Source organism: Eptesicus fuscus, chromosome 5 (assembly GCF_027574615.1).
Source record: "Eptesicus fuscus isolate TK198812 chromosome 5, DD_ASM_mEF_20220401, whole genome shotgun sequence".
Lineage (NCBI taxonomy): Eukaryota > Metazoa > Chordata > Mammalia > Chiroptera > Vespertilionidae > Eptesicus > Eptesicus fuscus.
The window spans coordinates 95,595,812-95,739,990 of NC_072477.1; the positions used below are offsets into that span (position 1 = coordinate 95,595,812).

At 40.7% G+C, this 144,179-nt stretch overlaps 1 protein-coding gene across 1 annotated transcript; it reads left to right on the forward strand.

Moving 5' to 3' along the window:
* Positions 1 to 7,950: 7,950 nt before the first annotated feature.
* MKX (mohawk homeobox) lies at positions 7,951 to 86,267 on the forward strand. The gene is made up of 6 exons (XM_008150414.3): positions 7,951 to 8,144; positions 9,940 to 10,099; positions 17,825 to 17,978; positions 18,381 to 18,716; positions 85,949 to 85,976; positions 86,081 to 86,267. Exons 1-6 carry the CDS (start codon positions 7,951 to 7,953, stop codon positions 86,265 to 86,267), a joined length of 1,059 nt encoding a protein of 352 aa, XP_008148636.2.
* The last annotated feature ends 57,912 nt before the right edge of the window (positions 86,268 to 144,179 follow it).

Genomic DNA, 144,179 nt, shown 5'->3' on the forward strand with positions numbered 1-144,179 from the left:
AAATATTTAAAATCTATTGAGTACCTGAAATCCATTAAATTCAAAATATAGTCATACTAGCCTATGGTCAGAAGTCTTTACTATATTTATTAAAATGGCCACTTTTGTTGTAAGGCAAGCTGATGTTCAAGTTAGAATAATCTGCTGGAAGGAATTCTAGTGTTTCAATGGATGTTTTGAAGATGAAATGTTCCTCAGGGTTCCCTCAGGACCCCAGTATATAGAGTATTTTCATGTGCGTAACGTAGTGGAGACTCAGTAATTGTTGCAGGTTACTGAAGACACTTTGATATCAAGGGAAAAGCTGGGGTGTTGGAGCTCCAGTTTACTTCAGGTCCTGTCTCAAGCTCTGTGAAGTAGCACAAGACATTAGCCCACCTGTATCTCAGCTCTACTAACTGGTTATTGTTTGTATCTTCTGCACTTATAGGTAGCTCATGTTTTTTAGAAATGGTGATGATAAAGTACTTGCATTTTTGTCCAGAGTGAATTTGACGAATGTACAACCATATTCAAGGTTCTCATCTTGACTGGCTACTTGGTGAAAAAAATTAATTCCCATTCCATTAAAAAACTGAATAAAAATATAGATGCAGTTTACTTCTTCAAATCATGGATGCAGGGGCTCATCACTTTTACAAATTAATCTTATATTGCTCGGGATTGGTTATCACCTCATCATGTGATGTGTTTGAAAATCTCTGTGCAGCCATACTCTACTCTGAAGACCATGGCTGCCTGAAACTGCTCTCCTGCTTCTGAACAGGTCAATGACGGAATAAACAGCAGTTTCATCCTGGAACAGTATTGAATTAGCCTTCTAAATTAGAGCCATTACCAGGCAGTGCACGTAACTATTTCAATACTTGACATGTTCTGAAATTAGGACAGAGTAATATTGAAAGTCTTTAAAGTGCAAGATGGTTTTCAAATTGTGAGGTCTATTGTAAATTTGTTACAGTCTATTAGTGTTTTGCAACATCTCTCAAAGCCTTTTTATTTTTATTGATTTCAGAGAGGAAGGGAGAATCATTGATCAGATGCCTCCTGCACGCCCCCTACTGGGGATGGAGCCGGCAACCAGGGCATGTGCCCTGACCGGGAATAGAACCATGAGCTCCTGGTTCATGGGTTAACACTCAACAACTAGCCACACCAGCCGAGCTCAAAGCCTTTTTGGACCAACCTACATATGGAAAAGAATTCACTACACTTATGAGAAAAGTTGTTTCTAATCAATGGGGGAAAAAGTCTTTAATAAGTGCCATAGGAATAATTGCCCACACAATTGGAGAGAAAAAAATCAGATTAGATTTCTATCTCACAACATATGCAAATTAATTTTAGGAGGATTACACAACCAAGTGAAAACAATTATTTTAAAGTATTAGAAGAAAATATAGGAAAAAATCTTTGTAGGAAAGTCACAAAACCCAGAATCCATAAAGGAAAAGATAGAATTATTGACCTATATTCACACTTAAACATTTAGTAAAGCAAAATAGAAAGTAGGTAAAAGGCAGACATTAGACTAGGTAACATATTTGCAATATATAAAGCATATAAATATAAAAAATTATTTACAAAAAAACCTTTATAAATTATAATAAGAATGCAACTAATAAGAATGTAAGCAACAGTCCTGGCCCGTGTGGCTCAGTAGTTGGAGTATCCGTCCACACACTAAAGGGTCTCAGGTTCGATTAGTAGTCAAGTGCATATACTTGGGTTGCAGGTCAACCCCTGGCCCCAGTTGATGCACAAGCCAGAGGCAACCAATCATATAGATATCTCTCTGTCATCTATGTTTCTCTTTCCTCTCTCTCCCTCCTATCCTTCTTCCACTGTAACCCTTTGCACTGGCTTGCTTTTTTCTCGATTTCTTTATTCTAATGCTAACCGTGTCGAGTCACACTGGACATCCGAGTGCAAAAGGTTAAAAGTCAATGGAAAAAAATATCCTCTGGTGAGGATTAACGGCAACAAAAAAGAATGTAAGCAATGGCCATAAGCAAATGTCTTCAATTGCAAACTAGAAATGACATAAATAAGTGAAAAGGCTCTCAAACAATGGCATTATTTTACTCATCATGTAGGCAAACATTATATAGACTGAACATATACAATGGTGTATACGCATGTGAGGCAATGGGGACATTCATGTGTTAGTGGGGGAGTAGGTTGAAGAGAAACTTGGAAATATCTATCAACATTTTTAAAATCATGTTTCCTTCAACCCAGTAATTCTATGTCTGTAGCTATCCCTATAGAAATATTTACACACGTGCAGAAAGGATCTTGTACAAGAATGTTCGATGTTCATAATAATGAAAATTAGAAAGACAAAAACTTTCATAGGGGAATGGCTAAATGGATTATACAACAGTTAAAAGGTGTTATATTCATATATACTATTATGAACGTTCTCTGTGAAATTATTGAGTTGAAAAGGCAAGTTTTAGTTTAATACATCTCTTTGGGTGTATACACTTATGTAAAGTATGGTATCATTTATTTTAAAAATGAATGAAACAAAACTATAATGTTTTGTCTGTATTCCTGTATGTGAAAGCATAGAGAAAGGTAGAATTGATGTACATCAGACCAGCAATGGCCACCTGTTGGTGGCTGCCTCTGAGAAATGTGATTGGGTTGAGCTAGTTGAAGAGGAACTTCCACTTGTACTCTAATCTTTGGTTGCTAGAGAGTGAATTTATGGAAAAGACCCTCTGTGAGAGAACCTATTCTGTATTATTTATTCGCTTAAAGTATAAATAAAGCAAAAATACCTGTGAGGTATTTGCGGGCCACCCATTCTACTAGTTTGCTCACAATGTTTCTGCAGCTGTGTCTTCCTGTGTTGTTCCAACATGTATCTCTACAGGTCTGACTAGCCAAGTGTGAGGTGAACCTATCTGTTCATAAATTTATTATTTTATGCCATTGGGACAGGAAGAGACAGTCATTCCATGTTTTGTAATTTATTTAATTGCCTATAAGTAATAATTGGAAAAGAGAGTTTAAAAGCAATCATTATTTTCAAAATTATGACCAATATTTGTTCTGAAATGTCAAGTTCCTTGGTAAAATATCAACATGCCAAAAATGAAGACTTCTTTTCCCCCTTCATTAAAAAGCAAAATTATACTTATAACCACTCACAGTCCAATAGAATTAATTTAGATTTCTGCTAAATGTTCTTACTTAACATTTTTCTAGCTTTAGCAATAAGTACCTTTCACATTTAAAAACTATCTTGATGAGAGCATAAGACAAGTTTATGGAAAACTCCATCATCTTCATTTTACACTTCAGTAAATTCAGGTTAAATCAACATCAAATTAATAGAATTAAGATTAGGGATCACGTTTTCTAACTCTGGCCTAAGTTTCTCCCCCTGCTACATATAGCGATCTCCCACAAACTACATACACTTTTTTTTAAGTCTTTCTAAAACTGAAAGCTTTACTTCTGAAGGTTATAATACAGCATTTCATAAACTGAGATTGGAACATAGCATAAGAAGCTGAGTAAAACACATTTTAGGAAAATGTGACATTTAAAATAATGATAAATGTATCTAAACAGTGGATTAAAATATATAAAGGATGACATGCAAAAATAAAATTTTGGTCTGTCACAAAATACATGCTCATTTGTATATTAGAGAGGGATTCTCCACACAATTTCACTTTAAATTCATCCTCCAATAGTCTTTCATTTTTAAATGAATAAACTATACTCTAAAGTAATTATCATATATTAATTTTCAGTGACTTAAACTGAGACTGAGGTGTATATTACTCCTCTACCACGTAAGAAAATAATTGCCAAAAGATATTTTGCTATATATTTTATATCAGATGTTAAGAAAACAAATCTAACATGTAAATATATCTTCAACCAAAATTCTCTAAATACATTTAAAATTGTGTAAACAAGGTAAGACTAAAACAACAAAATTAATTTGCTCTGTACCAGCCTATATTACAGCATTCAGCTGTATAAGTCAGTAGAGTAGGTACTGAGAAATGCAAGCGACTGCATACATGCCTGTTGCTTTACCTAGCACAGCTGACCAGCTATATGTCAGAGGGCGGTGTTACAGCTAATTTCATTATCATGTCTGGTGACCACATCACAGTCATGGAGACCATAGGAGGCGGAACAGGTTTCTTTTCCTCCTGTAAGTTACCCATTAGAACTACTTTTGTTGTGCACCTTATTCATAGCGAGTCTGTTGCTGAAACTTTAAATCCCTCCAGCGAGGTCTGTAAACGGTTGTCTGCACTGAGCCCACATCACAGCCAGTAGTCAAGTGCAGCTCCAATGACAAGCTGCCTGCCTGCGCGACAACAGCAAGTTATATCATAAAAGAGAGCTAAGGACATAGTGATCAAATGATGATATGTATACGCCTGATGTTCAAAACTGTGAACCTACATCTTTTTCTCCTTTAGATTGCGCCACTGCCCGGTTTGCTACCAGGTATTGGGGGCGGGAGGGGGTAACATATGGAAAATTCAGGGGCCTGATTAGTCTTGGGGGAAAATAGCTTTGATATATGAAAGGAAGGTGCTTAAGTGAGCCACTGCCCCAGCGCTGCCCAACCACCTTGAGAGAAGAAAAGGACAAATGATGCCATGACTTTCAGGTGAGGGTAGATCTACTTTCGCTCTTAAAAACAGATGAAAGGTGCCCCTGCAGCGGCGAGGCGGGCTGCGAGAACGCGGGCGTCTAGGTGCGCCAAGTCTTGGGGATCTTCCAGGCTCACAGAAGCTCTGAGCCTCCCGTTGCACCCAAACCACAACTTCGCTGCTCTTCCACTTGCGGCGACGGTGGGACGTCAAGTGTGACCGATAAGAGAATCTGATAACCATTCTCTCTTTCCTTGCACCGGTCCCCGCTCGGACCCTTCTACATTCCATTCCCTTGGCTTCGCACAGACCCCTGGCCGTGGGCTCGCCCTCTGGTCCACACCTAGGCAACGGGGCCCCCTAGCCTAGCCCGGCCCCTTTCCCCGGGCCCCGAGGCGAGCTCGGCCACTCCAGCGCGAGCCCCGGAAGGTGACTGTGTGCCGGGTTTCCAGACAGCCAGGACCCCAGACACCTAGTGACACCAGAAAAGAGGCTCCCAGGCTCCAAGCGCCTCCTGAAACGCGCTCGCGCCCTGCAGGAGCAGACCCGAGTTCCATCTTCACTTCAGCTCACCGCGAGGGAAGCGAAGGGCGCGCTGTGCATGGAGTGGCCTCTCCCGCCCAGCCGTTCGTGGTGAAATTTCCGACCCTCGAGCCAGCCAAGACACGGGGTTTGCACCGCAGCCTCTCAGCTTCCAGAGCTGCTTGCGGCCTCTCCGAGAATCTCTCCCCTAAGCGCGAGGGAAGTGGCCCCTTCTGCTGCGCGCCTGGGAGGACTCGGCAGGCTGGGGGGCTCCCCGGGGGCGCCCGCCGTGGCATCTCCTCTGCGAGGGTTAACGGCCCTCCGCACAGACGGGCGGGCGCGGAGGCTTTCTCTCGCCGGCCCTGGAACGTGGATGCCGCGCCCGCAGGATGTTCGCGGCCCGGGCCAGGCGGCCGGGAAACATGAGAAGGCCGCGGTATTCCTGTTCCCGGGCCGCGCGCGCCCGTCTGGGTAAATAAAGCCGAGACGGCGGCGGCGGCGGCGGCGGCGGCGAGCGCCTGGGATCCCGCGCGGAGAACATGCGGCGGGGATGGGAGCGCGCCTAGCCTCGACGCGGGAGAGCCAGCAGCCCCGCGGCCGGCCCCACTGCCCCAGGTACAGCTTTTGGGGTCGCCGAGTCCCTGCCCGAGGCCTCGGGATGGGAGGTTCGCTCCGGCCCCCGGCCCCTGGGCGCTCCACGCCCTTCCCCCTACCTCTCTCCTCCGACCGTCGGGGACGCGCCCGGGGGGGGGGGGCCCTAAGGCTGGCCGGAGGGTCTGCTGGGGGACTGGGAACCCACCTGGCCGCTCCCCGTTTGCTTTAAATTTGCTGGCGGGCGTTGGGCGGGGCAGTTCCTCTGAGAGGGAGCCCCACAAGCGGCAATTTGGAGTGAATCGGGGTAAGTGTGAGCACGGGAGCCGAGAGGGCGTGTGGGGGACGGACGGCGCGTGGCTCCCCGGGAGGATGAGAAGCTGCGGTTCCCACGCCCCCAGGACCCCTGGCCTCAGCACCCAGCTCTCGGGCTCCTTCCTGCCCGCTCCCACGGCGCCTGGACCCAGACCCCGGGCGGCTGGAGGCAGCTAGAGAAGGCCCCCGCGGTGCCAAACCTCGGGCGGATGCGCTGGGGCAAAACACGCCTACAAATAGGAGGACGGGGCTGGGGTTGGGGGAGACCCTGGGGCTGGGAAAGGGTGTATTTTACAAACGGCGCAGCGTCCACGCCCAGTATTGAGCGCGCGGATTTCAGTCCTGACCTTAGAGCCGGGGCTGCGAGCACGGAGATCTGCTCGCACACTTACCGCCTGGTGTGCAAATCCCAGACACCTACCTGTCTGTGCGGGAGGACTCCGTCTTAAGGGACGCGGGACTGCCCAACAGAGGTCTGACTTCCCCTCCCACGACGGGAGCCTTCGTCTAATCGCCGTGGTCACGGCCCTACAGGTCGCGTGTTGCGGCTCCTGTGGAGAGTGTGGACAGTCGGCGATGCAGAGGATCGGTGCATGGCTGTGTGTGTGTGTGTGTGTGTGTGTGTGTGTGTGTTGGGGGGGAAAGGGGGGCTGGCAGCCCACGCCGCGGCGGGGCGGAGAGAGGGGTGCTGGCTGCAAAAGGAAGGAGAGCTGTGCGGTGGCGCGAGGCAGGGAGGTGGGCGGGCCGGGGCGGCTGGGCTCCGCGGGCCGGTCCCTCGGCTGATCCACGGCGGCGCGGACTTGCCCCTGAGACGGCTGGCGGCAGGCAGAGGCTTCCGGCCGCCGGGACCCGGGAGGTGAGCTGGAGGTTTTCTCCGACGGCGCAAGGGCCGCGGTTCCTCCTTCCTCTCCAAACACCTTGCAGCCTCTGCAACGGTTCCTTGAAACCCCAGAAAGGGGCGGGCGTGGAAGGGCCCGGAGCTCCGGGATCGCACCGCGCTGTGGAAGGGGACCACACTGACAGTGGGCCCTAGGGGGGGGGGGGGGGGCTGGGACTCCCGGGGTCAAGGGCCTTGTGCGCCTTTGAACTGTCTCTACCCAGCACATCCTGGAGCGGGTTGTGACGGTAGAAAGATTTAGGGGAAGAGGGAGTGTGTGGTGCATTTGTCCATGACACCACTTAACTTTCTAGCTCTGAGCCTGCTCGCTTTCCCAGCCCTCACCCCCACCCCAGGGACGGACGCGGGAGGTTCAAGCCAAACCATCCAAGATCTAGAGAACATGAAAATCCCCGAAATCCCGGTTCGGCCTGAGACTCATTAGCTGGGGCTTGCGCATGCAGCCGTTCAGGTTACACCCCATTTCCGTTCCTCCAAACCCCTCTTTACGACCCGAGTGGAACCTCCGAGAGGCTTCAGTCTTCCGCGGTGACTGAGGACCGCGCGAGGCCCCGCGCGGATCCGCTCCGCTCTCTGGCGTGGGCGTCTTCCAGGCCAAAACCGAGTCCGAGAGGCGCGTTCAGGGGTTAACTTTCCTTGGCCGCCGCGGGTACCCTATTCCTGGGTGAAGCGCGTTGAGAGCTCCATCGCCCGGTCAAGGACGAGGGCGGGGACTTGTCCCCAGAGTGTGCGGGGGCGGAGGGGGTGGGTTAGCCAGGTGCCGGGAGGTGCGGATTCCCTGGGTCGGATGCGGCTGTGTAGCTCCTGCCCCGAACTCCGCAGCCGCTCGCCCTGGCTGCCTTTGCGGCTCGGATCGCTCAGGGTGTGAGCGCTCTCAGCGAGTAACCTGCTGCCCCTTCATCTCCTAGAACCCGAGCCCTGAGGAGCTCCCGGCGGCCCGGCTCCTAGGCGCGGTGGCCGCGCGGGGCGCCCCTGCCCGCCCGCACCATGAACACCATCGTCTTCGATAAGCTCAACGGCGCCGTGCTGTTTGAGGACCGCAGCGCTCCGGAGCGGGAGCGGGAGCGGGGCGGGCGGCCCTATGGCGGCGTCCTGGACAGCCCCCACGCCCGCCCCGAGATGGGCATTCCGGACTGCCCGCCCCTCAAAGACAACCTCGGCCTGAGACACCGGAGGACCGGGTATGCGCACACCCTCCCGGGGCCCCGGCCCACCCGCAGCCCGGAGGGGTGGGGACAGTGAGCGGCGGAGGCTTGCAAGTGGCTACCGGAGCGAGAGGGTTAGCGGCTCGGAGTGTCCCAGGAGCGCAGGTCTCCGCCTCCTGGGTTTCCGCATTCTCATTTTAAGGTCGTAGTTTCTGAAAATATCGGGGGGTCGGTTAGTCAGGACAGCTCAGAAGAGGCATGTTGGGAACTGAGGACACCTTGAACTGGCCCCGCAATCCTCCCATACTTGGACCTCAGGATAGTTAGTGGGTGACCCCAGTCCCTCTCCGAACCCCGGGCGCGGACGCGCGACTGAGAGCCAACTATCCAGGACTGAGCAGGAAGAGTAGGAACAGGGAGGGCCACACTGTTGGGGCTTCCCAAGTCAGGCCAGCCCCGTGGGCTTCCTCCGTTCTGTCAAGCAAGGCTCCGCCACGGCCTCGCGGCTCGCCTAGCCTCTGCCAGGGAGTCGGGAAGGTCGGCTTTGCCCTGGGCGCCCTAATCGCACGCGGCCGCGCCGGCTGCCAGCCGGGAGGGGAAGGCCGGGGGCTTGTGTTGCCGGGTTTCGGTTAAGCAGGGTGAGGAGGTGACCCCAGCCGCTCAGGCTGCAGACCTGTGGACAGCTGTCCCAGGCCCGGCCACCTCCGAGAGGCTACGGGAGCGCGGGGTGAGGGAGCGGGAGCGGGGGCTGCGCTACCGGCCGTCTCCACCTGGAAGATTGCATCAGCTGCTTGCTCTGCGGCGCTGCTTGGTGAGTTAAGTAGAGATTAGGTTTCCTCACAGCGTGACGACCAGTCCTTTTGGGTGGAATTGCATTTCAAAGTGTTTGAAGAGGCAAAAGCCCCAGAGACTGCGGCGCTAGCGCGGGAGCCTCCTGGAGTCGCCGGGCGCGCGGGCCTCGGCGCGGCGACACCTCCCGGAGCCTCCTGGGAACGCAGCGCCCAAGGCTGGCTCCGGGCTGCTAGTCTTTCTCCTAGGAATATGCTTTTCAAGAGGTCTTTTCTTCTTCTTCTTCTTCTTCTTCTTCGTGGAACAGAGCTTTCCAAACTTTTTAACTCTCCTTATTCGGGAGAAGACCCCTAGAGTGTTTTCCTCGTACCCTTCCTTGGGAAAGTTTCTCCTTTTCCCGAGAGGATCAAAAGAAACTGGAGAGAGCTCTAAGGGAACCAGGACGGCAGGACGGCGGTCATCCCCTGCTCCATTCCCGCCGTCCAGTGGGCGACCTTGCCTTTGACTGCAGGCGGCTGGAAGCCCTGAGCGGCAGGCAGGAGTTAAGGTTATTAAAGAGCCCGCAGCGCCCTCCCTGCAGCGCCCTGGGCCAGAACCACTAGAGGAGGGCGCAGTGCAGGCGGGCACAGATCTGTAACTTGAATAACATTTTTCTTCAAGTCACTTAACCATCGTCACCCAAACCTCTACCTTGGGTTACTGGCTTCAAGATTTCCCCCCTTTTTAAGATAAACTAGGGTCCTTCACCGCCACATGACCCCTGTGCGACAAACAGGCCACTTCCAAGAGACACACCAAGGAAAGATATTAGCTAGCACCCAGAAAATGTGTGGCCCCCTCGCCTCAACCTCGGGACGCACAGGGCGGGTTACCAAGGCTGGGCTGGGTGCCTGGGGGTGCCCTGCTGCGGGGTGGGGGGGGGGGGGACGGTTCGGGGAGGAGGCCTCGGCAACCGCTGAAATGATCCCGGCCGGAGGGATCCCCGCGGGCAACACCCAGAGAGCGCCACTCACTAGGGCCTTCTCCTCTCCCGGTGTCCCAGGGCCCGGCAGAACAGCGGGAAGGTGAGGCACAAGCGCCAGGCTCTGCAAGACATGGCACGGCCCCTCAAGCAGTGGCTTTACAAGCACCGTGACAATCCGTACCCCACCAAGACCGAGAAGATCCTCTTGGCGCTGGGCTCCCAGATGACCCTAGTGCAGGTAACCCGGGCCCACCTGGTCCTTCTCCTGGGGGAGGAGCGGGCACTCGTCCTAGTTTGTAAGGCTCTCCACCTGGCGCTTGCCCTGGAGAAGGACAGAGCAGAGAAAAGCCAGCGAGTTACTTTGCTGCTGAGGAGGATGATGGGGTTGGCCCAGGGGCAGAGCTGTGTTGTGGGAAGGGTTTCTGGGTGTTAATGCTGGTTCCAGGAGGGATCGCATGGTGTTCTGTTAGGGAGGACAGTGAAAAGTCAACTGAAAAGTTATGAGAAGTTGTCTGGGAACCTGGACTTATGGACCTTATATAGATGGATACAGGTGGACTACTCGCAGTGATTTTCAGACTGGAGCCTGCATCAGAATCGCCTGGAGGACTTGTGGAAACTCAAACCAGAGCTTCTGATTCAGTAGTAGGTCTGGGGTGGGCCCATGATTTGCATTTCTAACCAGCTCTTGGGGTGGTGCTGAAGGTGCTGGTGCTAGGCCACACTTTGAGATCCAAGTACAGGATAACTTGCAAAATTAGCATTACTGACAGATCTAGGAGGTGGGTTGAAAGGTCAAGAAATGGGGTTGGATTGCTTTTTTTGTTTAAGTAGAAGCATTCTGGGCATTGGCTAGAATCCACAAATTTCCCTGATGGCATCTTTCTACTGGGGTTAAGAAGAGGCAGATTTCAAATAGTTGGGGTACTCATCAAGTATAGAAATGGTACAAGTTTATTTCCTCTAGTGAACAACACTACTTTACATTTGATTTGCTTATTTTCCTACAAGTCTTATTTGATATTCACAAAAACATGGTGAGATATGGAAGTTATTGTCAGCATTTTATAGATGACGTAACCAAGGCACATGGAGGTTATGTGTTAGTAAGGATAGATTTAGGCCTGGAAATAATGCAATTCCAGGTCAAATGCTCTTTCCATCACACCAGTTTTCTTTCATAAATATGGTGATAGGAAATTTTATAAATGCAAACAGAACACAAGTATTCGAAAGAGTAGGAGATGCTAAATGAGCTGAGAAGTTTCATACATTGTAGTAGCACCACATCAGTGCTGTGAAATTTGGTTATTCCATTAGCTATATGTTAAAGGAGAATCCCCAAAATACAAATAAAAAAACATACAATATTTAACTATTAAATAAAAATGGAAACTGTTTTCCAGAGTAATTAAGATCATAATTTAGGAATTACTGGAAAATTTGACAAAGCATGAAAGTTGACTTGTATTCAAGTATATTAAAACTATAATATGCATTTGTCTGGTTATTTTCAGAATACTGTAATAGAGGAAAACATCTGTTTTGCTTCATATTGACAAGCAATAGTAGTAATAGTGATTTGCTGCAGCACTGGAGGGGAAAATTAATTTAGCGTTCTTGGCTTAATATCTGTTTAACATAAAGCTATGCAACTTTCAGTGATTTACAAAAGTAGTTTCTAAATAAATTATTCCTCTCAGAAAAACTTGACTTTTGAAAATAAGTGCATATGGTCAAATTTCAGTTTAAGCAGGTATGCTATTTATTTTGAAAATATAATAATTTATAAAGCTATTTGAATATTTCACAATGGTGTTAGCAAGAAAATACTAGGTTATTTTGACTGATTATATAGTTCCACATTTAATGCTTGCCATTCTTTGATATAAAAGCAAAACCTCCTTATGACATATTTAGAACATTTTTTAATTATAAAAAGTAACCTTTGCCATTAGCAGACATTTACATTTTCATATGCAATAGTTTAGTAAGATGCAATATAAGTAGTTTTCACTTTAATACAGAATCAAATCATTTTCTACCTCTAATGATAGTGCAAATACAAATAACAATTCTTTTTGCCATAAGGTCTTGGTAAGGCTATTGCATTTTTCTAATTTACATGAAGTTTTCATTCATGTAATGAAAACTTTTCTTACTACAGTTTCTTTTTCTTACACTAGTCCTCAGAAAATAAAAATGCACAAAATTATGTAATTTTAAATAGGGAAAATATATTTATAGCAATAAGTGATATTTGTTTAACAATTTTTAATTTTATAGTATGTGAAGTTGGTTTCTGGAACTTGAAAATAAATAAAAAAATTAAAATCTATACTGTAATCAAGGGACCTTATATATAATCCATTTTTATTTCAGTTACTTTCAATTAAGCATAATGGATATCTATGTAAGAAAAAAATATATGAATATACACATATCTACTACCTACCTATATGTTTATATATATGAGAGGTTTGTAAATGTCAAGCATATATTAACAGCCAAATCAAATTCTAACACTATGGGAAGTCAAATAAATTATGTAAATACTTTACACTTCTGGGTGAAAAAAATACAAAGCTGAATAAAGCTTTTGATCCCTGCAAATTAGACCCCGATTTAATGAGTCAGGTTCTCCCACTGAATAAACTTCTCCTATGGAGTCAGGCTTCTTGAGAAAAGTGATCATGTCTTATTCATTTTCATACCCCGGTACCACCCCAGCACAGTACTTTCCATATAGTAAACTAGCCCTACATTTTTAAAGAGTGAATAGATTCTAATAGGGGAATACCACTATAATCACCATCTGGATTCTCAAAACATATTTTTGAAAGCTAAAGAATGTCTTAAAATCTGATTAAAATAGTTTTAAAATCCATTCAATTGTAGGGAATACACAGAGGGCAGCTCTCTACCTTTAATGCTATATGATGGTTCAACAGAACAAGTAAGCATATAACCAGTTTTGTTATTTTCAATATATCTGGAAATGTGTCCTATTTCTATGTCTATTGATACATATGGAACATTCTTCTTATTTCTAGTTTTCAAACTCCTATTTCTTGTTTATTGCAACACCTATCTCTGTTTTTCATGATTTATATTAATAAGCTGTTGGCATAACTTTTATTCCTTAACAACAAGACTATCTTATATTTTGATCATTTATTTTACACTTAACATTTTCCTTTTGGTTGTGTGTCAAACTTTTCATAAGAAATATTTTTGACTTAGTTTGTTACTCTTAAATTAATAAAGAGGGGTATAAAACCTGGTCAGCAGTCTCCATTAAGCCCAGAAATAAAAAGTTGAAACTGTAGTAGAGAGAATATCTTTAGGATTACAAAAGATACTTTTTCCGATAAATAGAACCTCTGATGACATTAATAGGCACCTATTTTATTTACCCCTGAAAAATGAAGCAGAAAGAATTATTTACAAACTTTCACTACTAGACTTGGCAACTTGTTTTAATGTGCTATAACTATGTTTGACTCTCATTTGCGTTATTAATCTGGCACCTTACTTCCTAATGAGATATAAGCATTTTTATAAAATTAACAGGGATGTTGTTGTGTTTTGACTCTAATCAACCAAATTTTCCATTGTGCATGGTTTCTATGGCTAACAATTATGGAAATATAAAAAATATACTCTGCACTCTCGAAGTATAAACAGCTATATTGTAGAATAATATAAACTGGTATACAATTAAGGTTTTGTATTATTGTAAGAAGTGGATCTTACCAAAGAATAATTGCTTTTAGAGAGTTTTTAAAAAGGCAGATGGAGGCTGTATCTGGTTTTAACATTTTCCATAGTTTATGTGTGTATATTTTAAAATATTTTTTTTTTTGGATTATAGGAGTGAAATGTCTCCTTGGGATAGCTTCTTTCATGATCATAATACAGAGTGCAGGGCAAGAGATGTTTGAGATTGCAATTTAACAAGTGGATGTTAATGTTTCCTCCTCTTATAGTAGAACTTTCAGATTTCTAGGGTGATGCCCATACACCATGAGGTTAAAACTGCTATGTTGCAAAATTTTACCTCCTATATTGACATAGCTCTACTTTTGCTTGGTATGAGTGCCTCTGCTGAGATATGTAGTTATTAACTGCAAGGATTATAGCAACTGCTAAATATTCAACAAAGTCTCAGAAAGTCCTTCTACATTATTCCAAGTGTCATACAATGTGGTGTGGAAATGAGGTGCTCAATATTTCAGTTGAATAACCCAGAATAAGTTTATTAATTCTTTATGTTCACAGGTGGGCAGATGCCAGCATATCCCTTTGGGGTAACTGTAATGCTTGCTCAGTCAATATGATGAACATAAACACCTCAGTTAGAGTAGGATGAAAATTACTTCGTTTTCTCTTCCAGCATCTAGATATTTGGTTCTCTAAGCATTTACTGTAAAATAGTGTTTTTAAAGCTCTGAATTTGACATTAAAATACCATTCCTCCAGAACCTACATGTAAGGAGGCTGTTTCGTGTAAAAGAGAATTTAAAGAGAATTTGAATAATAACCTGAATGAACCCATAGTAAGTGAAAGGGAGAAAACCTGAACTGCTATTTTTACCTTCAGTGAAACAGATAGGGCTTGCATTAATATAGCAGAAAAAAAATTGCAAAATAATATTTATGCAGATTTGTTAACCATCGATTTGTCTGCTGTTACACAACTTAATGTGAGTAGATATTAAAGCCTCACTGTATCCAGTCCTTTGGCTCTACTATACATTTTTGGTAATAAAATGCTGGCAGAGAAAATATATTATCAGATTGAGTTTTCATCTACCTTAGAAAATCAATTTAGAAACAGCCTATATTATATATCTGCAAATATTTCTAGAAAATCTAATATATAATTAATATACTATGGGTATACAAAACATAAAGAAGGATATGACCCCTATATATGAAAAGCTGGTTAATTCCACCATGGCAATAAAAGGTCCCCATTTTTCTATTTTAAAATTATAGTATTTTTTTTTTAAATTAGGCCATTGCATTTTAATAAAAATATGAATAGTTTTATAAGAACTGGATTTTACACTGTACTGTGTGATGGTTGTGTTACAATTAAGGTTAGTTAAGAATTAAGGTTTGTCTGAATTTTATGATATTTAGTAAAGAAAACAACAAAAACTTTTGGATTTGGATTCTAATAGATATGTGACTTAGGCCTAGGGGAAGATGCATTGTGTCCTCAGTGTATGAGAGGGGCAGAGAAGGACATAAACACACATATTTGATTGCTAGGGAGAGTAGTGGTCGAGAGCAGAGGGTAGGTTAGTATCAACTATGAAGGGAATTAATACTGTTGTAAGACAGGGTGGACTGTATTCCCAGATCTTAGTTCTGAAAGTTGACAAAGATGTTAGGAATCATCTAATGCATTTTGTAGATGAAGGGTTTGAAGTTCAGAAAAGTGGGTGACTTATCTCAACGCACACAGCATGTTTTTGGCAAATACAGGACAAGATACTAGGTCTTTTTCCATTATACCACAATGACAGGATAATGGGACATTCATGAACATTTGAAGAAGTTAAGTAATTAAATCATAATGGTGGATCAACACAAATTTGAGGGTGGTTGTTAAGATCCATTCAATTGGACAGAATGGAAGTTCCAGAAAAGAATGTTCTAAAATTTCTAGTCAGTAGTAAGGAGGACCTGGACAAACACGTTGGCTATGACTTGGGCAACAGAAAGGGATTTGAGAAATGTAGTGAAGAAATGGACCAGGCATTTTGTGCTTCTGTAGCAATAACCTGTGTATCACAGTTAATCGTGGATAGTTTTTCACTGCGGTCCTTCTGTGTGGGCATGGGACATGATTTATCCATTCCTAGCACTCAATACCATGGCTAAAGCACAAGAGCATCTTGATATATGTTTATTGAATGAGTAGTCCCAGAAGTTGTCTGTCTACAGAGGTTGGGAAAGACTGAGAATTTGAAGTCAGATTGAATTGTAGTAATAATAGCATAGCTTGGGAGGAAGAAGAGTGGATGAAGACTAAGACATCTGAAATGCCATGGTGAGATGTTACCTTATTACATGTAAGTTTAAGACACAAAGGCAGTAATATTGAATTTATATAAAACATATGATATATTTTGTGCATATACGTATATAAATAAATGGGGGAAACTACCATGTTTTACTCATGGAAACAGAGAGAGAGAAAAAAATGCAGCTTTGTGTTTTGTTTTGTTTTTATGTAGGAATCTCCACAGGTCTACTCTCAACAATTAGGGCTTGAACAATATGCAAAAATTGTGTTATTTATATTATAAATCTAAAATAAGGAGAAAAAGAACTTCCAGTGCAATCATTGCCACACAAACAATTTTGGTAATGTGGGGCCGTGGTCTGGGACAAATTGACAGAAAGATGTATTTCTCTTTCCACATTTCATTTTTAAGGGTAAATATCCGCCCCTCGGGTTTTTCATAAATGTATTCTGATGATAACCTGATGTTTTAAAAGAAACCTCAAGTATCATTGTAGCCTCTAGAAATTCAGTAGCATCCTATAAAAAAACAATGGAAGTAACTGTACTTTGTTTTGTAGTGTTTTTTTCTTTGGGAGCACTTCACTTTTAGCTTAAAGCTGGGTGTTATTTGGCCTTCCTCCACTTGTCTCTATCTCTGGCTGTTTTGCTAGTTCCTCTTTTATAGTTCTACTAGAGGCCCGATGCACGAAATTCGTGCAAGAGTAGGCCTTCCTTCCCCTCACTGCCGGCACCAGCTTCCCTCTGGCACCCACGACCCAGGCTTCCCTGGCAGCCCCAACTTTGTCCGGAAGGACATCTGGTCTAATTAGCATATTACGCTTTTATTATTATAAACATCCTTAATCACTGGAGGTTTCCATTGGTCCTTGACCATCTTTTCGTTCTGCCTACTCTCACAATTTCAGCTATCACCTCTGCACATTTGATCCAAATCTGCTCTTCCTCTCACTTAAGTGTCAGGTACCACTTTTATTTTCTTGCTGCGCATCTCACTTATATACTCTTCTGTTGCCTTCAACTAAACATGCCCCGAAACAAACATCATTCCATCTTTAAACAGTTCTACTTTCATTCTCAAAATGGTACTATCCTCCTCTTGGTTACACAGATTTGATGATTCAAAGTCATCTTTAACGCTCCCTCTTCCTTACCACACTCTCTCTGCAATTTGACTAATCCTTGTTCCAGTGTCCTCCTTATTGGGAACACACTTCCCTACCCATTATACCTGACATTTTCCTTCAAAGTCTACCTTAAATTTCTCATGAAGTCTTGAGTCACATGTATCCCCTCTTTCCTTTGGAATCCTGTGTTGTTTTATTTTTTATTTTTTTGTTAATCCTCACCCCAGGATATTTTTTCTATTTTTAGAGAGAGCAGAGGAAGGGATTGAGGGAGGGAAGGAAAGAGGGAGATAGGGGGAGAGAGATTAATGTGAAAGAGACACATGGATTGGTTGCCTCCTGCACTTGCACCTACCAGGGCCAGGGATGGGACCTACAATCCAGTTACGTGTCCTTGACGGGAAATCAAACTGGAGACCATTTAGCACACCAACCAGAGCCTGTATCATTTTATTTTAATGCATCTTAAGCTATGCTTCCCATTCTTTCCAATACTGTAACTAGACTTGTTTGTATACTTTTCTACCTCTCTGATTAGACTGAAAATTTGATGGCAAGGCATCTTCATTTTTTAAATTCCCAGAATACAATAAGTGTTCAATCTCTGTAGTTAGCACTCAGCATATTTGTTGAATGAATGAATGAGTGAGTGAGTGGAAGGAGTGTCTAATACTGTTACACCCTGAGGATATTTAGTGATCAGAGATACTGAGAGAGGCTTAGGTCCCTTTATGGGAAAGTAATTGTATGATGGGTAATTTTTTGTTTTGTTAATTGAGAAATAATACTTTCTCAGGTGTCAAATTGGTTTGCTAATGCAAGACGTCGACTTAAGAATACTGTTCGACAGCCAGATTTAAGCTGGGCTTTAAGAATAAAGTTGTACAACAAGTATGTTCAAGGAAATGCTGAGCGGCTTAGTGTAAGCAGCGATGATTCGTGTTCTGAAGGTTTGTTCATATTTTTATTTTTCTTTATTGGTTTTGCCTTTATAATAAGTTTACCTCAATTGCTATTTTTAAGGTCAATCCCACAAAATATGATGGTGCCCTAATGGTTCCTTTTTCACTTTTATAATGTTAGAAATGACAATGGCTGTTTCCTCTTGCTTATAATTCATTGTGTGTCAGAATAACATTTTCTGTGAAAATTATTAAAATTAAAATACCATAGGGAGAGATCACAAAGACTCCTCGTTTTCTTTGCCTAAAAATGAATCTTGAATATGAAAGATAATTGTATACACTTTAAATATTCTTTCTTTAGGTATATTTTTAATGATTAAACATAACAGTTGGGTGGCTGGGGAAAAGCACATGCAAGTCCTACGTAGTAATATTTTTCCCTTTTAGATGGAGAAAACCCTCCAAGAAGCCACATGAACGAAGGGGGCTATAATAATCCCGTTCACCACCCTGTGATTAAAAGTGAGAGCTCAGTCATAAAGGCAGGGGTGAGGCCAGAGTCACGGATCAGTGAGGACTACGTGTCACCCCCAAAATACAAGAGCAGCTTATTGAACCGTTACCTTAACGACTCTTTGAGACATGTCATGGCCACAAACGCTGCCATGATGGGAAAAACAAGGCAAAGAAACCATTCAGGATCTTTTAGCTCCAATGAATTTGAGGAAGAATTAGTGTCTCCTTCGTCATCGGAAACGGAAGGCAACTTTGTCTATCGCACGGGTAAGTCTCTGCTTTTTGTCTCTTGTTTAAAACCATTAAAACGGCAGCAGAGGCATTTATTTCAAAAGGTATAAAGCCATGATTTTTATTGCTTTTGCATTAGATTATTCATAGATTACCTATAATAAGGTTTTAATGTTTTTGCTTTGATTTTAATTTCCAGAGATTCTCGTAGTAGATGATGGGAAATTTTCATTCTTAATAACAATGATAAGAATTTTTATTCTTAATAATAATTTTTAATCTTAATGATAAACATTCTTAGAGGAAATATATTTTGGGTTTTATCAATAAATATTAATGGAAGAATGTTCTGGATTCCATAGTCAGACATGCTAATACTCTGTATTCCGTGTTTTCTCTTAAATTCTTCGTTTGCTAATAATAGTGGAAAATAAACACAAATTATCATGGGTACCAAGACTTCTGTGATGGAGTAGTATCTGGCTTAAATTGCTTTGGAAATTTTATTTGTATTTCAGAAATAATGAATCGATTCCTACTTGTTCAAAACATTCAGATGGAGTAGTGAGTTTGGTGAAATTTTCTATCTTGACTTCAGTTCCCTGAGAACTTTGATCACACAGTGTTTGAGCAAGTAGCTTCAGAACAAAGGATATGTGCAGCCTATATCTGGTGGAAATAGCGTTTGGGTCCTGAAGATAACTTCAGAAAGCATCTAGTCCAGCCACATTATGTCGTAAATAAGAAAATCCAGCCCTAGAACACACAGCTAGTTTATTCTGGTCCAGATCTATAGTACAGGTGAGCCGGCACAACAGGTAGGAGGGATGTAACTGCTACTTAGACTACCATTACTGTTGCTATTACACATACTAATGTAACCACAGCTCAGCTTTCCTGTTATGATTACACATACAGCCACCGTCATTTTATTGAGTAGTTCTGATATGCTAGGCTATATGCTAAATGCTACACAAATGTTACTACATTTAGTTCTTAGCATATCAAGGAGGCTGATATGTGACCCATAGGGCTTTATAAAGGAATTTAAATTTGGCTTGTTTAATATACCCTTCAAATTAACTAGCCAGAAATCTGATTTTCAAGTGTCTATAAATGTGTACAAGATACATTATCTGAGGATTCAGAGAAAAATCTCAATATACTTTTAAAGACTTAATATCATTTTTGTTTGCATCTCCAATCCCAACAATAAAAATAACTCCAAACAGTTTGAAATACAAAAATAGTCTTGTAAATAATGATTGAGTGTAGGAAGAAGTAAAAAATGCAATAAAAGGCTATTTAGCTAATCACAAAAAATTTAAAACTACACATTAACATCTAATATGACTAGAGCAGAACTTGGAAGTAATTTAGAGCTTTATGAATGTTAATTTACAGAGAAAGGAAAATAACTTATTCAAGTACAGATAATTGAAAAGAATTTAAAAAAAAATAAAAAGGAAAGCTGAAAAATAGATAAATGAATCAAGAGGTAACTCTTTGAAAGCAATAGTAAAAGAGATAAGCAAAAATTTGTACTAGTTAAAGTTGGAAATGAGAAAGGAGATATAGCAAAGCAATCATATAGGTATTAAGCAATATTATTAAAATTATGATGAAATACTATGAATAATTGTTGACAAAATACTGTATATGAGTATGTAGGTGAAATGAGTTGCTGTTATCCACATAAATTAAATTATAAACTTATAATGAGAAAAGTTGTAAATTACCACTAATTCAGGAAAAATTAAGGTTTTAATAAATCTACCTCCCTAAACACATGATTTGATAGATTCATTGGATTTCTTTCAAACTTTGAAGAAATAATTAATTTCCGTGCTTTATACATTTCCTCTGAAACATAAAATTATGGGAAGTGTCTCAGTTTTTTAAAATGTGAATGTCATCCAAATCCCAAACTAGATTAAAATAGCATAAAGGTCAAAATTGTTATTTATGATACTGATATTGACTATGAAACAACATGAGAAATATTGATAACGTGATGTTATGTGAAAAACAATTTAAAATTGTGGGAACACTGAATACAATTATAACAATACAAGTATGTGTAGACAAAAAAGATTTTTGGAAATAATGAAAATTAATTTTGATTAGGTAATTGAAGGTCTACTATTTTTTTAATTCCTTATAAATTTCTTTCTGTTGCCCAGTAAAAACAAGGTCATATTTCTATGAAATTTACCCAGTGTACTGAGTCTTCTGAAAATTCATGCTTTTTCAGAGGAAACAAAGTAAAAAATCAAAGCAGGAATAGCATGCCTGTATATTTGATGCTTTTCAAAGTTAAATATCTTGGCCATTTATTTCTACTAAAACATTCCATTGGCCAAGTTCTATTTTTAAATAAAAACGTATTTTTTAGCTGCTCAAGCAATGAGAAAGCAGCCTAGACACGTGAACTTCTGGGGTTTTATGCATGTTTACAAACTTTAAAAGAACAGAACACAATTTTTTGGTCCTGTGGGCGAGGATTAAGAAAGACTGGTGGTATAACACTGGTCTGCTAAATTTCTGACCAAAACAATAAATGGCTGTCGTCCTCTATGGGAACTGAGCGACAGTAGAGCTGCAGCTGGGTTAGCACACTTGCATAAGGAGTAGAAGAGGGGATTTTAATAAATACTTTCTGAGCAACTGCTATGGTTTTCTCTGGCATACAGACTTACTCTGAATTCCTTTAATTCCTTCTGGTTATATCTTTTTTTCCTCACCTAAATAGAAATCTTCTAAGTCTGCTATTAACACCACTCCCCTTCCCAGTTCTATAGTAGTACAAATATTTCGAATTTTAAATTCTTTTCAAGAATGGATCACCTTTAAATACAATTTATTAGTTTATCTGTGCTAAAAAAAATGTATCTATTTTTTTCATCCATTTTTTTTTGTAAAAGAGTTGCTATCTCATGATGCATTTTAAGGAATTTGTGTATGAAAGGATAATGTATCACTGAATTTAATTTCACTGGTTTTTATTAAGTTTTAGCAGGGAGAAGCCTAGAAGGTTATAAAGTAGTAATCCTAATTGAAGATATTACTAGATACCATCAAAGTAGATACAAATGTTTTCATTGATTTTATGTAGGCATTAAATGTTTTTCTGTAATCTGCAGTCTCCCACAACATGCAGAAAAAAAATGTTCTTTTTTTTTTCTTGAGGGGCATAATAAATATTGGTTATTTATATAACTCAGTAACTATTGGTTAAAACTTTTCTGACAGCAGCAATTATAACACTAGAGATGATCAGAATTATTAAGGTCATTGCTTTTAAATACAATTAAGTTATACTCAAGAAAATTTAGTCACTCAGTGCTATCTGTTGAATTAAGTCATCCAAATTAAAATTAGAATTCGTTTTCATAATGTTGGGTTAACAGATGACAGTTTTCAGGTATTTGGTAGAGTGAATTCCCATTACAAACTGACCTCCAGGCCTCAGTATCAGGGAAAAATCAGGCCAGTCTTGAAATAAAATGTGTGACTTCCCCCTCTTCTTTTGCTTGGCTTGAGGACAATTCCCTATTCTGTTCTTTCTTTTTGCAGCTCACAAATGATCAAATTTTAAGTGGCTAGTACATTCTGAGCCCTACTGCTCTGCTGGTGTATAATTCATAAATTTAACCTCTCCCATAAGACTTCATCTTGTTAAACTGTCTAAAATCCCTCTTAATAATACACACCTGGTGTCTACTTGACTGAAGTGGATATCCCTGAAGAAATAGAGATTTTTATTGAGAGGGGGAAAAGATCATTTATTTGGTACATGGAACACTTTGGGGGGTAGATAGAATCCATTTGGATGACTTGCCACAGTTGGAGCAAAATAAGAGAATGAGGCTTTTTGGTGACTGAGGAAAGAGGAACTAGGAAGTAGAAAGAAATTTGGGAGAATGACAAAGGCTAAATACCATTTTCAAACATTTTTTCTTGGCTAGTGATGACCCACAAAGGAAGAGATATTCCTTTTTCCCTCTCTTCCTGTACATCATATACTTTAGAATGTAAGCTGGTATCAATGGTAGCAAAGCTTAGGTATGCGCATGACTTCATGAACCATTGAATTAGCCTGGGATTTAACCTTATTTTATAGCATAGTTTGTTTGGAGAATTACATTCTCAGTTCTAAACAACTGAGTTAACAGGTAGTTTTCAGGAACACAATCCATTCATATATGAGGCACTCTTTTGTGCGTTCATTCAACACAAAAATGTTTATTGAGGCTCAGTCCCCACAGGCCTTGTTGTAGGCTCACTGGAGCCCTAGGTTTTGTGCTAGGCTACTCATCACAGAAATTGTAGTTGAATGAATCAGAAGAAAGACTTAAAGAGATGCTTCAGCAGATGTTTTTGAACAGTGAATAATCACTCCCAGTTTATGTTTCATCAATTTTAGGTTTTCTTTAGCCTAAAGAAAGTCACATGGCATTTGAGAGAAGACTTCCTCAAAAGCCAGATGTTAAGGACGGTATGTTTCTGTGTATCATTGACCTTGAACAACATGGGTTTGAACTGCACAAGTCCACTTATGTGTGGATTTTTCTTCAATAAACACTGTAAATATATTTTCTCTTTTGTATGATTTTCTTAATAACATTTTATTTCCTCTACCTCGTTTTATTGTAAGAATACAGTATATAATACACATGACATAAAAAGTATGTGTTAATCAACTGTTTATGTTATCGGTAAGGGTTCTAGTCAACAGAAGACTAGTAATAGTGAAATTTTGGGGGAGCTACAAGTTATATGTGGATTTTCGACTGCATGGGTCTTTGGAGCCCCTAATCTCCACGTTGTTCAAGGGTCAACTGTATATGCTAGGTTTTTCTTTGGGGTTTTGTTGATCAGTAAGTCTACTTTCTACATTTTTAAAAAATACTTTTATTTCCCTTTCTGTGCTTGTCACTTACTTGATTTTAGTGAAAGAATTGTGCTTTGGATTATTCCAGATATTCTTTCCCTGGCATGCAAATACATGGCTGTCAAGCTACTCCAGCAGAGAACCCTAAAACCCTCTATCAGAGGCCCAGCTAGGGTACTTGAAAGGTTACCCAATTTCTTGTATCTTTACTACAAAAATACACTTACCTCCTTTCAAACATCATCTATGAATAAGGCATTCCACATAAATGAAATTTCTAGATAGAAATGTAAGACCAATTTTTTTTTTTTAAATATTTTTATTGAGGTATTATATGTGTACATATCTTACTATTACCCCCCACCCCACACCCACACATGCCCTCCCCCCCCAGAGTTTTGCGTCCATTGTTTATGCTTATATGCATGCATACAAGTCCTTCGTTTGATTTCATAACTCCCCCACCTTTCCAAACTTTCCCCCTGTACTTTGAAAGTCTGTTTGATGCTTTACTGACTCTGTATCTATCTTTTTGTTCACCACTTTATAATGTTCTTTACTATCCCTAAATGAGTGAGATCATGTGGTATTTTTCTTTCATTGACTGGCTTATTTCACTTAGCATAATGTTCTCCAATTCCATCCAGGTTGCTGCAAATGATGAGAATTCCTTCTTTTTTATGGCAGCATAGTATTCCATTGTGTAGATGTACCACAGTTTTCCGATCCAGTCATCTGCTGATGGGCACCTAGGCTGTTTCCAAATCTTAGCTATTGTAAATTGTGCTGCTATGAACATAGTGGTGCATATATCCTTTCTGATTGGTGTTTCTAGTTTCTTCGGATATATTCCCAGGAGTGGGATTACTGGGTCAAATGGGAGTTCCATTTTCAGTTTTTTGAGGAAACTCCATACTGTTCTCCACAGTGGCTGCACCAGTCTGCATTCCCACCAGCAGTGCACGAGGGTTCCTTTTTCTCCGCATCCTCGCCAACACTTGTTGTTTGTTGATTTGTTGATGATAGCCATTCTGACAGGTGTGAGATGGTACCTCATTGTTGTTTTGATTTGCATCTCTCGGATAATAAGTGACTTTGAACATGTTTTCATGTGTCTCTTGGCCTTCCTTCTGTCTTCTTTTGAAAATATTCTGTTTAGGTCTGTTGCCCATTTTTTTATTGGATCATTTATCTTCCTCTTATTAAGTTGCATAAGCTGCCTGTAGATGTTGGAGATTAAACCTTTATCAGTGATAGCATTTGCAAATATGTTTTCCCATGCGGTGGGCTTTCTTGTTGTTTTGTTGATGGTTTCTTTTGCTGTAAAAAAGCTTTTTATTTTGATGTAGTCCCATTTGTTAATTTTCTCTTTAGCTTCCATTGCCCTAGGGGCAGTGTCAGTGAAGAAGTTCTTTTGGCATATGTCTGAGATTTTGTTGCCTGTGGAGTCCTCTAGTATTTTTATGGTTTCCCGTCTTATGTTTAAGTCCTGTATCCATTTTGAGTTTATTTTTGTGTATGGTGTAAGTTGGTGATCTAGTTTCATTTTTTTGCATGTATCTGTCCAGTTTACCCAACACCATTTATTGAAGAGACTGTCTTGACTCCATTGTATGTTCATGCCTCCTTTGTCAAATATTAATTGAGCATAGTGGTTTGGGTCGATATCTGGGTTCTCTATTCTGTTCCATTGATCAATATGTCTGTTCTTGTGCCAGTACCAGGCTGTTTTGAGAACAGTGGCTTTGTAATACAGCTTGAAATCTGGTATTGAGATCCCACCTACTTTATTCTTCTTTCTGAGGATTGCTGAGGCTAGTCGGGGTCTTTTTTTATTCCAGATGAATTTTTGGAGAGTTCTTTCTAGGTCTGTGAAATATGCTGTTGGTATTTTGATGGGGAGTGCATTGAATCTGTAGATTGCTTTGGGTAGTATGGACATTTTAATGATGTTGATTCTACCAATCCAGGAACATGGTATGTTCTTCCATCTGTTTACGTCTTCCTCTATCTCTTTTTTCAGTGTCCTGTAGTTTTCTGCGTATAGGTCTTTTACCTCCTTAGTTAAGTTTATTCCTAGGTATCTTAATTTTTTTGGTGCGATGGTAAATGGGATTGCTTTTTTAGTCTCTCTTTCTGTAAGTTCATTATTGGTGTATAGAAAAGCCATAGATTTCTTGGCGTTAATTTTGTATCCCGCTACATTGCCGAATTCATTTATTAAGTCTATTAGTTTTTTGATGGAATCTTTTGGGTTTTTTATGTACAATATCATGTCATCTGCAAATAAGGACAGCTTCACTTCTTCTTTTCCAATTTGGATGCCTCTTATTTCTTCTTCTTGCCTAATTGCGATAGCTAATACTTCCAGTACTATGTCAAACAGGAGTGGTGAGAGTGGGCATCCCTGTCTTGTTCCTGTTCTTAGGGGAAATGGTTTTAGTTTTTGCCCATTGAGTATGATGTTTGCTGTGGGTTTATCATAAATAGCTTTTATTATGTTGAGGTACGAGCCTTCTATTCCCACCTTGTTGAGAGTTTTTATCAAGAAAGGGTGTTGGATTTTGTCAAATGCTTTTTCTGCATCTATTGATATGACTATGTGATTTTTATCTCTCAATTTGTTTATGTGATGTATCACGTTTATTGATTTGCGGATATTGTACCATCCTTGCATTCCTGGAATAAATCCTACTTGGTCATGGTGTATTATCTTTCTGATGTACTGCTGGAGCCGATTTGCTAGAATTTTGTTGAGGATTTTGGCATCAATGTTCATGAGGGATATTGGCCTGTAATTCTCTTTCATTGAGTTGTCTTTATCTGGTTTTGGTATTAGGGTGATGCTGGCTTCATAGAAGGAGCCTGGAAGTGTTCCTTCCTCTTGAATTTTTTGGAATAGTCTGAGGAGGATAGGTTTTAGTTCTTCCTTGAAAGTTTGATAAAACTCTCCTGTGAAGCCATCTGGCCCCGGGCTTTTGTTTGCCGGAAGCTTTTTGATGACTGCTTCAATTTCTTCCATAGTTACTGGCATGTTGAGCTGTTTAGAATCTTCCTGATTAAGTTTTGGAAGGTTGTATTTTTCTAGGAATATGTCGATTTCCTCTAGGTTGTCCAGTTTGTTGGAATAGAGTTGTTCGTAGTATTTTGTAACAATCCTTTGTATCTCAGCGGGATCTGTTGTTATTTCACCTCTTTCATTTCTGATTTTGTTTATTTGGGTCCTCTCTCTTTGCTTCTTGGTGAGCCTGGCTAGAGGTCCATCAATCTTGTTTATCCTTTCAAAGAACCAGCTCTTGGTTTTGTTGATCTTTTGTATTGTTTCTTTGGTCTCTATGTCGTTTATCTCCGCTCTGATCTTTATTATTTCTTTCCTTCTGCTTACACTGGGCTTATCTTGTTGCTCTCTCTCTAACTCTTTGAGTTGTTGGGTTAGGTAATTTATTACCATTGTTTCTTGTTTTTTGAAGTAGGCTTGTAGAGCTATGAACTTCCCTCTCAGGACTGCTTTCATTGTGTCCCATAGATTTTGGATTGTTGTGTTTTCATTGTCGTTTGTTGCCATGATGTTTTTTATTTCTTCCTTGATGTCTTTGGTAACCCAGTCATGGTTTAATAACATGCTGTTTAGTCTCCAAGTATTTGATTTCTTTGGGTTGTTTTTATTGTAGTTGATTTCCAGTTTTATGCCACTGTGATCTGAGAAGATACTTGATATGATTTCTATCTTCTTGAATTTGTAGAGACTTTGCCTATGTCCTAACATATGGTCTATCTTTGAAAATGACCCATGTGCACTTGAGAAGAATGTATATTCTGTGGCTTTGGGGTGAAATGTTCTGAAGATGTCGATTAATTCCATCTGTTCTAGTGAGTCATTTAGGTTTGATGTTTCTTTGCTGATGTTTAGTTTAGAGGATTTGTCCAATGGTGATAGTGGGGTATTGAAGTCTCCTACTATGATTGTATTACTGTCAATCTCTCCTTTGATATCTTCCAGGAGTTTTTTAATGTATCTTGGTGCTCCTGTATTGGGTGCATATATGTTTACCAGAGTTATTTCTTCTTGTTGGATTTCTCCCTTTAGTATTATGAAGTGGCCTTCATTATCTCTTGTTATGTCCTTCACTTTGAGATCTAATTTGTCAGATATAAGTATTGCAACCCCAGCTTTTTTTTCATTTCCATTTGCCTGGAAAACCTTTTTCCATCCCTTTACTCTCAGTCTGTATGCATCCTTTTTTTTGAGGTGGGTTTCCTGTAGACAGCAGATATCTGGGTTTTGTTTTCTTATCCAGTCTGTTACCCTGTGTCTTTTGATTGGGGCATTCAATCCATTTACATTTAAAGTTATTATTGATAGGTACTTATTTGACGCCATTTTTATTCTATACCCCTGTGTACCTTCTTTGCTTCCTATTTCTTTCTTTTTTTTTTTTTTTTTTTACAGCAGACCCTTTAGCATTTCTTTCATTGCTGGTTTGGTGGTGATAAACTCCCTTAGTCCTTTTTTGTCTGTGAAGCTCCTGATTTCACCTTCAATTTTGATTGATAGCCTTGCTGGGTACAGTAGTCTTGGATTTAGACCCTTCCTTTGCATGACTTGGTATATTTCATTCCATTCCCTTCTGGCCTGATGAGTTTCTGTTGAGAAATCAGTTGCTAGTCTGATGGGGGTTCCTTTGTATGTAACTGTCTGTCTCTCTCTGGCCGCTTGTAAGATTCTTACTTTGTCGTTGGTGTTTGCCAACTTAATTATAATGTGCCTTGGCGTCGGTCTTTTGGGGTTCATTTTGCTTGGAACTCTGTGAGCTTCTTGGATTTGTGTGGGTTTTTTCTTCCCTATATCAGGGAAGTTTTCTGTTATTATTTCTTCAAACAGGTTTTCTATTCCTTGCTCAGTTTCCTTTCCTTCTGGCACCCCTATTATCCTGATGTTGTTTTGTTTTGTATTGTCCCGAAGTTCCCTTACGCTCTCCTCAATCTTTCTAATTTTTGTTTCTAGAAGCTGTTGTAATTGGGTATTTTTTTCCATCTTGTCTTCTAGCTCACTTATGCGGTCCTCTGCTTCATCTAGTCTACTCTTGATGCTTTCTATTGAGTTCTTTACAGCAGCAATGTCATTTTTCATTTCTTCTTGGTTCTTCTTCATTTCTTCTTGGTTCTTACTCATATTGTCGAATTTGTCTTCCATCCTTTTCAGCCACCCTATGATCATTTCTCTGAATTCTTTCTCTGATAGGTTGTTTGCCTCTAAATCGTTTACTTCCTTTTCTGGTGATGCCTGTTTCTCTTTCCTGTGGGGGCTGTTTCTTTGTCTCCCCATGGTCTCTCTTCTCCGGATGTCTGGTTATATAGATTTCTCTCTCTGGCGTTGATTTAAAGGTATAAAATACAACACAACCAGGCACAACAGACAAGGCACTGAACAGAATTGTATTCACGATATTAATAACCTCCAATAAAGGTAACCACCAGATTAGGGAATAGGAGTGGAAGAGGGAGAGTAAAAAGAAAGAACAACAACGAAAAAAAAAACAAAACAAAACAAAACAAAAAAAACAACGAGTGTGAATCTGAACTTGGGAAAAGAGCAGAAAGAAAGAAAAGAAAAAGAAATAACAGAAAAGAAAAATAAAAGAAAAAAAAAAGTAAGAGAGACAAGAATGATACTAAGAGAGAAAAGGGGAACAAACTATATATATGGGGAGTAAACTCCACTAGAACAACCACTATTCCCAGCAAATTCCAGCAACACGAGCCTGGAGATTAATACAAACTGCAACAGCAGCTAATATCAAGTGAGGCAAGGAAAAACAAAAGTAAAAAACAAACAAAAACAAAGCAAACAAAAGAACCAACCAAACCAACAAAAAGAATAATCAAAACAATCTCATAAAAAAGCATAAAAATTCAATCTAATCAACATTCAAGCAAACAACAACAAAAGGCCCGAGAGAAAAATAATTTTTTTAAGGTAGCGTAGAGAGAGGTTTGTATGGATTTGGAGCAGGGGGTTGGGAATTAGATAATATAAGTAGGGTGAAGTTTTAGCAGGGAGTAAACTGAAAAAGTAGGGAAAATCTAAAGCCAGAAAGGGTTAAGATAAACTGGGGACCAAAATGGGAAAGGTTGGGAGGAGAGTGATGGCATAATGTTAGCTTTGAGATAGGGTAAAACGATTGTAAGGGAAAGATGCAAATCGAATGTAGGACACTAATCCAAAAAAAAAAGAAAGAGAAAATCAAATGACATTAAAAAAAAAAAAAGTAAAATAATAGTAATAATAGTGTTGATTGAAAATAAAAATGTAATAATTAAAAAGGTGAAAATCGAGTGAGGAAAAAGAAAAAAAATTAGTTTCTTAAGTAAAAGATGCAAAAAATGAAAATAAAAAAATATGAGAATAAAAAATTTAAAAAATTGAAAAAAGAATTGAAAATTAAAAAATAGGAAGACTAAAATGTGCAGTAGCGGCTGTCATTCACTTCCTCTATTATTCTGTTTGGTACGCCTTTTTCCCAGTCTGGGCGGTATTTCAGTTCAGCTTCATTCCAGGGCTCCTCAGTGTTGGAAGCCAGTCCTGCTTTTTAAGCCAGCCGTGTCTTAATTTCTCGTATTTATTTTTAATTACACCAGAGACAATTAGCGTTTCAGCCCCTGGGTGGCAGTGTTTCTGAATTGACTTCCGGGCCTCTCTAGCTCTTTTTTCTTTTTTTTTTTTTTTTTTCCCCTCTATGGCACTCACTACTGGTTTGTGGAGGTATGCGCCTCAGAGCTGCCTCTCTGATGGTCACACGCAGCTCTGGTCCCCAGGTTCCGAAAAAACACCTTCCCCCTTCAGTCTTTCAGGGTTTCCGCCTGGGTTTACCTCTGTATTGGGCTTAGCAATCAGAGTCGGAAAGAGCCCAGGTGTGCGGACCGTGGGTCTGTGCCCCAGACTAAGGAGCCTGCACTCCTTTGAAAATTCTTAGTCTGACCCTCCTCGTCAGATTAAAATGAGTTGCTTTCAAGAGGTCACTTCTGTTAGCAGCTCAGAAGACCCCCCTCCTCATTCACGGATCAGGGCAGTTCCAACTGCCTCCGATTTTTCTAGGCACAGACCTCCCGGCTCCTGCCGGTCCTGCGGTCCTGCGGCTGCCGCGCTTCCCTCACCCAGCGCTTCCCTCACCCACCGCGGGGATTAGAAACCGCCCCTCATTTCAGGCGAAATCTGACCTTTCCGTGGTGCAGTGAAGAGTTTCTTTGAATCCGAATGTTTGCGCTGATAGGGGACCGGTGGTCTGGTGCTCCCAGCAGCTCAGTGTTTGCAGTTGTCGCGGAAAGTCAGGTTTCCACGAAAATCCTTCTTTCCTTGCAAGATGGCGAGGCGCCCGGCGAGCCCGCAGCTCCAGGAGGGGACCCAGCCCCTGTGGGTGCTGCGCGGTCAGAGGAACACTGCCCAGCACTCCCCCGCCTTCTCCTGGAGTTTAGCTGTCCCTTGGCTTGCCCACATACACTCCCTCTGCGAGCCTCTGCTGCTCCGACTCTCCGCCCCAGGAACAGACTCCAAACCCGACTCTATTCCGTCGCCATTTTCTCTCCTCTCCCTAGACCAATTTTTTAAATGTAGGATTTCTGCTCTCCTAAACTTACAGTATTAAACATAGCATGTGAGGCGTGCATTAATGTCTCTCTTCTCTAATCTCCTTCCTATTGCTTTTTATATGTTGTTCCATCCTTTCAACTCAGTAATTTTAGGATGACCACAACCCTAAACGTGCCTCTAACTCCTTTGAATATAAAAATGGTGACTTTTTGATTGCCTTTTAAAAAGGGATCTTTTCTAATTACTTGCTTTAAACTAGCAATCTTTTAAATGAGATTTCCAAAGATTCTGACCGCTGGATAGGCATGGGGTTACTATAGAATTATAAAAACTTAAGCATTGTTCTAAATACCAGAGAGTCTTCAATATTTATCAGTGATGGTGATGGGAAAACACATGGATTATTTCTGAAATTAAAATTAGCTTGATTTTTGAAAAGTAAGTATTTTTATGGATTTACTTGCAAAATTTAAATGAAACATTTATGTTTTCCACCTACCGTTAAAAACTGAGAGATTTATGGCAGACCAAATTAGAAAATATTAGCATGAGCAGTTTGCTGGTTCCTTCTGGGGTTTTTGTTGTTTGGTATCATGTGAGAGCCTGACAAAACGTAATTGTAAACGCTGAAACACACAGCCCCTTTTAACAACGTGACTTACAAACAAACTGAAAGTATATGGCAGCTCAGTTGACAAAATGTCCACATTTTTTAGGGCTGTGTTTGACCCTGACAGTTTTGGTCCTTTATGTTGTATTTCCTCCCAGTGCCGTCTAGCATGACGTAACACTGATTTCACATTTGTGTGAATTAGACAAATTGCTTTCTGAAATGCAACTGCATCTCCTTTCTTCTTTTGTGCTGATTCCCACTGCCTTGTACATATTAAAGCTTATTGAAGTGCCGAAATGGCGTTTTATTCATTTTTATAGTCCCCCTAGCCCTTAGTACGTTATCTTTCACATATTTGCTCCATAACCCTTTCTTAAATGAATGAGTTAGTGTTTTGCTGATTTAGTTAGCTACCTCTTAAGTCATAGAAGACATTTTAATGTACATATGTATATGTTTATCTCTGTGAACATGATAAGAGAAAGAAAATGGTCCTAAATAACTTTAAGTGGGTCAAAAAGAAAAGACAAATACAAAAGGTTAAAACCAGAGGGAAAAACTTAAATAAAATGAAACTTAAAATCATGAGATGTTTAAGAGATTAAAAATTTTTAAACTTAGAAAATATAAAATGAAATTAAACAGATTTTTAAATAAAAGAGCGACTTTCAAGAAAATGTAAGGGTGATAAAATCCACCAAAGAATAAAAAGTATAGCAGCTAGACAAAAATAAGTGGAGCCTTAGTGATTTTGACTTCACTAAGTAATGATACTTTTGTGCATATCGAGTGCATAGCCTTGCAGGTGAGACTTAAGAAACAAAGCACAGATTTATACCTACTGATTTAACACTTCTCCACACTCACTCTCAGTGTTTGCAGGACAGCTTTAACTTTTTCAGAATCAGTATTTTTATTATTTTTTAAAGCCTTTTAATTGAGTTTTAGAGGGAGAGGAAGGGAGAGAGAAACATTGATGTGAGAGCAACATCAATCAGCTGCGTCCTGCACGTCCCCCCTCCCCCCACGGGGGATCGAGCCCACAACCCGACAAGTGCCCTGACTAGGAATCAAACGGCAACCTTTCTGTACACAGGACTACGCTTAACCAACTGAGCCACACCAGCCAGGACAAGTATTTTTAATCATATGATAGAACTGGAGAGAGTCTAGACAGAAATTTTAAATTTTCTCTTTCCTCCTCTCATGAGAATAAAGATCCCACACACTTTACATATTTTCCTGTAAAAAAATAACAAATTTATCAATTTTGACTCTGCAGTGTATTCACTATATTTTGGCATTACTGTCTACTGGCATTAAATCAATTGCAATTGATTTTCTGATACTCCATGAATTTCAAACTTACTAGAGCTGCCAGTCACATCCTGGTACAATTTCATAGAAGTGCTTGTTCATGTCATTATATTTAAGACTGTGTCAGTATTTCCATTCAGAGAGGGGTTTTTTTTATTCCCTAGGGCTTCTAAATAAGTTATAAAAAATCAAGCCAAACTCAAAGTTGGCATAAAGGGCCCCTTTTTCTCCTTCTCCTATGTATAATGAATATAGGTGCATAAATCTCACTAATTCTAAATTTAGTCAGGTTTGTAAACTCTTTACACACCGACAAGACCAAATAAGATCTGTTGACACCTCTCCAGTCCAGTACTAAAAGGATGTAAAAGGTTTTACTGTCTGTGAAAATAACAAGGCAATCTATTTAATGAATACGGAAGTGGTTTCTTTCCTTTCTTTCTTTTTTAGTTCATTGCAGTTAGTTTTTCCTTTCTGCCTCCCTACTTTGTTTCTAAAATTAAACAGATACTTTTCCAGGTCAAAATTTGTCTTTTTGATGTAATAGAGTTTTTACTCAGGTAAATATTGTTTTCTTCCAGTTCAGAATTTTTGTACTTTTCAATTTGGGAAATTTGTATTCTTGTTTTCCATTAGAACTTATATAATTTATAATTGTGTTTTGAGAAATCAATGTAATAATAATTTTGTTCACTTTGCCCAATTTCTTTCACAAAACTTGAATTTTTTAGTTTTCAGGTTAGATGGCATGTTTAAATAGCCCCTGTAGAATAACCTTTTCCTCCCTTTCTTCTTTTTTTATCCAATTTCTCTATTTTTTGTCATACTAAAAAGGGAAATAGCCAAGAATTTTATAAATCCAGCCCTGAGTTTTAAAGGGTCCTCTACTTCAGTCCTTTAATTTGCAGATCAGAAAATTGCTTTTGGCTCTTCAGTCAGCATCAAAATTGTTGGGTCTTTGGATATGAGCTGTTTGGTCTGGTGGAGATGTGCCTGATCCCAGAACAGTAAGTCTAATTGCTTTTGGCAATTTCAGGTGTTTAATTCACTTCTACTTAAAAAATACTTAAATCGCCAGTGTTGAACTTTTGAGAATTTAGGCAAGGTGTGGGTGCATTTAAAAAAAAAAAAGTCTCTCTTTAATAGCTGCAGTAGAAAGATCTTCACACATGTTGATAGGTGGTAGGTTGTAATAGACATACACCTGGGAATTATCCTAAGGGAAACTGACATGGTTTGCAGAAGATCCCAGACAGTTAATACTCCTGTGGTGTGTGTGTGTGTGTGTGTGTGTGTGTGTGTGTGTGTGTGTGTGAGATTGAGTCGTGTGGTAGGAGTAAGTAATAGAAATTGAACATAGCTGGGGAAAGCAGCTTTTGGAAATGACCAGTGGTATCTTCCCTCTGTCTTGTGCACACATTAGAGACCTTGAGTCATTACCTGAAGGTGGTCAGAAAAAATGTGAGTGATAATGACAACCCACTTGGAAAGTGGTGCTGGGAAGATAGATTAGTCTCAGGCTTAAGTAATAACATCAGTCACCCACTTTTAACAATTTTGAGTCTGCCCAGTCAGAAGAGCCAGTTGTGAAGCATTTTTTGTGCCCAGTAGGACATCATGGTGCAGGATACACTGATGTGCTTCGGTGTCAACGTCACCTTTTACACTTCCTCAGGTGAGGCACTTCACTGAATGTACTGAGGAAAAACTTACCATGGCACCGATTTGGGTAATACCTTAACGATGGCATTGTGGCCAGAGTGTTCTCAAGTGCAGGCTGTGCCTTCCACAATCACTGAACTGCAGGTCGGGTCAAAACAGCCTCTTGCCCACTGACTTCAGTGCTTTGACGCATCTTTGGCACAGTGACCAAGATGGACATTTTTGACAAAAAGAATGTGTTCCCTGTTTGGTACCATTATATATGAATATATAATACAGCATGCATATATATATATATATAAATATATATGTATATATATGTATATATACTGTACCCAAAGGCAATTTTGCCTTTGATCAAGTTTCATTTAGATAAAAAAAATAATAAAATTTCTCAAAATACTAATTTTGAGAAGAATATTTTGGTAAATTAAAATAAAAAACACACACACACACACACACACAATGAAAATGAAACCTTTTAAAGCGCTGAAAGATGGTCCGAGACAACCGTTCATAACGTGTGATTTCCAAGAAACAGTTTGTTCTTTGAGTTTTCACATCGTTGCCTGTATATTTAAAATTTAGGGCTACTGGTCCCTTCGATTGAGCCAGACTCGGTTACGGTGGACAAAGCTCTCAGTATGGCAGAGACATTTCAAGTAAGAATGTCCTGTTCTGCCAAGACTGTCATTATGACACTAAAATGTACCCTTTTGCTAAGGGCCAAAATTCAGAGTTTGTCCTTCCAGTTTCCACACTGATTTAGACAACAGATGCTGAAAAGGCAAAGTGGTATTTGGGATCATTTGTCACATGGCTTTAGGACAAAAGGATGGCTACCTGGCAAGAGCGAGAATTCCTTAAATGTTACTGGGTCTTACATTTCTAAGCGTAAAATCTCCGGCCAAAAGTTGCTTGGTGCCATGTGCCTTTGCTGTGATGTCTTTGCCCAGCACAAAGCTGGGTGGTTGCAACACTGTGACTGCTTGAGAATCCACATACCCTTTACTTGTTTGCAGCTGAGGTTGAGCGCTATTGTTGTGCATTTTCTTTTACCGTTGTCTCAGTTGCATTTATTCTTGCTGTACATTTTCTCCTTTAATTCTCTTCTGAGCTGCTAAATCTATCCAGCTAGATCAAGGGGGTGTGTGTTTTGTGGGTGTTTTTTTTTCACAACCCGTCTAGTGCATTTGGTCTTGTTTTCACTTTTATTTTGTCTCCTGGGTTTTTTATTTAAGACCTTTTCAGAAATATGGCACCACTTCAGATTTACTCATAACCCATGGGGCCTCCAGTTGATCTAACCTGTGAACCTGTGTACTTTTGTCTTTCAGAACATAATTTTTAATTTATTTTTTCTTAAAATGTACTTTTAAAGGAATAAACATAAATTATCTGGAATAGTAATTCTCAACTATCTTGAAAGGTGTTTGAGGACTATTTCATAGTTACTATGATTGAAGCAGTAAAATTTAGTTTATAGTTACAATAATTTTCCTTTCATTAGGAAAATATTAAAAGGCTCAACTTCATGATTTCATGACATATTACCAATCCCCAAATACTGTTCCTAATCCCCACCCCCTAACACACATACTCAGTGAAGTGTTATTAGGAAGCTCAGAGCAAAAGCAAAAAGACAAATGATCTATGTTCTGTTTGACCTCAGCCTTTCTCTATGGTGCTTTAATTAAAACGATAGTATAAAGGTCTGGGTAGAGGATCAATTGGAGCAATACAAGTTTAATCTATATTTTGACTATAATTTAATTAAATTTGGTTGAACTTCTGCTGCTTTATCTGTGGTTTACTGGGCGCACATTTTCTCTCCAGTCAGTCTCCTTGTCTGACCTGAAATTACCCACGTGTAGATGAGGCCACAGGAAGTATAATGTGCAAAAGCAGGGAGGATTGCCTTAGAAATCAGGAGCTTGGGATCCAGTCACAACTGCTAACAATTGGGTATGTATTCTAAGACAAGTCCCTTTATTAACAAGGATCTCAGTTCCTTTAGCTGTAGAATGAGGGCCTGTGACAAGATAATCCACAAATACCTTATTACCTCTGATAACCTGAGATTCTGTGACATGCACAGGAAGAGAAGGGAGCCCACGGTTTACAGAAAGTCACAGTTACATGCATACCTTATTATCTCTATTGGAAACAGAACGTGGGCTCTGAGTAACAGGACAGGGACATTTCCAAGGAGCTTCGAGGAGCATAGCAACAGTGTTGGCAGATAAAGGATCCTGGGTTAGAAGGCTAAGAAGGGAGAGGGCTCGTGGCAACACCTATCAATGTGTTTCTCCCCAAATTGATAGTCAGTTGTCCTAACACAATTTATTGAGTACACCTGCCTTTCCTTACTGATTTGAATTTCTACCTTTATTATATACTAACTTGCTTTGTGTGTCTATTTCTATGCTTTAATGTATTCCACCAAACTTTTAAAATATTTCTATATCAAATAGTACACCGTTCCCATGACTGTAGCCTTATTGTGCATTTTGACATATGGTAGGGTATGTTTACTTTCACTTTAAAAAAATATTCTCATGTGGGATCTTGAATTTACTTTTCTAGATGAACTTTGAGTACGTTTGACAAGTTTTTAAACTTTCTTGGAAATTAATGTGGGATTGCATTGAATGCATATATTATTTTTTATCCTTATTATATCAGGTCTTCTTACTCAGGAACATGGCTTATTTCTCCCTTTATTCTGATCATCTTTCCTGATAACAATAAATTTTTTACAGTTTTCTGTATATAGGGTTTACATATTTCTCATTGTTAATTACTAGATATTTTATTTTGTTGTTTTAATTGTTTCTATTGTAGATGACTTCTTCTCTGTTACATTTATAATAGTTAGCACTGATATATGGGAAATCTGTTGGGTTTTGTATATTTTTCTTGTATCCAGTTGGATTGTCAAAGAACACACAAGCATTTAACCTTTAAGTAGTAATGGTTTTGTGTACTTAGCTCTTTCTCCCTTTTTCCTTTTCTCTCTCCCTCCAGTTATTACATTGCATTGATCAGGTTTTCCAAAACAATGTTGAGTATTAGAAGTGATGACAGACATTAAAGGAAATTTTTCTTATATTTTACCATTAAGTATAATCTTTGTAAGATATTTCTGGTATAATCGCTTTATTAAGTGAAGGGATTCGCCTTCCATTCCTAGGTTATTTAATAAGAGATTTTCTCCACTCCCACCCACATACACATAACTACAGTAAATAGGCTATTGAATTTATCAAATTCTTTTTCCAAAATTTTTAAGACTATCATCTAATTGTCCTCTTTTAATCTATTTATATTGAGTACATTTCCTAGTGTTTGTCATTGAGTTTTGGGGGGAAAAAATCTATTCCATCACAATATATTATTCTTTTAATATATTTTTGAATTCAATTTATTAACATTTTATTTTAGTAATTTTAGGTCAAAATTCTCAAGTGAAATTTGTCTATAATTTTCTTTCTTTTTTCTAATGCTCTTCTTGCACAATTTTGATATTAGAGTTATCCTGTCTTGTGGAATGAACTAGAAAGTATTTAATCTTTTTCCACTCTGCTAAAGTTTAAATAAAGTATGGATTAGCTCTTTCTGGTATCTTGAAGGTTTGAAATTATCTTGGCTTAGGATTTCTTGGTTCTCTACTTTTTCTTTCACATTTTCCTTCCCCCCCCCCTCCCTTCTATGTTATGAACACTTTTCTCAACTTTATCCTTCCAGATTATTAATTTAGTATTCAATTTTGCCCCTTCCATTTTAGTTTTGCTATCTTGTTTTCACTTTCCAAGAACATCTTGTTTTCTTATGGATCTTTTCTCATAGCATCTATGACCACTGTAGAGATCAGAATTTACCTGAATCTTGATTCTGCACCTCTTAATGGTCTCACTGCCTTTGCTAGAAGCCATCTTTAGATGCGTCCCCTAACTTGCTTAAAAAATCTGTAGAAACTGTGTCCTGGGGTCAGATGACTCATTGGCGCTCTATAGACTCAGGAGGAAAGGCATGACCTAGGTCTTCTCACACTCTACCATGGTCTTGCTGTCCATCTATTTTGAGTTCTCTGCTCCAATTTCATCACTAACTTGATGCCATATGCATTTCATCTTTCATGAATTTCTCAACTTTTATGATTTGGTAATGGTACCTTATATTGTTTTCAAGCATTGCTAGGTATTTATTTGTTTTTAAATTTTCATTCTGTAATTTTAATGGGATTTTGACAGAGAAGTAAATAAACCTTATATAGTGTACCAGCTTAAAGGGAATACTGTAATATACACTTTTAGTGAATGATTTTATCATAAAAGATGTTTTCTCTGTTTCTGAGAGTTTTTAGTGGGAACTTGCACACATTCAGAGCTATGCACAGATTTTGAATATCAGAATAATTAATTTATAGTAATTATATATAGAATGGAGCATGGGAACTCCTAAAAATTCCTGATAGGTTTCATGTACATAAACATGACACATTATGATGGGTAAGATTTTCTAAAGTACAGTGCTTAAAATAAAACACTAAATACAATTTAAATAAATATGTCTGCAATTATCTATATAATAAAATCCTAAGCAACTGTTACAGCGGAATGACCAGAAGACTGGTCGCTATGATGCACACTGACCACCAGGGGGCAGACAATCAATGCAGGAGCTTCCCCCTGGTGGTCAGTGTGTTCCCACAGGGGGAGTGCTGCTCAGCCAGAAGCTGGGCTCAAGGATGGCGAGTGCAGTCAGTGGTGGTAGCGGCAGCACTAAGGATCAGCGAGCCAAGCGGGAAGGAGCAGTGAGCAGGCAGGTGGTAAGGAGCAAGGGGTCTCAGACATCCCCTGAGGGGTCCTGACTGAGAGGGGTCACAGGCCGGGCTGAGGGACCGTCCCCCTTCCCCCGACCACCAGTGCAAGAATTTCGTGCACTGGGCCTCTAGTAATAATATAATACTGTATAGTGGTACTTGGCAACCATGCACCTAATAAATACTACACTTTTGAAATGTGATTAGAATCCAAATGAATACTATTTTACTCTGTAGTTAAGCATGTGGCAGGGCATGCTAGAAGTGACATTTCTTTCTTCCTTCCAGTGGAAAACTTAAGTTCTTTGTTTGAGTGAGTAGTGTTGGGAATTTTTAAGTAAAAACAAGGAACTAGAAATTCCATTTCTTTTTGCCAATCTTTCCTTCAAGCAAAATTATCAGTTAATGGAGCATTAAATAATAATAAGCTTTATATATTTTTTACCTTTTCATACTTGGATTACTTTAATAATTTTAATTAGTGCTACAAATGTACTTAATTAAAGTTATACATCAAAATAAAATGATACAATGGGAAGGAAAGGGTTATCATGTTTCAAAACATTATATCAATAAAGTACATATTAAAATTTGCATATTAAATTTATTTCAAGGATGTCAAAATATCTTGGTTTTCTTTTCATTTCTCTTCCTCCCTCTCTTCCTCCCTTCCTCTTTCTTTCCTTTTCTTTTTAAACAATAAAGTGCATTGTCTTTGTTCAAGGCTTTGTTTTCCAGATTCTTCCTTGGTTTGTTCCACTGCAGCTGAGCTGACTGAATATTTCACAGTATTTCTATGTTTCTGGAACTGGTGGACTGACCACAGAGTACTTTTCTATGAGTTTTTCTTTCTTCCCTCAGGGATATGCTTGATTGTCCAGCTGTCAACATGTGGAAACTGTGCTGTTTATACAGCAATGAATTTAAAATGGGTCACTGTTCCCAATATCTTTCAAAAGCAGCACCCACTTTTATTGGAGCGCCAAACATTTCCAGAGCCCGTCCAGTGACCTATACTGGCTGGGTCTGTCCCTGGATTGTGTAGCTATGCCTTGGTACATCCTTTGAATGACTAGAATCATTCTGATGAGGCCAAGAGCTTTTCATGTTATCACTATTTGAACTACCTGTTGGGCAGCCAGCTAAACAGCAGATATCCAAACCGAATTCTTAGCCAGTCATTGCTGCGTATCACTTCACAAGGCTTTTCCTAGAATATATAGCTTTGAAGGGTGTCCTTTTTTGATGATCCTGTACATACTCTGTTGGAGATGCTAATGAGCAGCAGCATATCCAAAACTTACTTTAAGAAAATATTAAGTGAAGCCATGAAACTCAGAAGGACAAGAGAAATGCCAGAAGGCCAGCTTGAGAGAGTGGCCATACATTGCCAGGAATGGACAGCTGGTATGCCATAGTCAGGATGGAGTATGTTTTTTTATAGTTAATTAACCATGACAGGTTCAAAGGTGATGGCTGTGGTTATACATCAAAGAATGGTTTTTATGCTTATGTATTGGTTTTTCTATTGGTACAAACTAAATTGCCACACAGGGGTGATAGGAGAGGGAGAGATTGGAGGACATCTGTAATACTGTCAACAATACAATTAAAATTAAAAAGCATGTTACCACACACTTAGCAATTTATAACAATACCATTTATTACCTCAGGTCAGAAGGCTGGCACAGCATGACTGAATTCTCTGCTCAGGGTCTCACTAGGCTGACATCAAAGTGTCCCTCACACTGGTTCTTAGCTGGTAGCACTGGGAAAGAGCCCACTCACAGGTTTATTTAGACTGCTGGCGTAATCCACTTCCTGTGGCTGTAGGACTGGGGTCCCCATTTCCTTGCCTTTCAGCTTCTGGAGGCTGCCCTATGCCTTCTCTCCGGTCCCTGCATTTTCAAACTGGCAACAGCATGTTGAGTCCTTTTCACACCTGAGTCTCTCTGACTTCCCCCTGCGCCTCCGACCAGGAGAAATCTCTGCATTTGGAGGCTCCTGTGCTTACATTGAGCCCACCCCGATAATCCAGGATAATCCCCCTATCTTAAGGTCAACTGATTGGTAATCTTAACTACATCTGCAAAGTCGCTTTTAAGGTATAACATATTCACGGGGGGGGTCATGGAGGAAAATGCTCCCTATCCCACCGGATATCACCTGGCAGGGGGATTTTTAGATAAGGTTTTGCCCTTTCAACCTCAAATCATCATTAGTGTGATCTTTTCATTATAAAGTGTAAAAAATACACAGCTGTAAATGCTTTTTGTATGGATAGTTTATAAACAGTAATCAAAGCTTGTCTAAATATGTTAGTTGAAATTTACATAATTATTTACATATGAGTCCCCCAAACCCACACATATGTACTTTCTTTATATATTCGGTTAATCTTGCTTTCCTTAAAAATACATATATTTTGTCTCATAAGGCAGACATCTTATGCAGGCCAGCATCAGACAATGTATTACTAAGGTTGATTGCTAGAAGGTTCCCAGTGGTATGATGAATATTTACTACACATGGTAACAACAGCTGTCATTGACTGAGCTTTCACTATGTGCCTGGCACTGTGTTTTACCGAGGTGTGTTATATCATTTAGTCCCCACAGTAACATTATGACGTAGGTATTGCTGTCCTTATTTTGAGGATGAGAGAATAGACTTCAGTGGCAGAATTTGCCCACATAAACTGTGATGCTGCAGAGGCAGGATTCAGACTCAGATCTGTTTGACTCTAAAACCTTGCTCTTGACATCTACCTTTCGTTTTTGCTTTTTTGTTAATCCTCACCTGAGGATTCCGTTCCATTGGTTTTTAGAGAGAGTGGAAGGGAGGGGGGAGACAGAAAGAGAGAAACATTGATCTGAGAGAGACACATTGATTGGTTGCCTCCTGCACGTACCCTGACCAGAGCCAGGGATCAAGCCTGCAATGGAGGTACTCGCCCTGATCAGAATTGAACCCGGGACCCTTCAGTTTGCAGGCCGATGCTCTATCCATTGAGCCAAACTGGCCAGGGTGACATCTACCTTTTACTTTGTCTCAAACCTGAGGGAAGTTACAAAGATGATAGTTTATCTTTGAGAGATCCTTCCACCTCCTTTTCTAAGTTTCTTCTACCTCCAAAGGCACCTACGTCCTATGCTATGTTCAATCCCCATCCCAGTCCAGTAGGTATTCTGCCTGCCCTTCAATACTCCAGAGTTAACGGTTATCCATGTCTCCATCAAACAATGCAGGGAAGCTGATACCTGTGAGGTAATGCACAGGGGCATAATAATAACAATAATAATAGCTGTCAGAGTAGTCACACAATAATAGTAGTCATTGAGCATTCATCAAGCACCAGGCACTGTGCTAAGCACCTGATTTGCATTTTCTTAGTCCTCATAACAACCCTGTAAAGCCACTCCCATTACTCTCATCTCCCACAGGGTATTTTGAAAGCAGAACTAGTAAATATTTAAGAGATTAAATGTGCTAGAGAGTTTAAAGAGAGCTTCTCTAACTCCTCTGGGCCATCCTAATCCTTCCCCCATTCCAGAACGTTAGGATCAGCCATGTGGCACCTTCAGTCCAGAATTTATTTCATCGCCTCCATTATCTTACTGCAGATCCTGTCTTTCAGAGTCCTGGTGTGGGCATTTGAGATAATGCCATTAGGATGAAGCCTTCTTTGCAGGAGAGGCCAGGGCATTCCGGCCTTGGATTCCCAGGAGGGAGCATGGAGCATCTCTGTAGAGAGGAGGGGAACCCAGGGGCATAACGGTGGTCAGAGGGAGACAAGCTGCCGGAAGCAATCCTCCTTCGAGTTATGGAGTTTAAAAATGTGGTGAAGGAAGATAAAGCAATCTCACAGAACAAAAGTTATAGGTCCCTTTAACAGGGGGAAGCTGTTCCTTTGGAAGGGACAGCAAATCTGTAGAGAAAACAAGCAGAACTGTAGTCAGATTCCTTCCTGTCGTTTCCTGAGTGCTGAGGGCAGGAGAGGAGGCAGCACGTGCCTGGATCCTGGTGTCCAGGCCTCCCCTTATTGTCTTAGCTATGGCGCATTTGATTTAAGGCTTCTACTTCAGGCCACTCTAAATCCACAGAAAATAAAGTTGTGCCTTGAATTTCAGGATAGATACATTCCCAAAACTTGAAATTTAAATAGAATCATGTTTTAAGGACAGTGAAGACACTTGATATTTTAAAATAATCCTGTCATGTATCCTTTTATTGTATGAACAATATAACTCAACTTCTGGATTTTGTAAGTTTAGATTCTAAGATAGAGGAGTTTTCTTAAATTTAAGGTTAAACAATATCAACTGCCTTTTTTTCTATTTACATCTGTCCTTGTGTCAGCAGTAATGCCTATTAAAATATTGTATCCTGGTCATAAAATGGAACTGAAATAACTGGAAAATATAATACTGAGTGTATGAACTGTGACTATCATAGTTTTAAAACCGCAAAAATGTTGTCTTTATGTGTGAGTGTATGCACTCAGTTTTTTACTTTTCCTATAACAATGAAGATTGATACTTGGGGAGAAGAATTAATATTTTTAAATTTCAAATGCTTACTCCAAAAGTGGGACTCAACAGCATTCCTTAAAAAAAAAAAAAAGTAAATAAACTTTGACTTTTAATCTATAATTAAAGCCGAAGTTTTCTTTTAATTTTCAAAGCTTGTCCTTGAACTAAAATAACATGGAACATTTTAAAACATGGCTCCGGGTTGCTGTAGATACATTTTATTTAAACCACAGAGACTGTGGTTAGATTTCTCAGTGCCAGACAAACTGCAAATTATAACTAGCTGAAGCGACTGCGTTTCTGGATGTTGTAGTAACAACAAGGCTGGTTGTTTCTTGGGAGCTGTTCTCTCTTTGGGCGCTTCTCATGAATGACTTAATCCCTATGTAAGATCGAATGTCATGCCAGTTGCCATGCATAGAAAAAGCAAGTAAAACCTCTTTTGCCTTCCACAAATTTGATGCGCTCGCCTAAGAGAAGTGTGGCAGTTGGCAGGAATAGACACAAAACAGACATTGTAAAGTGAGGCCAGAACACAGTGAAACTACAAAGGTTAGATGAATGATAAAAATATCCTTTAAAGTAGAATGCCATTGTTTATTATGGCAAGAAAAGGGGGTAATATCCATGATTGAATTGTAAAAATATTTTTACTAAGGTCATTTTTGTGCTTACTATTCTGGTATTGGATTAGCAAATCTCATGCCAGATTAGACATAATAATATATTGTGTTGCTCTATGTACTCTAGAAAGTGCATGAACATCTGTTATTTTTATTTGATCTTCATTACAACACTGCGAGGAAAAAAAATAAAGATAATTATTCCCACTTTCAATTATTCCCACTTTCTCTCAATTGGGAGGGAATTACCCACTGATGATCGTCCAGAAAGAGGAGTTGAGTCTCTAGCTCCTCATTCAGGCTCTTTCCACTGGGTTTTACTGGATTTTCCACCCTGGTTAAGTGTACTCAAAATAAAAAATCATTTATGGAGAACTCTCCAAAACTTCCTTTTGTATACACACTGCTTTGAAAATTGGATGAAATGCTTTGGATCTCTCTCCAGGGAAATGGTACCCACTCCTTTCACCACCACACTTTTATTTTTTTAAATCCTCATCTGAGAATATGTTTTTTATTGATTTTAGAGAAAGAGAGGAAGAGGGAGGGAAGGGGGAGGGGAGAGAGAGAGAGAGAGAGAGAGAGAGAGAGAGAGAGAGAGAGAGAGAGAGAGAGAGAGAGAGAGAGAGAATATTGATCCGTTACCTTCCATACAAGCCCTGACTGAGCCTGAACCTGCAACCTAGGTATGTGCCCTGACCAGGAATCAAACTGAAAACCTTTTGGTGTATGGGATGAAGCTCCAATCAACTGAGCCACCTGGCCAGGGCACTGCCACACTTTTTTAAAAGGCAGCAGGGATAGCTCTGATCTTTTATTTATTTAATTAGTTGTTTGTTTATTTAAAATGTATTGATTTGAGAGAGAGAGAGAAACATTGATTTGTTGTTCCACTTATTTATGTATTCATTGGTTGATTCTTGTATGTGCCTTGACTGGGGATCGAACCCACAACCTTGGCATACTGGGACAATACTCTAACCAACTGCACTACCAGCCAGGGCTTCTGATCTTTTAAATTATCAACATAAAATTGTCTCCACCAATCTAGTGGCAGCAGGAGTCCCTAATCTGGTGTTATAAAAGGAGAAAATTTAGTCAGGAGGAGAATTTGCAAACTGGGGAGACACAGCCTCTGATGGAAACCAAAAATACATTACACAGAGACAAAGGGGAGGCCCACTTACATAGAGAAAGTGCCCACCCTAGTCACTGATTGGTCCATTTTTATGCAATTGAAGGATCCAATTTTGCACAGTCTGATTGGTTCAAATAACACTGTTTTGATTGGTCAGAATCACAAGTCCTAATTGGTCATTATGGAGCTGCTCTGATTAGTCAGTACAGATGCAAATGAGACTATAGCTGCCCAAATCCTATTGGGCAGGGCAAGTCTCAGCTCACTGGTCGAAACAAGATTCCGGGAACTCCTCTATAAGGTTCAGCTCAGATGGCAGGAATGACGTGCAGGAGGCTTGGCAGCTCAATCTGTGACTTTTCCCTGAAGTTCATGAGAGTCACCCAATAAAAAAAAGCTGCCAGACTGATTATAAATTTGGGCCCAGTTAACCACAAGGAGACCTTTTTGGCAGGTATATTCCTTTTCAGGGTCAACAAAATCTAAACAGGATTTTTTTGGGGCACTTTATTCATAGTGTCAAAAGTCAGTCCCATCTGAAGATTATTGCTGATACCTGAGGGTTCTGTCTTTAAAGCATATGTCACTGTGTACTTTACAAGGTGCTTTTAGTTTATGGGTGTCATCACAATTCCACACATGTGGTCCCTGTACTGTATCATGTTGATTCAGATATGAAATGTACTCCCTTCTCAAATGCCAGAAGATTCCCCTGCTCTCAGAAGGCGTGTATGTGTAGCAGACTTTATGGAAAACTTGAAGGGAATGAAGAAAGATCACACACCATGCAGTTCACCTAACTTCATGTGGAGCACTGTTTCCTGGTTCTGAAGTGTCCTTTAGCCATTGCACATGAGACTCTTCCCTGCCTGCTCTGCCCCACGTGGTCCCCAGCCTCACAGCATCTCACTAGCTCCACGATTCCCCTCTTCCACCTTTCCTAATCACCCCCTAGTTCCTCAGTTGCCTCATATTCTCAAAGTTCTTTTCACACAGTATAATCTAATCCATATCTCTCCAGCTTCAGCTCCCAAACTCTGTCCCAGGCCTACCTTTCATGTTCAAACCCACACACCCAGATGTTAAATAAATTGAAGGTGCCTTGTAGTTCATAACCTTAACCTTCCTTATAAAGCATTTGTGATGTTTGATGGCAATTTATTTCACAGTTATACCTGCTTATAATTTTAGGGGTTTCAAGGATTTCCTAAAGCCCAATCATCATCCTCACCAGATTTGGAACCCCATTTGGAAACAGCTTTGGGGATTTCTTGTCTTTTAAGGACTGAGTTTAGAACTTTCTTGGAATTCATCTTTGCAGCAGAGTTCAAAATCAGGCTCAGGGCTCTCTCATGACCTCTGTAGGGCTGCATCCAGGACAGGACAGCTGGCATGGAAGTGATATCTGGGCTCAGGAGCTCATTCCGTTTACCTGGCCAGTCTAGAAACTGAGGGTGGTATTGAAGCTTCTGGGAAAAAAAGAAAATAAATCAATTAGTCCAACAAAACATACTTTGGTTCATGCTTATATTTGTGTGTGTGTTGTTATTATTGTTGGCGTGTTTTTGTTTGTTTTGTTTGTTTGTTTGTTTTTTTTTTATAGAAAATGATATATGTACTATTAGGAAAAGTGAAGAAAATGATACAGGAACAGAAAAAGGCATGAATGATATTTGAAAAGTAGATAGTGATTTTAGGAAAGGAATCTTTTAGATAATTTATTTCATTTAATTTAAATTTGAAACTATGTTATTCTAAGAGATGTATACCTCTTCCCAGTGATGGAATGTCCCTCCTTGGTGATGGTCTGTGATTTCAAAGCATTGCTGCTTGGGTTCTACATCTGTTTCCAGGGTATTCTGGAATGTATATTTTTCTTACCTATGATGGGCAGTACACAAGAATTTATCCCAGTCCTGAAGGAAACTCCCTATTCAGTGCCATGATGTGATTTAGAAATATCATTGGTAAACACAAGCATTAAGAAATTGGCAGAGGTGTGGAGTTAAAGGTAAAGCAGAAATATTATATACCCACTGCAATTCTGAAGTTGTGTTGAAAACTGGACATTAGGCCCTGTCCAGGTTTCCCTCTAGCCTTGGAGACCTTCTGTGGTTCCTGATGCCTTAGCTCACTTTCTGATTGATCAGTCAGAGGAAGGCTGGGAGGACGCTATATCAGAAAGTTAAATCAGATGCATTTTGTGTCTTTTCTGAACAGTTTATTATTAGACAGTTCTCTCCAAGTTCTTTCTGCCTTCATAAAAAACCTCAGCAAGGTCAAAGGGCACTTGATTTACTTCTTTATTTTAATCATTTTGGGTACTGGAAACAAATTATATATAAATTATTTTTGGGGGAAGAAGGGGTGTCTTAATATTTGATGATATATCAAATAAGTCTATTTTAATAAAGAATTAGAAAATCTGCTTTTGACAGAGAATAATCCAGAGCAAAGACAGAAAATGCAAATATGATGATATGCCACGTATAAAAAATAATGATGTCAGAGAAAGAAAGACAGAAGAAACAATAAGTAATGGGAAAGAAAATCTAAAAGAGAAAGATTAAAAAAAAAACTTCACTTGATGTGGGGAAAAGGATATTGGAAAAGTTGATTGACTTGAGAAATGAGAGAGCTCGAGGAAAAAGGAAAAATCAGAATTTCATGGGACATGACTCTTATTTCTGGGTCAGGCTGTGCATTCTGAGGCCCAGAGAATCTTTATATGCCAAGAATTATTGGCAAGTTAGGCTTGAATTGACTCTTGAAGGAATTTGTGGAGATATATGATATACCCGCCGATAAAATGTTACTTCTGGTTCCATATTGCTCTATTCCTTAGATATAATTAAGGCTATACTAAGCAACATTCATAACAATTTTAGAGCCATAAAAATATTTTCATCCAACATATTTACTTTTAAAAACTAAGGAGATAAGGACCTGAAGTAACTTAACCAATAGTGCACATTTAAAAAATATTTAACTTTTAATATATCCTTATAAATTTTTTATATATTTTAGAGCAAATATTGAATGTAAATTCTTATTTCCCCCTTTTACACTGAGTGGCCAGATTATTCTTTTAGTAGATAAGTTGATCTAAAGGTAATATGGAAAAATAAACAAGCAGTAATAGCTAGAAAAATATGAAAAAGAAGAATAAGCAAAGCCAGATATTAAACATATTTTAAAGTCTCAATAATTAAAACTGTGGGACTAGAACATGAGTAAAAATAAAAATGAATAAAGGATAATAGAAAGATAAGATAAATTCCATTTTAAAAGTGGTATTTCCAACTAGAAAGGGAGGAGAAAGACAGATGTTCAATAAGTAGCATTATATATATATACTGAGTGGCCAGATTATTATGTGTTCAAAGATCATAATAATTCCCCAAAATTAGTACTGTATTCTGCTATGGCCATAATATTACTTACATTTTTTCAGTAGTTTTTCAGTAGACTTCTTGCACAGTACATAATTATATTGTTCATAAATAGTGATGGTTTTTACCTCCTTTCTGAAATTTTTGCCATGGGTTTCTTTCTCTGGCTTATTACATTGAGTTATGCTTCTAGCATAGTGTTAAATAATAGTGGTAATAAACACAAATTTTATTTTGTTTTGGCCCTTTGTGGCAATATTTCCAGTATTTTCCCATTAACTATGATGCTGGCTTTTGGGTTTCAGTCAATGCCTTCAGATTATGGTTTTAGACTTTGAACATCTAGGTTCAGATTTTATTTTTCTCTACCACTAACTGAGAAACATTAGGTAAATCGTCTAACTTTTTAAAATTTATCCCTATATCTATAAAACGAGGAAAAGAAAAATCCATGCCTCACAGAACTGTTGATAATGATTATGAAAGCACCTGAGGAGCTGTGCTCTGTAAATGTCTCTTGTTATTCCTGCTTCCTCCAGGACAGAGCCTTCCCTACAGAACTCCTTTAAAGATTGGAAAATGGATTTCCCTTTGTGGCTCTGAGCCGTTTTGTAATTCCATTCACAATACAGTTTCTATATATATTCCAAGGTTGGAAAGAAAAAATGCTTTTTGAATGATGAGCAAATTCCTTTGCTGACATTTAATCAAAATGTGTTCCAAACCTGGAGCTTTCTGGAATGCTAAAAAAAATATTGGTCACCTTCTTGTAAAAAAGTGAAATAAAAAATGTTTATGTGCCTCAGTACTTCCTGACTGAGCTAGAAGTGAGTGCACTGAAGTGGTGTTATTTTGTGGTGTTTCAATTCTGGGGAAAATGAAATCAGAAAACGTAGGAAAATTTTCAAGATTTTTGGTTGTGAACGCTTTTTCTCCTCTCCCCTCCCCCACTTTGGTAGCATTGCAAGGGCCACATAAGTTTGACTCAACTGCAGATCTTCTGCAAATGAATTCCGTTCCGTGAGCTGCAACTAATGTTGTCTTCTGTGTTAAATTCTGTTTTAGAAAATGAACTGTGTGTCTGCAGATACCGATGGCTGTACTTACTTTCTTAGACATAACACGGCCTTCTGACAGCCTTGCTGGGGCTTCCAGACTAATTTCTGCGCAGAGTTCTGTCTTGGTCCAACCTGCTGTGACTTAAATGGCTTTTTTCTTTGTGAGAAGTCACCCCCAAATAGCTCCACTTCTAAAAGGGTTTATGCTACTTGAAGTCTGAAATATCAACTGCCCCCTCCCTCCATGCTTGAAAAGGAAAATGTGTGGTCATTATATGCCCAGTGTGTTCCGACACCACTGGCCTTCCTCTTCCGGACCGCCGACTTAGGTCGCGGCATTAAGCTGTGGAGGTTGCTTCGGGCAGCAGCCTTTGCACTTGCCCTGCTGTTGCATCAGTGGCTCTGGGGATGCCTCTGGCTTCGTCATGTGGCTGGGCTTCAGGAGAAATGGCTAAAACTCATTTTCCTGGATTCATTTCTCTACACATCGAATCCCTTTCTAGAGAGATTGTGGATGCAGCTTTGCATTAAAAGCTAGTGAGGCCTTAATGTCTTCTTTCACAGAGACTGGTCTGGGGAGGCCCCTCTATCTCCAGCACGTGTTATGAATTTATTTTCTGACCTTAAAGGCACCACACCTTGGAAAACACACTCCTTTTATTTATATATTAACTCATCTTTTGTGAATCTCAAAGCAAAAGCATAGTGAGAAAACAATGGGGGAATGTGCCAGAGGCACCTCGAAAGATTCAGTTCTTTCTAAGGAAAAGCTCTTGGAAACCTTTGTTTATTAGACCCAAGTGGCAGTTGTTCCAACAATAGCAGTACCATGGTTTACACTCCTCCACTTTACAGAGCGCTTGTCAAAGCAAATTTAGTGAGTTAGAATAAAAGCCAAAATAGGAGGCATTGAATGAATCAGTCAAAAACTAACCCTCCTCAGACATGGCCTGAATGGCTGAGGAGGCATGCCCAGGGAACATTCGCGGCTCCCTGAACACACCACCCCTCCAAGCGTAGGGCTCCGTCCCTGTTAATTCAAAAATAAAACAGGAGCCAGGGAACAAAATGTATTCCTTTCAGTGGTGAAGGGGGACTCTTCATAACTGTAGAAATTAAAACGAGCAAGCTAGAAAATGGCAGCAAGTGTTCAATTTATCATTTTTCCCACCAGGTAAACTTCAGAGGACAAAGAGCATCCTCCTCTTGTTCAGGACTGCATTACCAGTTGTTAGCAAAGTGCAGTCAAGATCTGTTGAATGACTGGTTCATTGATTGATCTCTGGGAATATAAAAATACTTCCACCTTTGAAGCAATCTTAGTTTGGAGAGGAAAGTATGTATATCTTTTGTTATGTAAATATAACATCAAGCATGGTAAATACGATGGGCCGGAATCCATTCTTGGGTAATTGGGAACAGACTCTGTGCCATGCAAATGGTTTACATTACTCCACAAGCAAAATTTTGCATTTAGTGTAAGATATAGTGGTAAAATATTGAGCTTTTGCTTTCTACCGATAGTGTAAACATTACTCCAAGATATAGTCTCTGGAGATAATTTAGGGTAACTCTTATTTTTATATGCATGTTCTGTTCTGGGGATTTGTTGCAAAAATTGATGGAAAGTTATTTTCTTTAAGTGACAGTTTGTTTACAGAAATTCCTTGAAATCTTGATGGTTATTGAAAAGACTGAAATAAATGTTCCCTGAAACTGCCTGTTGCTGAGCTACTCCACACCTTCCAAAGCAGTACCATACTTTGTTAGTAAATCACCTAAAATCTATAAAGGTCATGGAGGCTGCTCCCTCTGTTAAATGAAATATTTATGTTTCAACCCCCAAAACATATTGTGGATCATTTTGGTGTTTTAAGTTAAGGGTACAGAGTAAATTATTCCAAAATTATGGAGGCCAAATGTCATTTTCTCCAAAAGTTTGTGTAATATCTATTTATCTGTGGGCAGATGACTGTTCAGTATAATCAGAGGCAGACTTTGTCAAGTTAAGTCTAAGTAAACACAGCTGAACATAAGCAAGTTGGACTACAAGGTTTTCTTGAGCTTTGCCAACAGCATATGACCTTGGAGAATGCTGCTTTTTTTTTTACTACGATCTGCTTTCAACGGAAAAAAGAATTCTTCTTGTTTCACGTTAACAAGTGATGATTAGAAGCTTGTTATGTTCTAGTTTTTAGAGGCAAGACAAATGAACATCATGCACGCACCCAGCAATAAGCCACCTTCCTGAGGGAAGCTGAATGTCCCCCTGCCAGGGAGCTGAATATAAACTTCGAGTGTGGAAGCCAGTTAAATGGAGTTTCTTTCTAAAAGAAAACTTTTTTTGTTTGCTTGCTTATTTGTATTGTCTCTGTGCCTTTCAACAGATTGAAATTATGGTTTTGAATGCCAGTAGAAAATGAACTTTATTGATTTATCCATTCATTAGGAAGCATCTGTCCTCAAACGGAAACTTTGTGTTGTCATTAACTTTCCGTTTTCAATAGAAATTCTCATTAACTGCTTTATCCTTTCCATAAGTCTTTTCTCCTTCTTCTTTTTTAAAAGTACATGTTTCTTTTCAGTCACCTAATATTGTCTTCCTTTGGCGTGGTATGGAATCCAATATTTAAAAATTTTAAGGTCACTTCGTGGCTCAAATGAAGGTTCTATTAAACATTTCATTTAGCCGAAACCGGTTTGGCTCAATGGATAAAGCATCAGCCTGCGGACTGAAAGGTCCCAGGTTCGATTCCTTTCAAGCATGTACCTTGGTTGCGGGCACATCTCCAGTAGGGGTTGTGCAAGAGGCAGCTGATCATGTTTCTCTATCATCGATATTTCTAACTCTCTTCCCTCTCTCTTCCTCTCTGTGAAAAATCAATAACATATATTATATATCAAAAAAAAAACAAAAAAAAACATTTCATTTAAAGAGGTGGACTTTAAGTGAGAACTTAGGTGAAAGATGGATTAGTAGAGATTTGCCTTGAAACTGCTGGCTTTTCAGTATTGTCTGACTGGCTAGCAGCCAGATCCTCCAATCTTTCCCTTTTTTCACTTAAGGAAACAATTTCTTTTCCCTTCCCCCTTCAGGGGTACATTTTCTTCTGAGAGGAAATGCAGAAAGTATTAAGGGTGTGTGACTAATAAGATTTTAAAATAATTCATCTTTCAAGACTTTGGTATTTTACACTGTTTTATTTTTTTAAATCACATGTTGAATAATATTACCTAAGAGTATGTGAAAATTTTAGATCTATGTGCTAAAATATTCTGTAGTTAGATTTGTTAAGACTCTTTCTTATTTGTGTATTTATTTGTATACCTTTTTTCCCTGTATGTTCATGTGTGCCCATGTTAAAATGAATGCATTGAGGAGAAAATATTAAAACATTTCTAAATATGTTGCTAAGTAATCCGGCAGTGAAGCTTCCTCTTTTCTGTTAAGGGCCGCCTCACACCTCTAAGAGAATGTCAGCATCCACTCTTGAAGATCCTCAAAATCAAACCCATGATGACCTGCCTCCTCCAAAGTAGAAGTTGCTCTTCCTCCTTTCTTCCTTGACTTAGAGAATGCTGTTACCATCCACCCAATCATCCAAGGCGGAAATCCGAGAGACATTACTGACTCCTGTCTCCCTCTTCCAAACCCCATCTGGTCATTCAGCAAGTCTGCCCCTCCGTCTCACTCAAAGCTTGTCTTCCCATCCATCCCACTGCTAGTTCCTTAACCCTGAGACTCCTCACTCTGTCTTTGGTTCCTGCCATGATTCTACCTAGCTCCTCCCAATCCAGTCTTTCACTAAGGCTAGAGGGGTCTTTCTGAAATCCAAACCAGATCAGATCACTGTCAAACATCCTTTAGGCATTCCCCATACCTTTCAGGATAGAGTTCACATTCTTTCTCTTAGCACCCAAAGCCATTAACTCCTCAATGCCTGGCTCTGCTCATCTCTCTTGGTTCATTTCCCAGTGACTCCTTTATACACCTCATTCATTTCAGCTTCACCAAAAAGAATTCCCAGAGGAGTGGTGCAGTGGCGTGACATTGGCTTTCATACCGCTATTCCCTTTCCTTTGAATGCTTTTCCCATCTTCACCTCAGTGACTCCTGCTCATCTTTACCTCAGGCCTATGCTTTCCCATCTTTTCCAGGTCTAGACATCCAGATAATGGTAAGGTGGTTGGGCACTCTGGCAGGAATGGAGCAGGCTGCTTGCTGCTGGAAGCAATTGCCCAGGGTCTCTTCTCTGTGCTCCAAGCATATATGATCTCCTCTCTCCTTTGGAGCTCCTTTCAGGACACCATCACCTCTCCCCACTCTCTTTCCCCCACCAACCCCCCCCCCTGCCCCACTGCCATTGCTCCCTTTCCGGATGCTCCACAGCACTTACCACACTGAGCTGTTGTCATTTATTTACCAAACTGTGCAAACTGTGAGTTGCTTGGTGATGAAATCCATTTGTAATTTGTATTCCTAGTGCCTATCACAGTGCCTGCCATATAGCATGTATTCAATAAATGTTTGTGCTATCAACCCATGAACAGGTGAATAAGTCAATGATGACAACATGGAGAAGGACAAATTATATTCCACTTAAAGTTAGGAGATCTGGCTTCTGGTACTAGCCCTATTGTTTACTAATAATTTGGCCTTGGACTTGTCAGTCTGCTTTTCTGAGTCTCAATTTTCACATTATAAAATGGAGACATGATATGTGCGCACAAAAAGGAAGTGAGATTAATTGCACATTTATAATTTGCAATATGCTCCATAAATATTATCATTTCCATGAATTAAGTTGACCTGGTCCTTAACTATGCCCCCAAATTTAGGATGGGGTGGGATAAAATGCTGTGTACAAAGTATAGTTTTCCATTTGACACTTACAAAAAGATAATTTGATTTTTCACTTGGATAAGCTCAGATTCACTGCAATGTGTTTGCCCATTCTCTATCAAAGTACCAGGCATCCAAAGACAGCCAAAACTATTCCAAAGGAAATTGAGTATTCCTCCCATTCTGCTATGCAGTGGAGAAAATCTTTAATAATTGTCAATCTTTTTGTAAGGTATCGAGAATTAAAATAATCTATATATTCTTGCTTCAGTCAATCTAAGAAATTAAGTACAGTTGTTTATAAAGCAGTGATACAATTAAGGTCTTTTAAGTAATGTATGTTCTAAGTAGTTATTTACTCCTTGTGAAAAGTAGGTATACCAGTTAGATTTTTGTAGAAAATTCTTAATAACAAGGATTATTTGACCCAGTGATCCCACTTCTAGGAATATATTCTGAGAAACCCAAAACACCAATCAGAAAGGATATATGCACCCCTATGTTCATAGCAGCGCAATTTACCATAGCTAAGATTTGGAAACAGCCCAAGTGCCCATCAGCAGATGAGTGGATAAAAAAAACCTGTGGTACATTTACACCATGGAATACTACGTGGCAGTAAAAAAGAAGGAACTCTTACCACTTTCAACAGCATGGATGAACTTGGAGAGCATTATGCTAAGTGAAATAAAGCCGTCAGAGAAAGACAAGTATCATGTGATCTCACTCATATGTGGAATCTAATGCACAAAATAAACTGATGAACAAAATAGATCCAGAGACATCGAAGCATGGAACAGACTGACGAATCTCAGTGGGAAGGTGGGGGTGGGTGGTGGTGGGAAAAGATTAACCAAAGACTTATATGCACAGCCCATGGCCACAGACAATAGTGTGGTGAAGGCCCGGGAGGGGCTGGGGCAGGGTTGAGGGAGTCAATGGAGAAAAAAACAAAATGATATGTGTAATACTTTCAACAGTAAAGATAATTTTTTTAATTTTATTGATTTTCTACAGAGAGGAAGAGAGAGGGATAGAGAGTTAGAAACATCGATGAGAGAGAAACATCGATCAGCTGCCTCTTGCACACTCCCTACTGGGGATGTGCCCGCAACCAAGGTACATGCCCTTGACCGGAATCGAACCTGGGACCCTTGAGTCCGCAGGCCGACGCTCTATCCACTGAGCCAAACCGGTCCCGGCGTAAAGATAATTTTTAAAAAAAATAACAAGGATTAGAGAAGTAGCTTTTAAGAATTGGGAATTTCCAAAGCTGCTCCCCTAGATTTAAATGATATATTCTATCTTGAGAAAGGACCTTCACATTTAAAACTTTCTCCAAGCAGCTAAGAGAAAACACTCTAACATCTATATGACTGCATGGGTAACATGTGTAAACCTCTAGTCCAATAACAGTTACACGGGCCATGGGCCAACTCCAAAAATGAACAGCAGAAGATCAATTGCTGGAATTTGCCTTGGTAAGCTCATTCTCACTCTCATAGCAGATTCATCCCATCCTAATGTTTTGCATGTTATGGCTATTAAGCAATTTAAGTGCCCTTCTCCAAGCCATTGCAAAACTAATGCCTCCATAGTATGCAGTCTTGCTCTTTTGAGAATCTCTTGCACCAGAGCACCACAGACATAACACGGCTGACCTTGACCTGGCTTAGACAATTCAAATACAAAAACCATTTTGAATTGTTGTGTTACTTGTTATCTGTTCCATTCCAAGGTTCAGCATTCATCAAAGTTTGCTGCCACTACAAAAAGAGTATCTGCAATTCTGGAATAATCAGAGTTGCTATTTACTTACTATTACTGGATGCCTGGTGTTTTACAGTGATTATTACTAATTTCTACAGCAGTCCTATTGTACAGTATTTTTGTACTTTACAGATGAGAAGGAGAGAGACTCAGAGAGATTAAGTAATTTTTCCCAAATCCCATGCTAATAAGCAGTAGAACTGGAATTCAGACCTCAAACTCTCTGGTTCCAAATCTGTCCTCTTTCCAGTGCACCTGACTGTTGGGGGAATCTAGTGTGATTAAGTCAGCCCACCCTTCACAGTTCGAGCTGATTCGTAGCAAACAGATGCAATCAATTTCTCAATTCAAGAGAAACCAAAATAGCAGGTGTTAGGAAGTTGAGCCATTAATTGTTTCTTCTCTCTCTGTCTTAAAAACTACTGAAGTTATCATGAAATTCTATTTGAATAATTCTTCAATTAATCATAAATTCTGACTCCTGTTTCTAAAGAAACCTTTGAATAGATGCTTCCAACTCTGGGCCACTTTCTGCTTTTCTTAGCCCTGCCCATTATTTTTATTATGAATAGTCATGTGAATAATTAACAAATGTATTTTCACACTTTCACCTTCATTATCACTCAACTTTTATTTCTTTATTCTCCCATGACCTCATATAAGTAGCACACATACAGATTCCTTGCTTCTTTCACTTTGAAGATATTTTTCTACATTATCTTGTCCAAGTAAGAGTCTATATACTACATTTTCTAATAAACTATATTATAGGATGACTTTTATAAGCCTGTTTAAGTAAGCTGAAAATCAGCTAGATAATGTATATAGTTGCTTAGAGTTTGGAAAAGAAAATAAATATTTTTTCTAAAAAGCCTTCCTGACCAACTCCACCTTCCCACCTCCTATTCTTGTCTCATGCTGAAGGCTATGTAGTTAAATGCTGCCCTGAGTCTGAGACAATGGCTTACTTCTTCATATGTGTTTTGTACTGTCTTGTGTTAGGCGACCATTGTGGGTGGCCTTGGAAAGATGGTTTCTCCTCCCATGATAGGAGGATGGTTTCTCCTCCTTGGGTTCCCTTAGCCTTGGACCCATATGCAAATGGATGCATAATAGAGCGTGGGCGCTCTTGCTAGGCATGAACTGGGTGTGTGTCTAACTGGATAGACATCTGAAATAATAGAGGGCATCATGACCAATGGTGCTGTGGTGCATTTCTAGCTTGAGGGGCCCTCACATCTCTTGGTTTCTTGTGAGAAACTCTTCTGCCCATCAATCTATGACTGAGCTATACCAACCCCTCTTGCTTCCATCCACTTTCTGAATGCGAAAAAAGTAACTAGAACTACCTCGTCCTATTAGGGGTAAGAGAAGGCTATGTGCCTATAGGAATAGGGGAATCTTGCAAGAGATGTATGATTTTCCTGGCTGTTATCCACCCCCCTCCCCAAAAAAGAGAAAAAAGGAAACTTTTTTGTGCTTCCATGATGAAAATACATATGTAGTTTGTTTACTCTTGTCCATGATAGCCAGGCTCTTGTATACAAAACTTTGATTCAAGGCAATAACTACTACCTTCTTCTCATTACTCATTCACCATCTATTTCTGGGTGTCTGGAGAGAATTTAGAATTAGAGGATTTGATTTTTAAATCACTTTCCAGTATGTATAGTATATCCCATCACCAAATATGCTGATAAGTGGATCTGGTTTGTTCTGAAACTGTAATTTCTTTCTTTCTTTCTTTCTTTCTTTATTTCTTTCTTTCTTTCTTTCTTTCTTTCTTTCTTTCTTTCTTTCTTTCTTTCTTTCTTTCTTCCTTTCTTTCTTTCTTTCTTTTCCTTTTCTTTCTTTCCTTTTTTTTTTTTTTGGCACAGCTTACTACCTCTCTACTCCTTTTGTTTATTTTTAATTGGTTTATATTATTTATTGTTAAGATATTACATTTCTCTCTAAAGTTATCAATAAGTAAGGGATAGGGTAGAAAATATAAGAAATAGCAGAGGATTGCATTTAGTAAAAAGAAATAATAATATGTTCATTGTCCCTTTCTCTAAATCAATAATTTTTAATAACAAAACCAAATATTTTTATTTTAAGGTATCTTATTTACTTATAAAAACATATGACATTTATAAGGCAATATGTATGACAGCTGTTTGGCAGTTAAATATATTTAAGTCATGTGAACATGTCACTCTTTTGTGTTTAAATTTCCATGGAATAACTTTGCAAGAACTTTTCTATATATTATTCTTGTTGTTCTTTTTGGTAGTCATTGAACTCTGGCTTTTTTGTTTTGTCTAAGATTATAAGGGTGCCTGCTCTCTTTTTATAATTTTTCTGATTCATGTTTAAGTACTATATTTTTAATATCTTGTGATGCCTATAAAAATACCCCTCCTGAATATTACATTTCTAAGGCTGTGGCTGTGGAGCCTTATTATTTTAGACTCACAATATCTAGTTTAGTGGCCACTACAGCAGTGTTCCCAGCACAGGATGACTCCGCGTGCTTCAGGGAGAGAACCAGCTCAGTTCACTCCCAGCAGACACCCAACCAAGAGTCATTTTCAGTTCTCAGTCTGTCCCTGGACCTTTGGGTGGCTTCGAGATGCCTACCATTAACATTTTGGTTCTCTTTAGCCATTTAGTCCCAGTTGGTTTGACATTCCACTGTTGTTCAAAAGCAAAGCCTCCAGCAGGCCTAGACAGGACCCTCTCGATCCTCCTTTGCAACTAGATTCATTATCATGATTAGCACGCTCTGTTTTAGCAATTCTGGTGTTGGTGGTGGCCAGATTGTTTGCATTTGTGGTTCTCTTTCTTATAACCCCTTATCCCTGTTCCTCTTTAGAGATCATATAGCTCCATCTACCTCTCAGGGCTGCTGTAAAAATAACAGGTTAAAACTAACCAAAAACTGTTTGTAAAACCTAATCACTCTGTTGATGCACAATAAAACAATGCTCTGTTCTCTCTGAGGCAGGCCTGAGTAAAATATTCTACTGAGGGCAGCAGAAACAAAGTTTACTTTAGTTTATAAAAGCTTATTATGCTACCCTAGAAAAAAACTGCTGTGAGATTGAATAATTAGTTTTTGATAACCCTGTGTGGATTAATATTTGTCACCCTATTTTCCCAAAGGAAATATTAAAAAAAAATACAAGACTTACAAAAATAAAAGGTCCCACAATCACAGCAATATAGAGCTGGGCCAATGTGTTTATTTTCAAAACAGAAAACAGATCTTATAACAGTATATTATTATCGTAGCTGTTCCAATTAGAAGAAGGAGGGTGATTTGATTATTCTGAAGAAGCCTATAATATGTCACAATGAAAATTTTGGGTTCCTTTATTCTCAACTTTGTAATGACTGTCTTCAAATTATATGTCATAGCATAGGAAAAATGGCAATAACTGGGGAAAATAATGCAAGTAAAGTGAAGTATTTTATTTAAAAAAATGTGTTTTTAGTGGTATTATATTCATGTTTAAGCAAAAATAGATAATAAAAAGTGTTTTTGAAGCTACGATCTGAACAATATTTCCTTATAAAAATGTTATATCTGCTATTCACATGAAGGGAGAATCATTTTGTTTCCCATTAAATACAGACCTAAGCCTGTTACTTGACCCTTGTTGGAATACGAGGAATCCATAATGTGTTTTTTAAATAGCAAAGAAATGCTGCCTGTACTGCTACCCTTGAGTGAACCCCCAGGACTTCCAGCTTCCTGGAACTCTTTACTGAAAGCAGTCCCCTTCTATGCTCCACGATAGTTCTGCTCACGGTGGCCCCTCTTCCGTCTACGCAGAACACTGGGAGCTTGCTCCTCACATGTCCGTGACCTACATAATCACGATCTCAGAGATGGGACAGCAAAACTGCCCTTTTGAGAAATTCCCCTGTAGATTTTTATTCTTTTTTCGACAGCATCCTAAGAAGATGGGTGAGAGGCTAGGTGTGTTAGTAGAAGCCTGCATGGAAGGCTTAGCATCTCAATGGGACTTGGAGTGGCCCCATGACTAATCACTTTGAAGAAGAATGACTGAACATCACTTCTTCACTTTAGGAATTGTAGCACCACAGCCCTTACTTACTATGGACCACGCACAATACCAAGAACTTGACACTTAATATAAAGTTCATCCTTGAATAACATTGTTTCATTCAATGTTGTTTTCTTATAACATTGATGAGATAAAAAAAAAAAAAATCAATTCTGTCTGGGCCACTGCCTGTGTGGAGTTGGCATGTTCTCCACCTGTCTGCGTGGGTTTTCTCTGCGCGCTCTTGTTTCCTCCTTTGTCCCAAAGATGTGCACGTGAGGTTAGTTGGTACACCCCCATTGCCCCAGTCTCTGTGAGTGTGGGTGCAGAGGTGTGTGTCGGGGGTGAGTGAGTGGACCCTTTGATGGTCAGGTCCCACCTTGTACCCTGAGCTACCAGGACAGCTCTGGCCACCCAAGATTCTGCACCTGAATAAGCGGGTTGGACAAGAATTCTCTTACTTGTTTTTATTCACCTTATTTATTTATTTAATTTATGTTGGTCTGGACAAAATGTTCAATATTAAAACCAGTTTAAGTTTGATTAATGTCTTTTAGAGGTATTGCCATAATATATATATTTTTACCTAGATTTACAAAGAGTTTATGATATAAGCTTTTGGTTAGGTATATTTGACAACCTTCACAAAGTTTAAATTTTTAACTGAGAAATGACTTTTTAAAAAATATACTTATTGTTGAAAATATTATAGATGCTTCTTCTTTTTTCCCCCACTGTCCCCCCTCCACCCAGTTCCTCTCTTGCTCTGCCCCAGGCCTTCACCACACTACAGTCTGTGTCCATAAGTAAGAGCTTTGGTTAATCTCTTTCTGCCCCCTTTCCCTATTTCCCTCTGAGATTTGTCAGTCTGTTCCATGTTTCCATGCTTTTGTTAGGTTGAATATTTTATTCACCAGTTTATTTTGTTCATTAGATTTCTTGTTCATTTACTTTGATTTTTTAGATTCATTTGTTGATAGATATGTATTTATTGCCATTTTATTGTTCAGATTCTTCTTCTTTCCCTCCTCCCGCTCCTCCCTCTCCTCCTCCTCCTTCTTCTCCTTCTTTTTCTTCTCCCTCTTCTTAAAGAATACCCTTCAACATTTCATGTAATGCTGGTTTGGTGGTGATGAACTCCTTTAGCTTTTTCTTGTCTGTGAAGCTCTTTATGTGACCTTCAATTCTGAATGATAGCTTTGCTGGGTAGAGTAATCTTGGTTGTAGGTTCTTGTTATTCATCACTTTGAATATTTTTTTGCCACTCCCTTCTGGCATGCATAGTTTCTGTTGAGAAGTCAACTGACAGTCGTATGGGCACTCCCTTGTAGATAACTAACTGCTTTCCTCTTGCTGTTTTTAAGATTCTTTGTCTTTTTTTAAAAATTTTATTTCTATTTCATTCTTTCTTATGGCTGAGTAGTACTAGTATTCCATTGTGTATATGTACCACATCTTCTTTATCCAGTCCTCTGTCACAGGGCACGTTGGTTGTTTCCATGTCTTGGCCACTGTGAATAATCCTGCAATGAACATAGGGGTGAATATATCTTTCCAAATACATGATTTCAAGATTTTTGAGTATATACCCAGGAATGGAGTTGCTAGGTCATATGGTAGCTCTATTCTTAATTTTTTGAGGAATCGCCAGACTGCTATCTATAGTGGTTTTACTCAGCAGTGAATGAGATTTCCCTTTTTTCCGCAAGCTCTACAACACTTGTTGTTGCTTGTCTTGTTGATAATGGCCACTCTATCAGGTGTAAGGTGGTATCTCATTGTAGTTTTGATTTGCATTTCCCTAGTTGCCAGTGAGGTTGAACATCTTTTCATATATCTATTGGCTATTTGTATGTCTTCTTGGGAGACATGTATTTTCAGGTCCTCTGCTCACTTTTTTTATTGGATACTTTTGTTTGTTTGGTGTTGAGTTTTACGAGTTCTTTATATATTTTGGAAATTAAACGTTTGTTGGAGCTACTGTTTGCAAATATCATCTCCCTTCTGGTTAGTGGCCTGTTTGTTTTGTTGTCCATTTATTTTGCTGTGCAGAAGCTTTTGAGTTTGATATAGTCCCATTCATTTATTTTTGCCTTTACATCCCTTGCTTTCAGAGTCAAGTCCATAAAATGTTCTCAGGTCTATATTTGCTACCTATATTATCTTCAATGCAACTTATTGTTTCTGGCCTTATGTTTAGGTCTTTGATGATTTTGAATTAATTTTTGTACATGGGGACAAACTGTAATCCAGTTTCATTCCTTTGCATGTGGGTTTCCAGTTGTCCCAGCACTATTTATTGAAGAGGCTATCTTTACTCCAATATGCATTTCTGGCTCCTTTGTCAAAAATTATCTGTCCATATACATGTGCTTTTATAGCTGGGCTCTCTATTATGTTCCATTTATCTGTGTGTCTTTTTCTCTGCCAATACCATGCTGTTTTGATTATCATAGCTCTGTAGTACAATTTGAAGTCAGATAGCATGATGCCTCTAACTTTGTTCTTTTTTTTTTTTTTTCAGGATTGCTTTGGCTATTCAGGGTCTTTTGTGGTTCTATACAAATCTGATGACTTTTTGTTCTATTTCTTTAAAAAATGACATTGGGATTTTGATAGGAAATGCATTAAATCTGTATATTGCTTTGGGTAATATGACCATTTTAAATATGCTGATTCTTCTAATCCATGAACACGGGGATATTTTTTCATATTGTTGTGTCTTTTTCAATCTGTTTTAATAATGCTTTGTAATTTTCAGTATCTAGGTCTTTCACATTCTTTTTTAATTTTATTCCTAGGTATTTTATTCTTTTGGTTGCTATTACAAAAGGAATTGTTTTTTCCATTTCTTTTTCTGAAGTGTTGCTGTTAATATACAGGAAGGCAATGGATTTTTGCACATTGGTTTAGTACCCTGCAACTTGACTGTATTTGTTTATTGTTTCTAATAGTTTTTTGGTAGAGTCTTTAGGGTTTTCTATATACAGCATCATGTCATCCACAAAAAGTAACAGTTTGAGTTCTTCCTTCCATATCTGGATGCCTTTTATTTATTTCTCTTGCCTTATTGCTCTGGCCAGGACTTTCAGCACTGTGTTGAATGAGAGTGGTGATGGGATGGGACATCCAACATTTCTTTCAATTTCTGAGAAAAACTCAAATGTCCAAAAAAAGAAAAATAATAATTAAAATGCATTAAGAGGTTTATTTGTGTAAGTTGCCCGTAGTGGATTTTCCCCCAGGAAGAGGGAAGGAACAAGCAGGTAGACATTTCTGTATGGATAGAAGCTGGAAGACAGGAAATTTTGTGCAATGTAAATGAGCACCTCAAAGCTGTATTAGTGCCATTGGAATAATAAATTTCACTATGATGGTGGGGAAAAAAAGAGTGGTGAGAGTAAACATCCTTGTCTTTTCCCTGATCTTAGGAGAAAAGCTTTCAGTTTTTCGCCATTGAGTATGATATTAGCTGAGTGTATATCGTATACTAGGGGCCCAGTGCATGAATTCGTGCACCTTAAAAGGAACTGTGGACCATAAGACTGCGGTGGGTACAGGGGCAGGCCTCAGCCCATCCTTCGCATCCCCACCCAGACCCTCCAGCCACGACCCCTGGTTCCCTGTCTGCCGGCAGTCCCCACCGCCACCGCTCCCATGTGCTGATGGCACTGGCCCGGCTTGCACCGCTGATGGCATGGAGTGATTGGGGCCGGTGCCAGCAGTGGGTGCAAGTGGGTGCAAGCAGGGCCGGTGCCATCAGTGGGTGCAAGCAGCGGCTGCTGCCCTGATTGCTCCTCAGGAGCAGGGGGAGGTGGAGAAGCCCTTAGGGCGATCGGGGCTAGCAGCCACCACTTACACCCACTGACAGTGCCAAGTGATCAGGACCGGTGCCGGGTGCCGGCAGCAGGTGCAGGTGGCAGCAGCAGGTGCGAGCACCCAGCGGGACCACGGTGCCCAGAAGCAAAGAATTTTCAGTAACCACCAGAGGCTCACCCCAATGACAGCGACTGGCACCCTGATGACAACGACCAGCACCCCGCCTTGGTCTGGCACCCCTGCTCACCTGCTGCACCATCCTGCCACAGCTGACACCCACCATGTTCTGCATGCACCCCCTGGTAGTCAGTGCATGTCATAGCGACCAGTTGTTTGGTTGTTCGGTTGTTCTGCCATTCGGTCTATTTGCATATTAGGGTTTTATATATATGTAGACTAGAGGCCCGGTGCACAAAATTCATGCATGGGGGCGCGTGTCCCTCAGCCTGGCCTGCACTCTCTCACAATCCGGGACAGCTGGCTCCTAAATCGCTTGCCTGCCTGCCTGCCTGATTGCCCCTAACCACTTCTGCCTGCCAGCCTGATTGCCCCCTAACCGCTCCCCTACTGGCCTGATTGATGCCTAACTGCTCCCCTGCTGGCCTGATCTCCCACAACTGCCCTCCCTTGCCACAACCTGCCTCCTCTGCCAAGACCGGCCTCCTCCGTGCTGCACAGAGCTGTGGGACCCCCAGGCCTCACCACATGGAGCGGCTGCCGGGCCCCACCTCTGCTGTGCATGTGGCCATCTTGTGGTGGCCATATTTGTGACGGCCATCTTGTGATGACATCACACCCAAGGGCGTGAGGACCACCTAGGCTTTTATTAGTATAGATGGCCTTTATTACGTTGAGGTACTTTCCTTCTATTCCTATTTTATTGAATGTTTTAATCATAAATGGATGTTGTATCTTATCAAATGCTTTTTCTGCATCTATTGATAAGATCATATGATTTTTATCCTTTCTTTTTTTAATGTGGTGATTAGGTTGATTGATTTGCAAATGCTGAACCATCCTTGTGCCCCTGGAATGAATCCCACTTGATCGTGATATATTATTTTTTGGATGTACTGTTGTATTCGATTTGCTAGTATTTTGTTTAGGACTTTTACATCTGTATTCATTAGGGATATTTGTCTGTAGTTTTCTTTTTTTGTGTGTTATCTTTGCCAGGTTTTGGTATCAGGGTTTTATTGGCTTTATAGAATGTGTTAGAAAGTATTGCTTCTTCTTGGATTTTTTGGAATAATTTGAAAAGAATAGGTTTTAATTCTTCTTTGAACATTTGGTAGAATTCACTGGTGAAACCATCTGGTTTTAAACTTTGTTTTTGGGGGGGGAGGTTTTTGATGGTTACTTCAATTTCTTCACTGATGATTGGTCTACCTAGATTTTCTAATTCTTTATGATTTAGTCTAGGAAGGTTATATATTTCTAGGAACTTATCCATTTCTTCTAGGTTATTGAATTTGGTGGCATAAAGTCTTTCATAATATTCTAGTATGATCCTTTGTATATCTGTTATGTCTGTGGTGACTTCTCCTCTCTCATTTCTGATTTTGTTTATATGGGTCTTTTCCCTTTTTTCCTTAGTGAGTTTAGCAAGGGGTTAGTCAATTTTATTAATTTAAAAAAAAAAAAAACAGCTCTTTGGTTTTTTTGTACAGTCTTTTTGTTCTCTATTTCATTTAATTCTGCTCTTTTTTTTATTATTTACTTTCTTCAGCTGACTTTGGGTTGCTTTTGTTCTTCTTTTTCTAGTATTTTTAGGTGTGATGTTAGGTTGTTTAGTTGGGATTTCTCTTGTTTCTTGAGTTAGGCCTGTAATATAGAAATGTCCCTCTTATTACTGCTTTTGCTGCATCCCAGAGGTTTTGATATGTTGTGTTATCATTCTCATTTGTCTCTATATATCTTTTGATCTCATCTTTTATTTATTCTTTGAACCAGTCATTATTTAATAGTATGTTGTTTAATATCCATGTATTTGTGTAGTTTTTCACTTCCTTTTTACAGTTGATTTCTAAAAAATATGCTTGGTATAATTTCAATCATCTTGAATTTGTTGATGCTAGTTTTGTGATCAACATATGGTCTAACCTTGAGAAAGTTCCATGTGCACTGGAAAAGAATGCATAATCTGATATTTTGGAATGAAAGGCTCTGTAAATGTCAATTATGTGCATTTGGTCTAGTGTTTCATTTAAGGCTGATATTTCTTTATTGATTTTTTATTTGGTTGATCTGTCTAGAATTGTCAATGGAGTGTTAAGGTCTCCAACTATGATTGTGTTTTAATCTGTTTCTTCCTTTAGTTCTGTGAGTAGCTGTATAATATATTTCAGTTCTCCCTGGTTGGGTGCATATATATTAAGAAGTGTTGAGGAGAAACCAAGATGGTGGCATAAGGTAAACACCTATACTGCTGCCTGGCACAACAATTTTAAAACTGCAACTGGAAGACAGAGCAGACATCATCCAGAACCACCGGAAAGCTGGCTGAGTGGAAATTCTACAACTAGAAGGAAAGAGAAAAGGACACTGAGACTCAGGAGCTGTGGAGGTGTGGAGACCCGTGCACGTAGAAAGGGCGGGTGGCTGAATACGCGGCTGGCTTACTTGCGGTGTGCGTGGAGAGGGTGGTCAGCAAACGCGCGGCTAGCTTTCTCGTGCAGGAGGAAAACAAAACCTCCTGACTGCACTGAAATCCAGCTCCGGGTGAGACTTTCGGTACCAGACTCATTCGGGGAGAAACTGGACTGTCTGGCAGCTGGCGAAACTCAAGAGCAGCCTTCTCTCAGAGGTGCATGCAGCCATTGCCACGGGACACTGAGACACAGGGCCCTCTTAGGGCAGGGCTGACAGGAAACCAAGGCTGTCTGCTCCACCCTGAGACTCCGCCCCACCCAAGCTGAGCACAGAAGCCCTCCCAGAGGAGACACTGCTGATCCTCACAGCCAATTGGCCTGGAGGTAAACTCCCCCCAGTGATACCAACAACAATCAAGGCTTAACTACAACAAGACTGCACACACAGCCCACAAAGGGGTGCACCAAGAGTGTCCACCACAGGTAACTGGGGAGGCTGAGCTACTGGGCCCTGCTAGGACACCTAGCACACAAAGCAACTCCATCAACTCAGGGAAGCAGCTAAAATGCATAGACAAGAAGGAAATGGAGGAAAGCAAAAGACTGGATATAGAGTTCAAAACCACGGTTATAAGGTTTTTCAAGAATTTCCTAGAAAAGGCTGATAAATTTAGCGAGACCCTCAAGGATATGAAAAATAATCAACTAGAAATTAAGCATACACTGACTGAAATAAAAAATATTATACAGAGACCTAAAAGGAGACTAGAGGATCGCAAGAATCAAGTCAAAGATTTGGAATACCAAGATGCAAAAAACACTCCTCTGGAAAAGCAAAAAGAATCCAAAAAGTTGAAGATATTGTATGAAGCCCCTGGGACAACTTCAAGCGTACCAACATCAGAATTATGGGGGTCCCAGAAGAAGAGAGAGCGCAAGATACTGAAAACCTATTTGAAGAAATAGTGACAGAAAACTTCCCCCACCTGGTGAAAGAAATAGTCTTACAAGTCCAGGAAGCACACAGAATCCCAAACAAAAGGAATCCAAAGAGGACCACACCAAGACACATCATAATTAAAATGCCAAGAGCAAAGACAAAGAGAGAATATTAAAAGCAGCAAGAGAAAAACAGTTAGTTACCTACAAGGGAGCACCCATGTGATTGTCAGCTGATTTCTCAACAGAAACTACGCAGGCCAGACAGGAGTGGCAAGAAATATTCAAAGTGATGAATAGCAAGAACCTACAACCAAGATTACTCTACCCAGCAAAGCTATCATTCAGATTTGAAGGTCAGATAAAGAGCTTCACAGATAAGAAAAAGCTAAAGGAGTTCATCACCGCCAAACCAGTATTATATGAAATGTTGAAAGGTATTCTTTAAGAAGAGGAAGAAGAAGGAAAAGATAAAGATAAAAATTAGGAACAACAAATACGTATCTATCAACAAGTGAATCTAAAAACCAAGGGAATAAAAAATCTGATGAACAGTATTAACTGGTGAATATAATAGAATCAGGGGCATAGAAAGGGAATGGACTGACAGTTCTCGGGGGAAAAAGGGAGTGGGGGGTGCGGGAAGAGACTGAACAAAAAGCGTACACCTATGGATGAGGACAGTGCGGGGAGTAAGGGAAGAGGGGGGGTAGGAACCTGATGGAGGGGAGCTATGGGGGGAAAGAGGAACAATTGTAATAATCTGAACAATAAAGATTTATTAAATTTTTTTAAAAAGTGTTATGTTTTCTTGATGTAGTGTTCCATTTATCATTATAAAATGTCCATTTTTGTCTCTTGTTATCTTTGTTATCTTGAGATCTATTTTGTCAGATGTAAGTATGGCTACACCTGCTTTTTTGTGGATGTTATTTGCTTGGAGAAACATTTTCCACCCTTTCACTTTGAATCTACCTTTGTCTCTGTAGCTTAGATGTGTCTCTTGTAGGCAGCATATGGTTTGGTTTTGTTTTTTGATCCACTCTGTTATGCTGTGCCTCTTTACTAGTGCATTTTATATTTAGGGTAATTATTGATGTATGAGGATTTCCTATAGCCACTTTATCTTTTGTTTTCTGGTAGCTCTGTGCCTCCTTTTGTTCTTTTCCTTTATGCTTCTGAGTGTTGTTTTTGTTTGATGGTATTCCATACTTCTTTCCTCTGTTTCCTCATTTTTAAGCTATGTTCTGTTTTGGGGACTTTTGTGTAGGTTTATAAAAAGTGAAGTTGCAAATATACCGTAGTTTTTTCCCTTCTGAGTGCATCTGATATTCATCGCTCTTTGCCAGTTCATACCTTTCTCCTTTCCCTTGCATGTTTTTGTTGTCACAAATTATCCCTGTTTATGCTGCATGTTTTTTGGCGATCTCACTCATAGTGTTGTGACCTTATATTCTCCGTTTCAGGTAGAATAACTCCCTTGAGTATTTCCTGCAATTTAGGTTTTCTAGTGATAAAATCCTCAGCATCTATATGTCTTCAAATGTCCTTATTTCTCCTTCATATTTAAAAGATAATTTTGCTGGATATATTATATGTGGCTGGTAATTTCTCTCTGTCAGATGGTTGAATATTTGGTTCTACTCTCTTCTGGCTTGTAGAATTTCTGCTGAGAAGTCGAATAAAATTCTGATGGGTTTTCTTTTGTAGGTCTTTTCCTTCTTTTCCCTGGCTGCTTTTAGAATTTTTTCTTTGTCATTAATTTTTTACAGCTTCTTTACCAAGTGCCTTGGAGAGAGCCTTTTTGGATTGATGTAACTAAATGTTCTGTTTGCTTCTTGGATCTGAGGATCTAGTTCTTTCCATAAATTTGGGAAGCTCTCATCCACTTTTTCTTTTAATAGACTCTCCATTCCATGCTTCCTTTCTTCCTCCACAATGCCTTTGATTCTCATGTTACTTATTCTGATGGGATCAGAGAGGTCTCATAGAGCTCTCATTTTTCTTTATTCTCAGGTCTCTCTCTTCTTCCCTCTGTGTCATTTCTTGATTCCTATTTTTGATATCACTAGCTCTGTCCTTTAACTGGCTGGTCCTGTTTTCTATTCTCAACAGCTCACTCTTTTTTTTCTTTATTTCTTTACTGATTAAGGTATTACATATGTGTCCTTATCCTCCCATCCCCTCCCTCCCACCCCCGCTCATGCCCTCAATCCCCTGGTGTCTGTGTCCATTGGTTAAGCTTATATGCATGCATCCAAGTCCTTTGGTTGATCTCTCCCCCTTACCCCACCCTCCCCTACCTTCCCTCTGAGGTTTGCTTCTCTGTCTCTGGATCTATTTTTGTTCATCAGTTTATGTTGTTCATTATATTCCACAAATGAGTGAGATCATGTGATATTTACATTTCTCTGATTGACTTATTTCACTTAGCATAATGCTCTCCAGGACCATCCATGTCAATAGCTCACTCTTGACCTCCTTAATTGCATGCTTCATTTCCAGGATTTCTGATTGATTCTTTTTTAAAGTTTCCATTTCCTTCAAAAAAAATACTCATTTTGTTCATTGATTTGTTTTCTGAGTGTACTGAATTGCCTATCAGTATTTTCTCATATCTTGTTGAGTATTTTCAGAACTGCAATCTCGAAATCTCTGTCATTTATATCACACTAGAGGCCCGGTGCACAAATTCGTGCACTAATGGGATCCCTCAGCCTGGCCTGTGGGATTGGTCTGAAACCAGCTCTCCAACATCCCCCGAGGTGTCCAGGATTGCAAGAGGGTGCAGGCCAGGTTGAGGGACCCCACCAGTGCACAATCAGGGCCAGGGAGTGATGCAGGAGGTTGGCCAGCCAGGGAAGGACTGTGGGAGGGCTCCAGGGTGTGTCCGGCCCATCTCACTCAGTCCCAATCGGCTGGACCCCAGCAGCAAGCTAACCTACCAGTTGGAGCATCTTCCCCCTGGTGGTCAGTGCACGTGATAGTGACTGGTCGACCAGTCGACTGCCTGCCTCCTGATAGTCAGTGCATGTCATAGCGAGCAGTTGAGTGACCTTAGCATATCATTAACATATTATGCTTTGATTGCTTGAATGGATGACCGGACCACCAGACACTTAGCATGTTAGGCTTTTATTATATGGGATAATTCCATGTGTTCCAGCCTACCATCCGGGGATTTTTCATTATCTTTCTGGTCATCGTCATTATTGTGTTTGTTCATGGTATTTGTTGTCCTCTTGTTTTCCTATTTATCTCTGAGGAGGTCTTTCTACTCTGTTCCAGTAGATGGCACTGAATTGCAAGATTTTTACCTCTGTGGCCTCACAGTTTTGAGCCTCTGCAGTTTCTGTAAGGCAGTACTGCCTCTGCTTGGGAGTGAGGTTTGTTTTTTCCTCACTGTAATGGTGACCCCTGACCTCCACGGGTCCAGCCCAAGCACCCCTCCTGGGGCTTAGAGAGAAACAGTGATTCTACTGCAACAGTTCTTGGTTCACAGGTAATATCCTCCTGGAGCCAACTCCAAGGGCAACAGGATGCGAGTTTTGGGAGTCTAATCAGGGGCAGGGCTCTGATTTACTTTTTTTTTTTAATATATATTTTTATTGATTTCAGAGAGGAAGGGAGAGGGGAGAGAGAGAGAGAAACATCAATGATGAAAGAGAATCATTGATTGGCTGCCTCCTGCATGCCCCCTATGGGGAATCGAGCCCACAACCCAGGCATGTGCCCTTGACCGGAATCAAACCTGGGATCCTTCAGTCCTCAGGCTGACACTCTATCCACTGAGCCAAACCAGCGAGGGCTCTGATTTACTTTCTTTGTCTGAAAGACCACCGCCAGGCCCAGCAGTGGGGGAGCCACTTGGCAGCACCCAGTGCTCTGTAGGGAAGGCATCCACTGACTCAGTGTTTGTTCATGCTGCTCACATGCGCAACTCATACCCTCTTCCCAACACACCCATGATTCAGTCACTGCACTCTCACTGCTTGTGCGTCTGACCACACAACTCAGACAGACAATGTCCTCTCCTGTTGCTGGCAGCTCACTCCTTGCCACTCACAGATTACCTTGCTGGGCTGTTCCCATAACTTTCTGTTGCTCCCGGCCAGTCATAGAAAGTGCCTGCTACCGCAGCAGGCTTTCTCCCCTTTCCTGGCTAGGCTGCAAGTTCCCAGCTGTGCTGCAGATGTACTGCCCTGTAGGGCTGCTGCATCCATGGCTAGCCATGTTCATGCTTTCCTCCCTTCTCATCTCCCCACATATTCCAGGAAGCCCACCTTAGGTGTTTCAATGGTGGGTCTCTCAGCCATGCATCTGTGTTGAGCAGGAACTTCTTTGATTAATTATAGATGGTTAACTTGTTGAAATGTCAGGGTGAGAGGAAAAGACATGCCCTTTAGCCATCGTTCCTCTGATGTCACTTCTCTTTCTCTTTAACCCTTGGCATTTTAATTATGATGTTTCTTGGTTTGGGCCTCTTTGGGTTCCTCTTGTTTGGGACTCTCTGTGCTTCCTGGACCTATAAGTCTATTTCTTTCACCAGGTAGGGGAAGTTTTCTGTCATTATTTCTTCAAATAGGTTTTCAATATCTTGTTCTCTCTCTTTTCTCCTTCTGGCATCCCCAAAATGCGAATGTTGGTACACTTCAAGTTGTCCCAGAAGCTCCTTACTGTATATTCATATATTTTTTATTCATTTTTCTTTTTGCTCTTTTGCTTGGGTGTTTTTTGCTTCCTCATATTCCAAATTGTTGATTTGATTCTCAAAATCCTCTGTTGTACTGTTGAATCCCTATAAATTATTCTTTATTTCAATTCGTGTATACTTAATTTCTGACTGATCCTTTTTCATGTCTTTGACATTCTCACTAAGATCCTTGAAAGTTTCACTAAGTCCATTGAAGCTCTCATGAAGATCCTTGGGTAACCTTATAATTGTTGTTTGGAACTCTGTATATAGTAGTTTGCTTTCTTCTATTTCTTTCATTTGTGACATGTTTCTTTGTCTCCACATGTTGGTTGCTTCCTTGTGTTTGTTTCCGTATATTATGTAGAAGTGCTATGTCTCCTGGAATTGGTAGAGTGGCCTTCTGTAGTAGGTGTACTGTAGGGCCCAATGGCTCAGCCTCCCCTGTCACCTGAGCTGGGCACTCTAGGTGTGTCCCTGTGTGGGCTATGTGCACAGTCTTGTAGTTGAGCCTTGATTGTTATTGGCGTCATTGGGACGAGTTGACCTTTAGGCCAATGGGCTATGAGGACCAGCTGTGACTACAGTGGGAGAGCTGCTGTGCAGGAAACACTCCTATGGAACAGGACTTGCTTCAGTGGGGCTTTAGTAATTGTAAATTGCTATGGTCTGAAGTTGTCCATCGGGTGCACTGGCTCTAGGGCCTCCAGGAAGATGCAAAGTCAGCCACTGCCTGGGGCCACCCAGGAGGACCTACAGAGGGATCTGAAGACAGCTGCTATTTGCTATTTGTATTGGGCTTGGAGTTGCCCAAGCGAGGCCCAGCTGTGAAGCAAGGCAGGCTATTGCTAGTGCTGGGTCTTGGGCCTTTTACTGAGAGGTTTGGGGCACACTGACACCAGCTGCAACTTGTTTGAGAGATTTTATCAGCCTGAAAGCTGAGCCAGGACAGGCCATTCATATGGAAAAGTTGCTGCAAACAGCTTGGGTGGGGCTGCAAATTGGATGGGCCGGGGTCTCAGGGAATCACTAGGGCATAGCAAACAGTGTGAGCCAAGCTGATGGAGACTCAGATATAGCCACTGCCAGTCAGCCCTGCAACAGGGGAGGTCCCAGCACAGAAACAATGACCCCTGCAAGCACCCCCATCTGGGAGGAAGCCGTCCCTGAGTTCCTGCCCTGATACCAGACAATCTAGTTCCTCCCTGTATGTGTCTGGGTCCCCCAAATCTACCTGCACTGGAGCCCAGAGAGATCGAGTTTGAGTAAGTTCATGCACTGGCCCTTTAAAAGGAGCACCTGGGTCTCCAGCAGCCTCTGTGTCACTCAGCCACAATCTCTGCCGGTTTTTACAGCACTTAGTTAGGGGGACTTCTCTTCCCAGCTCTGGACCCCTGGGCTGAGGCTGGTGTGGGGCTGGGACCCCTTGCTCCTCCCAGGAGGCCTCCACAGAGATCTCACTCCGAATTAAAAAAACACACACACACACACACACACACACACACACACACACAAACAAGCTACAAAAAAACACACGTGGTTGTCAGATGAGCCCGTTTCCTACCTCTGCTTCTCCTACCAGTCTCAATGTGCTTTCTTCTTTACTTCTCTAGTTGTAGGACTTCTATTCAGCCAGCTTTAAGGTGGTTTTGAATGATGGTTGTTCTGTATTTTAGTTGTAATTTTGATGTGGTTCTGGGAGATGGCACATAGGGACGTTTACCTATGCCACTATCTTCTTGAGAGATCTTATTCATCCTTTTAAAATGTATGTTTAGCTCATATTTATTTTAATGTTTAATATTAGAAGTAATTTGGGTCTTTACTTAGAAGATTGGTGATGTTTTTGTTTTCAGAACATGTCATAGAAACTTAACTCTTGTTTCTATTGATTAGCCCAGTGATTTTCCAACCTGTGTGCTGCAAGAGTTTTTAAAACATGCAAGACCTGACTATTTAGTCAGGGCCACTGACCTCTTTTCCCTTAGAAGGTCAAGTAAAAAACTGACAACAGCCAACACAACATTAGCCACTTGGTGTGAATGAATCAAAATTATACCTTTTTTTTCTTTATCAGATCGGCAAAAAGTATGACATATTTTTTGGTGTGGCGCAGAATTTCAGTAATTAGGTTTATGTGTGCCATTAGATGAAAAAAGTTGAAAATCACTGAATTAGCCTATGGTAAAACGTGTTTCCTCACATGCTGTTTCACTTAAAGTCGCAGTTTCCAAGAACCTATCCAGGAGAACTTCCTGTATATCATTTAATCCTCACAGCAACCTGGAGAAGTATATGTACTCATTATCCCCACTTTATAGCTAAAGACTTAGATACAGTGTGCATAAATAATTTTCCCAAGGTCATCTAACTAGCGAGTTAGCTAACTATTGTCCTATGGTCCTAAGACACATCTGTGCCTTATACAAATTATTGTACAAAAAGGTGGTTTTGAGCTATAAAGTGTGTTTTGTTTTCTCCCCAAACATATCAACTTGTTAGGTTTAAGGAAATTATCTCCCACTTTTTTTTCTAGATCTTTTGTATTTTAAATTTAGGGGATGATAGTGGACTATGATCTGTATGCCATCAGAGTTTAACAAATGGTTTGGGATGTAGATCCCTTGGCAAAATTTAGAGTGGATCCCTCTGGCAAGATTTAAAGTAGAGAGGGGTTATTTGGTATTCTCTTGGTCAAAACAGGTCATCATAAATCTCTTGACTAAGTATTCTTGGACCTCCACCCACAGCCAAGACAAGTCAAGGCATTGACATCTTTATGCCTGTTCCTTTTTAACTTATCCTGCCCTTCAGAGCCACAAACTTTCCAAATTTCATTTCAAAGCTCTCCCCTCCCCAGTTTAGACTTTAAATGACTGTTTCTGAAATTAAAAGCAGAAAATCACAGAACCTTTAAATGTAGAAATGTGTGAACATAGAACAGCAACATGCCAAGTACAATTTTAACATTTTAAGTGTATTAAGAAAATTGAAATGTATTTAAACTGTAGAAGAAGGCCTGGTAATATTATGCATCTTATGTCTAAAATATGGGTTTTTTCTATTAATAAATGCAGCAAATGAACTGTGAGTAGAGAAACTGCCATTTGCTACTCTTTGGAAAGATCCAAGAAAGTTGCAAACATCATCTCTTATTGTGTCATTTCTGGTGTTTATGCAGTCAGACAGGTTTAACATTAAGATCTCCTAGACTGAAGTGTCATTTATAGAGATGGTAATTTGAGGAATTTGAAAAGTATGGCAATAATGTGAGCCATTTTAAAGATGCATGGCAGTTCATATATCAAAGGATGGTTTTTCAGAGATATCGAAGACCTTGTCAAATACATGGATAGAGCCAGACTTTCCAGCTAATTTCTAGATTGTTAAAAATGCCTTTTTTTCTTTATTTAAATGGTCTTTTTGCTGAATAAAGTCATATCATAATTTTGTAATTTAACACTATTCAACTATATATTTATTAAATAAGTCAACCTTCTAGAACTGCAGTGTAGCAGCTAGAACTTGAACTCAAGAAAAACAGCCCTCATTAAGCTTCAGCTAAGAATCAGAGTAAGTCCATTCAATTTTCAGAACTAGTGGCCCAACTTGCATGTACAAAGGAATGCTTTTATAAACAATTAATGCCCCTTGTAACACACAGGCACACAGAAGTTACTCATACATAGTTAAGAAGTCATTTTTCTGAGACTGGCTAAAAACTGAGATTTCATGGATGAAACATTTTGAGGAACATCTCCAATATTCTCCTTGAGAAAATGAAGTAACAAAATCCATTAGATACTTAAAATTAATAGTGCATTTTGTCTTGGCATGTTGTGGTGCTTTGGCACAAAATAGTGCCAGAAAGCTTTTTTTATCTTTGAAGATGATAGATTCTGCACACTTAATTCATTGATCTGAGTCATCTTTACATAACGGTTTTCATATTAAATCACTGGACAATACAAAATTTTCTGGTGACTGCAATCAACCCATATTCTAAATATAAAAAAAAAATAAAGTAAGAGAGAAGGCTAACTTTCTTTTATTTTACAGGATTTATATAGTACTAAATATATGGGCTCAAACTGTCTTTTACAAAATATTAAATCAGATGGTCTTTATAACAAGCCTATGGGCCTACTATTATTAGCCCCATTTTATAGGGGAGAAAGTCGAGCTGCTGGCCAGCTTTCACACAGTGTGTGGTAAAGCAAGAGGTCAACTCCTGCTGTCTAGTACCAGGGTCTGGGCTCCAACCACTGCACTACACTGCCTCATGCCTCACACCAGACCACACTCATAGTTTGTAATGATGAGCTAATAATAGAAACAATAATATTTAACATTTCCAGACCTCCTTCTGGTCACTCACCAGTAATTGCCTCCCCATAGACCTCATTCTAATCTTCAAAGTGAAGTTTCAGACTGAAAATGTTAGACTTTGGAAAGGTGGAGCCTTTGAGATCACAGAGGGACAATCTTTGTAGATGGACTATGGAGAGTAACTTAACATCAAGAATATTTACAAAATGTCGAATCTCAGAGGGAAGGCAGGGGAGGGTGGGTGGGTAGGAAGAGATCAACCAAAGAACTTGTATGCATATATGCATAGCCCATGGACACAGACAATAAATAGGGTGGTGAAGGAGGGGACGGGGGAGAGGGTGCGGGTGGGGGGCTAGAAGAAGTTAATGGGGGGGAGGGGATGGGAATATATGTAATACTTTCAACAATAAAGGTTTTTTAAAAAGAACCTATATATATATATAAAAGCCTAAGTGACCATTCCACTGTTCGACTGTTTGACCAGTAGCTATGACGCACACTGACCACCAGGGAGCAGACACTCAACACACAAGCATGGAAACATGGAACAGACTAGTAAATCTCAGAGGGAAGAGGGGAGAGGGGAGGGTGGGAAGAGATTAACCAAAGATCTTACATGCATACTAGAGGCCCTGGTGCACGGATTTGTGCACTGGTGGGGTCCCTTGGCCTGGCCTGCGGGGACCAGGCCAAAACTGGCAGTCTGACATCCCCTGAGGGACCCCAGATTGCGAGAGGGCACAGACCAGGCTGAGGAACCCCACCGGTGCACAAATCTGTGCACTGGGCCTCTAGTATTTAATATATTTTGTGAAAAAGCTTGAAAGTAAAGTTGAGACATTACAATTGGTTGGTACTCTACTTATTTGAAAAGTTTCTTTAACTTATAAATTCCATTGCCTACACCTTAAGTCCTCCAGCCCAGATGGATGAGGTCAGAATCAGTGTGCATTTTATCTGAACAAAGGTACAGCTGGGGCTTAATAAGAAGCCACCAGCCTCCAGCTCTTATGCTCTGCATAATGAGGAAAGCCATCAAAACCATAACTCCCTAACTGACAAGGAACCAAGCAGCACTCTCACAAGTTTACCCACAGACATGGGTATTCCTGGAACAATAAAGATGTTCTGCTGTCGGTGGTATTGATGGAAATATGACCTATCCTGGAAGCTTTCTGAGGCCTATTTACCCCCTTCCTGACCAGAGGACTCTTCACTATTGGTCCAAAATAGAAAAATGTGGTTTTTATTTTTATTTTGTAACAGGAGATAGAGGGGATGGTGCATTGACAGAAAGGCAGCTAAAGGTGGGTATCCTGTAGATCCTGGACATCTGGGCATCATTAGCTGTGGAGGGGCCAGCCCACAGGAGAGGTAGTAGAAAGGAAAAGAATCTTTGGCCAGAGTGGGGAAGTCATGGCTGGAGGAAAAACTGGCTTAATTTTTGGAAAAGATTTTTCTTTGAAATGATTTTGGAAGCCATTCATTCTTTAAGGGCCCAGGATAAATAGTTTAGCTAGTATGTTACAGAAGGAAAAAAATACTAGATCCACCCATGAAGATGAGATGGATTTCATTGTATAATTCTCACTATTCAGAAAGCTTGCAAAGATCCCCCATCTCAAGGCTCACAGAACTCAGGCTCCAATAACTCTTCTAAAAGCAGTAACCCTGACATTCACTAAGCTTTAGTTGCAACCTCTTCCTGTCATGCAAAGATTTCAAGTGGAACTCATTTTTTTGGTCAGTGGAACTGGAAGAAGCAGCTTAGTCATCAATAGGTAAGTGTTATGGATTATTGGTTTTTTTCCCTTCCTTTTTGGGAAAAATCACTTATAATGATTTATCTTTACTCATTCAAAAGCTCTAACTACTTAAAGAGAGGGTAACCACAAAATGTCCTTTAAAAGTGTTGCAGCAATAGCTGTCTGGAAGTTATTTAGAAGTAATTCACTGCTAAGAAAAATATGACTATACAGATATCACATCTGTTAAAATGTCACTCTAACTAAAGTGTGAAAAGGAGCTCAAGAGAGTTTATTTAGAGTCCCTATTCTGTGATTTGGACAGATATTTTGATATTAAAGGTTGAAATATAAGGAAAAAAAGTCTTTTTATATCTCTAGGGTCTAAAAGACTAGTAAAAAGAACAAAAAAGGTGTTTAATAAGTTTTTGATAGGTTATCATTCCACAGACTTTCTATGTAAACAATGCATTGGGCTTTGTCAGGGTCCTTGAAAGTGACTTTAGCAACCGAGATCACTTGGATAAAGGAATGCAGCAGTGAAAACATGACCTTCAGAGTCTGATGACTGGGAGCAAGTCTCACAACTCCTGAGTCCTTTGCGAGTTTCTGGACTCCTCTGAACTACAGCATCATCCTATATAATAAGAGGATAATATGCAAATTGACCCTAATGGTGGAACAACCAGGAATGACCCGTCACTATGATGCGCACTGACCACCAGGGGGCAGACACTCAATGTAGGAGCTGCCGCCTGTTGGTCAGTGTGCTCCCACAGGGGGAGCTCCACTAGCCACAAGCCAGGCTGATAGCTGCGAGTGCAGCGGCGGTGGCAGGAGCCTCTCCTGCCTCCTTGGCAGCACTAAGGGTGTCTGACTGCAGCTCCCAGGTTGCCAGAGGGATGTCTGACTGCCAGCTTAGGCCCAATCCCCTGGGGAGCAGGCCTAAGCCGGCAGGTGGACATCCCCCGAGGGGTCCTGGAATGTGAGAGGGCGCAGGCCAGGCTGAGGAGCCCCCCCCCAAAAAAAGTGCACAAATTTTCATGCACCAGGCCTCTAGTTTGTAAATAAGGACGATGATACTCTTTTGCAGGGATATTGTAAGCATTTAACCAGAGATAACAGTTGTAGAATGCCTGGCATGAGAATAAGCATTCAATTAATATTAGTAATTGTTGTTTTAAAGATAACCCCTTTTTGTAACATTGGAGTCTCTCAGTATTCACATTTACATTAGATGATGCTGGACTTTGAATTCTTTCAAGCTGTTTTCATTTTACAGGCAAAAACCACTGTCACATCAAGGAAGGCCAAATGGTAGATTATTATCTTATTTATTAATAAAGGGTAAGGCTAAAACAGTTCAGTGAAAAAAAGGTAGTTATAAAACATACAGAATTGCTCCATTTAAAAAATGTATATAAACTTGCTTGAAACACCATATATCTACATATTAATATCAGTTATCCCTAAAATGTCCTTTATTTTTTCTTTTACACTTTCTCCCAGATTTTCTGAAGTGAACCTGTCTTTTCTTATTAGAGAAAAACAACATATGGTATTTTTAAAAGGAATGGAAGGTAGAGTCACAATGGATCCAATCTGTAGGTGTGTGCGAGGCCAGGCTGGATCTACTGTGTGTGGAAGTAGAGAGAGACCCTAGTGATGGGCAGCAGAAAACCTGCAATCGCTCGGTCCGTTTGGTGTAAGGTTCTATGAATTTGGAGCCATCGATATTTCAGAATCTTCAGGCTCTACTCATCAGAGCCTGGTGTTTTATCTCACTTGTTCCAAGTATGTAACTGTTCCAGAAACCAATCTGGTGTCTTGGGGGCTCTTGGGACCCCTGAGATCAGAAACACACTAAACTCTGGCTGTCCACACCTGCTGTCACCAGTCACGGCCCCTGAACTGACCCAAGTGCGAGGAAACACAGTTGTCAAACATCTGGAACTCTGACTTACTCTATTTTAATTTAGGAAAACATATTGTATGATTTTTAAATTATTTAATTAAAAAATACTCATTTTCTCGCCCTGGCCAGTTTGGCTAGGTAATTAGAGCATCCACCCTGAGACTGAAGGGTTGCAGGTTTGATTCTGGGCAAGGGCATGTACCTCAGTTGCAGGCTCAATCTCCCGCCCCAGTAAGGGGATGGATGGGGAGGCAACCAATCGATGTGACTCTCTCATATCGATGTTTGTCTCTGTCTCTCCTTCTCCCTTCCACTCTCTCTAAAAATCCATTGGGGGAAAAATATCCTCAGGTGAATATTAACAAAAAAAAAGTAAAAATAATTTAAAAATACATATATTCTTAATCATACTTAATTTTATTTACATTGTAGTGGGTATGAGTAATATTTTGTGGAACATTTAAAAACTTCCCGACTTTAGAGCTTATTGATTAAATTGGAAAAAGTGGTCATATTTTTGTCTCTTTTTATGCCTATAACTCCTATTTCAAGAATATATATCAGAATTAATGTGTTTCTAAATTGGCATTTATCAAAATGAATGAACACTTTGCTCACAGAGCTTTGTGCTTACCCATCTTGAGTTGCAGTAGATCTGGATTCTCTGTATAATTCATTCTCTACTTAACTTTATAAGGAAACGCATGTCCAAACCAAGGATGGCCCCACTTTAAGTTTCAACATGGTTTGGGTTTTATAATGTTCAAGATTTTCCTAACAACGCACCTCTTTTTTTTACTTTCCTTTTCATTTTTTGGTCTTAAAACACGCTCTTTTGGCTGGTTGAATAAGTTGTTACTGCCAACCAGTTGCTTTTATGGTAATTGACAGCATAGCTGATTTTTGGAACCTTAGAATCTAAAAAGGCATTTTAGCCCAGACTTTGGAGAGGCTGAGCCAAGCTACTTGCAGAGTGAGAGCTGCAGCTGAGCGGAATGTAGGGGGCAGTCAGACGGAAGTCTGTGCATGTTAATTAGCAGCAGCGAAACGTCTGCTCTAGCTCAGACAGATGGGTGCCCTCTTTTCAGCAGCATTCAGAATCCTTCCTTCTCCTGTCAGATTGAGCTGCTGGGTGCCACTTCTGGAGAGGAGGTGGTGAGACCACATGTCTGCAGTGGGCAGAAGTGACATAAGCCCCTGAGCTCTGGTGATGGGTCAACACCCACCACTCCTTAAATACTGACAATTGACTAATAAGGCACAAAATACTTGAACAAGATGAGAGCCAGCAAGTTTAAACTTCAAAGGAAAAGAGCATAAGAAAAACAAATCTTTATATATTTAATACAATTATTTAATGTGATAGTGAATTGTGTATTTTCTGAGTTCCCTACAAATGATACCAGTTCTCTAAAATTCCTGGGGCACTTCCCCAGATTGTACCTCAGCATAACAAATAGAAAAAAAAAAATTTCCCCAAAATCCCAGATCTTATAGTTCTTTGCCTACCTACGAAAGAACAAATGTTTCTGAGTGAAAGGGCCCCTGATTTCTATCTTTCTTCTGATAGCACTGGAAACTAGAAACACTGCACTGCAGGAGGTGGCTCTCAGATGCACAATATCCGAGGAACAATGGGCAGCTCCCCAATAACAGCAGCAGGAAAACATGCCCTTTTAACACCAATTTAGGTTTTGAACCAAACCACTCTGGACAAAGAGATGACCTCTCCCCCCCACCCCTCCGCCCCCGAAAGCTGTGGTAGTCAGCTTTCTCTTGTTGGTTTGAAATGTTTGACATAGAGCTTTGTTACATGCTATTTAGTATTAACTATTGACAAAGAATCAAAATGCTTCTTCTATACATTACTTTTTAAAAATATATATTTTATTGATTTATATTTTAAAGGGAGAGGGATAGAGAGTTAGAAACATCGATGAGAGAGAAACATCGATCAGCTGCCTCCTGTACACCCCCTACTGGGGATGTGCCCACAACCAAGGTACATGCTCTTGACGGGAATCGAACCTGGGACCCTTCAGTCCGCAGGTTGACGCTGTACCCACTGAGCCAAACCAGTTAGGGCTCTACATTACTTTTTATAAAGATTTTTCTTCTATTTCTGGGAAAGAAACCTGATTCCATACCTAAGGACACTGCTGGTGCCCATCTGCCTTAGAAATGAAATACAGGATTCAGTCTTTGGAATACTGCCGAGTACATTGTTGAAATTTGTGAAACTAATTAGGAATACCCGAGTGGGAAGTGGAGTCTGTGTTTTTACACTTCAAAGGTATTTTCATAGGCACCAAACTGTAAAACACACATACCCAAAGAGTAAGCAGAATTTTATAATCTCACAGTTGGCTGCAGTAAACTTGTTTCTCGGTGGCACAAGTTCAAGGAGGCAGCCACAGGGAGTACAGACGTTCAGGGGACTGCGGGACCTACAGCTTCACTCTTCGTCTCAACTAGAAGCTCTCCTTGAACCTTAGCAGTGAATTACATGCTCCCTTTCCACAGACAGTCTCCATTCATTTCTGACATCTCTGGGCTCTGTAACCCATTACCTATTTGATAGCCACAGGCGTCCTTCTTGTCTGTGCAAAAAGTGCTCTCAGGTTGGCCATTCAGGTGGGGAGTCTGGTTCTGGCCCTTCGTGTATGCGAGACTGCTTGGTGTGTGAGCCAGAGCATCAATTACATGGTCTTTTCTAAATTATGTTTTGTTATTTCCCTAATGTTATTTAAGCTTCATGGAACTTATTCTGCTTTTGCCAAGTCTTTCCAGTGAATAAATATCTCCACAACCTATTGCTTCACTCTGGCAATAGAATTGTTGCAATTTGTGGGCAAAATTGAGCAAAGGCCTGACTTTCCCCACCCCCCCCCCCCCTGTAAAATGTCCAATGTGCTGGCCGGCCTTCTTCCTCTTACACAAAGGCCTTGACTTGTTCTGTGTTCTGGTAGCGCCTTGTCTCTGCCAGTACTGAGGAAAGATTTATAGAGAACAGTACTAAGCAAAGAATGGTTTAACGGACATAACAGGGACGTGCTGTCCACACACAGAGTCACTAGTACTAAATACATTAAGATACAAAGTGCTTAGAATAGTGCCTGGCACATAGGAAGTGATCTTGAACTAGAATGATCAGTTGTGTGAGTTAACACTAGTCATTCTTTTCCTCCATTTACATGACTAATTTTATAATTCCAAAAGCAGCACAAGTATAACTAATCATTCCGGTCTGCCTAATAGGAGCCAGAAGATTCAGAGGCTGAGCATCCAATGGCTCACGGATCCGATTATTTCTCCAAAGGATCTCTAAAATGAAAGGAGACCAAAGGAACTAACAACAGTTCTTATTCCATTTTGGGTCAGACATGCATTATCTCATTTATTCTTCCTAACAACCTTATCATTTATTCACTAAATGCTTTTGTTTTGTTTGATATTTTGTTTGTTTGTTTGTTTGTTTTATGCTCCCAGGGTGAAAGATTACACAAAGAGCTCACAGTGACCCAGAATTGTCTCCCCGTGAGGCCTGACAGGATATATTAATAGGCTTTCCGCATTTTTTCCTTCATAAAGGGCATCAAAGTTTAGCTGCCTTAGCTACATGGCTGTGTGATTATATTCTCTTGACCACATCTTCCCGGGGAATTTTCGCCCTGGTTGGACTATATTATGATCATGTTGATGTTTTTCCGCATGGCCAATCTAGCCTTAAACACTGCAGGGGGAATAAATTGCCTTCGGAAGTATTGGGTTGGTGGTGGTAAAACAAAGGGAAAGGGCTTAAGAAGAAACACTTTCCAAAGGTCCTCGAGCTAGAAGAGGGCCCTGAGCAAACATTGTGTTTTTGGTGTCTCCTGTGTGTGGCACCGTGCCTCGTTCTGTAGCTGCTTGGTAATGTGGCTGTTGATGGTGGTGGTGACTTAACCACTGTCTAGTTTTGGAGTCTCATAGGCTGAGGGGGAGTCCCAACCCCACTCCTTTGTCCCTACTTCCCTGTCATGCTGGTAGCCTCTCTTTCCCTCTATCTGTCCACTTTTGTGTTGCCAATTCGTTTAGCCAGAGGAGCGACCCAAAGATCAAGATCAAGATCAAGAACCTGCCTTGTCTCTCTTTATATTGCTGTGGTACCGGTCGACATTAGTGTTCTGAGTGAGGGAGCAGCAGGAAGAGGAGTTCTTTCGGAGACTGGTTCTGCTGATTGGAATATGCCAGGGACTCCTGTGTTGCTGTCAGCATTGGGTCTGTTACTCCTTTGCTTACTAGACTGAGGGAACCAGCTGCCAGTGCTTTTTCAAAGATGGAGGTTTGATTCCTCTGAAATCATAGAATATTGAGCCAGTGGCACCCCGGAGACCTTCTAGGAACACCCCCATTTTATAGTTGAGGAACTTTCACCCTAGATGTTGTGGTGCAGCAAAATCTGGCCAAAGGTACATGGCGGCTTAGTGGTGGGGTGGAACCAGCACCAGGACCAGAACTTCGCGATATCGTTCTCCTTGTGAAAAGGCCCAATTTATTCGAATAAATTAACCTGAGACTATTTTATGTCTGTGAAAGCTACTTTTTATTCTTTACTACTTGTCCTTATCATATATATGCCTGCTTCTTTGTAAAGATTTATTTTTGCATTTTAATTTAAATTACTTTATCTTTGTTAAAAAGAACTACAACCTTATTTTATTTTGTTGTTGTTAATCCTCATCAAAGGGTATGTTTTCCATTAATTTTTAGAGAGTGGAAGTGAGGGACAGAGGGAGAGAGAGAGGGGGAGAGAGAGAGAGAGAGAAACATCAATGTGAGAGATCAACCATATTTTCTGATGAACTTTTATTCCTGGTAATTCATGATGAAACTCCTGAGATTAAAAGAGAAAGAAAAGTAATTGAATTTCTGCTTTTCTTTACAGACACTCTGGACAATGGATCCAATAACAGGTGAGCAATAGGTTTTGATTTGTTGTTTGTGCTTTTCAGTGTTGCCATTTTCTGTGCAGCTGCAGTGAGTTTGATCACTTTCTTTTTGTTTTGTTTCAATCCAGTGCAGCTAATAGGAAGGGGCTGAGCAAGGATGACACATACTGGAAGGAGATCAATGCTGCTATGGCCTTAACGAATCTCGCACAAGGAAAGGACAGACTGCAGGGAACCGCCAGCTGCATCATCCAGAAGTCGTCGCATATAGCCGAAGTGAAGACAGTCAAGGTGCCCCTGGCCCAGCAGTTCTGACAGCCTGCGCTTTGCAGACCCGTGGCTGTCCTTCCCCCAGAGTCTTCTCACAAATCCTCATGTTGAGAGCTGAAGCAGGAGTGATAATGGCTCCCTTTGACATGTCTTCTTATTTTTAAATATCCTAAATATTCCATTTAGTTGCTTCTATAAAAGACATATAAATTATAAAAACCCTCAGTTTAATCAAAAATATTAACTTATTTTATGTTATTCAAACTTTGTATACAATGTCTGCATTGCCATCACAGTAAGTGCCTTGCTTCCTGAAAATAAGCTACAACGTGGGCACAGCAGAGCAGCTATGCCTCAAAATGACAACGCCATAATGCTTATTAGTCTCTGTGTGTCATTCCAGATGGACCTGACCATTCCAGGACTGAAACCATAATTGCCAAAAGCCCTTGAAATATATTCAATAATTCACATGTGAAAACTTGGAAATCCATTCTGCCCAAAGGAAATGTTCCTTTAAGAAAAATTTCTGCGGTACTTAAAATTGTTCGGTGTTCTTTGCAGAGTGACAGTAAGACGTTTATGCTTGTATCGTGCCTGCATATCTGATACATTACAAACTTTCAAAATGAAAGGTGCGGTGATCACATAATGTGTAAAATTAAGAAAAATCGCAATGAGTAGGTTGTGATCAGAAAAGCTTTTTCCATGCACTGCTGGAAAATACATGCCCTTTAGAGTTAATTTGGATTTTCTTTTTCTCAAGTTTTGCTGAAGTTTTTTTTTTAAAAAAATTATTATATAGATAACTCAAAATTTTCCTGTGTACAAGTAAACTTATTGTTTAATTTTAAAATATAAACTTGTTTGCTATTTTTGTAATGGAAATTGTTTTTCTTAAGAAATGGCTAAAAAAAACTTTTATTTGGTTCATTTCAAATTACAATTGCTGATGAGCAATTTATTTTGCAATGAGAACAAGATAATGAAAGAAATGAATCTCTGTGTGTGTGTGTGTGTGTGTATGTATATATACATACACACACACACACATAAAATTGATTTTTAAATTTAAAACATATGGATAATAAAACAGTCTCTAAATTTTGCCAAGTAGGACTTCAAGTAAAAATTAAGTGAAATTGTGCATTAAAGGAAAGAACATTTTGTTTCTAAATTAGGCTATCACTGAGTGAGAATAATCAATATGAAGAAAGAAGAATATCTTTTATAATCACACAATAATATTCAAATAAGCTTGAAACTTGAATAAAAGTGGAGACACCAAAAATATCAGAGATGTAAAAAGGATTTCACTCTTTCATGGGGGAAGTTTTTATGTGTATGTAATATATTTTGTAATTTTTTTTTAACTGGAAAGCATTTTTGTGAGTGTGAATGAGAGCCAGTAGTGCAGCCATGTGGTGACATTTTTTATTTTATTTTGCAAAATGCTTTTAAAACCAAAGGCTGCTCTAGTCCATATGTGGACAGTATCAATCTTGACATAAATTGTAGGACACTTTTTCATGTAACATAGCATTTGGGGATTGGGTTTATTTAGTGTATGAAAATAATTTGATATAAAAATATTTTGTACATATTTTTACTTTGTTTTCTAAATTGTTGTTTTTAGTAAAAGTAAGTGCAACGCAAGATATGTAAGTTATGACTGTATGATCAGATGAAGTATGCGTTCTTTTGGTTTACATCCTTAAGTAGTTTTTTACATTATAAAAAACTTTTTAATCTTTGTAAAACAATTTTGTCAAAATGGGATCATATCAATGAAAACTAGAGACAAGTACTTCACTCTTTTTCATACTATTATAAGTTATTCTGGTATTAAATATTTTAATAAATTGTTTTGTTTTGACATATTCCAGTTAGATGAATGGATGCTGGTTGTTTTTATTTGAATTGGTTATAACTCATTGTTGCCATTTTTTAAAAAAGAAATCAGCAAATTTGTTCGATGTTATAAACTATGGATGACAAGCCAATATAGAATGGCTACTCATATGTGCGTGTTTTTTTACATACCAAAGTTTGGAGTCTGGCCTATAAACATATCAAGAAGATTTCATAATTTGCACATCCTTGGCAATATCTCCAACTGCAAGTACTTTTCATTTCTTTCTCTTGCTGCTTAACATTTTCTGGAAACCAAAGTCCCCCCAATCCTATAGAAGAATCTTGAACAATGCTGAGCCAGCAGTTAAAAATCTAACTCATAATTTATGTTGCAGAGAAATAGAATTACCTCTATGCTTTGTTTTGCCATGTGTAATCATTTTAATAAAATTAATAACTGCCAAGAGTTCTTGACAGATTTAAAATAAAAGTTAATTTCTAGACCTCAATGATCATATGAATTTTGTTTTTCTTTGAGAGTTGACCAGGTGGAGAAAGAAGTAGAACAGAAGGGCCCATTATATGCCGTAATTTTCCTTAGGTTACTAAGGGATGTGATATGGGAGCACCGCATTGGTGTTAGGTTTGATTTCATCACCTCAGACCACCAACCCACCTTCTCAGAGCTGAGGAAAAGAGAGTGTGCTTCTGTTAAAATACATTTAAAATGAAGGTTTTCATTAAATACCTTCTTTCGGTAGCTAATACAACAAGCATTATTTCTGTGTGCTTTGTCCTGGAGAGAACCTGGGCCTTGAGGCTAGACAGGTCTACGTTGAATCCCAGCACTGCCACTCATTACTGTGAGATCCAGACTCAGGCCCTCTTGGCTCCAGTTTCTTTATCTGCAAAGTGAGAGGAATGAGGTAAACCTTGTAGAATTTGCTACAAACTTTAGAGATAATATGTAATATATAAAGTGCCTGCCACAGTGCCTGGAATTTTTAAATAGGTGCTCAATAAATGGTATTATTACATAATTATAATTCCTCAATATAGGGTTTAGATCCAAGAAAACAGATAAATGACACATGAGATATGGGCAGTTTAAATAAGAGCCTTGGGAAAGGAAAGGTATCTGACATGAGAGACTGCAATGAAACAGTGAAAGTTGGTATCAGAGTTAGAAAGACCTGCAAGGAAGATCATTTTTATCATTAGTTTGAACTTTCTGGAAAAAGCATAAAGTAGGACAAAGAGAAGAACAGACATGCCAATAGAAAACACAGCATGTACAAGAGCTTCCTTCATTCAGATCAACACGCATTGCTTTTCCCTCTAATCATCTTGCTCGATCCTCCTGTTTAAGATGACTGAGAACTCAAGCCACTATCTGTATTCTCTGCCCACTGCAAGTAGCGATGCCTAATACACAGTGGCAACAGCAATGGTCTCCTTTTAAACTCAGCCAGCCCAATGCCATAATATCATGCAAATAAACACAGAAAATAAGAGCAAGTCACCCAGACTCTTCCATCTGGGGCGCTTAGGCCGGCCATGCCTTGGAAGGCAGTGTGGAGTGGTGGTCAGGACTTGGCTGGTATAGACTGGCATTGCCTCTGTACTCCTTAGTGACTTTGGGGCATAAACATAAGTCTCCTATACCTAGAGTTTACATCTATAAAATTTGATCTATGAAATCCACCTCTCCAAAGATGTGCAGACTAAGTAAGACAGATATAAAAGTGTTTTGCACACTGCATGGTACTGTACAACTGTTAACAATTATTAATGTATTCCAGATGCTCTGAAAGGTCTAATATCCCATAATTTTTGGCAATATAAATTGTGGTTTCCATGAAGCATATTAGGACCCCTCGATCTTGTCAAAAACATGTTATGATCTACCATTTTGAGCCTTTTTGAGCACAAGGCGTCTTTGGTCCTGTACTTCTTTGAAACAGTTGTGATCAGAATTAGATGGCTGATTGTCACACTGCAGGTAAAGTGTTCTAACTTCACCACTTTCTAGCTTTGAGACGTATCTTAGAGATGGACTAAACATTTGGTTTGGGAGGTGTGTATATTGCCCATAATAAATTTTTTTTAAGATGAGAAAACCAGATTTCTGAGTTTGGAAAAACATGCTCATGTGTTTTTACATCTTTACACAAATGACTCCATGGAAATTCATGTAAAGATTGTCTCAATAAGTCTTCTGAAATAAATTTCATCCCAAAGCCAGTTTCTGGAAATTTGATCTGCAGTGAGTCCAATTTGACTTGTATTCATTACTTTTAAACAAAATTTTAAATTTTAATTCATGGTTTTAAAAAGTATAAATGTAACTTATGCTAGTTTGTAGAAAAGTGTAAGCAGTATAACAGAGCACAAGATAAAAATCTCCTTGCCCTATTTCTCTCTGACCCCAGTACCATAGCCCAAAGATAACTATGGCTAACAATGTCTTGTGTATACTTCCAAAAACTCTATGAATATGCAAACTCATACTTTTTCATCTTGCACTTTTAACTATATTTATAATTCTCTGCAATATTTTTCCACTCTGTCATGTATATATAAAAGTGGTACATATATGTAGATATGCATACCTCATTATTAAATGAATGCATATGATTTTATTTGTTTTTATGTATTTACTAAAGGCCCGGTGCATGAAATTCGTGCAAGGGGAGGATCCTTAGACCTGGTCAGCGACCAGGGCCAATTGGGGCCTTCCAGCTGCCAGCCGAGGCCTTCCTTTGTTCCGCGCCGCCCCCTGATGGTCAGCGCACATCATAGCAAGCGATTGAACTCCTGGTCTCCTGGTCAAACTCCCGAGGAGATACTTTGCATATTAGCCTTTTATAGAGAGAGATTTTTATCTTTTTTTTTAATTTCTTTATTGATTAAGGTGTTACATATTTGTCCTAATCCCCCCATTCCCATCCCACACCGATGCCCCCACCCCCGTGTTGTCCTTAACCATTGGTTAGTCTCATATGCATGCACACAAGTCCTTTGGTTGATCTCTCCCCTCTTCCCCCACCTTCCCCTACTCTCCCTCTGAGGCCCGACAGTCCAATCGATGCCTCCTTGTTTCTGGGTCTGTTCTTGTTCATCAGTCTATGTTGTTCATCATTTCCCCTAGATGAGTGAGATCATGTGTTACTAGAAATATACTTATAAGAACAGAATGTGAGACGAGCAATAATAGTTATGCTGACAGGCAAATGAATCAGTCTGTAGTGAGTTTCTTTCTGGACCAACAGTTCTTTTGCGACCCAATTTCAATGTCCACCAGTTCCTTATGTGTACATGTCGGCACTGACTTTTCAGCTCTGGATGGTGGACAAATGGTGGTAATGCAGGTCCGACTCCCTCTGGTTTGGTCTCGCCCGGACCCAGGGGCACAGCTTCACCCGGACTCAGGGGTGCACGGCCTCACCCAGACCCAGGGGCGTGTAGCCTCACACGTACCCAGGGGCACGCGGCCTCACCTGTCCCGGGATCCAGCCTCACCCGGACCCAGGGGTGTGTGGCCTCTCCCGGACCCGGGACCCAGCCTCACCCGGATCCAGGGGCGCACGGCCTCACCCGGACCCAGGGGCGTGTGGCCTCATCTGGACCCAGGGGCACGCGGCCTCACCTGGTCCCGGGATCCAGCCTCACCTGGACCCAGGGGCACGCGGCCTCACCTGGGTCTGGGACCCAGCCTCATCTGGACCCAGGGGTGCGTGGCCTCTCCCGGACCCAGGACCCAGCCTCACCCGGACCCAGGATCCAGCTTCACCCGGACCCAGGGGCGCATGGCCTCACCCGGACCCAGGGGCGCGTGGCCTCTCCCAGACCCAGGGGCGTAGAGAGAGATTTTTAAATCTTTATTGTTGAAAGTATTACATATGTCCCCTTTCTTTCCCCCATTGATCCCTTCTAGCCCACACTGCCCTACCTCCTCTGCCCTCAGGCCTTCACCACCCTATTATCTGTGTCCATGGATTAGGCATATATGCATACAAATTCTTTGGTTGATCTCTTTCCATCCACCCACCCACCCCCATTTTCCCTCTGAGATTTGACAGCCTGTTCCATGCTTCTATGTCTCTGGATATATTTTGTTCATCAGTTTATTTTGTTCATTAGATTCCACAAATGAGTGAGATCATAGGATTTTATTTTTTATCTATTTTAATTTTTTTAGTAAATACCCACTTGATAGACTTTTGGGTTGTTTCCAATTTTTAGTTACTGTAAACTATGCTATTCATGGTGCTGTTTCACACTGAGATAAGGAACTTGCATCAGAATATAAATCAATATACTGCTTTCTTTAAAAAAAAAATTCTATCGATTTTTAGAGAGAAGAAAGGAGAAGAGCAGAGATAAACATTGATGTGAGAGCAGAATTTAGATCAGCTGCCTCCTACATGCCCTGTACCAGGGATCAAGCCAAAAACCTGGACATGTGACTGGTAATCAAACCAGCAACCTTTCAGTGCACAGGATGACACCCAGCCAACTGAGCCACCCAGCCAGGACAACACACTGCTTCTTAATCAGGAAAGTCTTCCTATGGAAAAAAAATTGCTACTTGAACTCACTGTGCTCTTAGAAGTGTAGTAGATTTACATTCTGGCCCTTTAACTCCTCACAAGCTAATAACAAGCAATTGGTGAATTGTCATCCTTGTGCAGGCCATATATGAATAGCACTGCTATAGTGAACAATCATTGGTGTAGTGAACAATCTTGTGCATATGTGTTTCAGGCTACTTATAGCCTGTGGAATAAATACCTAGCAGTGGAATTAATGGCTCAAATAATAAGTACATTAACGTTTTTGATGGACACTGCCAAATTACTGTTTAAAAGTTCTTCCAATTTAGCTCTTGCCAGTGTGGCTCAGGGTAGAGCATTGTCTCTCATACCTAAGTGCCAAGGGTTTGATTCCTGGTCAAGGGCACGTACCTGGGGTGCAGTTTGATACCAGGCCGCAGACACGCGAGTACAGGAGTGATATGTCTCTCTCACATTGTTGTCTCTCTCTCTCCTCTCTCTCGCTCTCTCTCTCTCTCTCTCTCTCTCTCTCTCTCTCTCTCTCTCTCTCTCTCTCTCTCTTCTCTCTCTCTCTCTTCCTCTCTCTCTTCTTCCTCCCTTCTACTCTCTCTAAAAATCAAAAGAAAAAATATCCTCGGGTGAGGATTAATAAACACACAAAAAAAATTCTACCAATTTACTCTTCCAACAGTAGGGCATGACTGTCTGTTTTTTTCATAACTTAGTCAAAACATTGAGTATTACTAAACTTTTTAATATGTAACAATGTACTAGGTAAAAAAATAATGTATCATCATTGTTTTAAGTAGTATTGTACTTTTTACAGTGAGTGACATTGTGCATAAGCTTATTGGCCACTGGTATTTCTCTTCAGTGAACTATTTGTTCATTTCCTTCCTTCCTTCCTTCCTTCCTTCCTTCCCTCCTTCCTTTAGTCTTTCTTCCCCTCCTTTCATCCATTTCTTAGTGATTTTTATGATCTATTTGTATATTTAAAAATTCAGTACCTTATCTATAATATATGTTTCAAATATCTTCCTGGTTTGTATTTTATATATATTTTTATTCTTCTATAATATTTTTAAACTTGGAAGCTTAAATAGTATCTGTGCACATACAGGGGGTATTTGGAAGGGGGTTGCATACACTTGGTCAGCATAGAAATAGTATATATAGCTCAGAGCACAAAGTCGGGAGCCAAACTGCTGAGATTCCAATCTTATCTCTTCTGCAATCTTGGAGAAGACACTTAACCTATCTAACTTCAGTTTTATCTCTGTAAATTATAGTAGACACTGATCATTATAATAACCTATTTCTTAGTGTTTTTTGTGAAAGTTAAAATAGTTATTATATATAAAGCACTTGCAATAATAGTACCTGGTACATAGATAGTGCAAAAATTGTAAAGAGATTCGTCCATCTCTTTGGCTATTAGTATTACATTATTATTCTGCTATTAGCATTTTTGTATGCTTAACTCTTGTATCCATTGGCACTTTATTTTGGCATAAAAAATGAGCTAGGAACTCCCCCCAAAAAATAAATATTTATGTATACTAGTAAATATAACAAAATATGTACAAGATCCATACATGAAAGCTACAAAACTCTGATGAAAGAACTAAATAAATGGAGAGATATTCTATGCCCCTGGATGGAAAGACTCAATATTGTTAGGCTCTCAGTTATTCCCAACTTTATCTACAGATTCAACACAATCCCAATCAAAATCCCAGCAAGTTAATTGTGGATCTCAACAAACTTAATCCAAATATTGGGAGAGAAAAAAGGTCCTGAATAGCCAGTACAATATTGAAGAACAAAGTTAGAGTTCTGACACTCGCAACTTCAAGACTTACTTTAAAGCAACATTAATCAAGACAGTGGTGTTGACAAAAGAATATGCAAATTCAACAATGGTACAGAATAGACTCACACAGATAAAGCCAACTGATATTTGACAAAGTGGCAGAGGCAATACAATGTAGAAAAGATACTCTTTTTTATAAAATGGTACTGGAACAAGTGGAAATTGACATGCAAAAAAAAAATGAAGCTAGACATAAACCTTACATCCCTCATAAAAATTAATTTAAAATGGATCACATACCTAAATGTAAAAATTTTATCTATAAAACTCTTACAAGATTACATAGGAAAAAACCTAGATGACCTTGAAGTATGGCAATAACTGTATAGATATGTCACCAGGCATGAAGCATGAAACAACAAACTATACTTTATTCAAGTTTTAAAAAACTTCTGAAAGACTGGGAGAAACTACTTGCAAAATACACATCTGAAAAAGGGCTGTTATTCAAAGTATACAAAGAACTCTTAAAAATCAACAATAAGAAAACAACCTGATTTAAAAAATGGGTCAAAGACCTTAAGAGTCCCCTTACCAAAGAAGATATACAGACTCAAGTCCCCGTCCACCTTGCACACGCAGCGTCCTGCTCATTGGTCGTTACGGCATGATGGCGTGATGACCACAGAGTTTTTATATAATAGATGATAACCTAAATAGGTCTGGGAATTACTTACATCCTCAGAATTCTTGGTATTGCTGTCCTACTAATTGACTAGTTGGACAGTGTTGTGGGAAACTCTGATGCCAGCCTTGTATTCCCACCAATACATTACTTATTATTTCGTTCAATTCTTTATTTTAAATTCAGCAGTTTAATGAAATGCATCTAAGAGTTATTCTGGAGCATTTTGTGTCTTCCACATCTACAGATTAAAATCTAATTTATTTCAGGAAAATATTTCTTATATCTAAGTTATTTAAGTTCCCCTTTTATGTTCTCTTCCTCAATATTGCTTATATGCCATATACATTTATTCAATTATTACTCGTCATGTACCTATACTATGCCAGGCACTTTACTAGGCATTGGGTATTGTAATACATACTGACAGAGTATAGCAGAATTCTAGTTAAATTTTCTGTGTTAGTCTTTCATAGCTACTTTTAGCAGTATCAAGTTTTCCTTTTGTTTGTACATCTATGTGTTTCGTTCTATTTCTTAAATTATCTTCCATTTCTTTCCTGCCCTCAATAGGTTCACTTTTACTTCCTTATCATTCTCTCCTCTGCGATAGTGATGTCATTTATATCCACTTTGAGCTCACTTTTCAAGCTGTATTTCCACTTTAACTTCTTTGAATATATAGAATAATATTTGTCAGAAATGTTATTTTTTTCATGGAGGTTATTTTTATGCAGGTTCTTCATTTGCTTTTTGCTTATGTTTGCTTTTATCCTTTTTGAGAATTACATTCAGGTCCCATTTTTTTGTCCTTTATCCTTACTATTACTCTTTGCTCAAGAAGGGGTGGAGAGGGGAACGGAAAGGGCACAGTGTCCCTGCAGCTCTAGTCCACGTATGTGCTTCAGAACAACACCACGCTCACATTCCTTCCCCAAGCGGCTCTGTGTCTGTGTGAGAGCACAACTCCTGTCTCCAGCATGGGCAGTTCTCCCAGGCTGGAACTAAAGAGGCTCATAGTAAAATACGGTAATTCTTAGAGATTACTTCTTTGTTCAACTGACTCAGGTCAGCAATTATAAGCTAGATCATTGTTTTCTCTTCTTTTCCAGTTCTGGCTCACTTCTAATCCATTTCTTGATAAGAGAAGATCAGTCTTGCAGCCCCACTTCCCTTCTAATTCTATGTTATAAAATGAACACCCGTTAGGATTGATCCCCACCTCCTTTCCTGTGGTCTGCTCATGATCCAAGTGCTTGTCTTTTTAAGTAAGGGACGATTGTTTTGCTGTTTTAGAATACTGTTTCACTCACTTGGAGAGCAATCTATATCCTCTGAGATGTAGAGAGGTATGTATCAACTTTTATATTAACCCTGGGTTTGGTGAAAATGTCACTGCATGCAACAGATATTCTTCATATTCTGTGTCTGGGTCCAAGCCAACTTTCATCAAAGATGGAACTTTGCCCTCTGTTTTTTTTTCTTCTTTGTACTGGTGGCAGGAGCTAATAAAGAGAGTAGAGTAAGTATAACTTTGTGCTACCATCTTCCACCAGGAGTCTTGGGAAATTACATTCTTAACATTTTCTTTATTGTGATTTAAAAATTTTTCCGATCCGATGTTTCATTTTTTTAACTTTCTCTTTTGTGCCTTTGCTAGATTTTCACAACTCTCTAATCCCGCCTCTACCTGACAATATCATGTTACCTAGAAATGTTTTCCTCTTTTAAATAGCCCCAGTCTTGCCTTTCCTAGTTTGTCATAAGACCCCCTAAAGTCAATAATGAATGGAGTGGCTATGAAGAAGTGATAACCTCTATTTCCTGTTCACTTTCTCACAAGCGGTTAAGCTTAAATGTGTGCTATAAAATCGTTCCAACCAACAAGCCCAACCATTTATCACTATAGTCTTAACTACCTCTGCTTTTTGGATATCTTAATTCCCCAAAGGACTGTCAATTTAACCATAACTACCTAACAACTGCCAAGCCTCACTTTATGAGCTGCTATTGAAAGTTTAGCTATTTAAGGCTGATTTTTAAAAATTTTTATTGGTACTTCATGGCATTTGCTTGATTTACAATGCTTGCTGTAAATAACCACAAATTGGGAAAATTTCTATCCATTTAAGGTGTAGGAAAATATTAAAATGGGTACTGAATTATCTTTCTCCATATTTTTTCTAAAGACCTTTTAACTGACTTTTAGGGAAAGAAGGGAAGGGAGAGGGAGAGAGAAACATTGATGTGAGAGTAGAACATTGATCGGCTGCCTCCTACATGCCCCCTACCTGGGATCAAGCCCACAATCCAGGCATGTGCCCTGACCAGGAATCAAACCAGCAACCTTTCTGTGCACAGGAGAACACCCAATCAACTGAGCCACATTGGCCAGGGCCTCCATATAGTGTTTAACTCCTTGTCAGTTCATTCTTCCAAGTTCACCCAACTCGTAAGGTTGAATGTGGTCAGAACTTGATGGGGATGAGACCTCTGTGCAAAATGACTTCATGCATCTCATCAAGTACTCTGTGTTTTTGCAAAGGTATCCAAAGTGGGAAAAATCCAGTAATTAAAAAGATATTGAATATTTTTCAACCATAAGAAGGAATGAAATTCTGACACATGCTACAACATGGATAAACTTGAAGACACTGTGCTAGGTAACATAAGCCAAACACTAAATGGCAAATATTACATGATTCTACTTAAGTGAGGAACCTAGAATAGGTGAATTCATAGAGACAGAAAGTAGATTAAAGGTCACCAGGTTTAGGAGGGGAGCAATGGGGAGTAGTTGCTTAATGGGTAGAGAATTTCTTTTGGAAATAGACAGTGGTGATGCTTGAACATTGTGAATGTAATTAATGACACTTAATTGTAACTTAAAAATGGTTTACATGGTTTTTAAAAGATTTATATATTACTTCACATTAAAAAAAAAAGATGTCGGGAAGTAACTTCAGGACTTTTACTTCTTCCACCCTTCCCTCCTCTGAGGGTACCGTGAGTACTGGTAAATGCAGTCCTTAGTCCTACCCAGGGTTCTTTCTCCTCTCTTAGGATGCCAAGACCCTTTGCCTGTGTCTCAGTGAATCTCTCTCCATCACCCTCCCCAGTCTCTCCATTTCTGGTCCTCTCCCCTGGAAGGGCCACACTTGATTCCTCTCTTTCACTAGGGGGCTCTGAACAGTCTAACCCCTCATTTCTGAGACTGTGTGACACTCTCTTCAGCAGTATTCCCAGCTGTGAAATTTAGCAAAGCATACCCTTTGCTAAATTCTGTGCTGGGCAAAGACCTTCTGGGCAGAGACGCCACGGCTCCTCTCCCTCTGCAGCCCCTCATGAGCAACAGAAGAGCTCTCAGAGAGAGTAGTTGGCTCACTGAGTGATCATGTGACCATGAAGAGCCATAGCCCCGTCCCTGCTGTCTGCTCAGGAAGAGGGTCAGATGCCTGGAACCAGGGTTCCAAATCACCATATAGGGGCTAGTGAGCAGTTTGACCTCTGCCCATGTCCTAAATCCTCAAGCCAGGTGGCCAGCTTGCTGGGGTTTCACTCCCAGAAACTAGGGGCAGATACAGGCACATGGCTGAGGAGGGCCACCAGAGCAGCTGCATGGCACAAATCAGCACAAATGGAGAAGGCCCTAAACAGGGTTTAAAGAAGGATTGCTTGTCTTTCCAAAAAACTATAGAGGCAAGGGCAGAAACCATTGAAAAAGCAAATACCAGGCCAGGGGCTAAATCTGACAGAGTAGAAAAGATAGTGAGCTGTTGTGTGTAGTGACAGGAAAGCCTCCAATTTGTACAGTCACTCCTCGGTATCTATGGGTTCATGTCTGCAATTCAACCAACAATGATTTGACCTAGGGTTGGTTGAATCCATGGATGTAGAATCCAAGCATATGAAGAGTCGACTAAGGGACTTGAGCACCCTGGGATTTTGGTATCTGAGGGAGTCCAAGAGTCAATTCCCCGGGGACTCACAGGGAATTCTGTATAAAAAAAAAAACAAAAACCAAAACAAAACACCAGTGACAGCTCAGAAGGATGCAGGGTCGGAGACCTGTGCAGAAGCTAAGGGAAAACCAAAATTTGGGAGAAATCTTCATTATTACAGGAAATTGGTGATTAAGTGAATTCATGTTTAGTGAATTTGCTTTCAGGTAGAATGCATAGTCCTGTGACTCACAGTTACAAATGACTCTGGTTTATCTAAAGCTTATTTTCATAGTTCTCAGAAAATAGTATTTGTTACCCAGAGTGGGAGAGAGATAACATGCCCTAACATAAGTGTATAAATATTCTTTATTTTACCTAGTCATAACAAATAATTCCATGTTCCAGAAAACATAGGAAGTAGAGATAAGTTGTTAAGAATCATCAGAGGAACATTTGCATAAGCAGGTGAAGGTGGCAAGAAGCAGTGTGTCAGAGCTTCCGAGGCAGTGTGGGCCGTGGGGCCACAAGTGTGCAGGCGCAGGAAGGGGACTGCCTTATTAGCCTAAGAAAAACATCATTAGGAAGGAAATCTGCTACTGAAAATTCTACCATCGTATATCATTCACCCCAAAGCCAAATACAGTGGAAGGTTTTTGTTTATCCACTGTCTGGAATTTTCCATACTTGTGTCATTGACCAATAGAGAAACAGCCTCAGCTTTGGGCTGGCTCATTAAGGCCTGTCAGAAAGGAGCCAGTGGACTTAGCATGTCATCCCAGAGGGAAGGCTCCCGATCATTTTAAACCAGAATGGTGCCGACTGCTTCCTGCACTGCATTCTTAGTTCAAAGTGTAGCAGCACTAAAATATCTGGAATTACATTCGCTCTCTTTTTTGCCACTGTTGTCCCCAGAAATAGCCTACGCAAGCATGTGATTTCTCTGACAAGGCCCCACATTTTTGTTTTACTTTCTTCTCTTCAATTCTTTGCCCAAATCCTCCTCCTTTCCCCCCTTTTCTCTTCCCTTTCTCCTCTTTACATAGCTGTTTGGCTATTTGTTTCTGAGTTGAAGTCAGCACTCTGTTGGTAAAAACAAACATAAAACGCATGCAAAAACACAAATCCAACAGCTCAGGTGTGAAAACTTCTTTTTGGAAACTTCTCTTTACTATATTTGCATATCTTATAGAATAAAAATGACGGGATGGTGTTTTTTCAATACTGTTTTGCTATTGAATCTATAAGTGTTGGATTAATCCTCCATTGGTAGGTAGAGTCTCACTGGAAACATGAAGTGATTCAGGAACCAACTTCTTTGAGAAAGAAGTTTGTGCCTCAGAAAGGAAATTAGAACCAAGAGCATGGACCAGGCTGGGCATGAAAAAGCGTTCAGCTTTTCTTGGCCTGGGCAGTACAAGGTCCAATGTCTAGGGGCCTGCTCCTGAATGTGGTTGTGAAATGCAGCATTTTCAAACTGACACCTAGAAAAGAAAGTCTCAGAAGAAGGCTGGGTTTGATAGCAGGTATCCCACATGGGGCTGTCACCTTTGGGCAGCAAGCTCTACCTTACAAGGCAAACTGCCTGTATTTTCAGTATGTACTTTCCTGTGGTTATTCCCATTTATGATTAAAGAATTTTACTTAGGGAGTCAAGGAAAGCATTTTTTGTCAGTTTTTAGGCTCTGGGTATCTTAAGGATGCAATGAGTTCCTAAGGCCATCATGACCCTACAGAGGAGAATCTAATGCAGAGAAAAATATGGGGTTTCTCTTTAAAAAAAGAGAGAGAAAGAGAGGGAGTACCTTTATAACACTACTTTGACAGAGTCTTGGCCTTAATTCATATGGATGTTGGTATTTCTTTTGCCTTTACCCAGCTAATTCACTTAATGATCTCCTTCTTTATTCCCAAAACATTTGCAGCCAGTTACTAATTTTTGCTGAATAGAATTAACTCAGTTCAAAGAAATTAGGTTCTATTCTAGCCATCAACCACCCTCCCCCTCTCTCTCCTGCCCAGAATCTGCAATTAGGATATGCTGCCATCAGGTGGTGCAGTACTGGAAAATATAAAAGAAAAACCTTATTTAAATAGAGTTGGAAACGCTGAAGGGGGAGATGTCTTCCACATATCTGCTGTAGACCCTGGCAAGAAGAAGCTTAGTTTACATACCCTGGAAGGAGGAAGGAAGATTTACTTCTTGCCCAGCAACAAGCCAGCCAATGATTATCTATCACATCTCAGCCAATGAAAAGTCACCACAATCCTGAACAGAAACAAACTCATAGATACAGAGAACATTTTGATGGTTGCCAGAAGGGAGGGAGTTGGGGGTATACGGCGCGGAGGGGGGAGGTGGGGGGGGATGAGAAGGAATTAAGAAGTACAAATTGGTTGTTATAGAATAGTCGTGGGGATGTAAAGTACAGCATAGGGAATACAGTCAAAAATATTGCAATAACTATGTATGGTGTCAGATGGGTCCTAGACTTATTGGGGTGATCACTTTGTAAGTTATATGAAGTCTAATCACTGGGTTGTGCACTAAAACTAATATAATATTGTATTAACTATAATTTAAAAATAAAAATTTATTCAGGAGGAGAACCAAGATGGCAGCATAGGTAAACACCTATGCTTGCTGCCTCTCACAACCATATCAAAATTACAACGAAAAGGCAGAGCAACTATCATCCAGAACCGCGGGAAAGCTGGCTGTGTGGAAGTTCCACAACTAGAGAGGTGAAGAAAGTACATTGAGACTGGTAGGAGGTGCAGAGGCGCGGAGCCGGCTGGCACCTGGGTGTGCCGCTTTTTTAATTGGGAGGGAGATACAAGCTCCAGCTTGCTCTGAACTCCAGTTTCAGGTGAGACTCTGGGGGACCCAGACACATACGGGAGAAACTGGACTGTCTGGCATCAGACAGGAACACAGGAATGCGAGGGCAGCTTTCTTTCAGAGGTGCTCGCAGCAATCATTGTTCGTGCGTGGGAAGCAGGGACCTCTCTGGTGCAGGGCTGACTGGCAGCCATTGCAGTTTGCTCCACCCTGGTGATTCCCTGAGACTCCGCCCCACCCAATTTACAATCCCACCCAAGCTGTGCACAGCGGCTTTTGCATATGAATGGTCTGTGCTTTCTCAGCCTAAAAACTGTCAAACAGGCAGCAGCTGGATCAGGGAGCCCCAAAGTAATCAATCCAGCAGCAGCAGCCTGCCTTGCTACACAGCTGGGCCTCATCTGCGCACTTCCAAACCCCATACAAAGAGGAGGAATCTGCAGATCTCTCTGTAGCTCCTGCTGGGCAGCACCAGGCAGTGGCTGACTTTGCACCTCCTTGGAGATCCAAGAGCCAGCATACCCAGTGGTCAGTGTGAGACCATACCAGATTACAACTCCTCATATCCATAAGTGACACACTCAAGGGGCAGACTCAGTGAGCACCAAAGCCCCCACTGAAGCAAGTCCTGACTCATAAGGTTGTCTCCTGCACAGCAGTTCTTCCATTGTAGACACAGCTGGTCCTCACAGCCAATTGGCTTTGAGGTCAATTCATCCCAATGATACCAACAGCAATCAAGGCTTAACTAAAACAAGACTGTGCACACAGCCCACAAAGGGGTGCACCAAGAGTGTCCACCTCAGGTGACTGAGGAGGCTGAGCCACTGGGCCCTATAGGACACCAACCACACAAGGCCACTCTATCAACTCAAGGAGACTTAGCAGCCACCCAATATATAGAAACAAACACAGGGAAGCAGCCAAAATGTGGAGACAAAGAAACATGTCACAAATGAAAGTAATGGATAAAAGCAAAATACTGGATATAGAGTTCAAAACCACAGTTATAAGATTACTCAAGAATCTTCTAGAAACTGAGGAATTTAGTGAGACCTTCAAGGATCTTAGTGAGAATGCCAAAAAAAAAAAAAAAAAAAAGGGGGGGGGGCAGTCAGAAATTAAGCATACACTGACTGAAATAAAGAATAATATACAGAGATTCAACAGTAGACTAGAGGATCCCAAGAATCAAGTCAAAAAATTGAAATATGAGGAAGCAAAAAACACCCAACTGGAAAAGAAGAAAGAATCCAAAAATAGGAAGATAGTGTAAGGAGCCTTTGGGACAACTTCAAGTGTACCAACATCTGAATTATGGGGTGCCAGAAGAAGAGAGAGAGCAAGATATTGAAAACCTATTAGAAGAAATAATGACTGAAAACTTCCCCCACCTGGTGAAAGAAACAGACTTACAAGTCTAGGAAGTGCAGAGAATCCCAAACAAGAGGAATCCAAAGAGGACCACACCAAGACACATCATAATCAAAATGCCAAGGGCAAAAGACAAAGAGAGAATCTCAAAAGCAGCAAGAGAAAAACAGTTAGTTACCTACAAGGAAGTACCTATACAACTGTCACCTGATTTCTCAACAGAAACTATGCAGGCCAGAAGGCAGTGGCAAGAAATATTCAAAGTGATGAATAGCAAGAACCTACCAAGATTACTCTACCCAGCAAAGATATCATTTAGAATTGAAAGTCAGATAAAGAGCTTCACAGATAAGAAAAAGCTAAAGGAGTTCATCACCACCAAACCAGTATTATATGAAATGCTGAAGGGTATTCTTGAAGAAGAAGAAGAAGAAGAAGAAGAAGAAGAAGAAGAAGAAGAAGAAGAAGAAGAGGAGGAAGAAGAAGAAGAAGAAGAAGAAGAAGAAGAGGAAGGAGAAGAGGAAGAAGAAGGAGAAGGAGAAGAAGGAGGAAGAAGAGGAAGAAGAAGAAGAAGGTAAAGATAAAAAAATTATGAACAATAAAGTGACAACAAATACATATCTATCAACAAGTGAATCTAAAAATAAAGTGAATAAAAAATCTGATGAACAGAACAAACTGGTGAATGTAATAGAATCAGGGGCATGAAAAGGGAGTGGAGTGACAATTCTCGGGGGGAAGGGAGTGTGGGGGGTGTGAGAAGAGATTGGACAAAGAGCTTACACCTATGGATGAGGACAGTGGGGGGGGGGGGCAAAGGCCTGAGGCGGGGTGGGAACCGGGTGGAGGGGAGCTATGGGGGGAAAGAAAGAGGAACATCTGTAATAATCTGAACAATAAAGATTTAAAAAATTTATTCAAAATGAAAAAACAAAATAAAAACAAAGCAGCCTTGTCCAACTTCCACTTTTCCTCTATAAAATAAATCTCTTGTCTTTTGTTCTCTGGACTTGCCTGTGGCTTCCAATAGTTTGCATGATATAAACTATGACACACATTATATTTTGTTTAAAATCTAACTTAAAAACTTTAAACAAAGGTCCCTCGGCTTTATAATAAATGTTTCCATCTTGTATTTACCAAAATATAGGACTCCTCACTAAGTTTACAAAGTTGGTCTCCCAAACTATCGTCTTTTCTCAGGATATTTTTTCCTCCTTTTCTCTTCATTTTGGGAAATTTCTTAAGCTTGTCTTTCAATTACTAATCTGGCATTAATCAAGGTGGCAATTCAAATATTTTATTTTATCTTATATTTCATAGTATTCCTTTCTTTACTCACTTAGCTTTTTTAAGAAAATCTTAGCTTAATGCCTAATTTCAATCAATTTCATAGAGTCTGTTTCCTTAAACTTTATTGAGTTCATAGCAGATGCTATTCAAATGTATTTCCTTTTCAGCAATAAATCTTTTCTAAAACTATGTTCCATCTGCCTTTTGAATACTATGTTTTCCTTCTTATATTAGAGAATTTCTTCCGAGGCCTGAATGTGTCATATAGTTCAACCTGGAAAACACTCTGGATATTTTAAAGAGGCAGGTCATACACAGAGACTTGACGAGAGGTGACTAGAGCGATGAGAGCGGTGGTAGTGGAGCCCAAGAGCCAGGCTACCTGGTGGGAGCTGAACCTCAGCGGTCTGCTTCGGGGGGGAGGAGCAGGGAGTGGGACCTCAAGGGGGAGCGGTTATCCTGTCTGGTGCCAGCTGGAGCCACAGGGGAGATGAGGCCATGCCGAGAGCCTTCTGAAGCAGAGAGAACATCCTGACTTCTCCCCTCCTCTCACCCTCCAGTCTCTCTGAGCCCCCAGAGAGTAAAACAGCCTTTGATTCAGAGCAGTATTATAATGCAAGGATCTGAGAGCAAGCAGAAAAAACCCAACCTCGTGATGCTGGCCGCTTTTGTTTCCTTTCTATACTTTTTTGAACAATGAGGATTCTATACAGGCTTTGTATTTGTGCCAAAAGGATTCCTCGTGGAAGGCCTCTTACATCCTAAACAGACACAATCTACTAACTAGGGGAAAGAGAAAGGGAAAGGCTTGGGGGCTCTCCTGGCAGTGGAACTCCTGCCTGCTTTTGGCGATGCTGCCTGGCCAGGCTCCAGCTGCCCCGTGTCTCAGTCTCCTCCTGAGTCTGCAGCCACTGCATCAGGGCACAGCTCTGCCTCTTCCGCAGCAGCCTCGCCGCACAGCGGCTCTGGCTCCTGCATGGTGTGGCCACCTCGCGGCCACTCAGCCCAGCCAGACTCTTTTTGCTTGGCCTTCTGCCTGATGCTGGTGCCTGAGAAGCTTTAAAATGCTCACCGCTGACCATTGCTTGGCAGGGTTCCCGGAGCCACACACTCTCCGTTGACCCAGATCCTAAAGATAGAATGTTGACAGAAGACCCTTAGCACTAACGCAGAGACCTCGTCCCCCAAGCTGCTGCCCAGGTTCCCACGCCCTGGCTATGGCCGCCTGTGTCTGGGGCTGTGGGCTGAGTCTCCCTTATACTGGCCAAAAGGACCACAAGTCTGGCCATCTTTCCTTGCCTTTGGACTCAGAGGATATTTATGAAGTTTGAGATCCTCTCTATGTACTTCCTGCAAGGCCACCACAACCAGAGACTCCGTGTGTCTCTAAGGACACAAACTGAACAAGACACAGTCCCTGCTCCACTAGGAAGGCAGGCAAATAACAGGAGGAGGAAGGGCCAGGCAGGGAAGGACGGAGCTTGCAGAGGATGCAGGTAGGAAAGGTGAGGGTGGTTGAGGAAGGCTCCCTGTGTGGACACCTCTGAGGGGAGACCAGAGGGAAATAGCAGAAGTGGGTTAGGCTGCTGTTGGACATATGAGGCACAGGAGAGGGAGGGCTTCTTAGGTAGAGAGAAGAGCATGGCCAGAGGTCTGAAAGTAGAAGAAAGCCGGGTGTAACCATGGGCCAGCAAGGGGGGAGAGTTGAAGAGCAAGGATGGGGGCCATGTTGAGAGATCTGAGAAGAGTGGCACCGCTGGTAGAAGGCCTTACATGCTGACGTGTTCAGATGTTATGCTGAGGGAAACGCGCATCCAAGAATATGTGTGCAGCATCACATGTGTGTTTAAGCAAGAACACTCTCTTGCTCCCATATGTAGAATGGTTTAGTGGGAGATTGGGAGACCAGCGAGGAGGCCAAGGTTAGATATAAAAGCATCCCAAAACAGGAGTGGCAAAGGGATGGAGAGAAATGGATGGTTCAGGAGAAACTGTAGTAGCTGATGGCTGATTGGGTGTGGGGTGTCAGGGAGAGAAGTAACTAGGGCAATACTGAGGCCTTCCTGACTTGGGTGACTTAAATGAAAGAAGGCCTAAGGCAGTGAACACTGAATGAAAACCAGGTTGGTGGGGTTCAGTGGAAAGATTTGATTTTTTTTTTTTTTATTTGATGAGTTTGAGACACCTGTGGGATATCTGCTTAAACTATATGTTAGGAGTGCAGATGCTACCCACAAATTGTAAGAATGCTGTGGATCTAGATAATAGAGATGTTCCAACAAGCAATATTACGTTACTCTATACTGATACAAGTGGCAAAGAATACTGAAAATGCTCTATTTGGAAATGATTCCAGATGTTTCCAAGATCGTGACAGGGACACAGATCAGTTTTAAAGATGACAATTTTTATTAGAGTGTGTCTTGTAGTGACATCTCTGCAAAGTTTTACAGGTCAGCAGATCCAGTAGAGTCAGAAGACAGATTTAAAACACATTGCAGGGGCAGCAGAAGCCTCGGCCGGCATGCACGGGAGTCCTTCATGGAACTGGCTGGTCCCTTAGGAAGCTCTGCCTCACAATTACCGAGCAGGACAAACAGGAGTGTCTCCCTGAGCAAACAGGGCCAAGTCAGGAACTTGGTGAAATTTGGTCTCTATCAAAACGTCCCCAGAGAGCCTGAAACTCATTTAGAGCTGTTTCATAGAGAACCCATTTGAGGAACATGACTGGCCTTGTATAGCACCTTTAAAATAACAACTTTCCATTAAGCTGTGAACACTAAGGAAAACATTTCTCACAAATATTTTTTAACCAACTTCCAACAGAAGGTTGCCTTATACAGCCACCCTGGCTGAAACACTGCTCTCGTTCTACGAGGAGCCATAGGACCTCCTGCAGCCGTGAGCATGCCCGGGCAGGGCTCTTTGCAGCTTTCCTGGAGCAAAATGGAGTGAGAATTCTCCACATCATTTGTAATGTGAAATAGTCTTTGGCTCTGTTTCATAAAACACGTACTAGAATGAAAGTAATTGGAAGGTGAATATGGATTTACTATTGAAATTCCATTATTACTTTTAAAAATAATTATGAACACTTAGCAGATTCCAGGTACTGTAATAGGTGCTGAAGATAAGAAGTTAAATTATAAGAGCTCACTGGCTCACATTCTTGTGCTGAGAGGTATGAAGTTCTACAAATTGGGGGAGAGGTATGGAAGATTGTGGGGAGTTGGCAGGCTGTGCAATTAGAAGAGTAGTCAAGATGGTTTAGTTCAAACATTTCCTGAGGAGGATAATATTTCATGACATGTGAAAATTACATAAAATTCACATTTTAGCATCTATTAATAAAGTTTTCTTAGAACATAGCCATGTTTGTGTATTCTATATCTCTACTTTGTGCTATAACAGCAAAGTTGAGTCATTGCTACAGAGATAATATGGCCTACAAAGCCAAAACTTTACAGAAATCATTTTCTGATCTGGTCTAGATTCAAGAAAATGAAAGGAAATATTAAAAATACATATTCTTAAATGTTAAAATTAAGAGTGTTGCCGAAACCGGTTTGGCTCAGTGGATAGAGCGTCGGCCTGCGGACTGAAAGGTCCCAGGTTCGATTCCGGTCAAGGGCATGTACCTTGGTTGCGGGCACATCCCCAGTGGGGGTTGTGCAAGAGGCAGCTGATCGATGTTCCTCTAGCATCAATGTTTCTAACTCTCTATCCCTCTCTCTTCCTCTCTGTGAAAAATCAATAAAATATATTTTTTTTAAAAAAGAGTGTTGTGTTTTTTAGTGTTACCATATAAATAGCATGAACAATTGAGAAAACATTCTCCAGAATTCAAAAACTAGTATCCAATTCAACAAAGAAATCTCTCACATTATTACCAAACAAGTGAAGTTCTGGTTCACGTCTATGTTGCTTTATTTTCTTCTTAAATCAAAATAAACAAAACTATCAACTGACATTCATGATGTGAGTGATGGAAAAAGATATTCCATGCTAACAGTAACTAAAAGAGAGCTGGGGTGGCCATACCAATATCAGACAAAATATAATTTATATTAAGAAAGGTTACAAAAAATAAAGAAGGATATTATATATTAATAAAAGTTTAAATAAAACAAGATTTTATGTACCTAATCATAGGTCCTCAAAAAATATGAAGGAAAATACAGTGAAGGGAGAAACAGTTCTACAAAACAGTTGGAGATTTCAATATTCCACTCCCAAAATGGATAGAACAACCAGTCAGAAGATAGGTAAGGAAATAGAGGACTTAGCACGGTCACCTAACAGACATATGCAGAATAATTCACTCAAAAACAACAGAATGCACATTCTTTCAAGTGCACATGGAACATTTTTCAGGATAGACCTTATGTTAGTCCACAAAGTCTCAATAGATTTAAAAAGATAATATTATACAAATTATCTTCTCTGATCACAATGAGATGAAGTTAGAAATCAATGACAGAAGAAAAACTAGAATATTTATAAATAGGTGAAATTAAACAATACATTCTTAACCTTTTGCACTCAGATGTCGAGTGTGACTCGACACGGTTAGCATCGGTAGCAGCTCGTATGTTGAATTGTATTGAATGTATCAATAATTTGAAATATAAAAAAATCCAAATAAATAAGTTTATATGAAAAGAAACTCCAGTTTTTTATTCTACTGTCGCACTTTGTAAAATCTGGGGTATTTAAAAAATTAAATCCTGAGTAGAATAAAGGAATCGAGAAAAAAGCGAGTGCAAAGGGTTAAACAACCAATGGGTCAAAAAAGAAATCACCAGGGAAATTAGAAAATATCTATATATATAAAAGGCTAAGCGACTGTCCAACCAACCAACTGTCCAACCAGCCGGTAGGTATGATGCACACTGACCACCAGGGGGCAGATGCTCAACGCAGGAGCTGCCAAGCCACAGCAACTTTGCAGAGTGCCCTCTCGAACTCTGAGACACCTCAGGGGATGTCAGAGAGCCGGTTTTGACCCAATCCCCGCAGGCCAGACTGAGGGACCCCACCTGCTGGAGGGACCCAGCTTACTCCACAGATGCCCTTCGTGCCGTGGCACTGCCCCAGGTGCAGCTGGCTAGGGAGGGACTGCGGGAGGTTGACTCCAGGGTGTGTCTAGCCCATCACACCCAGTTCCACCCCGCCCACCACCTTCTAATTAATTTCCTTTCAATGTGCATGAATCCGTGCACTGGGCCACTAGTTTAGAGATAAAGGAAAACAAAAGTACAATATAGCAAAACTTATTGGACATAGCAAAAGCAGTGCTAAGAGAGAAATACATCACTGTAACCACTTACATTAAAAAAGAAGAAAGATTTAAAATCAACAACCTAACTTTATACCTTAAGCAACTAGAAAAGAAGAACAAACTAAATCCAAAGCTAGTGGAAGGAAAAAAATAATAGTTTAGAGCAAAGATAAATAAAATAGAGACTAGAAAATAATAGAGAAAATCAATATAACCAAAAATTGTTTCTTTGAAAAGATTAACAAAATTGAGAAAACCTTAACTTAGACAACTAAGAAAAAAGGCTCAAATTGCTAAAATAAAAAATGAAAGCAAGGACATTACTACTGATTCAACAAAAATAAAAAGGATTATAAGAGAGTACTATAAGTAATCGTCTGCCAAAAATTGGATAACCTAGATGAAATGGACAGATTCTTAGAAACCTACCAAGATTAACTCATGAGAAACAGAAACTCTGAAACTAATATGGAAATAGAATCAGTAATCAAAGACTCTCAACAAAGAAAAGCCATGCACCAGATGACTTCACTAATGAATTATTCTAAACATTTAAAGAATAACTAACACTAGTCCTTCTCAAATGTTTCCAAAAATTAAAGAGGAAGAAACACTTACTAATGCATTGTATAAGGCCAGTATTCTCTGATAGCAAAGCCAGACAAAGACACTATAAGAAAAACAACAACAAAACCCACAGACCTATATCTCTGATGAATATTGATTCAAAAATATATTGAATCAAAAATATACTAGCGAAACAAATCTAGAAACATATTAAGTGGATTATACACCATGACCAAGTGGGATCTATTCCTGGGATAAAAGACTGGTTAAATGTACAAAAATCAGTGCAGTCATCCCATTAATAGAATGAAGGACAAAATCCACATGATCATTTCCATTGATGCAGGAAAATTTTTTGAAAAATTTCAAACCTTTAATAATAAAAACACTCTAAAAACTAAGACTGAAAGAAAAATACCTCAAGGATACATCCTGTACCTCAACAGTCAGCAAATCACATCAGCTTTTTCTTAAAAATAAGTCAGAATTCGATTTCTCACCACATCCACTGCTACTACCCTGATACAAACCTCCATCCTCTCTCATATAGATTACTATAAAGCTTCAACACTGATCTTGTTTCTTCCTTTGTCTTCAATCTATTATCAAAACAGAAGCCAAAATGATCCTGTTAAAATTTAAGTCACATCATATTCGTTCTCTTCTCAAAATTCCTCCACTGGCTTCCTATCTCACATAAAGTAAAAGCTTGAGCCCTAACCAGTTTGGTTCAGTGGATAGAACATTGACTTGCAGACTCAAAGGGTCCCGGGTTTGATTCCAGTCAAGGCCATGTATCTTGGTTGCAGGCTCTTCCCTGGCCCAGACCCTGGTCAAGGCTCGTGGAGGAGGCAACCAGTTGACGTGTTTCTCTCACATTGATGTTTCTCTCTGTCTTTCCCTTTCTCTTCCACTCTCCCTAAAAATTGATAGAAAAATATCCTCCAGTGAAAATTAACAAAAAAATAAAAATAAATAAAAGCTTGAGTCCTTGCAAGGCCCTCCATGATTTTCCCCCTCCCCATAACTTCTCTGAAATCATCTCCTATGGCTCTCCCCTCACTCAGTCTACTCCAACCACTCTGGCCAGGCACCTTTCTGCCTCCCTGCTTCCCCTAGTGGTTTCATCTATTGAAATGCTCCCCTTCTCAAATATCACCTTCTCAGTGAAAACTCCCCTAGCCACCCCATCTAAAATTTCAACTACCTCCGTTCATCCTGATACTTCCTATTCTTATCCCTGCTCCAGTTGTAAGTCTCAGCATTCACTAGTGTCTATCCTACCAGTGTGTGAGTGTGTGTGTGTGTGTGTGTGTGTGAGTGTAATGTACTAATACTATACCATAATATAGTATATAATATATAATACTATATCTACCTCTATATATACTACATATCTCTACTAATATTGTACTATAATATACTATCATATATAAAAAGAGGTAATATGCAAATTAGCCGGGACTCCTTAAGGTGTCACAACTGGCTCAGGAGGAGCTGCACACGAGGATGGGCAGAAAGGGACTGTGTGCCGCCCCCAGCCCCAGCATACACACACCAGGGATGGGGGCGTGCTCCAAGCGGCCACAGCACAGCTCAGAGCACGCCCCCGGTGGGTGGTGGTGGTGGCTGTAGTGGAGCAGCCCGGGTCCTGGGTGCCAGAGGGAAGCCAGTGCCAGCAGCCAGGGGAAGGAAGGCCTATTATTGCTTGAATCTTCATGCATTGGGCCTCTAGTATAATATATAATGCTATACCTATATATATTAGTGTATATTATAGTATACTATAACTAGTATACACATTATAGACAATATAGAAATACAGATGATGTGCAGAGTTTGTAATACAAACGCCAAGAAAGCAAACATTTTTTTGTCTGTTTTGTTATATCTTTTGTATTACTGTATCCTCAGCATTTGAGTAGTGCCTGGCACACAGGCACTCAATGACTATTTGTTGAGTGAATGCATGAGTATAATATACATGCTTGTGTATTTGAAGGCAGGGGAAGGATATGTGAGGAAGCAAGGACCCAACATTGAACATTTCCTTGGTTTTGTTCTTCAAAATAATATCACCATGCCCATGGATAGTCAGTTGGAAGGGAATATCCTGCAATTATTTTTGAAAGGAATAGTCATTTCCAAGCTCAAACTTTCCTCAGAGACTGCAGATGAGAACAAATATGATGTGGCATTGCTGGTATTTGACACTGATATTTTATAAATGTATTTTTACCTGTATTGGGATTCGAGGAATCAGTTAAAGGGCAGCCAGCAGCCAAGAGAAGGCTAGCAAACAGGGAGCAGAATGCTTATGTGGGGCAAAAAGATGGGGCAAGACAAGGGAAAAGAGAGACAGAAGGGCCAAGATACACCCTTTGGCTTTTGTGGCATAACTCAAATATAACTGGAACCCACTTGGCCTCCTTCGGTGCATACGTTTTGATTCAAAGAGCAACACTCTGCTGAAAAACAAATGAAATCAGTTCCAACTTTTACTTGGGGAAAAATTGCCAAGAAACGTGGAGAGAACTACACTTTTAGTGCAAAGCCAATCATCCTGAGTCCTTTTTCTGAGTCTCCTCCACTCTCAATATTCACCACAGAAATCACAACTGACCCCAGAAATCTCTTTCTCCCTCCCTCTCAACTCCCAATCCAAATCTCCTCCAAGGCCCACGTCCTGCTCCTCTCCATTCTTCCCTGTCTGTTCTCCCTTTCATCTCCAGTTTTCTTTCTCATGAATAAGCTTGTCCTTTCCAATGTAAACGCTGTGTCCTCACTCATCCAGTGTGTCTGTCTCTGCCATCGCCTCAATTCTGTACCATAAACCCAGACTCTGAGCTGACAAAACTAGAATTCTCTTGATGAGAGGGGCAGAGGGGGTTCTGGAAAGGCTGTGGCCACAAACATTAATAATTTTCTTCCCCATCACAGTAGACTAAAGTTTCTTTTCCCTCCCTTGGATTTCAAGTGTCTTAAACTATCCGATTTCAAAAGGAGGAGGAAGAAGAAGCCCTTGGAAAGACAGAAGTACTAGGAAAAGAGAAATCCCTCTCTTTGACTAGGGATTTCAGCCAAGTGAGCTAAAAGGCCAGGATTCTTTTTAACCATCCATGCCACAAGACGTAAACGAATCTATTTACTCAGCAAAATATTTCCTTATTACATTTTGAGTAATTTCCCATTGAAAACAAACAGTGCATGTCAAAAAGCTCCGCAAGTCCCTGAGGCCTTGGAGGCTAGAATGGGCCCATCTCAGTCATCTCTCTTCTTTCAAGGGAGAAAGCCAGACAAGTTTATTTTTACTTTTGTCTTTCTATTTTGATTTGCCAAATGCCACTGCTCAATTGAGCTTTGAAAAAGACAGACAAAAGCAGCAACCATCTTAGTTTAGATTGACTACAGAACATTGGAGCTGAGAGGAATCTTAGCGGGCAGCTAATTTGACAATGTTTTATTTACTGGTTAGGGAAACTGGGAGCAGTCAAGGTTACCAACTTTGACATGGGTTGCCCAGCTCTCCTGAACTCTTCCGTAATAAAGCATTGAAAAAGAAATAAAATCATTTCCCTTTTCTTTATCTAGTGATTATCAGTACAACCCACTGGACAATCTACTCCTTCTACACTATTGTAAAAGGTCATGTTTGTCATAGGTTGAGGTCTCATACTTAATTCTATTCTGTGATATTGAACTGTACATCTGGCAGCAGAGTTCGACACTTTTTATTCCTGTAAATTTCTGAGTACTTTTAATATCTTATGTAAGTCCACTTTCTTTGCCCTTTAAATGTTATTATCATTTATATTTATTACTAGAGGCCCGGTGCATAAAATTCGGTCCTTCAGCCTGGCCTGTGCCCTTTCTCAGTCCGGGACCCCTCAGGGGATGTTTGCCTGCCAGCTTAGGCCCAGTCTCGGGGGGATTGGGCCTAAGCTGGAAGTCGAACATCCCTCTCGCAATCCAGGATCCCTCGCTCCTTACCACCCGCCTGCTGGCTCCTTACCGCTCAGCTCGCTGCTCCTTAGTAGCAGGCTCCTTACCGCTTGGCTTGCTGCTCCTTAGCGCTGCCGTGGAGGTGGGAGAGGCTCCCGCCACCACCACTGCTCTCGCCAGTCGTGAGCCTGGCTTTTGGCTGAGCAGCGCTCCCCCTGAGGAAGCGCACTGACCACCAGGGGACAGCTCCTGCATTGAGCATCTGCCCCTGGTGGTCAGTGCACATCATAGTGACCAGTTGTTCTGGTGGTTCCGCCATAACGGTCACTTAGGCTTTTATTATATAGATTCTGGGTGAATTTAGAATCATTTGACAGATTTTGTAAAAACAAAACAAAACACCTCTACTAAGATTTTATTTTTTAAGTTAGAGTTCACTTAACATCATTGTAATTTTATTTTAAAATATTCCTCTTTAAATTTTTTTCTGTTTTCTTCATATAGGTTTAATCCAGATACTGACTTTGTACATTTTTTTAATATTCAAATCAAATTGTTTTGAATCTCCCTCAAATGCAGTGGGAAACCCAGAGTAGGTAGACTCAAGGACAGGCTGGCATATTGGTGATGTGCAGAATGTCTAGAACCAATATCTAGACTCTTCAGCTGACTGAAGCCACTCCTGCTAAAACTCAGATGCTTGGGCTTCAAGAATAGAGGGCTCTTACAAGAAAGGATGACAGCAATCTTTTCATTTGGTCTGGGTGGTTTCCCCGAAAAGGAATCAACTAATCTTCTGCTAGAGCATTCACGCTGGCTGTTAGTTTTCTGGGACCCAAGTGAAGGAAGAGGGCCAGAGGTCTCACTGTTGAGGATGTTTTCAATATGGCACCTCCCTCTCATTTTTCTGCTATGCTGGGTATGCCCTAATCCAGCACTTGTCAGAATTGCCCTCTCAAAAGATAAAAACTCCAATATTCTGCTGAAAATAGAGAGACACAGTGATGGGTCAGGGAAGGGATCCAGGAGTCTAACTGCTCAATATAAGGACTTTTAACCAGCCTTCCTGATCTTGGCCACACCTTACACTCCATGTCCCAGAGCTTTTATGGACCATTTGTAGAACCTAACTTAAGTTGCAGTTGGTTTCTTCATCTGTAGGCTTAGATCTCAACTTTCTAGTTTGTTACGTCAGTCACCATTTTCCTGCTTCCAAAATGTTGATATATCTTATTTGCTATTGTTTTCTATTCTATTATTCTTGTCTTTGTGGATTTATGCCTTTTGAATATTTTTTACAGTCATTTTAGTGGGGTTTCTGGAGAGAGTGGGAATAAGCTCATGTGCTCAAAACACTATGTTTTCACTATTTTTTAAACTTCTCTTATTATTTTGAGGTATGTCTTTTGAAAACAACAAATAGTTGCATTTTAAAACTCAATTTGAGTCTTTTCTTTTTTCTTTTTCTTTTTTTTTTGAGGTATGATTTATACACAGTAAAGTGCACAAATCTTAAATGTACAATTAAATGAGTATTTACATATGCATACATTTGTGTATTCAACCCCCAAATTAAATTATAGACCATTTTCATCAACCCTGCAGGCTCCCTTCTGCCCCCTTGTTACAGTTTGGGTTCTCTGAGACAGAGTGTTTAGGATATTTATTAAGGACTCTCAGGATCCATACCTATGGGAGAGAGGGAAGGAAGCAGGATTGGGTAGAATATGTCATGGTGTGATGCAGGACCCTCAGCCTCAGCCACACCCACAGGAAACTCTAGAGCTTAAAGAACCCATCAGGATTGCCCTGAATTGGGCCAAAATGGACAGCCCTTGGCCCTTATCAGTGATTGATGTGGGCTGCCTCTGGAAGAGTATGCTTGGATGAGGCAGCTCTCTGCAGCTGAGGCAATCCCCGAAGCAACTGACAGCCAGAGCTGTTCACTGACAGCTTTCCCAGCAGCTGAGCAGCTTCAAAGTCCTTCCTTGAAGAGGAAACCTAGGCAGTGCCTCCTCATGTACACCTACCCTGCTTGTCAATACCCTTCAAGTCATTCTAACTTCTATTACCACAGATAAGTTTTGCTTAATTTTGAATTTCATTTAACTGGAATCACATGGCATTTGCTCTTCATTCTATATCGTTTATCTTGTTCAGCACTATGTCTGTGAGATTCATCATGCTGCATATATCATAATTTATTTACCCATTCTTTCATTGAAGGACATTTGGGTTGTTTCCATTTTGGGGCTATTATGAATAACTAGAGGCCTGGTGCACGAATTTGTGCACTGGGGGTCGGGGAGGGACCGTGGGAGATTGGCCAGCCGGGTGGGGTCAGAAGAGGAAGTGACGGTCAGAGGGCCAGACACGAAAGAAATGGATGCTGGATGCTGACACCACCGTCAGCGCCCCACCACCATACGGTTCCCGCCCCCCCTCCTCCTTTCCTCGCTGCCATGCCACCACCGCAGCGGGTAGGCGGCCCTCGAGGAAGAGAGAGGACAGAAGCGAGACAAACCCTTGTGTTGAGGGCTGACTTTCAATAGATCGCAGTGAGGGAGCTGCTCTGCTACGTACAAAACCCTGACCCAGAAGCAGGTCTCTACGAATGGTTTAGCACCAGGGGCAGATGGGGGCTGGCCGACGGGGGAGAGGTTGGTTGTGGGAGCACACTGACTACCAGGGGCAGCTCCTGCATTGAGCATCTGCCCCTGGTGGTCAGTGTGCATCATAGTGACTGGTCAACCAGTCATTCTGGTCATTCAATCGTAACAGTCGCTTAGGCTTTTATATACATAGATGTTACTATTAACATTCTTTTCTTTTCTTTTTTAATATTCCATTGTTTTTTTACAGGGAGGAAGGGAGAGGGATAGAGAGTTAGAAACACCGATGAGAGAGAAACATCAATCAGCTGCCTCCTGCACACTCCCCATTGGGTATGTGCCCACAACCAAGGTACATGCCCTTGACTGGAATTGAACCTGGGACCCTTGAGTCTGCAGGCCAACACTCTATCCACTGAGCCAAACCGGTTAGGGCGACATTCTTATGCATGTCTAGTCCATGCCTTATATATATTTTATTTCGGGGGACATAAAAACTCATTTTTTCTTGGTATGTATCCTAGGAGTGGAATTGCTGGATCATAGGATATATACAGGTTTAGCTTTAATAGATATTGCTAAGTAGTTTTCAAGTGGTTTGTACTTTCAATTTGTTGATTTCATTTGCATTATATCTTTGCTATCTACGTCATCAATTTCTGCTTGAGCTTTATTTTTGCTTCATATACTTAGGGTTTATTTTGCTTTTTATTTTCTAATTAGGGGCCAAGTGCACGAATTTGTGCACCTTGAAAGGACCTGTGGGCCGCAAGGCTGTGGTGAGCACAGGGGTGGATCTTGGCCATCCTTCGTGCCCCCGCCCAGCCCCTACCGCTGTGGCCCCTGATCCCTTGTCTGCCAGCAGCCCCGCTCCCGCCGTTGCTGCTTCCATGTGCTGATGGTGCCGGCCCCACTCGCACCCGCTGACAGCATGGAGCGATTGGGGCCAGTGCCAGCAGCGGGTGCGAGCGAGGCCTGTGCCTTTGGCAGGTGTGAGTGGCAGCTGCTGCTCCGATCACCCCTCAGTAGCAGGGGGAGGTAGAGAAGCCCTCAGGGGCAATCAGGGCCAGCAGCTGCTGCTCGCACCCACTGATGGTGTCAAGCAATCAGGGCCGGTGCCAAGCGCCAGCAGCGGGTGCGTGTGGAGGCTCTGGCGCTGGCAGCAGGTGCGAGTGGGGCCAGTGCCAGCAGCCAGTGCAAGCACCAGGCAGGACCGTAGTGTGCAAGAGCAAAGAATTTTCAGTAACCACCAGAGGCTCACCCCAATGACAGCGATGGGCGCTCCGCCTTGGTCTGACACCCCCACTCACCTGCTCCACCATCCTGCCACAGCCGATGCCTGCCAAGTTCCACGCTCTGCAGTCTGCTGCCGACGCCCGCTATGTTCTGCGCATTCCCCCTGGTGGTCAGCACACGTTATAGCAACCTGTTGTTCAGTAGTTCAGTTGTTCCACCATTCAGTCTATTTGCATATTAGTGTTTTATATATATAGATTTCCTGAGGGGACTTAAATAATTGAGTTTCAAATTTTCTTTTTCTAATATATTCATTTAAAACTATAAATTTCTCTTTGGTCAGAAATGGCATTTGCAAGTTTTGATATGCCAAATTTTTACTGCTATTGAGTTCAAAATATCTCATGACTACTATTTCTTTTTTCATACATGTGTTATTAAAGTTCCAACTTTATCTACTTTTCTACTTATCTTTCTGTTACTGATTTCAAGTTTAATTCTACTGTGGTCAAAGAACATTTTCTACATGCTCTTAGTCCTTTGAAATTTTGTGAGACTTACTCTATGACCCATCAAATAGTCTATTTGGGTAAATGTTTCATATAAACTTGAAAATAATTTGTGTTCTGCAGTTGTTGGGTGTGAAGTTCTATACCTGTCAAGTAGGTTCAGATCTTCCATGTTTTTATTGATTATTTTCTCTACATGTTACTATCAATTATGATCAGTTACTGAGAATAGTGTATTAAAATCTCCAACTATAACTGTGGATTTCAACTTCTACTTTTAGTTCTATCAACTCTTGTTTTATATCTTTTATAACTATTAAATATATAAAAATTTAAAATTATTATGTTTCCAAGATTTCTAATCTCTTTTATCATCATGGAAATTCCTCTCTCTATTAACATGTTTGCTTTAAATTCTATTGTTTGCTATTAATATAGCTATATCAGCTATATTTTGGTTGTTGTTTATATGGCATATTTTTCCTTCCTATTTTTCATCTTCCTGTGTCTCCTACAAACAGTATTTTATTCAAGTGTATCTCTTATAAATAGCATACAGTCAGTTAGAAAAATCCACATTGGCAAATGGGCTCAGCAAAGAAAATTGCCAGATCCCTTCAGAACTGGAATTCCAACTCATCAAGTTCTGTTTCCACAACTCTTCTATGTCTTTAAATATATAACTTTGGAAAATGTTTCTAGTTATTACAGTGAGAACACTGGATTACTATGACTACTACACCCTGCCATGAAATGCAAATCTCTGAGTCTTTGTTATTTCATAGCAAGTTTAACTATTCACCATTAATGTGATAGCTGTTTTAAGTGATCTAACTTCTTATATCTTATTTAAGGTTTATTGCTTTGTCATTATTTTTCACTTTACTTTTTGATAGTTTTATCTTTTTAACTCTAATAATGTAGAAACTGTGTACCTCGGGTGTCACACGGCTCCTTGATATCTGAAACCAAACCAAACCACTGGTCCCCTCACTACCACATTCAATGAGAAATCTAACATCCTCTCCAAGATTCTGGCAAACTTATAGACACTTACATTTTCATGCTGAATTGTGCTTCTGGTTGTCTGTGTCTTCCACCCTCAATACCTCCATGGCAGTTCCCATAGCTCCACAATCCCCACAGCTTTATTCTGACCCAAGTGTGCTCTCTGTTCTTTTTATTCCCTCTCAATTTCCTCATCACTTCCAACTTTATACTAAGCTTTTAATTACTTCCAAACCTTCTGCAAAGCTTTCTCTGGAGACTTGAGGTGATGATGGGACAGTAAATTATAGCAGCACAAGAAAGAGAATATTGGACGAAACAAATCTCCTTTAAAATTTCTTTGTTCATCCTGACAGTAAAGATTTCTTATAATCTACCACAGAAATAGACAGGACTATTTCTCTCACTGGGTAACATTGACTTCTTTTTCTCATTAGACTTTTACTTTTGAATAGATAATATTTTAGTTCTTTACTCCTATTCAAGTCTATCTACCTTTGTAGGTCCCCAAATTTCATTAATATACTGCACCAGAAAGGGGGCAAATTTTCCAGATCTTGTGCTTACCAGCACCAAAGTATGTGCATGTGACTTTAAAGTTCAGTCTTTCACCAAAACTTTCTCTATATGTTGAAAGGACCAATATAAAGACTTCTTTTTTCCTTTTGACATGACATGCTATAATTATTTTGTCTCTCTATATTTCTATGTTTGTTCCATAGGAGGTTGCTTTTCAATAATATTTGAACCTAAATTCTTGATCACAATCAAGCAAAGAATCAAATCCATTCATTGCCCCTCTTGAAAATTTAACAGTCTTTTACTTTATATTCCCAGCTCCAAATTACTGTTAAAATAATCTAAGCTTTTTAGATCCAAATGACTCATATTACTTTTTTAATATTATGTTTATTACATTTCAAGTCACTTTTATCAACCTTTGCAGGAGTAATAGCCTAAAAACATCAGGACGAACCCTCTCACCCCTCGCTCCTTACTGCTGTTCTGAAGAGGAATATAGGGGGTAACCTGGGTGGGGGGGCATTTTAGCAATCTGAATCTGTGCCAGTGACCGGAGTCCTAGTGCACATACTTATTAGCCTATAATCAAGTCACTGCCCCTTCCTTAGGCAATAGTCTGTTTTCCGGGGTGCTCCCAGTTTGCAGGGGCCACGGGCTGGGAATTTGGCAGCTTAGCCAGAGCGAGGCGGGGAGGGGGTGGGGGGCGGGGGGGCTGTCACTGGTGCCAACCAGGCCAGGCATTTAGATACAATCTAACTTCCCCATTCTAACTGACTCAGGAGGGGCTGTGAAAGCCCACCACAAAAGCCCAGAAGTAAGGAAACAAAGAATTTAGAAATATATATGGGGGTGATCTCATTGTATTGTTCAGGCTTTGGATCTTCGAATCCCTTGAGCCAGTGGCGCTGCTTTAAGAAAAGGGTTTTTTTCTGAATCTCCTAGTACTCCTTGTGTATGTTCCAGTCGCCTGGTAAATTCTGTAACAGTTCTAATCCTCAAACTTGTTTTTGAAGAAACCAGGTAAATACTGATGCAGATTTTTCTGGTATATATTTATTTGGTTCTTTCTTTTTCTTCTTCTTCTTCTTATTTTTTTTTTTTTTTTTTTTAAGGAAATGTGAGTGAACATGTTAGAATAGTTGGAGTGGAGAAAGACATTTTTTAAAAATATTTTTTAATTTATTTCTGAGAGGAAGGGAGAGGGAGAGAGAGATAGAAACATCAATGATGAGAGAGAATCATTGATCGCTGCCTCTTTCATGCCCCCTACTGAGGATCAAGCCCACAATCCGGCATGTGCCCTTGACCGGAATCAAACTTGGGACCCTTCAATCTACAAGTCCCTTCTATCCACTGAGAAAAACCTGCTAGAGCTTATTTGGTTATTTCAACAAGAATTTGGGAGGGGAAATTACCTACTGCTCAAATGCAGAGGACGTTTTCTGCATCTTGAACTAGAAATCCATTCATTAACTTTTACAGAAGCGAGGTCTCATATTAAAACTCATTACTTAAATTATTTCATGTCCAATTTTTAAATATAAGCCCATGTTCTTTCCCTTAATCCTACCTAATTTACTTCTTCAACTTTCTCCCTCCACACTGACCCTCCCATTACACTCTCAAGTACCACACAATACTTGCCTACTTTATTCAAGGAATGCAAATTTATTTTAATACTCACCCCAGTCTGTTTTAATTTTAAAAGGCCTATTACATTTCCATTGCATAACACAAAATTTATTCTTAAAATTCTGTTTAAAATAGTTTGTTGTGGGTGTGTGTTTTTTTTTTTTTGGGGGGGGGGGGGAATTAAATGCACCAGCAGAGCTGTTTTTTATTTATTTATTTATTTTTTTTTATATATTTTATTGATTTTTTACAGAGAGGAAGAGAGAGGGATAGAGAGTTAGAAACATCGATGAGAGAGAAACATCAACCAGCTGCCTCCTGCACACCTCCCTACTGGGGATGTGCCCGCAACCAAGGTACATGCCCTTGACCGGAATTTAACCTGGGACCCTTGAGTCCGCAAGCCGACGCTTTATCCACTGAGCCAAACCGGTTTCGGCCAGAGCTGTTTTTTAAAGGAAGCCTTCAGTGAATCATTTTGCAAAATAAGAATTTTTATGCAATGTGAATAAACTCCTCTCCCAACCCATTTCCACCTCCTCATCCCACTAACAACAATAACAAAAATTCTGTTTTATAAATTAGGATTTCTGAATAGTAAAGAGGCTTACCATATTTCATTTAAAAACCAAATGTAAACATTTACATAGCTCTCTCATCTGCATAAACAAGTACTCATTCTCTCTAGTTGAGAACTTACTATTTCTTTTCACTACTTTCGCTTTCTCTTTTCTTTATTTTTTATCCCAGATTGTGCAGATGCTTAAAGGGAGCTGAAATGAGAGATTAAAAAGATTAAAGAGAAATAATGTTTTTCTTTGTAAATATTACAAACTTCTTAATTGTTTTCTTCCTGGGCTCAAATCTCCTTTAACTTTTTTTCTATCATCATTATAATTGGTCTCTCAGAGATCAAACAAATGTGCTAAATAGCCTGTACACACTGGCAGGTTTTTATGTTTGCTGCTCTCTCAGGTAATGAAGCTAGCAGCCTAGAAAAATCAATTTATTTGCTGGCAAAAACCACCACTCCAACACGAATGTGTGTCCCCATTTCAGGAATTTCTTTGCATGGTACTTTTCCTAGCACTGCACTCTTGATGTAGTTAGCAATGGTGACTAGTATGGGGACGAAGGTTCCAAAACTGAGAAAGCCTTGTAGTGAAAGATAAGCTTTTGCAGTTGTCCAAGAAACACAATAAAGTGGTGTTATGGAGCCACAGTGCTCACTAATAGGACCTGTTTCTGATGATTAAGGGAGAGGGCTCAGTAAACTTCATGGTGAAGTAATTAGCAGAATTTTTTATTATATTCTGACAAGTTCAATAAAGAGTTGTTTGGTTACTTTCTACAGTTGCAACACACATGGAAAACACATGTGGTATGGACTGGAGTACGTTCTACTTTAGAGGTGTTGATAAAATATTTTTTAAAATGTAATTCACAAGCCTGTAACATTCCTCAACCCTACACAATGTCAACCTGCCTCCCAGTTGAAGGTAGAGTCTGTGCAGAGAACCCCATTGCTATCAAGCTGTCTGCACCACCCCAAACCAGCACCATCCTGCCCAGCCCTGACCCTGGCCTCAACCCAGACCACCACTGGGACCCAGCTCTGTATTCCAGAGAAAGGAGTCTCCAGGCAGGGGCCTGCTCTCATTTTCTTCTTTTTTCAGGTCTTCCAATGGTTTTGTGATCCCGGAACCCAAGCACCAGGTTGCCAGCAGAATCCAGTTTTAAGTCTTAGAAGGCAGCACATATATAACAAATGAACATAGAGTGAATAAAATCATCATGTCCTTGTGATTCCTTCCTCTCAACATTTCTCATTTGTCTTGAATTCATCCATTATCATTATCAATCTCTTAACCTTGGCCACCATCATCTCTACCTTTTGTATCAATGCAAAAATCCCTAAAACATCTGCCTCCAGTACTCTTTTCTTCAAAACATTCTACTACTCCAGCCAAAGTAGTATTTCTAAAATGCAAAGATGATGTTTCTTCCTTCCTCAAATGCCTTCACTGGCTCCTTGGGCTTTCAAGGTTGAGATAGAATTCTTTGCCATGGCTTGAATGGGGTGATCATACCATTTTTATTTGTCCCAATCAATCACTGATGAGAGTGAAGGAAGGGTGGGGGTAATGGTTATGCTGGAACAGCAGGTACAAATAGAGACTATTCCAGGGTAAACTGGGACATTGGGTCAACCAGAGAACAGAGGACCTTCATGAGCGGACCCCTGTTCATCTCTCCTAACTCACCTCCCACTTCTTTGCCATTTTTGCACGTGATGTTCTCACTGCCTTGAATTTCATTCCCCTTACCACCCATTCCTTCACCTGGATGGCTCTGATTGATCCTCTAAGAGGTCCTTGCTTAGACTCCTCTTCTTCTAGGAAACCTTTCCTGACTTCTTAAGACCATGGTAAGTGCTTCCTTTTGGGTACCTTCCCTTCCCTTGTGCTGACTAGCCTTAGCAGTGACCATACCCTATTGTTTATTTGTCACTCTGCCCCCATAGATTGCTAAACTCATTGAAAACAGAGATCCTGGTATTGTTTGTGTCCTCCCAAAATTCTATGTTGAAATCCTAACCCCAAGATGATTGTATTAAAAGGTAGGACCTTTGGGAGGTGATTAGATTCTGAGAATGGAACCCTTATGAATGGGATCAGTACAATTATAATAGAGACCTTTCACTTCTTCCATCATGTGAGGAAATGCCAAATCTGCTGATGACTTCATTTAAGACTACTCAGCCTCCAGAACTGTGAAAATACATTTCTGTTGTTTATAAGCCACCGAGTCTATGGTTTTCTGTTATAGCAGCCTTAAATAACTAAGATAACAAACACAATGAATGAATTTACAAATCCAAGAGCCACTAGAATTGAGGGCGTAAAGATCTGAGAGATTTCTGGGAGATGATATTTGGGAGATGATGGAGATGACAGCTGGACTCTGGGTGGTATTAGGAAGCCTGGGGGAGGTGGAGGCACCGTCAGAGGAGCCTGAGGACAGCTCTGGGGTACACAGCCTGCCCTTGACTAGAGCTCATTGTAAACTTTTGGCACAAGATAAATTATTATCGTTAGTGGCTGACAAGAAAAATGTAATTTAAGATATAATAAGGGGGAGAGAGCAGGGGCTGGCAGAGAGCTGAGTGAGGCTTATAGGGTGCTGTTGATGTTCTTTTCTGTGATTTAGAGGCTGATGATACAGATGTATTCAGTTTGAGAACATTCATTGAGCTGAGAGATGAACTCTTCTGTATGTATAATATGAAAAGTTTAAGAATAAGAGGAGGCCTTTCTTTCTAAACCCCTTTTCCTAACTTGGGAATCACAAGGTGTTAAGTATAAAATGTCCAGTTTCCATCCTGTCTCCCTCTGCCCTCTCCCACCCCTACCCTCACGAGCCATAGCATGAATCTGGAACGCCTTCCATAGGGCTCAGTGCACCTGAAACCTTCTAGGCTTCCACCACCACAGCATTAGGGTTTGGTGATGTGGGTCCCACAATCGAGCAAATCAAAATGAACCAGCTTGCTAATTGCTTAAGTGCAAGTTCAATGTTTCTAAGATATGCTTTCATTTTTGTTCCCTGTGCATGTGTTTCCAATGAAAATTCCAAACGTGTATTTGAGTGCTCCACCCTTTTGGGGATGTTCACAAACATGCCCCAATATACCCTGTGCCTAGGCGTTAATGTTCAATTTGAAACACAAACTGCCCAGACATGCATATTTATGACTGGGCCTCTCTTTTCCATTGCCCTGGCCCCCTCTCTCACCAGTCCTCCCTCTCACCCCCATTTCCACTTTTGTTTTCCTGGAGGCTGACTTGTCTAGGGACCCTTGGATTTTTGTTGGCCCATCCCTGTGGCCACAAATGACACGGGCTGCTGACATCCAGTAATGAAGCTGTGTGGCCTCATTACAGATGTATATTCTGTCCAGTTGTGCTGGAGCCTGTCCTGCTGAAGGGAGTCCTGCCCAGAGCTGCATAGATGGCCCTCCCACAGGCAAAGACCAGAGCTGCTCCTTTGTCGTGAGCGTAGGCTCTGCATGCCTGGCCTGTCCCATCCTGTCAGACTTTGAGGAGCAAGCCGAGGCCTGAAGACCCCAGCCTGTCTCAGGCAGAGGACAGGGCACACCCCTTATTTTCTGCCTTCTCTGTATCCCTCCCCTCCTACTCCCCTTTTCCCCCGCTCCACCTCACCTCTCCCTTCCTCCACCTTTAAGGCCTAATGGGTAATCATTTCCTGACAGAAAACTCAACTTGAATTGTGAAACAGAAGTCATTTTAAAAGAAACCGGCTCCACGTTTTATTATTTTTCCAGGGAAAACAGGTTTTGCCTTTCCCCAGGCCTCCATACCATGGTAGGATATGAGTTGTGACAGGCCTAAAACACATTCAGAACAGTAAACCCAACCCCGCCGCAGCACCCTAATTTAAACCGGGGCATTCTCGGCAGGCAGTGTTTACCACGGCACTTTGAGCACAAGTGGCTTTATTTCAGAGGAAATCATTCCTTTTGAATCCGAGACTGAGAGAGAGAGTATAAGAAGGAAAAAAGTTTGGTTTCAATATGTGAAATTCGTTCCCCTGGGGGGAACTTTAATTCTTGTCAAATGTTTAGGGAGAATGCAAAAGGGAATTTTCCACGTTTGCAGATGCATTCCATGGGGCTCCAACTCCCAGTGTCTGTGTGAAGCCTCTCACTCCCATTCCAGGGGCTTCTGGGGGGAAAGAGCCCTGGGAGGGCCTGGGAAAGGGGAATGAAGGGACATCTGGCAAAATGACCAAGTGGCTGTGCAGCCACAGCCAGCGAGATGTGCCTTGTCTGTGAGGAGGAGGGGACTGAGGCTGGGGCGACACAGGGCGGAGACGGGCTCTGAGGAGTGGAGTGGCCCCTTCTCAAGATGGACATAGCGGAGAAAACTCTCCCATACAATTGCCTTCTCCTTCCGCTGGCTGGACAGGCTCTGCAGGTCTGTGTGCCAGGAGATGGGCCAGGCAGGAGACCTCGACATCCCCAGAAAAAGGGTTAGAAGACGGTGCCCTCCGCAGATGCAGCTGGGCCATATTGACGGGGCCATGGTCATAGTTGTAAAAAACACATTTCCCAACCCTCGCATCTAAAATCCGATGGCCTTGTGATGCAGGAGGTCCCAGGTCCAGGGATCCAAGGGTCTGAGACCCACTGGGGGTTCTGGGCTTTGTGCAGCATAGAGTTTAAAATGAAAGTGAGTTTATTAGTGAAGCAGTTAGACAGAGAATGGGCTACTCCACAGACAGAGCAGCTTCCATTTCGCAGGATTTGCTTCCATCATTGAGGCTCATTTAGTTGGGGTAGGGTATTCAATGAGGGGGAAGAATATTCAGGCTCTTTTCAGGGGAAGAGGTGGCGATTTCTCAGAGGAGCCCTGATGACCATTTGGTGTCTTTATATGGGTTTTCCGTTTTTTGAGCATGTGGCTCTGGGTGTGTCAAGCCAAAAGAGTCTGGGGGACATAAATCTGAGTGTAGTCTCCTAGGACAGCTGGCTTCTCTTAGCTTTTAGTGCACTCAAGTGATCACCGTTTGTATGTTACCTCCCACATCATTGCCCTGACCTTCAGACTTAGGTAGGCCTTTGTCTTTCCCGTATACCCCTCTCACACTGTTGTTTATATGTTTAAAACATATCTTCCTAGTTGGACTGGCAACTCCTTGAGGACAGGGTTCTGCTGTGTTGTTCACCTCTGAATACCCAGTGCTCACTTCAGACAAGCACATAGTAAGTGCTTAAAGATTCTGCTTAATGAATAAATAAATGCTGCTAATGAACAAGAGGATTGGGCAAAAGAAATGAAGAAAAAGAAGAGATGGAGGTTTTTAAAACCCCAACAGGTCTAAATAGCTTAGCATGATTTTGAAAAGAGCTTTAAAGGCAAAATCCCTTGAGGCCATTTTTACTACTGGCTAAAAGAAACCTGGCCTGGAGCATATGGAGGATTCCCCTTGTGTAAAGGAATGCCAGTAGCCTGTTGGGGTGTGGGGTTGGGGGAGTTGGTCGCAGGTGGAAAGTTGCCAGAGGCACAAACAAGGAGAACTTGGGAAGGGGCAGCTTTACAGAGGAAGCAGTCTCCCAGGAGATCTGACTACAACAGTCACCACTATTGCCACAAATTCCTCTTCTTCACTCTTTAGGGTTGAGGCACAGAGGACTGCTATTAAAATTCAGGTGTTATCTTGGAGGGAAAGCTAGCAGGAACTTTGGAAATGGGTCAGATAATTCTTTAATAGTCAACTAAAGCCATCTTGGTACTCTGAACAAAAAAGAAAAGGGCCCCTTTAAAGGGCCCAAATAGGTTCATGAGAAGAGTATTTAGAAATGAAAGGTGCTATTGCACTGCCAATAGAGGCTCCTATGCAGGATTTAATTCCATTGTTTTAAAATATATTTTTATTGATTTCAGAGAGGAAGAAGAAAGATAGAAACATCAATAATGAGAAAGAATCATTGATCGGCTGCATCTGGCACGCCCCCTACTGGGGATAAAGCCCGAAACCCAGACACATGCCCTGACCAGGAATCCAACCGTGACTTCCTGGTCAATAGGTCGATGCTCAACCACTGAGCCACACCGTCTGGGTTAGTTCCATTTTTAACATCATCTCCAAGTTGACAGATGAGGACATTCTATGCAATGATTTCAGTAAAACATGTGACAAAACATCCAATAATGTTTTATAGATAGTGTGGTGAAATACAGGCTAGATTATAACAAGGCTAGATGAATTTGGAATTGGTAAAGGATGGAATCTGAAGAGTGATTCATGGCCTGGTGACATCTAGAGAGTTATTTCTGAACTTTAACTTTTTTACCAGTGACTTTTATGACAAGAGAAAACTATCAATGTTGCAATAGGGGGAAAAATCAAGAGAGGAGGCCAGCGCCATACATGACAGACTCAAGATTTAAAATGTCATCAACAATTTCAACTATTGCTTAAATGTAGATGGGATGAACCTTAACACAGAAGAAAGGGAAAGTGTTAACATTTAGTCTCCAAAAATAAATCACAGGAGAACAGGATGGAGGAGACTTAGGTTGGCACAAATTCATGAGAAAAAGATTAGAGGATTAAGAATAGCTAGCAGGTAATCAGAGGACAAAGGCTGACTGAGGAGAATTCTGAAAAACATGATAAATGACTGAAAAGATAGAATGTGTTGCTTGGAAAAGAAAGTTTGGAGCAGAGTGAGTGCTCTTGAAAAAACTATCTATCACCCTAGCTGGTTTGGCTCAGTGGATAGAGCGTTGGCCTGTGGATTGAAAGGTCCCGGGTTCGATTCCGGTCAAGGGCACATGCCCAGGTTGTGGGCTTGATTCCCAGTAGGGGGCGTGCAGGAGGCAACTGATCAATGATTATCTCATCATTGATGTTTCTCTCTCTCTCTCTACCTTCCTATCTGAAATCAATAATATATATTATTGATTTCAGATAGGAAGGTAGAGAGAGAGAGAGAAATATATACACACACATATATTTTATATATATGTTATACTGTATGTATATTATGTATATTATTATACACTAGAGGCTCATTGTACTAAGAGATTCGTGCAATAGGCCTTCCTTCCCTTGGCTTCCAGCACCAGTTTTCCTCCAGCACCCGGGACCCAGGCCTTCGCTCCGGCCAGAGTCTGCCTTCTTCGTCTTGTCTTCATTGCGGCACTCCGCTCCTGTAGATCCCTTCGCCCCCCGCCCTTCCTCTAATAGCAGGTGTCCTGCCCGGCCCGGGCCACTCCGCTCCTGGAGCAGCTGGGTGGCCACCATCTTTGGCCTTCTAATTTGCATACTCACTCTGATTGGCTGTGGGCGTAGCAGAGGTATGGTCAATTTACATGTTTGTCTATTATTAGGTAAGATAACATATAGTATGTATAATATAGTATGTATATTATTATGACCACCCCATCAGTACTTCGTTGGGCCACCTTTTGCCTTCAATACTGCCGCGATTCTTCTTGGCATTGACTCCACGAGATGTTGAAAGGTGATGCGAGGAATCTGACACCATGCCTGATGAATAGCACTGTCCAGTTCTGTGAGATTTGATGGTTGTGGAACCAGCTGCCTGATGGCTCTTTTAACTTCGTCCCACAAATGCTCAATTGGATTGAGATCTGGTGATTGTGGGGGCCACCTAAGCAAGGTAAAGTCTCCCTCATGTTCTTGAAACCACTTCTGCACAATATGAGCACCATGGCATGGCGCATTGTCTTGTTGGAAGAAGCCATCTCCATTGGGATAAGCCATCAACATGATAGGATGAATTTGATCAGTAATGATACTTAGGTATGTTGTGCTATTCAGACATTGTTCCACACAAATTAAAGGGCTCAAATCATGCCAGGAAAACATGCCCCAAACCATAAGACTGCCCCCACCAGCTTGAAGGGTTGTACTCATGCATATGGGGTGCATGCTTTCATGCTGTTTCCACGAAATTCTCACTCTGCCATCTGCATGATGCAACTGGAAACGTGATTCATTGGACCACATGACTTTTTTCCAATGCTCGACTGTCCAATCCTTGTGTTCCTGTGCAAATTGGAGACGTTTTATCTTGGTAACTGCAGACAGCAAAGGTGTTTGAACAGGCCTTCGGCTTCCATATTTCATACGATACAGTGTATGGCTAATTTGCCTACAAACATCAGTTGGTCATAATAATCTGGCCACTCAATATATATATATATATGTGAAAGAACTATCAAGAAGAAGGAGTTGTTGCAGAAGTCAGAAGTGATGGGGAGACAGACTTGTGCAACAAGAGAATGAAAAACGTCCAAGTTCACTGTAGGGAGTTCTTGGTAGAAAGGTGACTTCAATGACTTCCAAAGTTCCTCTCAGCCTTTTGATTCTGGGTCACTTTTTTTAATTCCTTTCCCTGCCTTGGTCTTGGCAAAGACACACATCATTAGGTCGCTGAGTGTTCTTTGTGAATCACGTATAGAACAAGCAGTGGCTCTGCCATGTCACAAAATAGTTTTCCCCTTATGGACACAAGAATTTGCTGTGAACACAGAGAACCCTGCCATGCTGTCCTCTTGCCAGCAGTCCCAGAATCGTCTGAAAGAAAAAGAGTCGAAGGAGGGTGGAGAGAGAAGGGTGTTTCCATACCCTTCACACAAAAGGCTCCTCTAGGCAGGTCTTATTCAATCCATCTGGCTCATGAAACATTCTCCTTTGTACCTTCTGTGGCTGCTGAAGAGGCTGAGTGGAGATTTATAACAACAATTGTTCATTCCAGCCCAACTGGTTTGGCACAGGGGGGAGCTATGTTTTTCAGAACAGCTTTTTGACATTCCTACATGAGCTGAAATGCATGAAAATCTCAGTTTTGAAGCAACCAGATGTTTCTGTCAGGGAAGAAATAGATGACCTAAAGGAGGCAGGGAAGATAAACTTGGGCTCAGGGAAGAAAATGGTAGTGTCGAGAGCTCATGTCTCTCTCCCACTTCCGACCAACCACTCACCATGATTGTCCTACTTGTACCAAAGCCAGACCCCACTCAGCATTTTCCATCTCAAGGTTCCCACCTGGGCTGAAAGGCTGCTAAAGGGAGTTAAGGAAGAAGTTCACTGTCTTCCACTGCAGACACTGTGCGTGAGGAGGGAAGACCACCAGGGACAGAAAACCCTTCAAGGCAGAACTTGCCCAGGTGAAGCAGAAACACAACGGGCTGTAGGGAGTAGTAGAAATAATACTGAGCTTAGAAATCAGGGCTCTGGCTTTCTTAGTCATGAACTTTGACGTTTATTTGAGACCCAGTCATATCACTTATAAAACAAGTGGCTTGGAACAGATAATCCCTAACATCTTTTTAGCCCCTTGATTCACTGTAGTTCTGATTCTTACCTTCCTTACAAACAGATAATATAGCCCTGGCCAGTGTTCTCAGTGGGTAGAGTGTTGGTCCCCACACTGGAGAGCTGTGGGTTCGATTCCCAGTCAAGGGCATTGTACCTGGATTGCAGGTTCCATCCCTGGCCTCAGTCAGGGCACGTGCAGCAAACAACCAATCGATGTGTCTCACTCACATCTCTCTTTCTCTCTCTCTCTCACTCCTTCCTTCTCTCCCTTCCACTCTAAAAAAATCAATGGAAAAAAATATCCTCAGGTGAGGATTAACAAAAATAAACAAACAAAAAGAAACCAGATAATACATTTAAATTGATCATAAGGAAATAACTCTTCATGGTCAGTTATCAGGTAAAAGATAGAAAGGTGTTGTGTGTGTTTTTTCAATAAAGGTGGCATCTTTTTTATTTGAAAAGCGCAAGTACTTCAATAGATTAATTGAATTACATTACTTCAATAATTCATTGAACTATATTATACAGTGACCATAGTCACAGATTTTTCAAAATTGAATTGATTTTGGATTTCCTGCTATCATACCATGAGTTCTAGTTTTCAGTTAAGAAATATAGTCAGGTACTTATAAATACTGGTGGGAAAAATGGAGAGATGCTGGAGGGCATAGAGTTATGATTTCATATTATTGTTTTTATCCTGAATATAAAGTTTTCTTCTCAGTTCTTTATGTCTTTCTGGATAAGACTTGTTTAAAATTCTTGAGCAAGAGAAACCCAGGAATCACATAGCTCCTCCCCTTGGTCTCAGGAGTTCTCACTTTTTTGATGCATCTGAAACCTTGAGCTACACTGAGTATCTGCCTGCTGCTACAGCCAAGAGCCCAGAGCTCCGGGCATCCTCAGTGATGCTCCTGGGCGCTCTGGCACCTGCCACCATTCCCACTCTTGCTACCTCTTTCCTCCGCTTTACAAAATCTTGTTTGGTTACAAGAGGGAAAGGGATTTTGAAAAGTGGTGCAACCAAGAATGGTTTGGACAGAGAGCACTGAAAGTGCCTAGCTTCAGTTGTACCTGTCATCTGCCTACCCGTTTGACTTCCAGAGCCACACATCAAACTCCAGCGCTGCCCTTTGCCTGACGAGCCCCAGCTTCCCGTGCTTCCCAAGTGCTACCAGCACCTGGGTGATTTGTTTAACATTACTCTTGTAAAGTGGCTGCTTCTCCTAAGGCCGCGTCAGCATGCCTCCCTCTTCTTCAGAGAGAGCCAAGAGAAACTATTAAAAATGTGTTTGAAATTACACATTCCCCGCTCTCCTTGACAGAGGAGCTTTGCAAAGCTCGTTAAGAGAGCTGGAGAAAATTCCACAGCACATTTCTGGGTTTATGGTTATTATTTTGCATGTGCTGCTGAGCTAATAGAATGTGACTTTGGACATCCATGATCCAAGGGAAAACGGCTGCGTAGGTTGGAGGCTTTACACCAGAGCAGCAGAGATGGTTACCATTTTGGCTACTCACCCCCATCTGCTCTACTCGCAGACTCTTGAAAAGATGAGAGCCAAGGAGACAGAGACAAAGAAGAAAGGAATAAATTAAGCAGATTTTGAAATGAGGTTTTTTGCTCTCTCCTCCCTTGCCCTTTCGAATGCTGCTGGATGGGCTGATTTAAGCTTATTTTACAGCTTTTCTCTGACTCTGAAACTGAGCTCTACCAGAGCCGAACTCTGACACTTGTAAATAATCTCCTGGAGGAGCTCGCTAAGTGGAAGCAGCCTGTTCAGTTCAATTTTCTCCTCAAGTTACCATCGATGACCTCCAGACATCTCAGTTTCTTACATAATCCCTGAGCAAACAAAGCCACCCCTCCATTGCCTCTGTTGGAAAAAATGTTGCGCCTGACCTTCTCCCTGCTGGTGTGTGAGCATGACAACGTGCGAACCAGCCCAGCTCAGATCAGGAACCACCACAGTAAAACTTCAGATCCGGGCCTCGTGGTTTTATACCTTCTCTAGAAGACTGAACGCCTGGTGAATGCATTGGTAAACAGACACATTAGAAGTGAAGTTCTCTACCACCTCATAGAAACTGATCCTTTACTATAAAAACAATGGAGCCCAGTGAGGTTTGTGTCAAGCAAAATGTGAAACAACACCATTTGACCTCAGGCCATGTAAATAACTTTAACAAGCGAAAGCTAAAACACACTGAGCTCATCTAACAAGAAACATATATTGAGAAGTCTAGCATGTGGGAGAATTTCGGCAGAATTTTTTAAATCCATTAAAAATGGGAACTGAAGAGCTCAGAGATACCTACTATATTTCCAGTGTCTTATAAATTTCTGAAGCAAAGAACACAAGACATTCCTAGTGCTATGAATGACTATACCCTTATCTTAAAACAAGAGTTTAGAGGAGAACAGGTATCATTTCTATGTACCTATACCCTTAGTTCTTGATTTGAAATAGCATTGTTATACAAGCCAGCTGCCCCTGACTGATGAACACAGTTTTCTTTTCATTCAGATTGAATTTAGATTATTTCAGTCTGGAAAAACTGGAAGAAAAAGAAAATATTCTTATCCCATTGGATTAAATATATTTCCTGATAAAATAAATGCTGAATTCTTAACAGGACAGTATATAACCAACACCTAAAGAATTCTTGCCCTAGCCGGTTTGGCTCAGTGGATAGAGCCAAAAAAATTAGTTGAATATAAAGTGGATGTTAATCTAAAAAGGACTTTTACAACCACCATTGTTAAGAGTTAATTTAAATAAAGAGGAAACCCTCAGTAGAAATTTTCTTTGAAGTGCACACAATGTAAGGAGTAACAAAAATGTACCTGGCAGAGCCAGGCTCCTGAGTGCTGGCCTCAGCCCAGATGACAGACACTGAGGGTCTACGCGCCCTCCAGCCTGTCTGTGGCGAGGCTGCATGTATGGGGCCCCAGTACAGGTAGGACAAAGCCAAGCTCTGCTCCAATCACAAATGCATGGGAACATCGCCATCTTACCTGATTTGGAGAACTAGCATTTTCTAACCGGACTGCAGACCAAGGGTCCTGGGTTCCATTCCGATTAAGGGCACATGCCTGGGTGGGCTTGATCCCCAGTGGGGGTCATGCAGGTGGCAGCCAATCAATGATTCTCTCTCATCATTGATGTTTCTATCTCTCTCTCCCTCTCCCTTCCTGTCTGAAATCAATAAAAATATATATTTTAGCCAAAACCGGTTTGGCTCAGTGGATAGGGCGTTGGCCTGCGGACTCAGGGGTCCCAGGTTCGATTACCGGTCAAGGGCATGTACCTTGGTTGCGGGCACATCCCCGGTGGGGGGTGTGCAGGAGGCAACTGATCGATGTTTCTCTCTCATCAATGTTTCTGACTCTCTATCCCTCTCTCTTCCTCTCTGTAAAAAATCAATAAAGTATATTTTAAATATATATATATTTTTAAATAATCCTTTATTCTTCAAAATTTTAAGCACAATTTCATCTCAACAAGTTAAAAAACAGTTTCCAGAAAACAATTCCAAAAAGTATATCCATCCATCTAAAAAGACCTCATTTCCAAAATGCTGTTGTAAGTTTTTCGTTTTCCTGGATATGTTTTTCTTTCCATCTCAACTTTTATCTAAAGCAAGGACCAATCTTTACTCGCAAAAATATTTCAGGAAAAAATGTAATACCAGAATATTTCCTTTTCTGGATTTCTAAGAACCCTTACCCACAAAGCAGGATCTTTTTGTTTGTGATAATCATTGCCTACAAAGATATGACCCTTTTAGCTGAAACTGTGTGTTTTTAGATTAACACCTACTTTATATTCAACTAATTTTTCAAAGTTCACAGGCTATGCCCTGACCGGTTTGGCTCAGTGGATAGAGCGTCAGCCTGCAGACTGAAGGGTCCCGGGTTCAATTCCAGTCAAGGGCATCTACCTTGGTTGCAGGCACATCCCCAGGAGGGGGAGTGCAGGAGGCAGCTGATCGATGTTTCTCTCTCATCGATGTTTCCAACTCTCTATCCCTCTCCCTTCCTCTCTGTAAAAAAATCAATAAAATATATTTTAAAAATACTGTAAAGTTCACAGGCTTTGAACAATCAATCACCTTCATCTATCCATTGCTGCCGTGGAGGATGAAGGGCCTAGCATGCAACCCCAGAGTCCCCAAAGGAGGCATGTTCTCTTTGTATTTAGGAGGCATGTGGGGCACTTAGTGTCCTGAGAGCTCGCCATCATTCCATAGAAGGCACACAGCACATTCCTCAGACGCCGGATGCTAGTGCACCATCCTCTGTCAACTGGAGGGTGGCACTTGGCAAAAGAGGAATTTACAGATCAGTCTTGTTGCCCAAACTTGAACTGAAGAGCTCAGAGATACCTGATTTGGAGAACTAGCATTTTCTAACTGGCCATAACTGAAGTTTCTCTCAGAATTGAGACAGGCATGGAGGGCAGGACTAAGTTTCCTGGGCGCTTCATTCACTTAGAGGTAGAGACCGGCCCCCAAAGTCATAGAGCCTGAGAATGAGGTCAGGGCCATTCCCCAGGTGGGAGCATCTGCAATCTCAAGCAGCTCTTCAATTTCTAGGCCCCACTTAACTTTGTTTCCATGCGACTCAGCTCTCTGAAAGGTACAAAGGGGCAGAAAATTTGCTGAGCTTTTAAGGACTTTTACAACCACCATTGTTAAGAGTTAATTTAAATAAAGAGGAAACCCACAGTAAAAATTTTCTTTGAAGTGCACACAATGTAAGGAGTAACAAAAAAGTACCTGGCAGAGCCAGGCTCCTGAGTGCTGGCCTCAGCCCAGATGACAGACACTGAGGGTCCACGCGCCCTCCAGCCTGTGGCAAGGCTGCATGTATGGGGCCCCAGAACTGGTAGGACAAAGCCGAGCTCTGCTCCAATCACAAACGCATAGGAACATCGCCATCTGACAAATAGAAAAGATCAAAACGAGTGGGAAAAGACATTTTAAAAAATGTATTTCTTTATTGATTTCAGAGAGGAAGGGAGAGGGAGAGAGATAGAAACATCAATGATGAGAATCATCCATTGGCTGCCTCCTGCACTCAGAATCGAACCCGGACCCTTCAGTCCGCAGGCTGACGCTCTATCCACTGAGCAAAACCGGCTAGGGCAGAAAAAACATTTTTAAAGTATTTGTGTTGGAAACAAAGTATTAGGGGTATGGGGGGAGGGGCTCACAAATGTAGTTTGAAAATGTCGATTTATTTGGTGAAGACAATTTGAAAAAAAAGTCAGTTTATTTGGTGAGGAGAGTTTACTAATGCTTTTCAGAAAGGAAGGAAAGAAAAGGGGAAAAGCCAATGAATTCAAGTATGAAAAAAGTGGAAAAAGTCCTCTGGGCTTGGGGAGACTCAGCAGCTGTTCTGGGGGCCACTCACTCCCATGTGAAGCCCCTTTCTCACTGTTATCTTCTTAGATCCAGGCTAATCACCAAATTATCAAGTGGAACATTCTCTCATTCTTCAGATGGTATCTGTATCCCTCGCTGAATCCCTCCACTAGACCAGTTCCTTGAAAAACTCTCTAACACCCATTTTCTGTCTCCTCCACTGTCCTGCAAGCCACATGGAGGAAGGGGGTGTCAGCTACCAGTGCCTGGCTCATTCATTCATTCATTCATTCATTCAACAAATGTTCACTATGCTCCTATGTAATCTGTGCCAAGCACTAAGATACTGTGAGGCACAAGGCAGAAAAAGCCTTCTTTGCTCTCATTGGGTTTAAATTCAGGGGTGGGGACCAAGGGATGGGTGAAATGAGTGAAGGGGGTCAAAATGTACAAACTTCCTGTTACAAAATAAATAAGTCATGAGGATATAATGTCCAACATGGCAACTTTAGTTAACAATATTGTATTGCATATTTGAAAGTTGCTAAGAGAATAGAACTTAAAAGTCCTCATCACAAGACAAAAAGGAAGAAGTGTTACAATGTATGGTGACAGATGTTAAGTACACTTATTGTGGTGATCATTTCATAATATCTACAAATATCGAATCATGTTGTAGACCTGAAACTAAAATAATGTCAATTATATCTAAATTAAATAAATTTAGGGGTGAGGTGAGTATGGGAGAAGAGAGGCCAATATATAAGTAAACAAATGAACAAGAGAACTGCAGGTAACTGTTCAGTTCCTCGAAGGAAATAAAAGAGGGTGACATGTTTTTGACGGCGGCCCTGGGGCGGCAAGGTGGGGGTAGGTAGTCAGAGAGGTGATGTTTCAGTGACAGAATGCGGCCAGCTCTGAAAAGATCTTGGTGACAGGAGATTCCACACTGTGCATACTCCCTCAAGTAACAGTGAGCTGGGCACATTCGAGGAAGAGAGAGAGAGTCATGGGGGCTGAAGCTTAGAGAGATCTGAGGAGAGAGGCAGGAGATGGGGTGGGAATAAAGGCAAGGAGATCATAGGGTTATGTAGGTACATGGCAAGGGGTATGCATTTTGTTCCGAGTTCATGGGAAATCTCTGGAGAGGTTTAAGGAAGCAAGACACCAGCATAATTTAAGAGGCAGTTTCTTTGTTTGTTTTAAATCACTTCCTATTGCATAAGGGTTTTGTGGGCAGCGTAATGAAAACTAGGGATATCCTAGTTGAAAGAGCACAAATCAAGGTCCTTGGTATGGTTAGTAAAAGGTCTTCCAACTACTCTTTGTGATGACTGCTTCCTTTGGGGGGAATCTTGGGAGCAAGTTAGGCAGAAATACTGGTGTTTAGAGCAATCCTTCAGAAACCTGGAACCCAGGCGTTGTGACTCTGGCCAGGCATTTGAGGACAGCTGTACTGCGGCTTGCCAGAAAATGCCAGGGAGGAGGAGGAAGGAGGTAGCTCCTTTAGTTGGGATTGTTTGGTTTGCCCCCTTCCTGCAAGGCTGAATTTACCAGGGAAATCTAGTTGTTTTCTTCAGCAAGGAAATTTATTTCACCCTGTTCACCTACCAGGGTTGGGGTGGGGGAACACCAGAGCTAGTGTTATAGACCATTGCTTCTAAAGTTAGCCCCACAGGTTCCTAGCATCTAGGTTGCATGCGGGAGACCCCATAGGAAACCAGCCTATTCATTGAAGGCTAAGACTGTTAAGTGTTATGTTGATTTAGCTTCCTATTCCACAAGATACTTGGGTTTGTTTGAAAATTTAGAGATTATTATGCTTTAAAATATTTTATCTATTCAGTTATTTTGCTTTTCCCTTGCGATTTTCTGGTTAAAAAAAAAATTCCCAACCCTCTAGAACAGTGGTTCTCAACCTTTCTAATGCCGCGACCCTTTAATACAGTTCCTCATGAGAACCGCTGCTGTAGAGCCTAAGACCATCGGAAAACACAGATATTTACATTACGATTCATAACAGTAGCAAAATTACAGTTATAAAGTAGCAACGAAAATAATTTTATGGTTGCGGGTCACCACAACATGAGGAACTGTATTAAAGGGTCGCGGCATTAGAAAGGTTGAGAACCACTGCTCTAGAAGGTCTTGGATGACCTGATACGTGGCTGCCAACTTCAGTAGTGCCTGCTCTCCTGTGTGAGAGATGAGGGTCTAGGTCCAGCAGCATTGGCACCCTGAGCCCGAAGAATTAGGTGCCCCACCAAAAAGGTGGTAAATGAAGGCTGGGTCTGAGGTGGGGAAGCAGGAATCCCCGCCAGGTTCCAGAATATGTCTGATTTTTAGCTGGTGCCCAATCCTGTATGACACCTCTCTCCAGGGTGAACCAGCTGCCGGACACTTGGGCTCTGTGCTAATTCCATGACGGTCCCACCCATCAGACCAACCTCTCTTCTTGCTTACTGCTGATGAAATGCTGCAAGCTAAGGGTTAGTAGAAGAAAACCAAAAGATTCCACACCTTTTTATGGCAGTTTGGATGAATCGTCCAAGAAGTTCACATCAGTTTCTCTGTTTTGCAAAATCAATGCAATTTCTCACTTGCAGAGCCAACACCAGGATCCCAGCCAAATCAGCCACTAACTGTTATCTTTTTTCAACTTCAAATAATGAAGTAACTAATCTTGTTTTCCAGAAATATCTTGAAAAGGTTATTTCCATGCTGACACTCTGCTTGCCAGATTTTATTTAGAAACACATTTTTAAATAGAGTCACTTCAATTCTCAGAGAGAAAAGGGCCAAGAAAGAGTCAATAAAGCGGGGGCTGAGGTTACTACCCATGCGTTAATCCCTGGGCTCTGATTAAACTTGAGCCCTGCAAACACAGACCCTCTTTCAAAAGGGACCCTTGTCGCCCTGGAGGGTTTAGAGTTGAAAAGGAAAGCTTTTCAAAGCCATCAGAAAATGAACATCAACCGAAGTGCATCTAGGTAGCACAAGAGTGTCAGAATCCATAATTAGGATTCAGAAATTTCTTTGCAACAGAGCAAAAATAAATAAACTCGCATGAGCACAAATCTAAAGGCAGCGGATGTACACATATTCCAAGTATCAGCTTGAATTTATTTCTCCACTTGGAAAGGGGAGTCTTTGAAAGCTGCTGTCAGTGTGGAGGGAGCCTCCTCAACTGTTCTCAGTCCGGCAAAGCTTTGAATGATGTAGAGAGAAACCCAAAGAATAGCACAGGAAGCTTTGGACTTCTTACTTTGAAAAAGAGTTCTTTTTAAAAAAAAAAAATTACAGTTTACATTCATTATTATTCTGTATTAATTTCAGGTGGACAGCATAGTGATTAGACAATCGTATACTTTACAAAGTGTTTCCCTTGATATATCCAGTCCCAATCTGGCAGCATGCATAGTTATTATAGTATTATTGACTATTCTCAATGCTATAATTTACATCCCCATGACTGTTCTGTAACTACTAATTTGTACTTCTTAATTCCTTCACCTTTTTTGCCCAGCCCCCAAACCCCCTCCCTTCTGGCAACCATCAGTCTGTTCTCTGTATTTATGAGTCTGTTGAAAGAGTTCTTTAAAAGAGGGGAGGGAAGGAAGAAAAAGAGAAAGATAACAAACCTCTTTTATAGTAATCTCCTTGGTATAATAGTCCAAAATGCTTGGCACATTAAAACCAAATACCAACAAACAAACAAAAGTAGATCTGATTTCCAGTATGCTGTTTGACACATCTGGAAGGGGTTTAGCAAAGACACTGACATACCATTTTAACTGCATTGAGAATTTTGCTAGGACAACAAAGATATATATATATATATATATATATATATATATATATATATATATACACACACACACACACACACACACACATACACACACACACACACACACACACACACACACACACACGTAATTCAGAGTGTAGAAATCTGAGTACATAACCATTTCCCTTGTGAATGGAAAAGACATCATTATAGCATTCAAACTGGAGGGGATCAATAGTAATGGAATTTCCTGAGAGTGCCATGTGGAAAAAGGGTCACGGAAAACAATACCTGTGGAACTGATTACTTGTCATTAGACTTAGTGGCATGAAAATAAAATTTTTTCCTCTTCTGTTGTCATTCACTTTCAGGCATCCAAACAGGAAGCTCCAAATTAGCAAAGTAAAAGAGAAGATTCTGGTGCTTTTGGAAAAACGTCTTCTGCAGCAATCTTTTTTTTTTTTTTAATTTATCTTTATTGTTGAAAGTATTACAGATGTCCCCCCTTTCTCCCCCATTAACCCCCTCCACTCCGCACCCTCCCCCCAGGCCTTCACCACACTATTGTCTGTGTCCATGAGCTATGCATATCTATATATATAAAGAGCCAGGGTCTGTAATGTCCAAAATGACCCAAGGCTCGACCGAACACCAGAAGTCAGTCCTACAGTCAGTGCTGGGTCGCCGTGGCTGCGGGCATCTCAGTGACCTAGCACTGACTGCCGAGGGGGCTGCAATCAGGCCCGAAGAGAAAAGCAGGGTCTGATCGCAGCCCCCGTGGCAGTCAGTGCTGGGTCAGTGTGGCGGAAGTCAGTCCTGACGACCCAGTACTGACTGCCGCACTGCGGGTGGCTCAGCAACCCAGCACTGACTGCTGAGGGGGCTGCGATCAGGCCCAGACAGAGGCTGGGAGAGAAAAGTAGGGTCTGATCACAGCCCCCGTGGCAGTCAGTGCTGGGTCAGCATGGCAGAAGTCAGCCCTGCAGTCAGTGAACATAGGGTCAATTAATATTAAGTGAACATAGGGTCAATTAATATCTCTTAGATAGGAGTTGAGAATATAAAGTACAGTGTAGAGCAATTACTTATATTATTTCACATAAAACTCTTTTCAACTAAGATATTTTCCTTTATTTAAAATGTATCTTTACTGTTGAAAGTATTACAGATGTCCCTTTGTTTTAGTTTTTTTCCCCCACATTGATCTCCTCCACCCTGCACCCACCCCTTCAAGGCCTTTGCCAGACTATTGTCTGTGTCCATGAGCTATTTCTATCTAATACATAAATATCTAGTAAGATTTAGAGAAAATAAAATAAAAGATATGCCAGATAAATATTGAACAGAAGAGCTGAAGTTGCTGCATGAATACTGGATACAGGCTTGAAGCCAAAACACAACTCATGAGATAAAGTTAGTCATTGTAACATAACAAAAGGTTCCTTTCACTAAAGAGATAAGATGGTTCCCAATACTTATACACATAATAGAACAGTGTGGGGGTTCAGAATGAGCCTCACCAAGATGTGTCTCAGTGGTATGCAGATTTTTGAGCTAAGGGCAATTTTAGCTTCAGGCTCAAGTGAAAATTCTGCCCCTCCCTTTAACTACCTAAAAAAAATTGAATTAGAGGCCTTGCCCATAATAAGACATTCTATTTAATAAGAGGCTAATATGCAAATCGACCAAACAGCAGAACTACCGGTCACTATGACACGCACTGACAACCAGGGGGCAGATGCTCAACGCAGGAGCTGCTCCCTGGTGGTCAGTGTGCTCCCACAGCGGGAGCGCTGCTCAGCCAGAAGCTGAGCTCATGGCTGGCTAGCATAGCAGCAGTGGTGGGAGCCTCTCTCACCTCCACGGCAGCGCTAAGGATATCCCCTGAGGGCTCCCAGACTGTGAGAGGGTGCAGTCCGGGCTGAGGGACCCCCCCCTCCAAGTGCACAAATTTCGTGCACCAGGCCTCTAGTATGCATATAAATTCTTTGGTTAATCTCTCCCCACCCCACTACCCAACCCTGCCTTCCCTGTCTGTAGCAATCTGTTGACATTACAGTCAGGGTTAAAAGTTTGTGAACTGAGTCAACCTCACCCATACAAGCTGGCTGTCAGTTGGGTCATACAGGAATTGGAGTGAGGGTTACTCACCAGGCTCCTGGAGTTATCCATGAGCTTTTGTGTCTCAGTTCCCTTCCTCTATTAAATAAGAAGGCCTATCTTTCCTCCTGAATCATTTTTTATGTTTAAGATGAAATTGTTAAGATATAGAAAGCACTTTTATTTTTTTATTTTTATTTTTTTAATTTCTTTATTGATTAAGGTGTCACATATTTGTCCTCATCCCCCCATTCCCATCCCACCCCTCTCCCCACGCATGCCCCAATCCCCTGTTGAACTTAACCGTTGGATAGGCTTATATGCATGCATACAGGTCCTTTGGTTGAACTCTCCCCCTCCCCCCACCCTCCCCCTACCCTCCCCTATCCTCCCTCTGAGGCCCGATAGTCCGATCGATGCCTCCTTGCTTCTGGTTCTGTTCTTGTTCCTCAGTCTATGTTGTTCATCATTTCCCCTAGTTGAGCGAGATCATATGTCACTAGATATATACTAATAAGAACTGAATGTGAGACGAGCAATAATAGTTATGCTGACAGGCAAATGAATCAATCTGTAGCGAGCTTCCCCCTGGACCAACAGTTCTTTTGAGACCCAATTTTGATGTCTAGTAGTTCCTTATGTGTACATGTCAGCACTGACCCCTCAGCTCTGGATGGTGGACAAATGGTGGTAATGGAGGTCCGACTCCCTCTGGTTTGGTCTCGGCCGAACCCAGGGGCACGGCGTCACCTGGACTAAGGGGCACGTGGCCTCACCCATACCCAAGGGGCGCGTGGTCTCACCCGGGCCTGGGACCCAGCCTCACCCGGATGGATCCAGGGGCGCACGGCCTCACCCGGACCCAGATTCTGGCTTCACCCGTACCCAGGGACGCTTGGCCTCTCCCAGACCCAGGGGCACGTGGCCTCACCCGGGCTTAGTTGCACAAGGCCTCACCTGGATCCAGGGACACATGGTCTCTCCCGGACCCAGGGACGCTTGGCCTCTCCCAGACCCAGGGACACTTGGGCTCACCCGGGCCTAGGTGCACGAGGCCTCATCCGGATCCAGGGACGCATGGTCTCACCCGGACCCAGGGACGCTTGGCCTCTCCCAGACCCAGGGGCACGTGGCCTCACCCGGGCCTAGGT

Excerpts from the sequence above, each read along its gene's own strand:
- MKX (XM_008150414.3), top strand. The coding sequence starts at position 7,951 with ATGAACACCATCGTCTTCGATAAGCTCAACGGCGCCGTGCTGTTTGAG. Across the intron at positions 8,145-9,939 it reads CTGAGACACCGGAGGACCGG|GGCCCGGCAGAACAGCGGGA; the intron begins GTATGCGCACAC and ends CCGGTGTCCCAG. Across the intron at positions 85,977-86,080 it reads GACAATGGATCCAATAACAG|TGCAGCTAATAGGAAGGGGC; the intron begins GTGAGCAATAGG and ends GTTTCAATCCAG.